This window comes from Somniosus microcephalus, unplaced genomic scaffold, assembly GCF_052327205.1.
Source record: "Somniosus microcephalus isolate GS21.2 unplaced genomic scaffold, FLI_Smic_1.0 unresolved_chr1, whole genome shotgun sequence".
Lineage (NCBI taxonomy): Eukaryota > Metazoa > Chordata > Chondrichthyes > Squaliformes > Somniosidae > Somniosus > Somniosus microcephalus.
Genome location: NW_028225179.1, coordinates 167,397,739 through 167,531,252, shown reverse-complemented (window position 1 = coordinate 167,531,252; position 133,514 = coordinate 167,397,739). Strand labels below are relative to the sequence as shown.

At 49.6% G+C, this 133,514-nt stretch overlaps 2 protein-coding genes and 1 pseudogene across 3 annotated transcripts in view; 2 read left to right on the top strand and 1 right to left on the bottom strand.

Moving 5' to 3' along the window:
• LOC147096511 (E3 ubiquitin-protein ligase TRIM39-like) overlaps positions 1-10,983 on the top strand; it is a 16,063-nt gene extending 5,080 nt beyond the window's left edge. Inside the window, exons 3-5 of the mRNA XM_085973832.1 lie at positions 5,345-5,371; positions 5,908-5,934; positions 9,312-10,983. Of these exons, the coding sequence (XP_085829958.1) occupies positions 5,345-5,371; positions 5,908-5,934; positions 9,312-9,853 (596 nt within the window). The 3' untranslated portion in view covers positions 9,854-10,983. The remainder of the gene's footprint in view (positions 1-5,344; positions 5,372-5,907; positions 5,935-9,311) is intronic.
• Positions 10,984-11,963: 980 nt separating this feature from the next.
• Positions 11,964-74,211, bottom strand: LOC147096509 (uncharacterized; annotated as a pseudogene).
• LOC147096510 (butyrophilin subfamily 1 member A1-like) lies at positions 28,505-72,258 on the top strand. Of its 2 annotated transcripts, none has more exons than XM_085975312.1 (8): positions 28,505-28,636; positions 45,549-45,614; positions 45,700-46,047; positions 49,234-49,518; positions 49,663-49,812; positions 63,355-63,381; positions 63,915-63,941; positions 69,050-72,258. In XM_085975312.1, exons 2-8 carry the CDS (start codon positions 45,557-45,559, stop codon positions 69,589-69,591), a joined length of 1,437 nt encoding a protein of 478 aa, XP_085831438.1. In that variant the 5' UTR covers positions 28,505-28,636; positions 45,549-45,556; the 3' UTR covers positions 69,592-72,258. The 2 variants fall into 2 exon arrangements, with proteins under 2 accessions (XP_085831438.1, XP_085831437.1); XM_085975311.1 differs by lacking the exon at positions 28,505-28,636 and adding an exon at positions 31,312-31,902.
• Positions 74,212-133,514: the final 59,303 nt, after the last annotated feature.

The following is a 133,514-nucleotide window of genomic DNA, read 5'->3' as shown; positions in this document are numbered from 1 at the left end:
GATCATAGAATCCTAGAATGATACAGCACAGAAGGAGGCCATTCGGCCCATCTTTGAAAGAGCTATCCAATTAGTCCCACTCCCCGCCCCCTGCCCGCTCTTTCCCCATAGCCCTGAAATATTTTTCGCTTTCAAGTATTTATCCAAATCCCTTTTGAAAGTTATTATTGAATCTGCTTCCACCGCCCATTCAGACAGTGCATTCCAGATCATCATAACTCGCTGCATAAAAAGAAATTCTCCTCGTAAGTTCTTCTGCCAAGTACCTTAAATCTGTGTCCTCTGGTTACCGACCCTTCAACCATTGCAATCAGTTTCTCGTTAGTTACTCTATCAAAACCGTTCATGATATTAAACAATAATTTTATTCCAGATTTATTTAATTAACTGAATTTAAATTCCCCAACTGCCTCTGGATTACTAGCCCAGTGACATTACCACTACGCTACCGTTCCCTTATCGAGCTATCAAACCCCCTACCACTATTGCTCTTCCGCTCTTTTTCCTCCCCCCCCCTCCTCCACCCCCCCCCCCCGTGCAGCTGAGCCCTCAGTGCGGCCGTGGACTTGACTCTGGCTGCACTCCCCAGAGGAACCATCGCCGTTGTGGTGTATGTGCCTTTTAAGAGCAATTGTGGTGTATGTGCCTTTAAGAGCCCCAGGTGTGTGTAATGCCGGTAATTGCCACTTGGGCTATATAAGCCTGTGTATTGTGTATATCCTTTAGAACCCCCCCCCCCCCCCCCCCCCCAGACTTGCTTAGTAAATACCTATGAACCAACTCCTGTCTTCAGTGTCTTTATCTACACACGGACACTACAGCCGTCACCAGTACTCAGAACAGAATACTGGTTGGAGAGCGCGATGCACTCCGGGGACTCTTGCACTACCTGCCTGGTCCACCTATTCTGTCTGGCGGTCACCCATTCTCTCTCTGCCTGCACACTCTTAAGCTGCGGGGTGACCACCTCCTGCAATGTGCTATCCACGTAACTCTCAGCCTCGCGGATTCACCGCAGTGACTCCAGCCGCCGCTCAAGCTCCGAAACCCGGTGCTCGAGTTGCTGTACCTGGCGACACTTCCCGCACATGTGGTTGTCCAGGCTACACGAAACGTCCAGGACTTCCCACATGGCACAGGATGTGCACTCCACAGGACTGAGCTGCCCTGCCATGCCTCTATTTAATAGACTAAGAACTAACTTAGCAGAAATATACTTAAAACTTAACAAAAAACACTCACCAGCTACTCACCAATCAGCTCCTTCCCTTGTGTCACTCTTTATACCTGCTGTCCTGTGATGTCACATCTTGTTATTTTGGACTCCTGGATTTTTTTCCCTTTCTGCTCCGGTTCCCAGCTAGGTCCGCTCCTCCTCGTCTGCTCGCAGTGAGTCTGCAAGAGGAGACAAGTGAGAGACAGTTCAAACCCTCTACACAGCAGTTTAAATTAGTTACTGTGGAAGTTTACAGGATAGAGAGTTGTATGTTGCTTCACTCGCAGTCTCCAGCCCCACTTCGAAGGGGAAATGGTTTTTCCATCACTTTTTATACTACCCCGCCCCAGCAAAGGCTATGGGCCCCAAAAACATTCCGGCTGTCCTTCTGAGGACTTGTGCTCCAGAACTAGCCTTGCCTCTAGCCAAGCTGTTCCAGTACAGCTACAACACTGGCATCTGTCCGACAATGTGGAAAACGGTCCTGTCCACAAAAAGCAGGACAAATCCAATCCGGCCAATTACCGCCCCATTAGTCTACACTCAATCAATGTAAAGTGTTGTCAATAGTGCGATCAAGCACCACTTACTTACCAATAACCTGCTCACCGATGCCCAGTTTTCTGTTATGCCAGGACCACTCGGCTCCAGACCGCATTACAGCCTCGATCCAAACATGGACAAAATAGCTGAATTCCAGAGGTGAGGTGAGAGTGACTGCCGACATCAAGGCAGCATTTGACTGAATGTGGCTTCAAGGAACCCTAGTAAAACTGAAGTCAATGGGAATCGGGGGGAAAACTCTCCACTGGCTGGAGTCATACCTAGCACAAAGGAAGATGGTTGTGGTTGTTGGAGGCCAATCATCACAGCCCCAGGACATCACTGCAGGAGTTCCTCAGGGCAGTGTCCTTGGCCCATCCATCTTCAGCTGTTTCATCAATAACCTTCTCTCCATCATAAGGACAGAAGTGGGGATGTTTGCTGATGATTTCACAGTGTTCAGTTCTATTTGCAACTCCTCAGATAATGAAGCACTCCATTCCCGCATGCAGCAGGTCCTGGACGACATTCAGGCTTGGGCTGATAAGTGGCAAGTAACATTCGCGCCACACAAGTGCCAGGCAACGACTATCTCCAACAAGAGGCAGTCTAACCACTGCCCCTTGACATTCAACGGCATTATCATCGCCAAAACCCACACCATCAACATCCTGGGGGGTCACCATTGACCAGTAACTTAAACTGGTCCAGCCACTTAAAACTGTAGCTGCAAGAGCAGGTCAGAGGCTGGATATTCTGCGGCGAGTGTCTCACGTACTGACTCCCTAAAGCCTTTCCACCATCTACAAGGCATAAGTCAGAAGTGTAATGGAAAACTCTCCACTTGCTTGGATTGAGTGCAGCTCCAACAACACTCAAAAAGCTCAACAGCATCCAGGACAAAGCAGCCCGCTTGATTGGCACCTCATCCACCACCTTGAACAGTCACTCCCTACAGCACCGGCGTACCATGGCTGCAGTGTGTACTATGTACAAGTTGCACTGCAGCAACTCACCAAGGCTTCTTTGGCAGCACTTCCCAAACCTGCGATCTCTACCACCTAGAAGGACGAGGGCAGCAGGTGAATGGGAACTCCATCACTTCCAAGTCACACACCATCCTGACTTGGAAATATATCATGGTTCCTTCATCGTCGTTGGGTCAAAATGCTGGAACTCCTTCCCGAACAGTACTGTGGGAGCACCTTCACCACACAGGCTGCGGTGGTTCAAGAAGACGGTTCACCACCACCTTCTGAATGGCAATTAGGGATGGGCAATAAATGCTGGCCTTGCCAGCGACGCCCACATCCCAGGAACTAATTAACACTAAAGCACCTTGAGGCTCCATGGGTTCTGTTTCAGTTACGCTCGTTGATTGCACTGATTCACGGATGATTTTAGGCTCAGGATTTTGATAATGTTTGCGCGACCATTTGGGCGGAATTCCACCTCGACCATTTTGGGTTTAATTTCCTGATTGCGAACACGCAGAAGCCCTTGAGTCTTCACTTAAACTTTATCTGGGCCAACACCACCAAAACCAGTCTGAACACGTTCATTACTTTTCTGTGGGTGGGATCATGCTGTGCATAATATGGCTGATGCTGTTGTTTACATAACGGTCACTGCACTTCAAACAGTAACTGTTCGGATGTGGTGCACTTTTGGGACATCCTGAGAATGTGATCAGTCGCTGTACAACATCAACAACAACTTGTATTTATATAGCGCCTTCAACATAGTAAAACGTCCCAAGGTGCTTCACAGGAGTGACACTGAGGCACATGAGATATTGGGACAGGTAACCAAAAATTTGGTTGATGAGGTTTTAAGGAGCATGTTCAAGGAGGGGAGAGAGGTGGAGAGGTCTGGGGAGGGAATTCCAGAGCTTAAGGCCCAGGCAGCTGAAGGCATGGCCGCCAATCGGGGCTGCGAAGGAGGCCAGAATTGGAGGAACGTAGAGATCTCGGAGGGTTGTGGGGCTGGAGGAGGTTACAGAGATAGGGAGGGTTGTGGGGCTGGAGGAGGTTACAGAGATAGGGAGGGTTGTAGGGCTGGAGGAGGTTACAGAGATAGGGAGGGTTGTGGGGCTGGAGGAGGTTACAGAGATAGGGAGGGTTGTAGGGCTGGAGGAGATTACAGAGATAGGGGGGGTTGTAGGGCTGGAGGAGGTTATAGAGATAGGGAGGGTTGTAGGGCTGGAGGAGGTTACAGAGATAGGGAGGGTTGTAGGGCTGGAGGAGGTTACAGAGATAGGGAGGGTTGTAGGGCTGGAGGAGGTTACAGAGATAGGGAGGGTTGTAGGGCTGGAGGAGGTTACAGAGATAGGGAGGGTTGTAGGGCTGGAGGAGGTTACAGAGATAGGGAGGGTTGTAGGGCTGGAGGAGGTTACAGAGCTAGGGAGGGATGTAGTGCTGGAGGAGATTACAGAGATAGGGAGGGTTGTAGGGCTGGAGGAGGTTACAGAGATAGGGAGGGTTGTAGGGCTGGAGGAGGTTACAGATAGGGAGGGATGTAGGGCTGGAAGAGGTTAGAGATAGGGAGGGTTGTAGGGCTGGAGGAGGTTACAGAGATAGGGAGTGTTGTAGGGCTGGAGGAGGTTACAGAGCTAGGGAGGGATGTAGTGCTGGAGGAGATTACAGAGATAGGGAGGGTTGTAGGGCTGAAGGAGATTACAGAGATAGGGAGGGATGTAGGGCTGAAGGAGGTTGCAGAGATGGGGAGGGTTGTGGGGCTGGAGGATGTTACAGAGATAGGGAGGGTTGTAGGGCTGGAGGAGATTACAGAGATAGGGAGGGTTGTAGGGCTGGAGGAGGTTACAGAGATAGGGAGGGTTGTAGGGCTGGAGGAGATTACAGAGATAGGGAGGGCTGTAGGGGCTGGAGGAGATTACAGAGATAGGGAGGGTTGTGGGGCTGGAGATTACAGAGATGGGGAGGGTTGTGGGGCTGGAGGAGGTTACAGAGATAGGGAGGGTTGTAGGGGCTGGAGGAGATTACAGAGATAGGGAGGGTTGTAGGGCTGGAGGAGATTACAGAGATAGGGAGAGTTGTAGGGCTGGTGGAGATTACAGAGATAGGAAGGGTTGTAGGGCTGGAGGAGATTACAGAGATAGGGAGGGATGAGGCCATGGAAGGGTTTGAATACAAGGATGTGAATTTTAAAGTTGAGGTGTTGCCAGACCCGGAACCAATGTAGGTCAGCGAGCGCAGGGGTGATGGGTGGACGGGACTTGGTGCGAGTTAGGACACGGGCAGCAGAGTTTTGGATGAGCTCCAGTTTAGAGAGAGTGGGAGATGGGAGGCTGGCCAGGAGTTTGTTGGAATAGTCAGGTCTGGAGGTAACAAAGGCATGGATTTAGGGTTTCAGCAGCCTATGAGTTGAGGTGGGGTGGAGAAGGGCGATGTGATCACTCGCTATATAAAGACAAGTCTTCCTTTGTCCCATCCAAACACTGTCTGCTGTCTGAATTTGATTCTTCTCTTTAACTCATTAATTAACGTTATTTCAAGTCCCATGAAAATCACTGAGACCAGTCAGCAAACTGGAGGTTGTTTCTAATGAAAATCTATTCTCTTCCAGAGCTACAGAAGAAGCTAATAGACTCAGGTAAGAACAGTTATGAGAAAATCTCAGCTGTGGTTCCATGGCCCCTCCATGCAATGTGTAAATATTGAAAGGGATGATGCCCAATATCAGTGGCGCTGGATTGTATTTTGTTGACAAGTATTGTGATGAATTCTGGTGATATTTATTTGCTCTGTGTGATGTCTCCGCTGAACAGCAGCTGTGCTGTAAGTTTTCCCGAAGGTTTTTACACAGGGTCACACACCATGAGCTGCTCCCTCCTGATCCACAATTACTGTCCGACCTCGTTCCCACAGAATGGTCTTACTGACGGAGATAAGCATCTTCTCACAGTGAGTGGATCCGGCTTCTTTCAGGTTCCTGTCTGGAAGTGGACAGTCCCTAGTGTGGTGGATCCTGTGTGATGCACAGCCCTCAGTGAGATATGTCGGTGGTGTCCGGGTCACTGTAAATAAATGACCATCATTGTGTCGCCCGGTTCTGTGATCCATTTATGCTCAGTATTTACACTTTATCACGTGACGGCGCCACTGATCTTATTTTAATCTGTTTTTCAGTGCGGGAGGAGATTGCAATATTTGCAGGTAAGAAACTTCAGATCCTGGGGCTGTGCCGGTTTCTATCTTGTGAAGTTCAGGTTCTGGTCTGTGCGGAGTGTTTAACATCCGTGGGGGAGCCCTGTCAATAATTAAAACATCAGCATTTCCACAAGTCCTGTCTGGAACACCGTCTGCCTATAAATACTGCAGTGAGTGAGAGGGGACTCTGCCACAGGGTCAAGGTGGTAACTCATTCCTGCAGCGGAGAAAGAGTTAAAATGACATCGCTGGCAGTTTCACTGAATAGTGTAAGACAGGGGCTAACATGAAAGGCCACATCCATACTGACCATTGAAGACACAAAATCAATTAAGTGGAGACAGAGTGTCTAGAATTTCACCTGCCCGTAGGAACTTTGTTACCTAGGTTACATTCCAAGGTGTCTTTTAATTAGCATTCAGCAGTTTGAGTGATTGAGGAGGCAGCTTATACATGTTTATATTAAGATTTGTAACCAATCCGTGAAGGTGCATGTGGGCCAAGATCCAATCAGGTGGCAGGAATGAATTGTGCATGAGGCTGCCATGTGTATTGAAATGTATAAAAATGGAGTGTTTGCTGTAACAATTTGGAGAAGTCTGGCTAAGACAGAGCAGACTGTCTCCCCACCGGTGTAATAAAGACAACTTGACTATCGATCTGAAAACCTTGTGTCGAGTGTTGGTTTAAAATACTCCACAACATTCCCGATAGAGCTGTTGTCTATTTCTCCCTGTTACAGCACATGTCACTGATATTAATATAAATATTAATCTCTTTCTCAATTCTAAAGGCACAGTCTGAGGTCACACAATCCAGCTGGAGGCCGGGCCCGGCAGATTCAGTGAGATTCCTGCTCCCAGATCCCTGCTCCAGACTTGGGCTGCTGGGCTTGAAGCTCCCTGTAGGGAGTTGGATGGGCAGAGCCCCTCTCAGTGCCTGATAGTCAGAGTCCCAGGCTGCAGGTTTGGCTCACTCCTGCTCACACTGCAGTCACAGTGTAGGGATTGAGCTTTGACACTGTTATGCTGTCTGAAATATAATGGGGGAGGAAGTGACAGATAAACATTCAGAGTCACACAGCAGCTGTAGGAAACAGGGTAAACAGACGGATGTTTATATGGTGGAGATGTTCAAAATCATCTCAGCCTGTCCCTGGTGTGTGTGTATTTTACTTGTCTCTTTCCGACAATAATTGACTCTCAATCTGTTTGGAAGGTTGCGGGTCTGCTCCTGCTCGCGGGGTAGGGTTCAGGGTCAAAGCGGCTGAATGGGCCGGACCCTAGACAGGAGAGAGACCGAGAAAAATGGTCTTAGAGTGATTATTGGACTGGGTCCGGTCCGTGTGTGACCTACAGGTACACTGATCCGGTCCGTACCGGGAATGGACCCGGTCTGCCGGGTGTGAATGTGGAGTTCGGTCCGTGTGTGACCTACAGGTACACTGCTCCGGTCTGTACCGGGATTGGACCGGGTGTGAATGTGGAGTTGGGTCTGTGTGTGACCTGCAGGTACACTGAGCTGGTCCGTACCGGGATTGGACCGGGTGTGAATGTGGAGTTGGGTCCGTGTGTGACCTGCAGGTACACTGAGCTGGTCCGTACCGGGATTGGACCGGGTGTGAATGTGGAGTTGGGTCTGTGTGTGACCTGCAGGTACACTGAGCTGGTCCGTACCGGGATTGGACCGGGTGTGAATGTGGAGTTGGGTCCATGTGTGACCTGCAGGTACACTGAGCTGGTCCGTACCGGGATTGGACCAGGTGTGAATGTGGAGTTCGGTCTGTGTGTGACCTGCAGGTACACTGAGCCGGTCCGTACCGGGATTGCACCGGGTCTGAATGTGGAGTTGGGTCTGTGTGTGACCTGCAGGTACACTGAGCTGGTCCGTACTGGGATTGGACCAGGTGTGAATGTGGAGTTCGGTCTGTGTGTGACCTGCAGGTACACTGAGCCGGTCCGTACCGGGATTGGACCGGGTGTGAATGTGGAGTTGGGTCTGTGTGTGACCTGCAGGTACACTGAGCCGGTCCGTACCGGGATTGCACCGGGTGTGAATGTGCAGTTGGGTCTGTGTGTGACCTGCAGGTACACTGAGCTGGTCCGTACCGGGATTGGACCGGGTGTGAATGTGGAGTTGGGTCCGTGTGTGACCTGCAGGTACACTGAGCTGGTCCGTACCGGGATTGGACCGGGTGTGAATGTGGAGTTGGGTCTGTGTGTGACCTGCAGGTACACTGAGCCTGTCCGTACCGGGATTGGACCGGATGTGAATGTGGAGTTGGGTCTCTGTGTGACCTGCAGGTACACTGAGCCGGTCCGTACCGGGATTGCACCGGGTCTGAATGTGGAGTTGGGTCTCTGTGTGACCTGCAGGTACACTGAGCCGGTCCGTACTGGGATTGGACCAGGTGTGAATGTGGAGTTGGGTCTGTGTGTGACCTGCAGGTACACTGAGCTGGTCCGTACCGGGATTGGACCGGGTGTGAATGTGGAGTTGGGTCCGTGTGTGACCTGCAGGTACACTGAGCTGGTCCGTACCGGGATTGGACCGGGTGTGAATGTGGAGTTGGGTCTGTGTGTGACCTGCAGGTTCACTGAGCCGGTCCGTACCGGGATTGGACCGGGTGTGAATGTGGAGTTGGGTCTGTGTGTGACCTGCAGGTACACTGAGCCGGTCCGTACCGGGATTGGACCGAGTGTGAATGTGGAGTTGGGTCTGTGTGTGACCTGCAGGTACACTGAGCCAGTCCGTACCGGGATTGGACCGGGTGTGAATGTGGAGTTGGGTCTGTGTGTGACCTGCAGGTACACTGAGCCGGTCCGTACCGGGATTGGACCGGGTGTGAATGTGGAGTTGGGTCTGTGTGTGACCTGCAGGTACACTGAGCTGGTCCGTACCGGGATTGGACCGGGTGTGAATGTGGAGTTGGGTCTGTGTGTGACCTGCAGGTACACTGATCCGGTCCGTACCGGGATTGGACCAGGTGTGAATGTGGAGTTGGGTCTGTGTGTGACCTGCAGGTACACTGATCCGGTCCGTACCGGGATTGGACCAGGTGTGAATGTGGAGTTGGGTCTGTGTGTGACCTGCAGGTACACTGAGCCGGTCCGTACCGGGATTGGACCGGGTGTGAATGTGGAGTTGGGTCCATGTGTGACCTGCAGGTACACTGAGCCGGTCCGTACCGGGATTGGACCGGGTGTGAATGTGGAGTTGGGTCTGTGTGTGACCTGCAGGTACACTGAGCTGGTCCGTACCGGGATTGCATCGGGTGTTAATGTGGGTCTGCGAGCTGGGATCAGGCCGCTCCGGGTTTTTGCTCCTGATTGGTGATGGTTCGAGCTCCAGGTGCCGAACTCAGTTTTATATTTTTATTGCAGAGCCTGTGACTCTGGATCCGGACACAGCGAATCCCCTACTCATCCTGTCTGAGGACCGGATCAGTGTGAGACTCGGAAAGGAACGGCAGGAGCTCCCTGACACCCCGGAGAGGTTTGATGTCTGGCCCTGTGTCCTGGGATCGGAGGGATTCACATCAGGGAGACACTACTGGGAGGTGGGGGTGGGGAACAAGACTTGGTGGGATCTGGGAATGGCCCGAGAGTCTGCTGGGAGGAAAGGGGGAGTCCACCCGAGCCCTGAGATCGGATACTGGATTGTGAGGCTGATCCCCGGAAATAACTATTTTGCCCTCACCTCCCCACAGATCCGCCTCACCCCGAGCGTGGATCCCCGGAAGATCGGGGTATACCTGGACTATGAGGGCGGACAGGTGTCATTTTACAATGCGGACAACATGTCCATTCTCCACACTTTCACCCACACTTTCACTGGGAGAATCTTTCCCATCTTCGATCCGGGAGGGAATGACGGCAAGGAAAACTCCGCTCCACTGACACTCTGCGGGGTTGAAGGTCACTGACGGTAATGGGTCTGTTTCCATCATTTTACCTCCAATTTCAGTTTCTAAATTCCATTTCCTCCTGGGTGTTTCTGTGTAATAAACATTCCCAGTTGTAACTCAGTTTGTAATCAGCGTTTCACTGGAACCCCAGCAGGGCCGGGGTCACTGAATAACCCTCCCACCCTCACCCTGCAACTTATCATCCCTGCCCAACCTGGACTGGAATAGAGTCTCTGCCCCTCCAGAGACCACAGCCTGGAATTTGTGGGAATATTACCCGATCAATCTGCGACGTTGGCAGTCACGATCCGGAGTGAAGTGTCTGTAACTCAGTCCCAATCCGGAGTGAAGTGTCTGTAACTCAGTCCCGATCCGGAGTGAAGTGTCTGTAACTCGGTCCCGATCCGGAGTGAAGTGTCTGTAACTCAGTCCCGATCCGGAGTGAAGTGTCTGTAACTCAGTCCCGATCCGGAGTGAAGTGTCTGTAACTCGGTCCCGATCCGGAGTGAAGTGTTTGTAACTCGGTCCCGATCCAGAGTGAAGTGTCTGTAACTCGGTCCCGATCCGGAGTGAAGTGTCTGTAACTCAGTCCCGATCCGGAGTGAAGTGTCTGTAACTCGGTCCCGATCCGGAGTGAAGTGATTCTAACTCAGTCCCGATCCGGAGTGAAGTGTCTGTAACTCGGTCCCGATCCGGAGTGAAGTGATTCTAACTCAGTCCCGATCCGGAGTGAAGTGTCAGTAACTCGGTCCTGTTGTACCAGCCCCGTGCTCTCTCCCATGATTATATTCTGGGCAGGGAATTGTTCGGAGGCAGTTTTGAGGGTCAGGTCACCAGGACTCCTGTTTCTGCTCGCAGTGTTTTATATTATTGCTGTAACAGCATTATTCCCCCACTGGGCTAATCTCTACTTTGGGAGCGACACACAGAGTGGCCAAGCCCAAGGATGTCAGCCCCAGGGCCCAGCTCCTCCGAGGGATTATTGCTGAGTTTCCATCACTCGATATTAAACAGTTAATGTTTGTAAAGGATTCTTTCAGTGAAATAGATTTTATAAATCTGCTAATGCTACAAATGAACAACACCTTTATCGGTGTTTCCATGTCGCTGGCTTTTTACAGGGTGAATAAACAGATCTGTGGAAACAATGAGGTCAATTTGAGTGGTGTTTTATTCCAGAAATTTAAAGCATTTCTTTGCTCGTTTTGTGGCCCCGTTTACTCCGCGTTTTACTGTTTTCAGACTCTTGTCGGCAATCTCGATTTCAGCAATTCTGTGAAGATTCAGGAACATCGGCCTAGAAATTGGTTATGGATAACATTTAATTAACCTGCACCATGTTCTGTGTAATTTCACACGGTACCATTACACTTATTGAGCCCATTTCTGTTAAACAGGTTAATGACTCCACTCAAAAACACCTTGTGTTTCTCTGCTAATACCACCAACCAGCCAGAGTCTTTCAATATAACCTGCATTACATTGGAAAGCAGAGTCTTAACATCACTGGGGGGAATGATGTTTGTACAATATGACAGACGAGGAATACACTTTTCAGTAGATGCTTTATTTTACACTTTAAATGTAAACTCTGATCAGATTTTTTGAGTTTTTTAGCATTGTTTGTACTTTGGGCGTCAGTGACAGGGCTGACAATTATTGCCCATTCCTAATTGCCCTTGAGAAGGTGTTGGTGAGCCGCCTTCTTGAACCGCTGCAGTCCGTGTGGTGAAGATACTCCCACAGTGCTGTTAGGGAGAGAGTTCCAGGAGATGATGAAGGAACAACAATATACTTCCAAGTCAGGATGGTGTGTGACTTAGCAGTGAAATCAGGAATCATTTTCCCACAGAACCTAATGGAAATCTGGAAAACTCTTTCCCAAAAGGCTGTGGGTCAATTAAAATTTAATGGCGGAGATCGATAGACTTTTGTTAGCCAGGGTATGAGAAAGAGTTGCATTTATATAGCACCTTTCATGACCACGGGATGTCTCAACGCACTTTACAGCCAATGAAGTACTTTTGAAGTGGAGTCACTGTTGTAATGTGGGAAATGCGGCAGCTAATTTGCGCATAGCAAGGTCCCATAAACAGCAATGTGATGATGACCAGATAATCTGTTTTTGTTATGTTGGTTGAGAGACAAATATTGGAAAGGACACCAGGGATAACTCCCCTGCTCTTCTTCGAAATAGTGCCATGGGATCTTTTACGTCCACCTGAGAGAGCAGACGTCAGTTTAACGTCTCATCCGAAAGACGGCACCTTCGACAGTGCAGCACTCCCTCAGCACTGCATTGGGGTATCAGCCTAGCTTGATGTGCTCAAGTCCCTGGAGTGGGACTTGAACCCACAACCTTCTGCCTCAGAGGTGAGTGTGCTTCCAACTGAGCCACAGCTGTCACTGTGGGGTATCAAGGGATATGGAATCAAGGTGGGTAAATGGGGTTTAGATGCAGATCAGCCATAATCTAATTGACTGGCGGAACAGTCTGGAGGGGCAGAATGGCATCCTACTGTTGCTATATCCGGGGCGTTAGCAGTTAGCATTCTGACTGGTCTCTCGGTACTCACCAAACACACACAGTTTAAACGGATCCCAGTCATTGTTCCTCAGTTCTTTTCCAAGGTAGTCCGTCTGTATCTCATACACCCCATTGTCACCAAGTTGGACATTCTGTAGCTCAATAAATCCATCTCGGTGGAACTGAACCCGGTGTTCGTAGTAAGGGTGAGTCACATACGGTCTCTCTGGCTGGTCAGAGTTTCAAGCCATGATTTTAAGACTGACCGGGATCTGCGTCTGAATGTCACTTCATACTTCTCATCGCTACGGTGATTGATTGGAAACCTGATGTCTTCTCCAATGGAGAGATTAGTGAGGAAGTTCAGGGAGGCTGGTATTGCTGCTCTGCACAGTGTAATACAGTGAAGTACTGGAATAGAACTTAAGAACATAAGAAATATGAGCAGAAGTAGGCCACAGGGCCCTTCGAGCCTGCTCCGCCATTCAGTAAGATCATGGCTGATCATCGACCTCGACTCTACTTACCTGCACTATCTCCATATCCCTTGGTTTCCCTGGAGTCTAAAAATCTATCGGTCTCGGCCTTGAATATGCTCAATGACTGAGCATCCACCGCCCTCTGGGGTAGAGAATCCCTACAACTCACAACCCTCTAAGTGAAGAAACTCCTCCTCATCTCAGCCTTTTAAATGGTCAACCCCTTATCCTGAATCTATGCCCCCGAGTTCTAAACTCTCCAGCCTGGGGAAACAACCTCTCAGCCTCTACCCTGTCAATCTCCCTCAGAATCTTGTATGTTTCACTGAGATCACCTTTCATTCCTCTAAACTCCAAAGAATATAGACCCAATCTACTCAATCTCTCCTCACAGGGCAACCCTCTCATCCCAGGGATCAATCTAGTGAGCCTTCGTTGCACCACCTCTATGGTAAGTATATCCTTCCTTAAATAAGGAAACCAAAACTGTGCACAGTGCTCCAGGTGTGGTCTCACTCTTGTACGCCAACCCCCTTGCAATAAAGTTAGAAGTCTCACCGGCAATGAAAGCTGAAGGCTGTCACTTTTGACGGCTCGCAGCTGTAATGATATCAGCAAATAGAGATGGTATTTGCCTGTTTGATTATGATGCCTTACCAGCATGTTTGCATGTATTGATTGCTTGTGCCTGACCAGCAGAGGGCATGTGACAGAGACAAGCAGTTTGGTTTAGTTTCAGTTTCGTTCTAGATGGATCACTAGCATGGTGTCTCCTGAAATGCTGTATAAAGAGTTGAACAGACTTTAGATTAAAAGACATTCTCTTTCATAAATGTCTCGTCATTGAACCCACAAAGAAATCAATACAGCAGCCATTTTGCTTTCAGTGCCGGCTGCGTGATGGACTCCCGCAGCCTAGAGGAGGAAAGGCTGTTCAGTACAGGTAATTTAAACTTCTTTAGACACACCAAACACACTTACCTTTGCACTTATGCACCTATGCACCCATCACTCACCTGAACACTGACATCGCCCCCCCTCCAAGTCCTGCAACCCGACGGCCCGCCTGCTCTAACGTGGCATGGTTTGGAGCCGTCGGAAATCCCACACGACACCCCTAAAAATAGGGATTAGGCTAAAAACTACCTGTTAACAGGCAGTTAATCGGCAGTAATCCCTTCCCGCCTCGGGTCGGCGGGTCCCAGTGCGGGGCAGGTACCCGCCTCCCTTGAAACTTACGTGGAGGCGGGTTTTGGGTGGGATGGTGTCGGGACCCTCGAATTCGGGATTCCCCCCCACCCCTGAAACCCCACCTCACGGCACAGTGAAAATCTACCCCTTAGAGTCATAACCGCACAGAAGGAGGCCATTTAGCCCAACGAGTCCCTGCCAGCTCTCTAGAGCAATCCAGTCAGTCCCATTCCCCGCTCTATCCCCGTAACCCTGCAAGTTTATTTCCCTCAAGTGCCTATCCAGTCTCCCCTTGAGTGTCTCCGCTTCCACCACTTCCGTCGGCAGCGAGTCCCAGGTCCTCATCACTCACTGCGTAAAAAAGTATTTCCTCACATCCCCCCCCTGTATCTCTTGGACAAAACCTTAAATCTGTGTCCCCTGGTCCTTGTACCATCGAGTGGGAACAGCCTTTCCCCATCGAGCCTATCCAAACCCATCATAATCCTGTACACCTCTATCACATCACCCCACAACCTCCAGTCCGCCGATGAGGAGTGAACGATGAAGAATGTATATAACCCCTGCCGGAGGATGGGTCTGGGTCCACGGCTCAGGTCCCCCGGCTCCAGGTGGAGTCCATTTTACCCAAACCAGGCACAGGCCACCTGTTGATCGCAGCCTCCCTTGACAAGGCTCCCGGAGCCCGGCAACAAAGACAATGGGCAGGAGCGGGAGCGGGCGGTGATTGGCGGGGGCAGCGGGCGGTGATTGGCGGGGAGTGCGAGCGGGGAGTCGGAGCGGGCGGTGATTGGCGGGGAGAGCGGGAGCGGGCAGTGATTGGCGGGGAGAGCGGGAGCGGCGGTGATTGGCGGGGGCAGCGGGCGGTGATTGGCGGGGAGTGCGAGCGGGGAGTCGGAGCGGGCGGTGATTGGCGGGGAGAGCGGGAGCGGCGGTGATTGGCGGGGAGAGCGGGAGCGGGCGGTGATTGGCGGGCAGTGGGAGCGGGCGCTGATTGGCGGGGAGCGGCATTGGGAGGTGATTGGCTATGAGAGCGGGAGCGGGCGGTGATTGGCGGCGGGAGTGGGCGGTGATTGGCGGTGAGTGGGATCGGGCGGTGATTGGAGGGGAGCGGGAATGGGAGGTGATTGACGGGGAGTGGACAGTGATTGGGAGGGAGAGCGGGAGCGGGCGGTGATTGACGGGATGTGGGAGCGGGGAGGGAGAGCGGGAGCAGGCGGTGATTGACGGGAAGTGGGAGCTGGGAGTGGGCGGTGATTGGCGGGAAGAGCGGGAGCAGGCGGTGATTGGCAGGGAGAGCGGGAGCGGGCGGTGATTGACGGGAAGTGGGAGCTGGGAGTGGGCGGTGATTGGCGGGAAGAGCGGGAGCGGGGGGTGATTGGCGGAAAGTGGGAGGGGCGTGGGTGGTGATTGGCGGGGACTGGGTGGTGATTGGCGGGGAGTGGGAGTGGCAGGTGTGTGGGGGGGGGAGTGGCAGGTGTGTGGGGGGGTGGGGGGAGTGGAAGTGGGAGGTGATTGGCGGGGAGTGGCAGCGGGCGGTGATTGGCTGCCGGGAGCGGGCGGTGATTGGCGGGGGGGAGCGGGAGCCGGTGTGAAGCGGTTGAGCGGGAGCGCAATGGCTGGTTCGCATCTGCCAGCCGGGGATTGAAGGGTGAGGCGGCCCCTCCTGGGCGGCGAGGAGCGGACCCGGGGATTGAAGGGTGAGGCGGCCCCTCCTGGGCGGCGAGGAGCGGACCCGGGGATTGAAGGGCGAGGTGGCCCCTCCTGGGCGGCGAGGAGCGGACCCGGGGATTGAAGGGCGAGGCGGCCCCTCCTGGGCGGCGAGGAGCGGACCCGGGGATTGAAGGGCGAGGCGGCCCCTCCTGGGCGGCGAGGAGCGGACCCGGGGATTGAAGGGCGAGGCGGCCCCTCCTGGGCGGCGAGGAGCGGACCCGGGGATTGAAGGGCGAGGCGGCCCCTCCTGGGCGGCGAGGAGCGGACCCGGGGATTGAAGGGCGAGGCGGCCCCTCCTGGGCGGCGAGGAGCGGACCCGGGGATTGAAGGGCGAGGCGGCCCCTCCTGGGCGGCGAGGAGCGGACCCGGGGATTGAAGGGCGAGGCGGCCCCTCCTGGGCGGCGAGGAGCGGGCCCGGGGAGTGAAGGGCGAGGCGGCCCCTCCTGGGCGGCGAGGAGCGGTGCCGGGGATTGAAGGGTGAGGCGGCCCCTCCTGGGCGGCGAGGAGCGGACCCGGGGATTGAAGGGTGAGGCGGCCCCTCCTGGGCGGCGAGGAGCGGGCCCGGGGAGTGAAGGGCGAGGCGGCCCCTCCTGGGCGGCGAGGAGCGGTGCCGGGGATTGAAGGGTGAGGCGGCCCCTCCTGGGCGGCGAGGAGCGGACCCGGGGATTGAAGGGTGAGGCGGCCCCTCCTGGGCGGCGAGGAGCGGGCCCGGGGAGTGAAGGGCGAGGCGGCCCCTCCTGGGCGGCGAGGAGCGGACCCGGGGATTGAAGGGCGAGGCGGCCTCTACTGGGCGGCGAGGAGCGGTGCTGGGGATTGAAGGGCGAGGCGGCCCCTCCTGGGCGGCGAGGAGCGGCCCCTGCTGGGCGGCGAGGAGCGGTGCCGGGGATTGAAGGGCGAGGCGGCCTCTACTGGGCGGCGAGGAGCGGTGCCGGGGATTGAAGGGCGAGGCGGCCCCTCCTGGGCGGCGAGGAGCGGACCCGGGGATTGAAGGGCGAGGCGGCCTCTACTGGGCGGCGAGGAGCGGTGCCGGGGATTGAAGGGCGAGGCGGCCCCTCCTGGGCGGCGAGGAGCGGGCCCGGGTCTTGTCTCCTTCCTCTCAGTCTCCGGGCTCAGAAGCTTCAGCCACTCTGGGACTCCAGCAGCCTCCGGAACCTTATGTAGACAAATATATAAAGAAATTACTGAGAAGTGCATAAACTAAAGGGCAGTAATAGTAGGGGATTTCAACTACCCAATATTAACTGGGATAAAATTAGTGTGATGGGTATAGAGGGTGCGGAATTCCTAAAATGCATCCAGGAGAACTTTTTTTAGCCAGTATGTAGCAAGCCCAACAAGGGAGGGGGCAGTTCTGGACTTCGTTTCAGGGAATGAAGCTGGGCAGGTAGAAGACGTATCAGTGGGGGAGCATTTTGGTGCTAGTGACCATAATTCAGTTAGATTTAAGGTAGTTATGGAAAAGGACAAGGATAGACCAGGAATAAAAATTCTAAATTGGGGAAATGCAAATTTTGCTAAGCTCAGAGGGGATTTAGCCATAGTGGACTGGAAACAGCTACTTGAAGGTAAATCAGTGTCAGAGCAGTGGGAGGCATTCAAGGAGGAGATCTGGAGGGTTCAGACCAAATATGTGCCCTTAAAGAAAAAAGGTGGACAAATCTAGAGCCCCCTGGATGTCTAGGAACATGCAGGGTAGGATAAAGGAAAAAAGGGAGGCGTATGACAGATATCGAGGGCTAAATACTCCAGAATCTTTAGAGGAGTACAGAAAGTGCAGGGGTGCAATTAAAAAGGATATTAGGCAAGCAAAGAGAGAGCATGAAAAGTTCTTGACAAGTAAAATCAAGGAAAACCCCAAAGATGTTTTATAAATATATTAAGAGTAAGAGGATAACTAAAGAAAGGGTAGGGCCTATTAGAGATCATGAGGGTAATCTGTGTGTGGAGGCGGGAGACGTCGGTAGGGTTCTTAATGAATACTTTGCGTCTGTTTTCACAAAGGAGAGGGGCGAAACAGACATTGCTATCAGGGAGGAGTGTGAAATATCAGCTGAAATAAACATAGTGAGAGAGGAAGTATTAAGGGGTTTAGCAGCTTTAAATGTGGATAAATCCCCAGGCCCGGATGAAATGTATCCCAGGCTAAGTGAAGCAAAAGGGGAAATAGCAGAGGCCCTGACCATCATTTTCCAATCCTCTCTGGCTTCTGGTGTGGTACTGGAGGACTGCTAATGTGGTACCCTTGTTTAAAAAGGGAGAAAAGGATAGACTGAGTAATTACAGGCCAGCCAGCCTAACCTCGGTGGTGGGAAAATTATTGGAAAGAATTCTGAAGGACAGGATAAATCTTCATTTAGAAAGACACGGATTAATACAGGATAGTCAGCAGGGATTTGTTAAGGGAAGGTCGTGTCTGACAAACTTGATTGAATTTTTTGAGGAGGATAGATGAGAGTTGATGTGGAGTATTTTAAACCAACACTCGACACAAGGTTTTCAGATCGATAATCAAGTCGTCTTTATTACACCGGTGGGGAGACAGTCTGCTCTGTCTTTAGCCAGACTTCTCCAAATTGTAACAGCAAGCCCTACATTTTTATACTTGTTGTGCGAGGCCCCTTGGGTCGGAGCGATCATAATATGATAGAATTCTTCATTAAGATGGAGAGTGAAGTAGTTGACTCAGAGACTAGGGTCCTGAATTTAAATAAAGGAAACTACGATGGTATGAGGCGCAACTTGGGTAGGATTGATTGGGGAATGTCACTCAAAGGGTTGACGGTGGATAGGCAATGGCAAACATTCAAAGATCGCATGGATGAACTACAGAATTTGTTCATCCCTGTTTGGCATAAAAATAAAACAAAAAAGGTGACTCAACCATGGCTAACAAGGGAAATTAGGGATAGCATAAGATCCAAGGAGAGGACATATAAATTGGCCAGAAAAAGCAGTAAACCTGAGGATTGGGAGCAGTTTAGGATTCAACAAAGGAGGACAAAGGGATTAATTAAGAAGGGGAAATGGAGTATGAGAGTAAGCTTTCAGGGAACATAAAAACTGACTGTAAAAGCTTTTATAGATATGTGAAGAGAAAAAGATTGGTGAAGTCAAGCGTAGGTCCCTTGCAGTCAGAATCAGGGGAATTTATAATGGGGAACAAAGAAATGGCAGACCAAATAAATACATACTTTGGTTCTGTCTTCACAAAGGAGGACACAAATAACCTCCCAGAGATGTCAGGGAACATAGGTTCTAATGAGAGGGAGGAACTGAATGAAATCAGTATTTGTAGGGAAATGGTGTTAGAGAAATTGATGGGATTAAAGGCCGATAAATCCCCAGGGCCTGATAATCTATATCCTAGGGTACTTAAGGAAGTGGCCCTAGAAATAGTAGATGCATTGCTGGTCATCTTCCAAAATTCTATAGACTCTGGAACAGTTCCCATGGATTGGAGCGTAGCTAATGTTACCCCACTGTTCAAAAAAGGTGGTAGAGAGAAAACGGGGAATTATAGACCGGTAAGCCTGACATCGGTAGTGGGGAAAATGGTCCATTACAAAAGATGTAATAGCAGAGCACTTGGAAACCAGTGACAGGATCGGACAAAGTCAACATGAATTTACAAAAGGTAAATTGTGCTTAACTAATCTACTAGAATTTTTTGAGGATGTAACTGGTAGAATAGATAAGGGAGAACCAGTGGATGTGGTGTATTTGGACTTTCAGAAGGCTTTCGATAAGGTCCCGCATAAGAGATTAGCGTGTAATGTTAAGGCACATGGGATTGGGGGCAAGGTACTGACTTAGATAAGAACTGGTTGGCAGACAGGAAGCAAAGAGTTGGAATAAACGGGTCTTTTTCCGAGTGGCAGGCAGTGACTAGTGGGGTACCCCAGGGATCGGTCCTAGGACCCCAGCTATTCACAATATATATTAATGATCTAGACGAGGGAAATAGATGTAATATCTTTGCAGACGACACAAAGCTGGGTGGGCGTGTGTGCTGTGAGGAGGATGCCGAGAAACTCCAGTATGATTTGGACAGGTTGGGTGATTATACTGCATTTGGCACGCATCTGCCCAATGTGGATAAATGCGAGGTTATCCACTTTGGTGGCAAAAACAGGAAGGCAGATTATTATCTGAACGGCAATGGATTGGGAGAAGGGGAAGTGCAACGAGACCTGGGTGTCCTTGTGCACCAGTCGCTGAAGGTAAGCATGCAGGTGCAGCAGGCGGTTAAGAAGGCAAATGGTACGTTGGCCTTCGTAGCGAGAGGGTTTGAGTACAGGAGCAAGGATGTCTTGCTACAGTTGCACAGGGCCTTGGTGAGACCACATCTTGAGTATTGTGTGCAGTTTTGGTCGCCTTATCTGAGGAAGGATGTTCTTGCCATGGAGGGAGTGCAGCGAAGATTCACCAGACTGATACCTGGGATGGCAGGAATGACGTATGAGGAGAGATTGGGTCGATTGAGCTTATACTCGCTGGAGTTTAGAAGAATGAGGGGATCTCATTGAAACTTATAAAATTCTAACAAGACTAGACAGACTAGATGCAGGAAGGATGTTCCTGATGGCAGGGGAGTCCAGAACCAGGGGTCACAGTCTAAGGATAAGGGGTAAGCCATTTAGGACTGAGATGAGGAGGAATTTCTTCACCCAGAGAGTGGTGAACCTGTGGAATTCTCTACCACAGAAGGCAGTTGAGGCCAATTCATTAAATATATTCAAGAAGGAGTTAGATATATTTCTTAAGGCTAAAGTGATATGGGGAGAAAGCAGGGACAGGGTACTGAGTTTGGATGATCAGCCATGATCTCATTGAATGGCGGAGCAGGCTCGAGGGGCTGAACGGCCTACTCCTGCTCCTATCTTCTATGTTTCTATGAATCAGGGGAAAAACGCTCCACTGGCTGGAGTCATACCTAGCATAAAGAAAGATGGTTGTGGTGGTTGAAGGTCAATCATCGCAGCTCCAGGACATCGCTGCAAGAGTTCCTCAGGGCCTTGTCCTAGGCCCAACCATCTTCAGCTGCTTCATCAATGACCTTTCCTCCAACATAAGGTCAGAAATGGGGATGTTCGCTGATGACTGCACAGTGTTCAGCGCCATTCACAACACCTCACATAATGAAGCAGTCCATGCCTGCATGCAACAAGACCTGGACAACGTTGAGGCTTGGGCTGACAAGTGGCAGGTAACATTCACGCCACAGAAGTGCCAGGCAATGACTACCTCCAACAAGCGAGAGTCTAACCACCTCCCCTTGACATTCAATGTCATTACCATCGGCGAATCTCCCACTCTCAACATCCTAGGGGTCACCATTCACCAGAAACTTAACGACCAGCCACATAAATACTGTGGCAACAAGAGCAGGTCAGAGGCTGGGTATTCTGCGGTGAGTGTCTCACATAGAAACATAGAAGATAGGAACAGGAGTAGGCCATTCAGCCCTTCGAGCCTGCTCCGCCATTCAACGAGATCATGGCTGATCATCCAAACCCTAGCACCCGGTCCCTACACCGACAGCCATCCCAGTAACCCCACGTATTTAATCCCCCCTAACACTAAGGGCCAATTTTTTTATCATGGCCAATCAACCTAACCTGCACATCTTTGGACTGTGGGAGGAAACCGGAGCACCCGGAGAAAACCCACGCAAACACGGGGAGAACGTGCAAACTCCACACAGACAGTCACCCGAGGCCGGATTTGAACCCGGGTCCCTGGCGCTGTGAGGCAACAGTGCTAACCACTATGTCACCTCCTGACTCCCCAAAGCCTTTCCACCATCTACAAGGCACAAGTCAGGAGTGTGATGGAATACTCTCCACTTGCCTGGATGAGTGCAGCTCCAACAGCACTCAAGAACCTCGACACCATCCAGGACAAAGCAGCCCGCTTGATTGGCACCCCATCCACCACCTTAAACATTCACTCCCTCCACCACCAGCGTACCGTGGCTGCAGTGTGTACCATCTACAAGATGCACTGCAGCAACTCGCCAAGGCTTCTTCGGCAGCACCTCCCAAACCCGCGACCTCTTCCACCTAGAAGGACAAGGGCAGCAGGCGCATGGGAACACCACCACCTCCAAGTTCTCCTCCAAGTCACACACCATCCTGACTTGGAAGTATATCGCCGATCCTTCATCGTTGCTGGGTCAAAATCCTGGAACTCCCTACCTAACAGCACTGTGGGAGCACCGTCACCACATGGACTGCAGCGGTTCAAGAAGGCGGCTCACCACCACCTTCTGAAGGGCAACTAGGGATGGGCAATAAATGCTGGCATTGCCAGCGACGCCCTGATCCCATAAACGAAAAAAAGATAATAAGTTGGAGACCATTAAAAATGAACAAAACAACAGAGTATGTCTGGTAAATTGAAGTGTGTATAATGGGGTTGCACAGACTGAAGAGAAGTGTAAACATTTATCACAATAACTAGAGTCAATGATTAATTAAATAACATGCCAATACCTTATTGAAATGTCCCTTCCCTAACTGAAATGTAAAAATGTCCAACTATATATAAAAAAATTTACCTGATATTTTAATTTTTGTCTTCGCCCTACAAAAAGACACAATTTAGAATTACATGTCAAGTGAATAATATTTACTGGCAATATTTGTTTACCAATATGGTATATTCTTCTGTGTGGATACTGGAGTCTCTCCATTTCTAGGTCCCTCGATTAATATTATCTGATACAGTCAAAGATTGTGCAGTTCATGTATATTATGAGTGGAGTCATGTGTATTTTCAGGCATGGATACTGACCATATGCTTTATCAAGTGCTGGGCGATGTATTCAAAGAGAAAAGGACAATGCATTTTATCAGAGAATTTTCTTGGTTGCGTTACGGCATTTTTTTTTTAAATTGAGAAACCTGTGTGATGGATCAAAGCGCAATAGTGTGGGACACCAGGAAGGCAGAAACAGTGGAAGAATACCAGGAAAAACTGCTTAAGGGACACCATGCTGGAGTTTTCAATGCTGGGAGATTCTGGTAAAGAAAAGTATTACAGAAGTGAGGAGGTCCTGGGAAAGAATGAGATAATGAGACTGTGCAATGAGTCTTGATTTACAAAGATGCAGGACGAGAAGTAGTGTGTAGGACAGCACGTGTTCACCTAAAAAACAGTATAAAGAATCTCAGAGCAGCACAGAACATAGAATTATTGATAAAGGCAAGAGACCGAGACCAACACTGTAAACTAGAGAAGAGACAGATTGAATATCAGACTTTTTTACTTGTACCTTTCCCTGGTGTCAGAAGATCCTCTCACATATGGGAGCAGTGCTCAAGTGTTGGATAGATTGGGATACGTAGAGTTCAGACTTAACTGGGGAAAAATGTTTGCCATGGAAGAGGCAACTTCAGGAATGGAGGAGACATGGGAGTTTCACCAGAGTTCAGTGAGACTAAGATATCAACAGATGAAGAAGGACCAGGGGAGGAACCATCGAAGGTAATAGGCAGTCGCTTACACTGGACATGAAGAATTGAAAGAAATGGGAATTTATTAATGAAAGCTGGTCGAGAAGCAGTGATCCAGCCATTGCACTGAGAGGAACGGAGGTGTGTGCGCTAAGCATGTACGATGTGAGAGAAGTAGAGTGAAATAATCGGTAAGGAATGGATATGGTTGGATGATGTTTGGAGGAGTCACTGACATGGAGGAGAACAGAGTGAGAGGGGGACTGGAGCCTTGAGGCACCCCTGAGTTAATGGAGAGTGTCAAAGGTGAGTCGTCGACCACAGCATAGGTGGAGCAATTTGAGGGGAAACTACACAAGTGTTAACATAGGCGATGGGAGACCACATACTGCTGGTTTGTCCAGAAGTGCCTGGTGTTGGAACTGGCGAATGGTTTTTGAAATGTCTGCGGTAATAACAAATGAATCGTCAAAGCATTCAGGAACAGGAATGCAGAGGTGTTTAACTAGGTCATAAATGGAACAATCATTCCGAAAACCACAGTGCAATCACGGATCAGGCCAGGACTTACAAGGAGGTCAAGCATTGAAGAGTTAACGGCAGCTTCTGTAACTTTAGAAAGCTCTGATGCAAGGACAATATGTTGGTAGTTGGGTAATGGATTGGGTAGCCTGGTGGTTATGATACTGGACGAGCAACCCAGAGATCGGACTTCAAATCCCACATGGCAAATTGTGAAATTAATCTTCATTAATCTGGGAATTTGTGGGCTGGCACCAGAAAAAGGACCATGAGATCTGCCACACTGTTGTAAAAGTCTAACTGCTTCACTGATGTCTTTCAGCGAAGGGAAAGCTGCTGTTGTTACCGTACATGGGACTCCAGGCCCACACTATGTGGTTGGCTGTCAATACCTTCAAGGCAACTAGGGATGGGCTCTCGCATCCCAAGTACAAGTAAGGAAGAGATTATCCTTCCCAAGGATTGTAGGGAGAAGGAAAGGCAGGCTGGGAGTAAGAGACAACTGAAGATGCTGGTTATTTACCAAATCATCAACAGTAGAGGAGAGGAGAGCATAGCAATCCGATCATCACCTTTTCTTTCTGGAGAACCTGATCAAGAGGAAGGGGCAGGTGTAGATACAAAGATTCAGCAGGTTTGGAGAGACTAGATCGAGTGACTGTTGGAGAGGCAGCAAGTCAGCACTCGATTCTTTTCATTTCATTTAAGGTCTGTGTTAATGTAGCTGATCGCACCTGTGGCAGGGGTAAGAGTGTTACAACTGATCCTGCGCTGGGAAACTGAAAAATCAGCCAGGATTCCCATTCCTGGTCAATGTTAATTGAATCCTGTTGGAAAATGTGACTGTGCAAAAATCAGGTGAGGAAAATTCAGAATGGCCACTTGTACAAGTGCAAGAGAGAGGGGGGCCCATGGAATTCTATGGCAGCAAGATTTCACACTTTGAGATGAGGAGAGGAAAAGTATTTGAAAAAAAATTCACTTCTCCAGGTACCAGAAGTGACATCCTATAATTATGTCATGCACAACATGAACAAAGTCAGTGAAGCTACTGTTAAAGAACACAACCTGTATAGAATGTCAAAACATAGAAACATTACCGAGAGAGAGAGAGATTGCTCACCAGATCCTGGACCACAAACAAGGAACAGACCGAGGAGAGTTCCACACTCCATTTTCATCACTCTGCAAATTCAAAATAAAACGCAATTATTTGAGTGAATTGTCTCAGTACATTCTTCACAAGCTGGATACAATCTGACTGGGAATCCGACTGAAGATTATATGGGATTGCTTGGATGTAAATGTCATTCTCAGGTGTCCATACTGCAGCCCACAGGGACCCCCATGGACCCACCAGCCCTGGTTCTGGTCCACAATTTCTCAGACATGAACTCACTCCTTGGGCTGGGCAACAGGCTGCCGTGTGAAAATGTGGAAGTGAGTGAAGATCCGCACCTGTCGCTTCCAATGAAGCGGACTCGGGACAACTGGATGTGGAAAGGTTCCTGGGGCTGGGCTCACTGCAGCAGACGGAGCGGCCCCCGAATGTGAAATGTGGGGAAAGGCCGGGGTAGGGGTGAGAGCCCAGCTCCGGACTCCTCCCGGGGGAAAGGCCGGGGTAGGGGTGAGAGCCCAGCTCCGGACTCCTCCCGGGGGAAAGGCCGGGGTAGGGGTGAGAGCCCAGCTCCGGACTCCTCCCGGGGGAAAGGCCGGGGTAGGGGTGAGAGCCCAGCTCCGGACTCCTCCCGGGGGAAAGGCCGGGGTAGGGGTGAGAGCCCAGCTCCGGACTCCTCCCGGGGGAAAGGCCGGGGTAGGGGGGAGAGCCCAGCTCCGGACTCCTCCCGGGGGAAAGGCCGGGGTAGGGGGGAGAGCCCAGCTCCGGACAGCTCCCGGGGGAAAGGCCGGGGTAGGGGTGAGAGCCCAGCTCCGGACAGCTCCCGGGGGAAAGGCCGGGGTAGGGGTGAGAGCCCAGCTCCGGACTCCTCCCGGGGGAAAGGCCGGGGTAGAGGTGAGAGCCCAGCTCCGGACAGCTCCCGGGGGAAAGGCCGGGGTAGGGGTGAGAGCCCAGCTCCGGACAGCTCCCGGGGGAAAGGCCGGGGTAGGGGTGAGAGCCCAGCTCCGGACAGCTCCCGGGGGAAAGGCCGGGGTAGGGGTGAGAGCCCAGCTCCGGACTCCTCCCGGGGGAAAGGCCGGGGTAGGGGTGAGAGCCCAGCTCCGGACACCTCCCGGGGGAAAGGCCGGGGTAGGGGTGAGAGCCCAGCTCCGGACAGCTCCCGGGGGAAAGGCCGGGGTAGGGGTGAGAGCCCAGCTCCGGACAGCTCCCGGGGGAAAGGCCGGGGTAGGGGTGAGAGCCCAGCTCCGGACTCCTCCCGGGGGAAAGGCCGGGGTAGGGGTGAGAGCCCAGCTCCGGACTCCTCCCGGGGGAAAGGCCGGGGTAGGGGTGAGAGCCCAGCTCCGGACACCTCCCGGGGGAAAGGCCGGGGCAGGGGTGAGAGCCCAGCTCCGGACAGCTCCCGGGGGAAAGGCCGGGGTAGGGGTGAGAGCCCAGCTCCGGACAGCTCCCGGGGGAAAGGCCGGGGTAGGGGTGAGAGCCCAGCTCCGGACTCCTCCCGGGGGAAAGGCCGGGGTAGGGGTGAGAGCCCAGCTCCGGACTCCTCCCGGGGGAAAGGCCGGGGTAGGGGTGAGAGCCCAGCTCCGGACAGCTCCCGGGGGAAAGGCCGGGGTAGGGGTGAGAGCCCAGCTCCGGACTCCTCCCGGGGGAAAGGCCGGGGTAGGGGTGAGAGCCCAGCTCCGGACAGCTCCCGGGGGAAAGGCCGGGGTAGGGGTGAGAGCCCAGCTCCGGACAGCTCCCGGGGGAAAGGCCGGGGTAGGGGTGAGAGCCCAGCTCCGGACTCCTCCCGGGGGAAAGGCCGGGGTAGGGGTGAGAGCCCAGCTCCGGACACCTCCCGGGGGAAAGGCCGGGGTAGGGGTGAGAGCCCAGCTCCGGACAGCTCCCGGGGGAAAGGCCGGGGTAGGGGTGAGAGCCCAGCTCCGGACACCTCCCGGGGGAAAGGCCGGGGTAGGGGTGAGAGCCCAGCTCCGGACAGCTCCCGGGGGAAAGGCCGGGGTAGGGGTGAGAGCCCAGCTCCGGACAGCTCCCGGGGGAAAGGCCGGGGTAGGGGTGAGAGCCCAGCTCCGGACTCCTCCCGGGGGAAAGGCCGGGGTAGGGGTGAGAGCCCAGCTCCGGACTCCTCCCGGGGGAAAGGCCGGGGTAGGGGTGAGAGCCCAGCTCCGGACAGCTCCCGGGGGAAAGGCCGGGGTAGGGGTGAGAGCCCAGCTCCGGACTCCTCCCGGGGGAAAGGCCGGGGTAGGGGTGAGAGCCCAGCTCCGGACAGCTCCCGGGGGAAAGGCCGGGGTAGGGGTGAGAGCCCAGCTCCGGACAGCTCCCGGGGGAAAGGCCGGGGTAGGGGTGAGAGCCCAGCTCCGGACTCCTCCCGGGGGAAAGGCCGGGGTAGGGGTGAGAGCCCAGCTCCGGACACCTCCCGGGGGAAAGGCCGGGGTAGGGGTGAGAGCCCAGCTCCGGACAGCTCCCGGGGGAAAGGCCGGGGTAGGGGTGAGAGCCCAGCTCCGGACAGCTCCCGGGGGAAAGGCCGGGGTAGGGGTGAGAGCCCAGCTCCGGACTCCTCCCGGGGGAAAGGCCGGGGTAGGGGTGAGAGCCCAGCTCCGGACTCCTCCCGGGGGAAAGGCCGGGGTAGGGGTGAGAGCCCAGCTCCGGACTCCTCCCGGGGGAAAGGCCGGGGTAGGGGTGAGAGCCCAGCTCCGGACAGCTCCCGGGGGAAAGGCCGGGGTAGGGGTGAGAGCCCAGCTCCGGACTCCTCCCGGGGGAAAGGCCGGGGTAGGGGTGAGAGCCCAGCTCCGGACTCCTCCCGGGGGAAAGGCCGGGGTAGGGGGGGGAAAGGCCGGGGTAGGGGGGGGAAAGGCCAGGGTAGGGGGGGGGGAAAGGCCGGGGTAGGGGTGAGAGCTCAGCTCCGGACACCTCCCGGGGGAAAGGCCGGGGTAGGGGGGGGGAAAGGCCGGGGTAGGGGTGAGAGCCCAGCTCCGGACACCTCCCGGGGGAAAGGCCGGGGTAGGGGGGGGAAAGGCCGGGGTAGGGGGGGGAAAGGCCAGGGTAGGGGGGGGGGAAAGGCCAGGGTAGGGGGGGGGGAAAGGCCGGGGTAGGGGTGAGAGCCCAGCTCCGGACTCCTCCCGGGGGAAAGGCCGGGGTAGGGGGGGGAAAGGCCGGGGTAGGGGGGGGAAAGGCCAGGGTAGGGGGGGGGGAAAGGCCGGGGTAGGGGTGAGAGCTCAGCTCCGGACTCCTCCCGGGGGAAAGGCCGGGGTAGGGGGGGGAAAGGCCAGGGTAGGGGGGGGGGAAAGGCCAGGGTAGGGGGGGGGGAAAGGCCGGGGTAGGGGTGAGAGCTCAGCTCCGGACACCTCCCGGGGGAAAGGCCGGGGTAGGGGGGGGGAAAGGCCGGGGTAGGGGGGGGGGAAGGCCGGGGTAGGCGGGGGGGAAGGCCGGGGTAGGGGGGGGAAAGGCCGGGGTAGGCGGGGGGAAAGGCCGGGGTAGGGGGGGGGAAAGGCCGGGGTAGGCGGGGGGAAAGGCCGGGGTAGGGGTGAGAGCTCAGCTCCGGACTCCTCCCGGGGGAAAGGCCGGGGTAGGGGGGGGGGGGAAAGGCCGGGGTAGGGGTGAGAGTCCAGCTCCGGACAGCTCCCGGGGGAAAGGCCGGGGTAGGGGGGGGGAAAGGCCGGGGTAGGGGTGAGAGCCCAGCTCCGGACAGCTACCTTTGCTCCAATTGAAGCCGCGCCCCCCGGAAGGGCAGCAAAGTGAAAGCACTTTTGAGCAGCGAGTTGGAGTCGGGCCGTTTTGCCGGGCGGAATGTTTGGGCGCAGACAGGTTGGTGCCATTTACTGCCAATGCATTGAGCGAGTGGAATGGGGGGAGAGGGAGAGAGGCCCCGGGGAGAGGGAGAGAGGCATCTGCCGGGCGGGGCTCCTTCCTCCCACACAGGAACAGCTGCAGCCCCGGCCGCACCCTCCCCGGACCCGGGTTACAGAGACAGGCAGGGTTGTGGGGTTTATGGAGGTTACAGAGATAGGGAGGGTTGTAGGGCTGGAGGAGGTTACAGAGATAGGGAGGGTTGTGGGGCTGGAGGAGATTACAGAGATAGGGAGGGTTGTAGGGCTGGAGGAGGTTAGAGAGATAGGGAGGGTTGTGGGGCAGGAGGAGGTTACAGAGATAGGGAGGGTTGTAGGGGCTGGAGGAGGTTACAGAGATAGGGAGGGTTGTAGGGGCTGGAGGAGGTTACAGAGATAGGGAGGGTTGTAGGGGCTGGAGGAGGTTACAGAGATAGGTAGGGTTGTAGGGCTGGAGGAGGTTACAGAGATAGGGAGGGTTGTAGGGCTGGAGGAGGTTACAGAGATCGGGAGAGTTGTAGGGCTGGAGGAAGTTACAGAGATAGGGAGGGTTGTAGGGCTGGAGGAGGTTACAGAGATAGGGAGGGTTGTGGGGCTGGAGGAGATTACAGAGATAGGGAGGGTTGTGGGGCTGGAGGAGATTACAGAGATAGGGAGGGTTGTGGGGCTGGAGGAGGTTACAGAGATAGGGAGGGTTGTAGGGCTGGAGGAGGTTACAGAGATAGGGAGGGTTGTAGGGCTGGAGGAGGTTACAGAGATAGGGAGAGTTGTAGGGCTGGAGGAAGTTACAGAGATAGGGGAGGGTTGTAGGGCTGGAGGAGGTTACAGAGATAGGGAGGGTTGTGGGGCTGGAGGAGATTACAGAGATAGGGAGGGTTGTGTGGCTGGAGGAGATTACAGAGATAGGGAGGGTTGTGGGGCTGGAGGAGGTTACAGAGATAGGGAGGGTTGTGGGGCTGGAGGAGGTTACAGAGATAGGGAGGGTTGTAGGGCTGGAGGAGGTTACAGAGATGGGGAGAGTTGTAGGGCTGGAGGAGATTACAGAGATAGGGAGGGTTGTGGGGCTTGAGGAGGTTACGGTTGTAGGGCTGGAGGAGGTTACAGAGATAGGGAGGGTTGTAGGGCTGGAGGAGGTTACAGAGATAGGGAGGGTTGTAGGGCTGGAGGAGGTTACAGAGATAGGGAGGGTTGTGGGGCTGGAGGAGATTACAGAGATAGGGAGGGTTGTAGGGCTGGAGGAGGTTAGAGAGATAGGGAGGGTTGTGGGGCTGGAGGAGGTTACAGAGATAGGGAGGGTTGTGGGGCAGGAGGAGGTTACAGAGATAGGGAGGGTTGTGGGGCTGGAGGAGATTACAGAGATAGGGAGGGTTGTGGGGCTGGAGGAGGTTACAGAGACAGGTAGGGTTGTAGGAGGTTACAGAGATAGGGAGGGTTGTGGGGCTGGAGGAGGTTACAGAGATAGGTAGGGTTGTAGGGCTGGAGGAGGTTACAGAGATAGGGAGGGTTGTAGGGCTGGAGGAGGTTACAGAGATAGGGAGAGTTGTAGGGCTGGAGGAAGTTACAGAGATCGGGAGGGTTGTAGGGCTGGAGGAAGTTACAGAGATAGGGAGGGTTGTAGGGCTGGAGGAGGTTACAGAGATAGGGAGGGTTGTGGGGCTGGAGGAGATTACAGAGATAGGGTTGTGGGGCTGGAGGAGATTACAGAGATAGGGAGGGTTGTGGGGCTGGAGGAGGTTACAGAGATAGGGAGGGTTGTAGGGCTGGAGGAGGTTACAGAGATGGGGAGAGTTGTAGGGCTGGAGGAAGTTACAGAGATAGGGAGGGTTGTGGGGCTTGAGGAGGTTACAGAGATAGGGAGGGTTGTGGGGCTGGAGGAGATTACAGAGATAGGGAGGGTTGTGGGGCTGGAGGAGGTTACAGAGATATGTAGGGTTGTAGGGCTGGAGGAGGTTACAGAGATAGGGAGGGTTGTAGGGCTGGAGGAGGTTACAGAGATAGGGAGGGTTGTAGGGCTGGAGGAGGTTACAGAGATGGGGAGAGTTGTCGGGCTGGAGGAGATTTCAGAGATAGGGAGGGTTGTGGGGCTGGAGGAGGTTACAGAGATGGGGAGAGTTGTAGGGCTGGAGGAAGTTACAGAGATAGGAAGTGTTGTAGGGGCCAGAGGAGGTTTTTTTTAATTCATTGATGGGATGTGGGCGTCGCTGGCTGGCTAGGCCTGCATTTAGTGTCCATTCCTAATTGCCCTTGAGAAGATGGTGGTGAGCCGCCGCCTTGAACCGCTGCAGTTCATATGGTGTAGGTACCCCCACAATGCTGTTAGGAAGGGAGTTCCAGGATTTTGGCCCAGCGACAGTGAAGGAACGGCGATACAGGTCCAAGTCAGGATGGTGTGTGGCTTGGAGGGGAACTTGTAGGTGGTGATGTTCCCATGCGTCTGCTGCCCTTGTCCTTCTAAGTGGTAGAGGTCACGGGTTTGGAAGGTGCTGTTGAAGGAGCTTTGGCGAGTTGCTGCAGTGCATCTTGTAGATGGTACACACTGCAGCCACAGTGCGCCAGTGGTGGAGGGAGTGAATGTTGAAGGTGGATGGAGTGCCAATCAAGCAGGCTGCTTTATCCTGAATGGTGTCGAGCTTCTTGAGTGTTGTTGGAGCTGCACTCATCCAGGCAAGTGGAGAGTATTCCATCACACTCCTGACTTGTGCCTTGTAGATGGTGGAAAGGCTTTGGGGAGTCGGGAGGTGAGACAGTCGCCACAGAATACCCAGCCTCTGGCCTGCTCTTATAGACACAGTATTTATATGGCTGGTCCAGTCAGTTTCTGATCAATGGTAACCCCCAGGATGTTGATAGTGGGGGATTCAGCGATGGTAATGCCATTGAGATGGTAATGCCATTGAATGTCAAGGGGAGATGGTTAGAGTCTTGCTTGTTGGAGATGGTCATTGCCTGGCACTTGTGTGGTGCGAATGTTGCTTGCCACTTGTTAGCCCAAGTCTGAATGTTGTCCAGGTCTTGCTGCATATGGACACGGACTGCATCAGTATCTGACGAGTCTCGAATGGTGCTGAACAGTGTGCAATCATCAGCGAACATCCCCACTTCTGACCTTATGATGGAGGGAAGGTCATTGATGAAACAGCTGAAGATGGTTGGGCCTAGGACACTGCCCTGAGGAGCTCCTGCAGTGATGTCATGTGATTGAGATGAATGACCTCCAACAACCACAGCCAACTTCCTTTGTGCTAGGTATGATTCCAACCAATGGAGAGTTTTCCCCTTGATTCCCATTGACTTCAGTTTTGCTAGGGCTCCTTGATGCCACACTCGATCAAATGCTGCCTTGATGTCAAGGGCAGTCACTCTCACCTCACCTCTGGAGTTCAGCTCTTTTGTCCATGTTTGGACCAAGGCTGTAATGAGGTCAGGAGCTGAGTGGCCCTGGCGGAACCCAAACTGGGCGTCAGTTAGCAGGTTATCGCTGAGTAAGTGCCGCTTGATAGCACTGTCGACGAAACCTTCCATCACTTTGCTGATGAATGAGAGTAGACTGATGGGATGGTAATTGGCTGGGTCGGATTTGTCCTGCTTTTTGTAGACAGGACATACTTGGGCAATTTTCCACATTGCCGGGTAGATGCCAGTGTTGTAGTTGTACTGGAACAGCTTGGCTAGGGGCGCAGCTAGTTCTGGAGCACAAGTCTTCATTACTATTGCCGGAATGTTGTCAGGGCCCATAGCCTTTGGTTACAATGTTAGGGAGGGTTGTAGGGGCTGGAGGAGGTTACAGAGATAGGGAGGGTTGTAGGGGCTGGAGGAGGTTACAGAGATAGGGAGGGTTGTAGGGGATGGAGGAGGTTACAGAGATGGGGAGGGTTGTAGGGGCTGTAGGAGGTTACAGAGATAGGGAGAGTTGTAGGCTGTAGGAGGTTACAGCGATAGGGAGGGTTGTAGGGGCTGGAGGAGGTTACAGAGATAGGGAGGGTTGTAGGGGCTGGAGGAGGTTGCAGAGATAGGGAGGGTTGTAGGGCTGGAGGAGGTTAGAGAGATAGGGGTGTAGGGCTGGAGGAGGTTACAGAGATAGGGAGGGTTGTAGGGGCTGGAGGAGGTTACAGAGATAGGGAGGGTTGTCGGGGATGGAGGAGGTTACAGATGGGGAGGGTTGTACGGGCTGGAGGAGGTTACAGAGATAGGGAGGGTTGTAGGGGCTGGAGGAGGTTACAGAGATAGGGAGGGTTGTAGGGGCTGGAGGAGGTTCCAGAGATAGGGAGGGTTGTAGGGGCTAGAGGAGGTTACAGAGATAGGGACGGGTGTAGGGGCTGGAGGAGGTTAGACATAGGGAGGGTTGTAGGGGCTGGAGGAGGTTACAGGCATAGGGCGTGTTGTAGGGGCTAGAGGAGGTTACAGAGATAGGAAGGGTTGTAGGGGCTGGAGGAGGTTACAGAGATAGGGAGGGGTGTAGGGGCTGGAGGAGGTTAGAGATAGGGAGGGTTGTAGGGGTTGGAGGAGGTTACAGAGATAGGGATGGTTGTGGGGCTGGAGAAGGTTATAGAGATAGGGAGCCTTCTAGGGCTGGAGGAGGTTATAGATGTAGGGAGTATTGTAGTGTTAACCCCTCGCTTCAGTGAGGAGGATCTACCCTTAACTTGGGGTATCAGGGTTCGCTGCTTTAGGAGACTAAACACGCCAGTCAGTCTATTGTCACTTTCTCAGTAATACACAAAGTCAGAAACTGTAAAATACGTAAAGTTTTATTCCGGTAACCGGTACTGGACTTCACTCTGAGAAACCCCTTGTGATTGCACACAAGGAAGTCTCCTCTAGAGTGTGCATTGGACTCACGGGGCTACAATATTTATACATTTTCATAAATTGCAAGTCATCATGAGAATACAGAAAACTAGGCGATCACACGCTGCACGAGTCATTTGTTTCTTTTTAAAATTCACTTTAGCTTTCAACAAAATTCGGCCCTGAGACTCTCTACTCTGTTCTATAAACATTCTGTTTCGTCCTTTCTTATCTATGTGTATTGCATTCCCACAGTCCTGCATCAGCTTTTTACATTTAAACCATTCACTGTATGTCAAGTAGTCCATCATGCTTTGCGAATCATTGGTAAGGCAGTATGGGATTAATCCAGCTTAACATTCCCTCCTTTTATCATTACATGATAACCTCGACCTTTTCTCTACCTACTGCATAGGGCGTCAACTATTCCATATAGTTGAAGATTATTCTGCCCCGCCTGGGGTCTCCTCTCCATTGCATCGGATCTTCTCTTTCGGTGTGCTCCATTAATTCTGCCCCGCCTGGGGTATCCTCTGTTTCTTCTATCTTTCCTGATGTTACCCCGCCTGGGGTCCCCTTTCTCGCTGTTGAGGTTATGTCCATTATGACCAGAGCAGTGATGACAACTTGCAGTGTGAAGCGTGAATCCATTTTGTCTTTCCTTCGACCTTCACCGCGGTATGCGTGGTTAACAGTACTTGATAGGGTCCCTTCCACCTGGGTTCTAGTCCTTTTCGGTAGAAATTCTTTACGAAGACGTAATCACCCGGTTTGAGTCGATGACAGGCGTCCTCTGGTGTTGGTTTAGTAACAGCTGTTACCTGTTGATGAGACAACTTTAAAGCAGAGGTTAGTGACATACAATAAGACATCATCTGATTGTCCATTACATGAATATCTATTTGTCTGTCGTCTTGGATGGGAGCCGAGAACGGGGTTCTTAAAGGTCTTCCGAAGATAATTTCTGCTGGTGATAATCCTGTCTTTCGAGCGGGATTGGTTCTCATGGCATATAATGCAATTGGTAATACTTCTGGCCATTTTAATTTGGTTTCTACACAGAGTTTGGCCAATTTTAGCTTTAGGGCTCCATTAGCCCTTTCCACCAGTCCTGCTGATTGTGGATGGAGCGGGCAATGTAAATGCTGTCTAATACTGAGAACATTGCAAAGTTCAGCATTAATTTCTGCAACAAAGTGTGGTCCGTTATCAGAACTCAATTGTATTGGCACTCCGAACCTTGGCACTATATCTTTCAGTATTATTTTGCACACAGCCTTTGCGGTATTGTTCCTTGTTGGGAAGGCTTCTATCCATTTACTAAATACATCAATGATAACTAATACATATTTATATCCATACGCTGATTCTAATTGTACAAAATCTAACTGCAGTATTTGAAAGGGACCGTCTGGGATAGGAGTTGTTGCTAATATAGTTGGTGTGGCTTTTCCCGGGTTATGTTGCTGGCATATCAGACAGTGATCAATTGTCCACTGTGCCACTTTTCCCAATTTGGGTTGTACCAAGAATTTTTCAATTTGGAGCAACTATCCTTCCCTTCGGGTTGGCATATAGTTGTGTCAAAGGATCCTTTTTACAATTTTCTTTTATCCACTCTTGTTTTTCATTTTCAGGAGCGCCCTCCTGGTGCTTTTGTACATCTTCCAACGATGGGGCACAAGAGGGATACTTACTTCCCTCCCTCCTTTTGTTCCAACTGGGGCATTTGTTTCTGGTCCATATACATAGCGGCATATTTTGCTGCTTCATCTGCCCACCTATTCCCCTCGGCAACCTGTGTATGTAACCGTGTGTGTGCCTGGCATTTTACTATGGCTAATTCCCCGGGTAGTAATACTGCCTGTGTCAATCTTTCTACCTGTACTTGGTTCAATATGGGAGTTCCAGATGTGGTCAGAAAACCCCTCCTTTTCCATATTATTCCGAAATCATGCGCTACTCCGAAGGCATATCTCGAGTCCGTATAAATATTTACTTTCATCCCTTCTGATAATTCGTATGCTCTCGCTAGTGCGTGTAATTCTGCTTTCTATGCTGACCAATGATTTGGAAGTTTACCTGATTCTACCACATTTGGTGATTCTATAATTGCGTATCCTATCTGTCCTTCACCTGTATCTGATCTAGAGGCTGATCCATCCACAAAGTACTCATGGTCTGGGGTATTCAAAGGCACGTCCTTTAAATCAGGTCTGATTATTGTTTGGGTCTCAATTTTTGTTAGTCATGTGTTGGTTCACCTACATGTTCTGTGGGTTAATCTCATATCTACTTATCCTTGCCGACGTCGTGTGCTGTGTGGATAATTTGTTCAGTAACCGGTAGTAGTCACGTACAACCGAAATAGTCTATCATACATTGGTCTTCCTAAGGGCGGGGCCTCTCTTAAGGCTTGTTGTAAAGAATTGAACGCATCTCTTTGTGCTTCTGATAGAACGAACGGTTCTCTAACCTGTGATCCTGTTAGTATAGTTAGGGACCTCGTATGTTTAGTGATTTCTGGTATCCATCTGTCCTGCAGAAATGTATTAATCCTAAAAATGCTCGTATTCCTCTTTTAGTGGTAGGTTCCGGATGTTGGGATATTTTTGGGTCCTTTCTGAGAGCAGGACTTTTTCATCTGGTGTCAGAATGTGCCCTAAGTATGTTACATGCTTTTTGCAAAATTGAATCTTTGCTTTTGATACTACATACCCTTCCCTTGACAAATGGTTCAAAATGAATTTTGTATCTATTTGACAATCCATTGCTGTTGCCAGGACTGAGCTGAAGCCAATAATTCCCCCAATCTCACCAACGTTTGAGTGATAATTTCATCATCCTCTGATGCTTCATCGTATGGCAATTGTTCAAAAGCTTGTTTCGTAATTAACATATCCTGCTCTACTTTATCCACAGCTGCCGTCGCGTCTTTAGCCGATTTCTCAGCCATCGGGTACATTCTCATTTCGTAATTCATTGCACATTGCACATTAGTTGACACACACACACGCACCATGCAACTTCAATCACAACTTCTAGCCGCAGTCGTGATCGCGAGAGAGAGAGAGAGAGCGAGAGCGCGCAGCCTGTTACCTCGAAGAGGGAAGCACAGGCTTTTAAAGGGACAACACACTGAAGATGAATGAGCATACACTCGGCAGGTTTTTTATTATTCTTAACTACATCTTACACTCTCAATCACTTTCCTTTAATTACCATTCATATCTCATTCATGAGTCCTGGAGAAACTTTACTGTCCAGTACAATATTTAAGATAGAAAACATAGATCAAACGTTCTCACTTGATCCAAGTTATTAACACTTTTTTTATTTATCATTATTTTAGAGGATATTTTATTTTCCCAAAAGTAACCCAATATATAGTGCCTGAGTCCATTTCGTCATTTCGTCATTATCCCAAAATCCAAACAGCAGTATCATTGTACCGGCAGGTTTTGTCAATGTTCAATTTCATTTCTATCAATTTATCCTCCATCTCCAATTTCAGAAACAAGTAATTCTCAGGCTAGGTGGCTTACACAGTGTTTTAACATTAGTGACAGAAGTGCTGCAATTAGTTTACAAGGTAACTTCCATATAACAAAAGAAAGAAGAGACTCCATTGTGACTCTGCTTAGAGCCCAAGGTTAAGTTATCAAATCATAAATTCCTTCTGTCACTGGGGAAATATTAACTTAAAATTAAGAAACTTAAATTATTTAACGTCCAATATCTTTAAACTTCTTACTAAAGTTGGGTTAACTCCTTTGCAGGATTTTAAGAAGGTGGAGCAAAACATTATCAAACGCACGTCATTACGTTACTTCACGTAAACTTAAAAAACTTTCCCGATCGAAAAAGACAGTTGTGTTTTTACACTTTAACCAAACATGAACACGGAGGTAATATGGACAAAGGCGGGATTGAGCAAAATTCACAAGCTAAGTATTATTCAATGCGGTCTACACAAATTCACACCAACCAGAATTTCACCGTGGCCACAATGAAAGTTTGGTTTTAATAGGTTAATTAACCCCATAACTCCAATTTAATCCAGATCTTGTAAACATTCAAATTAATTTTCTTCCAAGCACATCGGCAACTGTAACTTTAAGGCAGAAGCCCATCTTTTGTAAAACTATGGACAGACAAATAAAACCAAATAGCGCACTCTCGCAGAAAACAGTAAATGACGTCATATTTCCTTATTGTCCTTTCTTCAGATGTCTTTCCAAAATACTGTAAAAATATTGAGTATAACTGGAGAAAATTAGTCTTTCACAAAACAAATCAAATCAAACTGCTTCAGAACATTTCACCATAGCAACCGCGACTCCAAGGTCAAGTCTTAGACTGAAACTTAATCTTTTGAAAAACAAACTTTTTGTTGTTCTTCTCAGTTTTTACACACCAGCTTAATTTAAATTGTAGTTCAAAGGTTTTTTTCAATTCTTGGGGCAAAATCTTATTCGCACATTCTTAAAACTTCCAAAATCAAATCAAAATGCTTTTAACACAGAATTGGGTGGAGCTAAAACACACATAACAGAATCTTTCTTTTAAAGACAGACTTTTCAGACAAAAATACTATAACATCTTAAACATTCATAGTCAGGAAAACTGTCACACTTTCACACAAACTGAAATTCCAGCATATTTTTTAAGGATCCTTTCACTCAGCAAATCTTGTGTTTTATTGTATAAGGAGGGGTTGTAGGGGCTGGAGGAGATTACAGAGATAGGGAGGGTTGTAGGGCTGGAGGAGGTTACAGAGATAGGGAGGGTTGTAGGGGCTGGAGGAGATTACAGAGATAGGGAGGGTTGTAGGGCTGGAGGAGGTTACAGAGATAGGGAGGGTTGTAGGGGCTGGAGGAGGTTACAGAGATAGGGAGGGTTGTAGGGGCTGGAGGAGGTTACAGAGATAGGGAGGGTTGTAGGGCTGGAGGAGATTACAGAGATAGGGAGGGTTGTAGGGGCTGGAGGAGGTTACAGAGCTAGAGAGGGTTGTAGGGGCTGGAGGAGATTACAGAGATAGGGAGGGGTGTAGGGGCTGGAGGAGGTTACAGGGATAGGGAGGGGTGTAGGGCTGGAGGAGGTTACAGAGATAGGGAGGGTTGTAGGGGCTGGAGGAGGTTACAGAGATAGGGAGGGTTGTAGGGGCTGGAGGAGGTTACAGAGATAGGGAGGGTTGTAGGGGCTGGAGGAGATTACAGAGATAGGGAGGGTTGTAGGGCTGGAGGAGGTTACAGAGATAGGGAGGGTTGTAGGGGCTGGAGGAGGTTACAGAGATAGGGAGGGTTGTAGGGGCTGGAGGAGGTTACAGAGATAGGGAGGGTTGTAGGGCTGGAGGAGATTACAGAGATAGGGAGGGTTGTAGGGGCTGGAGGAGGTTACAGAGCTAGAGAGGGTTGTAGGGGCTGGAGGAGATTACAGAGATAGGGAGGGGTGTAGGGGCTGGAGGAGGTTACAGGGATAGGGAGGGGTGTAGGGCTGGAGGAGGTTACAGAGATAGGGCGGGTTGTAGGGGCTGGAGGAGGTTACAGAGATAGGGAGGGTTGTAGGACTGGAGGAGATTACAGAGATAGGGAGGGTTGTAGGGCTGGAGGAGATTACAGAGATAGGGAGGGTTGTAGGGGGCTGGAGGAGGTTACAGAGATAGGGAGGGTTGTAGGGCTGGAGGAGGTTACAGAGATAGGGAGGGGTTGTAGGGCTGGAGGAGATTACAGAGATAGGGAGGGTTGTGGGGCTGGAGGAGGTTACAGAGATAGGGCGGGTTGTAGGGGCTGGAGGAGGTTACAGAGATAGAGAGGGTTGTAGGGCTGGAGGAGGTTACAGAGATAGGGCGGGTTGTAGGGGCTGGAAGAGGTTACTGAGATAGGGAGGGTTGTAGGGGCTGGAGGAGGTTACAGAGATAGGGAGGGTTGTAGGGGCTGGAGGAGGTTACAGAGATAGGGAGGGTTGTAGGGGCTGGAGGAGATTACAGAGATAGGGAGGGTTGTAGGGCTGGAGGAGGTTACAGAGATAGGGAGGGTTGTAGGGCTGGAGGAGGTTACAGAGATTGGGAGGGTTGTAGGGGCTGGAGGAGGTTACAGAGATAGGGAGGGTTGTAGGGGCTGGAGGAGGTTACAGAGATAGGGAGGGTTGTCGTGCTGGAGGAGGTTACAGAGATAGGGTGGGTTGTAGTGCTGGAGGAGCTTACAGAGATAGGGAGGGTTGTAGTGCTGGAGGAGGTTACAGAGATAGGGAGGGTTGTGGGGCTGGGGGAGATTACAGAGATAGGGAGGGTTGTGGGGCTGGAGGAGGTTACAGAGATAGGGAGGGTTGTAGAGGCTGGAGGAGGTTACAGAGATAGGGAGGGTTGTAGGGGCTGGAGGAGGTTACACAGATAGGGAGGGTTGTAGGGCTGGAGGGGGTTACAGAGATAGGGAGGGTTGTAGGGCTGGAGGAGGTTACAGAGATAGGAGGGTTGTAGGGGCTGGAGGAGGTTACACAGATAGGGAGGGGTGTCGGGGCTGGAGGAGATTACAGAGATAGGGAGGGCTGTAGGGGCTGGAGGAGGTTACAGAAATAGGGAGGGTTGTAGGGGCTGGAGGAGGTTACAGAGATAGGGAGGGTTGTAGGGCTGGAGGAGGTTACAGAGATAGGAAGGTTTGTAGGGCTGGAGGAGGTTACAGAGATAGGGAGGGTTGTAGGGGCTGGAGGAGGTTACAGAGATAGGGAGGGTTGTAGGGGCTGGAGGAGATTACAGAGATAGGGAGGGTTGTAGTGCTGGAGGAGGTTACAGAGATAGGAAGGGTTGTAGGGCTGGAGGAGGTTACAGAGATGGGGAGCGTTGTAGGGCTGGAGGAGATTACAGAGATAGGAAGGGTTGTAGGGCTGGAGGAGGTTACAGAGATAGGGAGGGTTGTAGGGCTGGAGGAGATTACAGAGATGGGGAGCGTTGTAGGGCTGGAGGAGATTACAGAGATAGGAAGGGTTGTAGGGCTGGAGGAGGTTACAGAGATAGGGAGGGTTGTAGGGCTGGAGGAGGTTACAGAGATAGGAAGGTTTGTAGGGCTGGAGGAGGTTACAGAGATGGGGAGCGTTGTAGGGCTGGAGGAGATTACAGAGATAGGAAGGGTTGTAGGGCTGGAGGAGGTTACAGAGATAGGGAGGGTTGTAGGGCTGGAGGAGATTACAGAGATGGGGAGCGTTGTAGGGCTGGAGGAGATTACAGAGATAGGAAGGGTTGTAGGGCTGGAGGAGGTTACAGAGATAGGGAGCGTTGTAGGGCTGGAGGAGATTACAGAGATAGGGAGGTTGTAGGGCTGGAGGAGATTACAGAGATAGGGAGGGTTGTTGGGCTGGAGGAGATTACAGAGATAGGAAGGGTTGTAGGGGCTGGAGGAGATTACAGAGATAGGGAGGGTTGTAGGGCTGGAGGAGGTTACAGAGATAGGGAGGGTTGTAGGGCTGGAGGAGGTTACAGAGATAGGGAGAGTTGTGGGGCTGGAGGAGATTACAGAGATAGGGCGGGTTGTAGGGGCTGGAGGAGGTTACAGAGATAGGGCGGGTTGTAGGGGCTGGAAGAGGTTACTGAGATAGGGAGGGTTGTAGGGCTGGAGGAGGTTACAGAGATAGGGAGGGTTGTAAGGCTGGAGGAGGTTACAGAGATAGGGCGGGTTGTAGGGGCTGGAGGAGTTTACAGAGATAGGGAGGGTTGTAGGGCTGGAGGAGGTTACCGAGATAGGGAGGGTTGTAGGGCTGGAGGGGGTTACATAGATAGGGAGGGTTGTAGGGCTGGAGGAGGTTACAGAGATAGGAAGGGTTGTCGGGCTGGAGGAGGTTACAGAGATAGGGAGAGCTGTGGGGCTGGAGGAGATTACAGAGATAGGGCGGGTTGTAGGGGCTGGAGGAGGTTACAGACATGCAGGGTTGTAGGGGCTGGAGGAGGTTACAGAGATAGGGAGGGTTGTAGGGGCTGGAGGAGGTTACAAAGATGGGGAGGGTTGTCGGGCTGCAGGAGGTTACAGAGATAGGAAGGGTTGTAGAGGCTGGATGTGTTTATAGAGATAGGGAGGGTTGTAGGGCTGGAGGAGGTTACAGAGATAGGAGGGTTGTAGGGGCTGGAGGAGGTTACAGAGATAGGGAGGGTTGTAGGGGCTGGAGGAGATTACAGAGATAGGAAGGGTTGTAGAGGCTGGATGTGTTTATAGAGATAGGGAGCCTTCTAGGGCATGAGGAGGTTACAGAGATAGGGAGGGCTGTAGGGCATGAGGAGGTTACAGAGATAGGGATGGTTATTGGGCTGGAGGAAGGTACAGAGATAGGGAGGGTTGGAGGAGGTTACAGAGACGGGGAGGATAGTAGGGCTGGAGGTGGTTCCAGAGACGGGGAGGGTTTTAGGGATGGAGGATGGTACTGAGATGGGGAGGATTGTAGGGTTGGAGGAGTTTAGAGATAGGGAGTGTTGTAGGGTTTGAGGAGGTTACACAGATAGCGAGGGTTTTAGGGCTGGAGGAGGTTACTGAGACAGGGAGGAGCGAGGGCTGGAGGAGTTTAGAGATGGGGAGGTTTGCAAGGCTGTAGGAGTTTACAGAGAAAGGGAGAGTTGTAGGGCTGGAGGAAGTTAGAGATTGGGAGTGTTGTCGGGCTGGAGGAGGTTACAGATATAGCGATGGTTCTGGAGGCTGGAGCAGGTTACAGAGATAGGGAGGCTTCTAGGGTTGGAGGAGTTTACAGAAATAGGGAGGATTGTAGGTCTGGAGGAGGTTACAGAGATAGGGAGGGTTGTAGGGCTGGAGGAGTGTACAGAGATAGGGAGGAGTGAGAGCTGGAGGAGGTTACAGAGACGGAGTGTTGTAGGGCTGCAGGCGGTTACAGAGAAAGTGAGGATGTTAGGGCTAGAGGAGGTTATAGAGGTAGGGCGTGTTGTAGGGCTTGAGCTTACAGAGATAGGGAGTGTTATAGGGTTTGAGGAGGTTACAGAGATAGGGAGGGTTACAGGGCTGGAGGAGTGTGCAGAGACGGATGAGTTAGGGCTGGTGGAGGATACAGAGATAGGGAGGGTTGTAGGGCTGGAGGAGGCTACAGAGATAGGGAGGGGTGTAGGGGCTGGTGGAGGATACAGAGATCGGGAGGGGTGTAGGGCTGGAGGAGGTTACAGAGATAGGGAGGGGTGTAGCGGATGGAGGAGGTTACAGAGATAGGGAGGGTTGTGGGGCTGGAGGAGGTTACAGAGATGGTGAGGCTTCTAGGGTTGGAGGAGGTTAAAGAGACGTAGGATTGTAGGGCTACAATGAAGGCGAACATACCATTTGCCTTCCTCACTTCTTACTGCACCTGTATGTTTGCTTTCAATGACTGGTGTACAAGGATACCCAGGTCCCTTTGTACATCAACATTTCCCAATCTATCACTATTTAAATTATACTCTTCCTTTCTGTTTTTCCTACTGTATTGGATAACTTCTCATTTATCCATGTTATACTGCAGCTGCCATGTATTTGCCCACTCGCTCAACTTGTCTAAATCGCCTTGAAGCCTCTTTGCACTCTCCTCACAACTCTCAATCCCACCTAGTTTCGTGTCATCAGTAAACTTGGAAATATTACATTTGGTTCCCTTATCCAAATCATCATTGATATATATTGTGAATAGCTGGGGCCCAAGCACTGATCCCTGCGGTACCCTACCAGTCACCGCCTGCCACCTCGAAAAAGACCCATTTATTCCTACTCTCTGTTTCCTGTCTATTAACCAATTTTCAATCCATGCCAGTATATTACCCCCAATCCCATGTGCTTTAATTTTGCACACTAACCTCTTATGTGGGACTTTATCAAAGGCCTTCTGAAGTGTTTTCTGCAAGAGACATTTCTGCAGTGTCTCCTTCCTATTGTTCCTATAGTCATTCATTTATTACTCTGATCAGTGAGCAGCACTGATTACTGGATAGATCCCCACACATTTCTGCCAGTGTATCCTTCCTATTGTTCCTATAGTCATTCATTTATTACTCTGATCAGTGAGCAGCACTGATTACTGGATAGATCCCCACACATTTCTGCCAGTGTATCCTTCCTATTGTTCCTATAGTCATTCATTTATTACTCTGATCAGTGAGCACCACTGATTACTGGATAGATCCCCATACATTTCTGCAACACACTGAAATAAAACATTAGAGACATGCTTTTATTTTTGTTATGTATTGTGTGTTCTATTGTGTGTTCTCCTCCCACCTGTGGTGGCGCTGTCACAGGAGATAAATGGTTGGGTGTTCTCGGTTAAGTTTAGCTCTCTTTGTTTTGTCATCGACATGCATTTGTAGATAAGCCTGGCATAAGTCTATTTTGCTGAACTTTTGCCCTCCGGCCAGGCCCGTAAAAAGATCCTCAATGAGGGGAAGAGGGTACTGTTCCGCAGACAGCACCGGGTTAATAGTCACTTTAAAATCCCCGCAGATTCGAACAGATCCATCCTTTTTCAGGACAGGCACAATGGGTGTGGCCCATTTGCTCAAGCTCACAGGCTCCAGGACTCCATTCTCGACTAAGGCCTCCAAGTTAGCCTTGTAGGAGTCTACCTACTCCTAACAAAATATACTGAACTCAGAGAGGTTCAACAGAAAAGGTTTAATTGTTGAGACTACATGTTGAACACAAAAATGGCGTCAGAGACTACACCAAGTCCGACTGCCTTTCATCAGTCCACAGCTTCGACTGCTCCTCCCCCGCTCTGGGCTTAACTATGTTGCAGATCGAGTTTCTTAAAGGTGTGATCCTTCTTAAAGGCATGACGCCTGATTTATAGTCTATGGACCGAAAAGCAGATTGTGTCCTTTCTGTGATCGGTACGCCACACCCTCAACTTTTGGCCTAATTGCATAGGGTACAGGTCGGGCTTTGTGAAACTTCGGCTTGCTGTCAGGTTTAATGTCCAGTCTCACGCTGATCTTTTTCATGCTCCCAAGTTCCCCATTGAAGAGTTCTGCATGTTTGTTTAACACTGCAGTCAGACCTGACTCCCCTTTTGACATCATGCGGACTGCAGGCCAGTCCAGCGTGATTTTCTCTAGCCACGCACGTCCCAGTAGCGATGGGTAATTTCCCTTTACCACATATAGTGGCAGTTTTGCAGTCTGTCCGTTCAATTTAACTGTCACCTCAATGGCGCCTCTCATAGCCACAGGTTCGCCAGTATACGTCTTTAGCACAATGTTTGTTGGCTGAAGGGTAAGATGCTTTAGCATTTTGTTGTAGACAGTGTCTGAAACAAGGGACACAGCCGCGCCTGTGTCCACCTCCATCCGCACTGATTGTCCCTCCACCATTGGTGACACCCAGTAGCCATTTGAATCACCTGCAACTGTCAGTATGTGCACCTCTTCCTCCTCAGAGGTGTCGCTCCCCTCTGTTTTGCTTGTTCCATCATACTGCACTGAATGAACACTCTTTTTCCTCTCGTCCAAATACAGACATTTTGCTTCCATGCTTCCCAGCTCTGTCCTTTTTTTTACCTCTACAGGCGCGTTCAATGTGTACTCGCTGCCACACTTCTGCAGGCCAATCCCAGGGGTGTAGGGTTCCCAGCTGTGGAACATTCCGGACCCTTTGACATGGGGAACATGTTTTGGCTTTCTCCTCAATATATCCCATCCTCGTCGCCACTTGTTGTGTCGGTACCTTTCTACCTAGACACAATTTAGGACTCAGAACTCAGAGATTCAAACATGAAGTGCTTTATTGGAAGGAAAGGAAGTTCTGGCAAGTTCCGAACAAAGAGAGCTAAACTTAACCGAGAACACCCAACCATTTATCTCCTGTGACAGCGCCACCACAGGTGGGAGGAGAACACACAATAGAACACACAATACATAACAATTTTAAAGAAATCTTACTCGCCGCCCAGACAGGTTTGAATGAAGAGAGTTCTTCAGTCTGTTCTCTTTATCTTTCTGGAATACCAGCCCTGCCTTCTTCCTGTTGCAGCATCCAGCTGTTTCTTCCTTTCACATCAAGATATGAGAATTATTGTCAGTGATATGAAAAGGGTGTTAATAATGCAGCATGAAAACAATGGGTGGCTGATCCAGGTAACTCTGATCTAATTTACAGGGTCCACAATGGAGAATCTCTTACTGGCGTCATTCCTATTGTTACAGATTCAGATTACAGCAGCAGGTAAGAGACTGGGTTAAAGGCAGGAAGTCTGGATTATCTGTATAATGTGTGCTGTGACAGTATTTAAATGCTATTCATTCTTCAGTTACAGGAGACTTCGAAGTGACCGGTGCAGACAGCCCAGTACTGGTGACCGTGGGTAGTAGCGTCACGCTGAACTGTCGGGTCACACCGAGCTTGGACCCTCTGAGTATGGAACTGGAATGGTTAAAAGACGATACCCGAGAAACTGTGTATTTATTTGTAAATGGACACAGTCGTGCAAAGTCAAGCAACTACCTTAGAAGAAGTGAGCTTTTTATGGACAAATTGATTCGGGGAAATATCTCTCTCCGTCTAAGCAATGTCCGCATCTCTGATGAGGGTAAATACACATGCAGCGTGAGCACCAGTTCCTGGGGAGATGCAGGAGATGCAGAACTAACAGTAGCCGGTAGGTATTGATACAGAGAACCGAATCTGTGAATATGGTCACCAAAAACAATTCAGAAATTTACATCCCCGTGTAAAATGTCTTTAATTAATTTATAAACAGCGAATACCAACATTGATTCTTAACTGTTATTGCTGCTTCAGTTTGAGTACATGGAGTTAATGTTCCGTATTGTGATTGGATTGTGGAGGGAATGAAACCGTGCTCGATCCGTTCACTCTCATTCTGAACAATCAGTCTCAGGAACACTGGGGATCTTCTACATCTCAATCTGTACAGTGCTCACTGTGGGTGTAGATTCACTGTAGAACGTGTCACTGGGACTCTGGACCAACACTTTATCTCACGGCCTGAGATACCCTCCTCCTCCTCCTCCATGGATCACAAGACAATTACAGATTAGGATGGTCGTTCGGCCCATCTTAATTTAAGAATCATACAGCACAGAAGGAGGCCATTCGGCCCATTGTGCCTGTGCCGGCTCTTTTTAAAGAACTCTCCAATTAATCCCACTCCTCTACTCTTTCCCCACAGCCCTGCAATCTTTTCCTTTTCAAGTATTTAGCCAAATCCATTTTGAAAGTTTCTATTGAATTTGCTTCCAACGCCCTTTCAGGCAGTGCATTCCAGAACATCATAACTCGCTGTGTTTAAAAAAAATTAAAAAAAAAAAAAAATTCTCCTCATTTCCGCTCTGTTATTTTGCCAATTACCTTTCTATCTGTGTCCTCTGGTTACATAGAAACATAGAAACATAGAAGATAGGAGCAGGAGTAGGCCATCCGGCCCTTCGAGCCTGCTCCGCCATTCAATGAGATCATGGCTGATCGTCCAAATTCAGTACCCTGTTCCTGCCTTCTCCCCATATCCCTTGATCCCTTTAGCCTTAAGAAATACATCCAACTCTTTTTTGAATATATTTAATGAACTGGCCTCCACTGCCTTCTGTGGTAGAGAATTCCACAGGTTCATTTCAGTCCTAAATGACTTACCCCTTATCCTTAGACTATGACCCCTGGTTCTGGACTCCCCGGCCATCATAAACATCCTTCCTGCATCTAGTCTGTCCAGGCCTGACAGAATTTTATAAGTTTCGATGAGATCCCCTCTCAATCTTCTAAACTCCAGTGAGTATAAGCCCAATCGACACAATCTCTCCTCATAGCGTCATTCCTGCCATCCCAGGTATCAGCCTGGTGAATCTTCGCTGCACTCCTTCCATGGCAAGAACATCCTTCCTCAGGTAAGGCGACCAAAACTGCACACAGTACTCAAGTTGCGGTCTCACCAAGGCCCTGTACAACTGTAGCAAGACATCCTTGTTCCTGTACTCGAACACTCTTGCTACGAAGGCCAACATACCATTTGCCTTCTTAACCGCCTGCTGCACCTGCATGCTTACCTTCAGCGACTGGTGCACAAGGACACCCAGGTCTCGTTGCACTTCCCCTTCTCCCAATCTATTGCCATTCAAATAATAATCTGCCTTCCTGTTTTTGCCACCAAAGTGGATAACCTCGCATTTATCCACGTTATAGTGTGGAACTGACCCACCAGCCAGTGCGAAAAGTTTCTCCTGATTTACTCTAACAATACCTTTTCATAATTCTGAACTCCTCGATCAAATCTCCCCCATAACCTTTTTCGGTCTAAGGAGAACAATCCCAGCTTCTCCAGTCTCTCCACATAACTGAAGTCCCTCATCCCTGGTGCCATTCTAGGAAATCTCCTCTGCACACGCTCCAAGGCCTTGACATGTTTCCTAAAGTGTGATGCCCAGAATTGGCCACAACAGTCCAGCTGATGCCTAACCAGTGTTTTAGAAAGGTTTAGCATAGCTTCCTTGCTTATGTACTCTCTGCCTCTATTTATAAAGCCAAGTGTCCCGTATGGTTTTTTAACAGGCTTATCAGCTTGTCCTGCATCCCTCAAGGATTTGTGCCTGTGAACCCCAGGTTTCTCTATTTCGGTACCCCCTTGAAAATGGTACTATTTTAAAAAAAATTGCCTCTCCTCATTCATCCTTCCAGTCACACACATCAGAATCTGAAATGTAACAGTTTGTTAATACGCACAGATTAATGTTTCTGCCAGTGAGCGTGAATTTGTAGTTCGTGAAAAGCAAATGGATTATTCCACTGAAATAAACATTATTTTCTCTGGTAAACCGTAACATTCTGTTCAGCGAAGAGATGAGTGAATCTGCCTGGATATGGTAGCCTGGTGTTTATGTACCGGTCTGCTAACCAGAGGTTGAGAAGTCAAATCCCCCGCCCCCTCTCTCCATGACAGTTATTGAAACTGAATTCAATAAATCTACTAATTTCTGGACCAGGACCAGAAAAAATGTGATCATAAGAAATAGGAGCAGGAGTAGGCCAATCGGCCCCTCGAGCCTGCTCCACCATTCAATAAGATCATGGCTGATCTGATCCTAACCTCAAATCTACTATCACTCTCCATCCCACCTGAACCCATGTGATCTCCCGGGAGAGGCGAAAAACCAGATAAAAAACCCAATGGCCAATTTGGGAGAAAAAATCTGGGAAATTCCTCTCCGACCCATCTAGGCGATCGAAACTCTTCCAGGAGATCACTCTGTCCCTATATTTTCTACAGTACTTACCTTCTGTAAAGGCGGTCTCCACCCCAGCCAGGAACAGGAATAAAACCATCTCCTGAAATCTAACACAGAATTTACAGGCACTGTGTGTTGTTGTAAAAACAAATCTTCAGGGAAGAGAATCTGTCACTCAGACCTGCACTGGTCTAGATGTGGCTTCAGTCACAACACAGTGACTCTTAACATCCTCAACAAAACTGAACATTTCCGTTAGATAATAGCTTTAATCTTAGTGATAATTCACTGTCAACTTCACATCTGAACAGTACAGAGGCAATTCTGCCACAGAATACCAAAATGTGACGGTATTTTACGCTAGCTTCAGTCTGGTTATTTTTGAGCATGTGTACGTCCCACTGCAATTATCGCAATTTAGATCCAGTCCCACATCTGTACCAACTGATGGCAGAGGTCATGAACAGCGATCCGTTCTGGAACAAAACCCTATTAAAAGCCTCTCCTGAGCCATCCCTTTCAATAATTACACACTGCATGGACCATATTTATCCAATAGATGTATTGGTAGGATAAAATAATATGCAGCTTATTTTCCATATTTGTAGTGTCTGGGAGTCAACCTGAGATCCATGTTGAAGGATTCCATGAGCGAGGGGGGAGTCTTGTGTGTAAATCCAGTGGATGGTACCCAGCCCCTGAGGTATCCTGGAGATACACAGATGGACCGGACATTTCTGCACTGTCTCAAACCCTGAATACAGCAGAGTCCAGCGGAGCTGTCACTATCGAAAGTCACATCAACATCACAAAGGATCTTCGGGAAAGTTACTCCTGTCTGATAAGGAACAGATTGCTCTCCGGGGAAAGAGAAGGGATTATTGAGATAGCAGGTCAGTGACGAGCCCTCCTCAACAGAGGGTTTATGACATGTGTATGAAATATTCACATGAACACATTCATCAGTCTGATAGATTTATTGTTTGACATGTCAATGGTATCTTAGTTCTACAACAAATAAGTTTGTTTATTTACAGATGAGTTTTTCCCTCAGGAGATGGGAGTTTCAGGATGGAGTGTGGCTTTCTGGATACTCACACTTCTCACTGCTATTCTAATAATTGCCGCTGTTCTCTACTGGTTAGAACGATGGAACGGTGTTTTCTATACATGGAAAGAATGGAAAGGTAACAGCTTACAAAAAATGTTTAAAATCTTGAATTGTGTAAACACTGAAATATACAGAATCATTTTTTGTTATAATTGTACATAATAAGAGGATCCATAATCTCGCAGTAACAGTGATTTAATATCACTGTGTTCCATTTCTCTAAAGTACATCACAGTACAAACCATCACTTACTGATCCGGGATTGGGAAAGCCTGCATTGGGCTGCAGAACTCTGAATTGTTCCATATTCCAGTGGAGTTTCACAGTCTCTCTGTGCTGGATACCTCCAGCTCAACCTGCTTCACGCCACCTAACACACAGGAAAAAATCCTTACATGTGAACTTACAACAGGTTACATTTTAGATGCACGTTTTCCATCATTTTGGAAAACTGATGCTTGCTGCACTAGAAATGCTATGAACAGAAACAGCCCTGAAATTGCTGCCAGTGACATTAGGAGGAATGGTTAACCACGTCGTATGTAATTCCTTCGTTTGCTATTTCAATTAAATTTAAACATTTATTTAAGACTACTCAGTCTCCCGCGGGCACTCCACACGTCGAGTCAAAACCAAAAGAAATCTTCAGCTGGAGCGGGATATGAGCATGTCGGGGGTGCTGGGAGGGGGTCGAGTAGTAAGTAATCAAACATGGATTCTTTAGCGCAGTCAAGACCATCTACTGCCCAAGCACCCAAGGCCCTACCCCACTGCGGGCCAAGAACGGAGAGGTACTCATCAAGGACAGAGAGGCACTAAAGCATGGCGGAGAAGCACTACTGGCGCGAACTCATGAACTCATTTCTCTTATCTGGAAGGAGGAGAGCATGCCAGGGGATCTCAGAGACGCCGTAATTGTGACCATCTTCAAGAAAGGTGACAAGTCCGATTGCGGTAATTCCAGAGGAGTTTCCCTGTTATCTGCCACAGGGAAAGTCATCGCAAGAATCCTCCTCAATTGCCTTCTCCCAGTGGCCGAAGAGCTCCTCCCCGAGTCGCAATGCGGATTCCACCCCCAAAGGGGCACAATGGACATGATCTTCACCACATGTCAATTACAAGAGAAATGCAGGGAACAGCGCCAACCGCTGTACATGGCCTTCTTTGATCTCACAAAGGCCTTCGACACTGTCAACCGTGAGGGATTATGGAGTGTCCTCCTCAAATTCGGCTGCCCTCAAAGGTTTGTCACCATCCTCCGCCTGCTTCACGACGACATGCAAGCCGTGATCCTGACCAACGGTTCCACCACAGACCCAATTCACATATGAACCAGGGTCAAGCAAGGCTGTGTCATTGCACCAATGCTCTTCTCGATCTTCCTTGCTGCAATGCTCCATCTCACCCTCAGTAAGCTCCCCACTGGAGTGGAGCTAATTTACAGAACAACCGGGAATCTGTTCAACCTCCGTCGCCTCCAGTCCAGATCCAAGGTCGTCCCATCCTCTGTCGTCGAATTACAGTATGCAGACGACGCTTGCGTCTGCGCACACTCGGAGGTCGAACTCCAAACCATCGTCAACACCTTCACCGAAGCGTACGAGAGCATGGGACTTACACTAAACATCCGTAAGACAAAGGTCCTCTACCAACCTGCCCCCGCCACACAGTACTGCCCCCCCGATTATCAAAATTCACGACAAGGCCTTGGACAACGTGGACCACTTTCCATACCTCGGGAGCCTACTGTCAACAAGGGCACACATTGACGACGAAGTCCAACACCGCCTTCAGTGTGCCAGTGCAGCCTTTGGTCGCCTGAGGAAGAGAGTGTTTGAAGACCAGGACCTCAAACCCGACACCAAGCTCATGGTCTACAGGGCAGCAGTGATACCTGCCCTGCTGTATGCCTCAGAGACATGGACCATGTACAGCAGGCACCTCAAAGCACTGGAGAGGTACCACCAACGCTGCCTCCGCAAGATCCTGCCAATCCATTGGCAGGATAGGCGCACCAACGTCAGTGTTCTTGCTCAGGCCAGCATCAAAGCTTTGACCACACTCGATCAGCTCTGATGGACAGGTCACATTGTCCACATGCCCGATACGAGACTCCCAAAACAAGCGCTCTACTCGGAGCTCCGGCAGGGCAAGAGAGCCCCAGTTGGGCAGAGGAAATGCTTCAAGGACACCCTCAAAGCCTCCTTGAAAAAGTGTAACATCCCACCGACACCTGGGAATCTCTGGCCCAAGACCGCACAAAGTGGAGGAGAAGCATCCGGGAAGGCGCCGAACACCTCGAGTCTCTTCGCCGGGAGCAAGAGGAAGCCAAGCGCAGGCAGCGCAAGGAGCACACGTCAACCCAAGCACTCCACCCTCCCGCCCCTTCAACCACCGTCTGCCCCACCTGTGACAGAGACTGTAGGTCCTGCATTGGACTCATCAGTCACCTGCGAACTCATTTTTAATGTGGAAGCAAGTCAACCTCGGTTCCGAGGGACTGCCTAAGAAGAAGGAATCGAACCAGGGCTTGTAGATGAATCATAGAATGGTTACAGCACAGGAGGAGGCCATTCGGCCCATCAAGCCCATGCTGGCTCTCTGCAAGAGCACTTCAACTTGTCCCACTCCCCCGCCCTTTCCCCGTAGCCCTGCAAATTGTTTTCCTTCAGGTACTTATCCAATTCCCTTTTGAAAGCCACGATTAAATCTGCCTCCACCACCCTTTCAGGCAGTGCATTCCAGATCATAATCACTCGCTGAGCAAAAAAGGTTTTTCCTCATGTCGCCTTTGGTTCTTCTGCCAATCACCTTTAAAACTGTGCCCTCTGGTTCTCGACCCTTCCATCAGTGGGAACAGTTCCTCTCTATCTATTCCGTCTAGACCCCTCATGATTTTGAACACCTCTATCAAATCTCCTCTCAACCTTCTCTGTTCTAAGGAGAACAACCCCAGCTTCTCTAGTCTATCCACGTAACTGAAGTCCCTCATCCCTGGAATCATTCTCGTAAATCTTTTCTGCACCCTCTCTAAAGCCTTCATATCCTTGAGTATTGTGTGCAGTTTTGGTCGCCTTACGGCAGCACGGTGGTATAGTGGTTAGCACTGTTGCCTCACAGCGCCAGGGACCCGGGTTTGAATCCGGCCTCGGGTGACTGTCTGTGTGGAGTTTGCACATTCTCCCCGTGTTTGCGTGGGTTTTCTCCGGGTGCTCCGGTTTCCTCCCACAGTCCAAAGATGTGCAGGTTAGGTTGATTGGCTATGATAAATTGACCCTTAGTGTTAGGGGGATTAAAATATGTGGGGTTACGGGGATAGGGTGGGATATGTGTTGGTGTAGGGGTTACGGGGATCGAGTGGGATATGTGTCGGTGCAGGCTCGATGGGCCGAAATGGCCTCTATCTGCACTGTGGGGTTTCTGTGTGATTCTGTGTTACCTGAGGAAGGACGTTCTTGCCATGGAAGGAGTGCAACGAAGATTCACCAGGCTGATACCTGGGATGGCAGGAATGACGTATGAGGAGAGATTGTGTCGATTGGGCTTATACTCACTGGAGTTTAGAAGATTGAGAGGGGATCTCATCGAAACCTATAAAATTCTGTCAGGCCTGGACAGACTAGATGCAGGAAGGATGTTTCTGATGGCCGGGGAGTCCAGAACCAGGGGTCATAGTCTAAGGATAAGGGGTAAGCCATTTAGGACTGAAATGAGGAGGAATTTCTTCACCCAGAGAGTGGTGAACCTGTGGAATTCTCTGCCACAGCGGGCGGTGGAGGCCAGTTCATTAAGTATATTCAAGAAAGAGTTGGATATATTTCTTAAGGCTAAAGGGATCAAGGGATATGGGGAGAAGGCAGGGACTGGGTACTGAATTTGGATGATCAGCCATGATCTCATTGAATGGCGGAGCAGGCTCGAAGGACCGAGTGGCCTACTCCTGCTCCTATCTTCTATGTATCTATGTATATCCTTTCTAAAGTGTGGTGCCCAGAATTGCACACAATACTCCAGTTGAGGCTGAACCAATGTTTTATAAAGGTTCATCATGACTTCCTTGCTTTATTACTTTATACCTCTATTTGTGAAGCCCAGGATCCCGTATGCTTTTTAGCCACTTTCTCAACCTGCCCTGCCACCTTCAACGATTTGTGCACATATACCCCCAGGTCTCTGCTCGTGCACCCCCTTTAGGATTGTACCGTTTAGTTTATATTGAGCCTCCTCATTCTTCCTACCAAAACGTATCACTTCGCACTTTTCTGCATTAAATTTCATCTCCCACGTGTCCGCCCATTTCACCAGCCTGTCCATGTCCTCTTGAAGTCTATCACTAACCTCCACTGTTCACTCTACTTCCAAGTTTTGTGTCATCTGCAAATTTTGAACTTGTGCGCTGTATATCGAAGTCATTGATATATATCAAGAAAAGCAGTGGTCCTAGTACTGACCCCTGGGGAACACCACTGTATACTTTCCTCCAGTCCAAGAAACAACCGTTCACCGCTACTCTCTTTTCTGTCACTTAGCCAATTTCGTATCCATGCTGCCACTGTCCCTTTTATTCCATAGGCTTCAACTTTATTGGCAAGCCTATTATGTGGCACTTTATCAAACACCTTTTGGAAGTCCATGTACACCACGTCAACCGCATTGCCCTCATCGACCCTCTCTGATACCTCATCAAAAAACTCGATCAAGTTAGTTAAAATGATTTGCCGTTAACAAATCCGTGCTGGCTTTCTTTAATTAATTCACACTTGTCCAAGTGACTGTTAACTTTGTTGCTGATTATTGTTTCTAAAAGCTTCCCCACTACCGAGGTTAAACTGACTGGGTTTTTCCTTGCACCCTTTTTTTGAACATGTGTGTAACATTTGCAATTCTGCAGTCCTCTGGCACCACCCCCGTATCTAAGGAAGTTTGGAATATGGCCAGTGGCTCCGCGATTTCCTCCTCAATTTCCCTCAGCACCCTAGGATGCATCCCATCCAGTCCTGGTGACTTACCAACTTTAAGTACAGACAGCCTTTCTCCGACAAAGTGGAAAATTGCCACGGTCCACAAAAAGCTGGACAAATCCAATCTGGAAATTACTGCACCATTGACCAGAAACCTCCTGACTCTCCAAAGCCTTTCCACCATCTACAAGGCACAAGTCAGGAGTGTGATGGAATACTCTCCACTTGCCTGGATGAGTGCAGCTACCACACTCGAAGCTCGACACCATCCAGGACAAAGCCGTCCTCTTGATTGGCACCCCATCCACCACCTTAAACATTCACTCCCTCCACCACCGGCGTACCGTGGCTGCAGTGTGTACCATCTACAAGATGCACTGCTGCAACTCGCCAAGGCTTCTTCGGCAGCACCTCCCAAACATGTGATCTCCACCACTTAGAAGGACAAGGGCAGCAGGCACATGAGAACACCACCACCTCCAAGTTCCCCTCCAAGTCACACACAATCCTGACTTGGAAATATATCGGCCGTTCCTTCATCATCGCTGGGTCAAAATCCTGGAACTCCCTCCCGAATGCACTGTGGGAGCACCTTCACCACAGGGACTGCAGCGGTTCAAGAGGGCGGCTCACCACCACCTTCTCAAGGGCAACTAGGGATGGGCAATAAATGCTGGCCTTGCCTGCGACGCCCACATCCCATGAATGAATGAATTTTTTTTTAAATTAGGCATGTAAGATGCACCCAAGTATCTGCAATCTTTTAAGTGCATCTGTTAAACCCTGCGTGCGAACGAGTCTCTGCCCCCCAAACTGGCCACGCCCCCAGCACTGAAACGAGAGTTTCCTCCAATTGCGCTTTTTTGGCGGTCTCAACATTGTGCCCAGATTCTCAGATGGTCATATGAATCCAGCGTAAAGCAGCTGACCCGTAGTGAATTGACACCTCCAGCCCCTCCTGTTACTGCAGAAATCCAGTTCACAGGCTGAAAAACCCTGAAGGGTGGCTCATTGTCTGGCTGCACCACTGCTCTTTCTAATGTTGGAGGAGTAGGAGGAGGGAGAGGAGAAAGAGGTCACGAGGCTCGAGGCCCAAGGGGTTAAGTGCCACAGGAGGAGACTGCACTCCACTCGCAGGTACCCGGCCCACAGAGTGTACAGGCCTGGAATGAGTTATGAGTTTCTGGCTGTGGTACAGACCGAGGTGGAGGAGAGGTACAATGAGGCGTATGTGTCAGAGTCATAGAGTTATACAGCACAGAAAGAGGCCCTTCGGCCCATCGTGTCTGCGCCGGCCATCAAGCACTGTCTATTCTAATCCCATTTTCCAGCACTTGGTCCGTAGCCTTGTATGCTATGGCGTTTCAAGTGCTCATCTAAATGCTTCTTGAATGTTGTGAGGGTTCCTGCCTCTACCACCCTTTCAGGCAGTGAGTTCCAGATTCCAACCACCCTCTGGGTGAAAAAGTTTTTCCTCAAATCCCCTCTAAACCTCCAGCCCCTTACCTTGAAACTATGCCCCCTGGTTATTGACCTCTCTACTAAGGGGAAATGTTCCTTTCTCTCTACCCTATCTATGCCCCTCATAATTTTGTACACCTCAATCAGGTCCCCCCTCAACCTTCTCTGCTCTAAGGAAAACAACCCCAGCCTGTCCAGTCTTTCTTCATAGCTGAAGCGCTCCGGCCCAGGTAACATCCTGGTGAATCTCCTCTGCACCCTCTCCAATGCAATCACATCCTTCCTATAGTGTGGCGACCAGAACTGCACACAGTATTCCAGCTGTGGCCTAACTAGCATTTTCTGCAGCTCCATCATAACCTCCCTGCTCTTATATTCTATGCCTTGGCTAATGAAGGTAAGTATCCCATATGCCTTTTTAACCACCTTATCTACCTGTCCTGCTGCCTTCAGGGATCTATGTACATGCACACCAAGGTCCCTCTGATCCTCTGTCCTTCCTAGGGTCCTACCATTCATTGTGTATTCCCTTGCCTTGTTAGTCCTCCCAAAATGTATCACCTCACACTTCAGGGTTAAATTCCATTTGCCACTGTTCTGCCCACCTAACCAACCCGTCTATATTATCCTGTAGCCTGAGGCTTCCCTCCTTGCTATTTACCACTCCACCAATTTTCGTGTCATCTGCGAACTTACGGATCATACCTCCTACATTCATATCTAACTCATTAATGTACACTACAAACAGCAAAGGACCCAGCACCGATCTCTACGGTACACCACTGGACACAGGCTTCCAGTCACAAAAACAACCTTCGACCATCACCCTCTGCCTCCTGCCACTAAGCCAATCCTGTGCACCCTCTCCGGTGCAATCACATCCTTCCTAACCCGTCCACCAGGCAGGTCATGGAGAGAACAATTGGGGAGCTGAAGAGCTGCTGCAGGTGCCTGGACAGGTGTGGGGGTGTACTTCAGTATCCCCCAGAGAGGGTCCTGGGACTATGGGAGTACTGCCCCTGTACAACTTGTCATTGATTGAAGGTCGGGTCCTCGAGATCCCGGGAGAGGAGCTGATAGGGACAGAAGATCCAGCGCTGTGTCCCCCGGAGCAGAGGGACACGGCCCTTGTGCAGGAGGCAGGCGTCCAACAGGCCAGTGCAATCTGAGCGGGTTTGTGATTCATGCTTCCACCCAACGAGCCCCCTCCCTCCCTCCCCGGAGGCTCGAGCAGAAGCCTCACACACTGATCCGTTCAAAGTCAAAACCATTTTTTACAAAAAGTTTAAAGTTTGAACTATCAACAAGGAATAGATCATTTATATAACACTTTTTCAATTGTTAAAAATTAACAAATCTCTAAACAACTAAGTTGTTTAGTTTCAATATAAAACGCTACAAATTTGAAGAAACATTCTGAACAATAAAACTACAAGTGCAAACATTTAATTTATTGTTTTTAAAACTGAGTCCAAACATTGTAAACTTTATCAACTTTGTACGAATTTTTATAATATCATAAAACTTTAATACATGTTAACATTCTTCTTTAAAATTTGGTCAAAGGATGAATATCTTCCCCCACACCCCGCCACTTGGCAACAAGGAGGGGAAAGAGGTGGTCATAGAGATGGGCTCAAATTTCCCCCACTCTTTCACCCTCGCTTGTCCCCCACGTTCAGACGAGCTCTTTTGCCAGTTGCCTCCCTCCGCTGCCTACCAGCCACCATGCAATTCTTTCCGTTTTGACATCCAATTTTCTAAATTTGCAGACGACACCAAATTAGGGAGGGGACATTCAATATTGAGGAGGACTGCAACAAGTTACAGGAAGACTGGGCAATAATTGGCAAATGAAATTCACCACAGATAAATGTGAGGTATTACATTTTGGTAGGAAGAATAGGGAGGTCACTTATTACTTGGAGGGTGCGGGTCTGGGTGGGGTTGAGGAGCAAAGGGATCATAGAATCCTAGAATGATACAGCACAGAAGGAGGCCATTCGGCCCATCTTTGAAAGAGCTATCCAATTAGTCCCACTCCCCGCCCCCTGCCCGCTCTTTCCCCATAGCCCTGAAATATTTTTCGCTTTCAAGTATTTATCCAAATCCCTTTTGAAAGTTATTATTGAATCTGCTTCCACCGCCCATTCAGACAGTGCATTCCAGATCATCATAACTCACTGCATAAAAAGAAATTCTCCTCGTAAGTTCTTCTGCCAAGTACCTTAAATCTGTGTCCTCTGGTTACCGACCCTTCAACCATTGCAATCAGTTTCTCGTTAGTTACTCTATCAAAACCGTTCATGATATTAAACAATAATTTTATTCCAGATTTATTTAATTAACTGAATTTAAATTCCCCAACTGCCTCTGGATTACTAGCCCAGTGACATTACCACTACGCTACCGTTCCCTTATCGAGCTATCAAACCCCCTACCACTATTGCTCTTCCGCTCTTTTTCCTCCCCCCCCTCCTCCACCCCCCCCCCCCGTGCAGCTGAGCCCTCAGTGCGGCCGTGGACTTGACTCTGGCTGCACTCCCCAGAGGAACCATCGCCGTTGTGGTGTATGTGCCTTTTAAGAGCAATTGTGGTGTATGTGCCTTTAAGAGCCCCAGGTGTGCGTAATGCCGGTAATTGCCACTTGGGCTATATAAGCCTGTGTATTGTGTATATCCTTTAGAACCCCCCCCCCCCCCCCCCCCCCCCCAGACTTGCTTAGTAAATACCTATGAACCAACTCCTGTCTTCAGTGTCTTTATCTACACACGGACACTACAGCCGTCACCAGTACTCAGAACAGAATACTGGTTGGAGAGCGCGATGCACTCCGGGGACTCTTGCACTACCTGCCTGGTCCACCTATTCTGTCTGGCGGTCACCCATTCTCTCTCTGCCTGCACACTCTTAAGCTGCGGGGTGACCACCTCCTGCAATGTGCTATCCACGTAACTCTCAGCCTCGCGGATTCACCGCAGTGACTCCAGCCGCCGCTCAAGCTCCGAAACCCGGTGCTCGAGTTGCTGTACCTGGCGACACTTCCCGCACATGTGGTTGTCCAGGCTACACGAAACGTCCAGGACTTCCCACATGGCACAGGATGTGCACTCCACAGGACTGAGCTGCCCTGCCATGCCTCTATTTAATAGACTAAGAACTAACTTAGCAGAAATATACTTAAAACTTAACAAAAAACACTCACCAGCTACTCACCAATCAGCTCCTTCCCTTGTGTCACTCTTTATACCTGCTGTCCTGTGATGTCACATCTTGTTATTTTGGACTCCTGGATTTTTTTCCCTTTCTGCTCCGGTTCCCAGCTAGGTCCGCTCCTCCTCGTCTGCTCGCAGTGAGTCTGCAAGAGGAGACAAGTGAGAGACAGTTCAAACCCTCTACACAGCAGTTTAAATTAGTTACTGTGGAAGTTTACAGGATAGAGAGTTGTATGTTGCTTCACTCGCAGTCTCCAGCCCCACTTCGAAGGGGAAATGGTTTTTCCATCACTTTTTATACTACCCCGCCCCAGCAAAGGCTATGGGCCCCAAAAACATTCCGGCTGTCCTTCTGAGGACTTGTGCTCCAGAACTAGCCTTGCCTCTAGCCAAGCTGTTCCAGTACAGCTACAACACTGGCATCTGTCCGACAATGTGGAAAACGGTCCTGTCCACAAAAAGCAGGACAAATCCAATCCGGCCAATTACCGCCCCATTAGTCTACACTCAATCAATGTAAAGTGTTGTCAATAGTGCGATCAAGCACCACTTACTTACCAATAACCTGCTCACCGATGCCCAGTTTTCTGTTATGCCAGGACCACTCGGCTCCAGACCGCATTACAGCCTCGATCCAAACATGGACAAAATAGCTGAATTCCAGAGGTGAGGTGAGAGTGACTGCCGACATCAAGGCAGCATTTGACTGAATGTGGCTTCAAGGAACCCTAGTAAAACTGAAGTCAATGGGAATCGGGGGGAAAACTCTCCACTGGCTGGAGTCATACCTAGCACAAAGGAAGATGGTTGTGGTTGTTGGAGGCCAATCATCACAGCCCCAGGACATCACTGCAGGAGTTCCTCAGGGCAGTGTCCTTGGCCCATCCATCTTCAGCTGTTTCATCAATAACCTTCTCTCCATCATAAGGACAGAAGTGGGGATGTTTGCTGATGATTTCACAGTGTTCAGTTCTATTTGCAACTCCTCAGATAATGAAGCACTCCATTCCCGCATGCAGCAGGTCCTGGACGACATTCAGGCTTGGGCTGATAAGTGGCAAGTAACATTCGCGCCACACAAGTGCCAGGCAACGACTATCTCCAACAAGAGGCAGTCTAACCACTGCCCCTTGACATTCAACGGCATTATCATCGCCAAAACCCACACCATCAACATCCTGGGGGGTCACCATTGACCAGTAACTTAAACTGGTCCAGCCACTTAAAACTGTAGCTGCAAGAGCAGGTCAGAGGCTGGATATTCTGCGGCGAGTGTCTCACGTACTGACTCCCTAAAGCCTTTCCACCATCTACAAGGCATAAGTCAGAAGTGTAATGGAAAACTCTCCACTTGCTTGGATTGAGTGCAGCTCCAACAACACTCAAAAAGCTCAACAGCATCCAGGACAAAGCAGCCCGCTTGATTGGCACCTCATCCACCACCTTGAACAGTCACTCCCTACAGCACCGGCGTACCATGGCTGCAGTGTGTACTATGTACAAGTTGCACTGCAGCAACTCACCAAGGCTTCTTTGGCAGCACTTCCCAAACCTGCGATCTCTACCACCTAGAAGGACGAGGGCAGCAGGTGAATGGGAACTCCATCACTTCCAAGTCACACACCATCCTGACTTGGAAATATATCATGGTTCCTTCATCGTCGTTGGGTCAAAATGCTGGAACTCCTTCCCGAACAGTACTGTGGGAGCACCTTCACCACACAGGCTGCGGTGGTTCAAGAAGACGGTTCACCACCACCTTCTGAATGGCAATTAGGGATGGGCAATAAATGCTGGCCTTGCCAGCGACGCCCACATCCCAGGAACTAATTAACACTAAAGCACCTTGAGGCTCCATGGGTTCTGTTTCAGTTACGCTCGTTGATTGCACTGATTCACGGATGATTTTAGGCTCAGGATTTTGATAATGTTTGCGCGACCATTTGGGCGGAATTCCACCTCGACCATTTTGGGTTTAATTTCCTGATTGCGAACACGCAGAAGCCCTTGAGTCTTCACTTAAACTTTATCTGGGCCAACACCACCAAAACCAGTCTGAACACGTTCATTACTTTTCTGTGGGTGGGATCATGCTGTGCATAATATGGCTGATGCTGTTGTTTACATAACGGTCACTGCACTGCAAACAGTAACTGTTCGGATGTGGTGCACTTTTGGGACATCCTGAGAATGTGATCAGTCGCTGTACAACATCAACAACAACTTGTATTTATATAGCACCTTCAACATAGTAAAACGTCCCAAGGTGCTTCACAGGAGTGACACTGAGGCACATGAGATATTGGGACAGGTAACCAAAAATTTGGTTGATGAGGTTTTAAGGAGCGAGTTCAAGGAGGGGAGAGAGGTGGAGAGGTCTGGGGAGGGAATTCCAGAGCTTAAGGCCCAGGCAGCTGAAGGCATGGCCGCCAATCGGGGCTGCGAAGGAGGCCAGAATTGGAGGAACGTAGAGATCTCGGAGGGTTGTGGGGCTGGAGGAGGTTACAGAGATAGGGAGGGTTGTGGGGCTGGAGGAGGTTACAGAGATAGGGAGGGTTGTAGGGCTGGAGGAGGTTACAGAGATAGGGAGGGTTGTAGGGCTGGAGGAGGTTACAGAGATAGGGAGGGTTGTAGGGCTGGAGGAGGTTACAGAGATAGGGAGGGTTGTAGGGCTGGAGGAGATTACAGAGTTAGGGAGGGATGTAGTGCTGGAGGAGATTACAGAGATAGGGAGGGTTGTGGGGCTGGAGGAGGTTACAGAGATAGGGAGGGGTGTAGGGGGCTGGAGGAGATTACAGAGATAGGGAGGGTTGTAGGGCTGGTGGAGATTAGAGATAGGGAGGGTTGTAGGGCTGGAGGAGATTACAGAGATAGGGAGGGTTGTAGGGCTGGAGGAGATTAGAGATAGGGAGGGTTGTAGGGCTGGAGGAGATTACAGAGATAGGGAGGGTTGTGGGGCTGGAGGAGGTTACAGAGATAGGGATGGTTGTAGGGCTGGAGGAGATTACAGAGATGGGGAGGGTTGGGCTGGAGGAGGTTACAGAGATAAGGAGGGTTGTAGGGCTGGAGGAGATTAGAGATAGGGAGGGTTGTAGGGCTGGAGGAGATTACAGAGATAGGGAGGGTTGTAGGGCTGGAGGAGATTAGAGATAGGGAGGGTTGTAGGGCTGGAGGAGATTACAGAGATAGGGAGGGTTGTAGGGCTGGAGGAGATTACAGAGATAGGGAGGGTTGTGGGGCTTGAGGAGGTTACAGAGATAGGGAGGGTTGTAGGGGCTGGAGGAGATTACAGAGATAGGGAGGGTTGTAGGGCTGGAGGAGGTTACAGAGATAGGGAGGGTTGTAGGGCTGGAGGAGGTTACAGAGATAGGGAGGGGTGTAGGGGGCTGGAGGAGGTTACAGAGTTAGGGAGGGTTGTCGGGCTGGAGGAGGTTACAATAATAGGGAGGGTTGTAGGGCTGGAGGAGATTAGAGATAGGGAGGGTTGTAGGGCTGGAGGAGATTACAGAGATAGGGAGGGATGAGGCCATGGAAGGATTTGAATACAAGGATGTGAATTTTAAAGTTGAGGTGTTGCCAGACCCGGAACCAATGTAGGTCAGCGAGTGCAGGGGTGATGGGTGAACGGGACTTGGTGCGAGTTAGGACACGGGCAGCAGAGTTTTGGATGAGCTCCAGTTTACAGAGAGTGGGAGATGGGAGGCCGGCCAGGAGTTTGTTGGAATAGTCAGGTCTGGAGGTAACAAAGGCATGGATTTAGGGTTTCAGCAGCCTATGAGTTGAGGTGGGGTGGAGAAGGGCGATGTGATCACTCGCTATATAAAGACAAGTCTTCCTTTGTCCCATCCAAACACTGTCTGCTGTCTGAATTTGATTCTTCTCTTTAACTCATTAATGAAAGTTATTCCAAGTCCCATGATAATCACGGAGACCAGTCAGGAAACTGGAGGTTGTTTCTAATGAAAATCTATTCTCTTCCAGATCTACAGAAGAAGCTAACAGACTCAGGTAAGAAGAGTTGTGAGAAATACTCAGCTGTGGTTCCATGGCCCCTCCATGTGTGCAATTATTGAAAGGGATGATGCCCAGTATCAGTGGAGCTGGATTGTATTTTGTCGCTAAGTATTGTGATGAATTCTGGTGATATTTATCTGCTCTGTGTGATGTCTCCGCTGAACAGCAGCTGTGCTGTAAGTTTTCCCGAAGGTTTTTACACAGGGTCACACACCACGAACGGCTCCCTCCTGATCCACAATTACTGTCCGACCTCGTTCCCACAGAATGGTCCGACTGACGGAGATAAGCATCTTCTCACAGTGAGTGGATCCGGCTCCTTTAAGGTTCCTGTCTAGAAGTGGACAGTCCCGAGTGTGGTGGATCCTGTGTGATGCACAGCTCTCAGTGAGATATGTCAGTGGTGTCCGGGTCACTGTAAATAAATGACAATCATTGTGTCGCCCAGTTCTGTGATCCATTTATGCTCAGTATTTACACTTTATCACGTGACAGCGCCACTGATCTTATTTTAATCTGTTTTTCAGTGTGGGAGGAGATTGCAATGTTTGCAGGTAAGAAACTTCAGATCCTGGGGCTGTGCCGGTTTCTATCTTGTGAAGTTCAGGTTCTGGTCTGTGCGGAGTGTTTAACATTCGTGGGGGAGCCCTGTCAATAATTAAAACATCAGCATTTCCACGAGTCTTGTCTGAATCACCGTCTGTCTATAAATACTGCAGTGAGTGAGAGGGGACTCTGCCACAGGGTCAAGGTGGTAACTCATTCCTGCAGCGGGGAAAGAGTTAAAATGACATCGCTGGCAGTTTCACTGAATAGTGTAAGAAAGACAGGGGCTAACATAAAAGGCCACATCCATACTGACCATTGAAGACTAAAAATCAATTAAGTGGAGACAGAGTGTCTAGAATTTCAACTGCCCGTAGGAACTTTGTGATGCGCTATCAATAACTCAAAAGACTGAAATTTAACAGGGCGGCCTTCCAAACTGTTGCATTCTCTCTTTCCACCTGTCCGTTCCCCCGGGGGTTGTAACTGGTGGTCCTGCTTGTGGCTATACCCCTAGCGAGCAGGTACTGACGGAGTTCGTCGCTCATAAACGATGAGCCCCGGTCGCTATGGATATAACTGGGGAAACTGAACAGGGTGAAGAGGTCGTTCAGACATTTAATGACTGTGGCACTGGTCATGTCCGGGCAGGGGATGGCGAACGGGAAACGGGAGTACTCATCAATAATGTTGAGGAAGTACACATTGCGGTCGGAGGAGGGGAGAGGCCCTTTAAAATCAACGCTCAGGCGCTCGAAGGGGCGAGTGGCTTTTATCAGGTGAGCCCTGTCTGGTCTATAAAAGTGCGGTTTGCACTCAGCGCAGACTTGGCAGTTCCTGGTCATGGTCCTGACCTCCTCAATGGAGTAAGGCAGGTTGCGGGCCTTGAAGTGGAAGAACCTGGTGACCCCTGGGTGGCAGAGGTCATTGTGGAGGGCCCACAGTCTCTCGATCTGCGCGCTGGCGCAGGTGCCACGCGATAGAGCATCCGGGGGTTCATTGAGCTTCCCGGGCCGGTACAAGATCTCGTAATTGTAGGTGGAAAGTTCGATTCTCCACCTCAAGATCTTGTCGTTTTTGATTTTGCCCCTCTGCTTGTTGTTAAACATAAACGCAACTGAACGCTGGTCAGTGAGCAGGGTAAATCGTTTTCCGGCCAGGTAGTGCCTCCAATGACGCACAGCCTCCACAATAGCCTGGGCCTCCTTCTCAACAGCGGAGTGTCTGGTCTCCGGGCCCTGGAGGGTTCGTGAAAAGAAGGCCACGGGTCTCCCCGCCTGATTAAGGGTAGCGGCCAGGGCAAAGTCGGACGCCTCGCTTTCCACCTGGAAGGGGATGGATTCGTCCACTGTGTGCATGGTGGCTTTGTCAATGTCTTCCTTGATACGGTGGAAGGCTAAGCGGGCCTCTGCCGTCACGGGAAAAGAGGTGGACTTGATCAGCGGACGGGCCTTGTCCGCATAGTAGGGGTCCCACTGGGCATAATAAGAGAAAAACCCTAGGCACCTCTTCAGGGCCTTGAGGCAGTGGGGCAGTGGGAGTTCCATAAGGGGACGCATCCGGTCGGGGTCGGGACCGATGACTCCGTGTTCCACAACACAGCCAAGGATGGCGAGGCGGGTTGTGCGGAATATGCACTTCTCCTTGTTATACGTCAGGTTGAGGAGTTTGGCGGTGCAGAGGAATTTTTCGAGGTTTGCATCATGGTCCTGCAGGTCATGGCCGCAGATGGTCACGTTGTCCAGATATGGGAAGGTGGCCTGCAATGCATTTTGATCGACCATCCGGTCCATCTCCCTTTGGAAGACGGAGACCCCGTTGGTGACGCCAAAGGGAACCCTAAGGAAGTGATAGAGGCGGCCGTTTGCCTCAAAGGCAGTATACTGGCGGTCCTCAGGGCGGATGGGGAGCTGGTGGTACGCTGATTTCAGGTCAATGGTCGAGAAGACGCGGTACTGCGCGATCTGGTTGACCATATCAGCTATACGGGGGAGTGGGTAAGCGTCCAGCAGGGTGTAGCGATTTATTGTCTGGCTGTAGTCGATGACCAGGCGCTGCTTCTCGCCGGTCTTAACGACCACAACCTGGGCTCGCCAGGGGCTGGTGCTGCCCTCAATAATCCCCTCCTTCAGGAGCCGCTCCACTTCGGTTTTAATGAAAACCCTGTCCCCGGCACTGTATCGCCTGCTCTTTGTGGCGATGGGCTTACAGTCGGGGGTGAGGTTAGCAAACAGTGGCGGGGGGGTGACTCTGAGTGTGGAGAGGTTGCACCTGGTGCGCGGCGGGCAATTTGGAAGCTGCTGGCTGCGGACTGTGAGTGGGGGGAGGGGTCCACCGTACGCCATCGTAACACTTTTACGGTGGCACTGAAAATCTAACCCCAGTAGAACGGCAGCGCAGAGGTGGGGCAGGACCAGAAGTTTAAAATTATCGTACACAGTCCCGTCTACTACGAGTGTCACCACGCAGTAGCCGCCAATGTCCGCCGACTGGGACTCAGAGGCCATAGAAATCCGCTGGTGCGCAGGCAGGACTGGGAGAGAGCAACGCCGCACCGTGTCGGGGTGGATGAAGCTCTCCGTGCTCCCAGAGTCAAAAAGGCAGATTGTTTCGTGACCATTTACCTTAATGTCCATTGTGGACCGGGCCAGCTGGTGCGGTCTCGCTTGGTCCAGCATAACGGAGGCCAGCGTAGGGGTCGGTGTGTCGCTGCGGGTAGCAGATGAGGCGGTGTTGGGGGCCTGCTGCATCCCGGCTGTCATCCAAGATGGCGGCGTCCATGATCCCCATGTGGCTGGAGGCGTCCAAAATGGCTGCTGTTCCGGTGGTTCGCACATGGCTGGGGAGGCCCAAGATGGCGGCCCACACGCGGCGCTGCTGGGGTTCGGGGTGGCTTTGGCCCTGCAGACGCTGGCGTAGTGTCCTTTCTTCCCGCAGCCCGAGCAGATCGCATTTTTCGCCGGGCAGCGCGCTCTGGGGTGTTTGGCCTGGCCACAGAAGTACCATTTCTGGCTTTGCGGCACTGCTGTCTGGCCTTGGGACACTGCTGCGGTAGTTGGGCCGTGGCTGGGGTGGCACGGCGCTATGAGACGGTCCTACCGTGTCCCAGGCTGTCGTTCCCCGCGGCGTCCACGGTGCAGAGGAGTAGGCGTCCATGCCCCGGTAGGCTGCGTCCAATGATAGTGCGAGTTCAGAGGCCTTGTTGAGATCGAGGTCACTCTGCTCCAACAGTCGCTGTCGGGTGTAATTGGACCTGTGGCCCGCTACAAAAGCGTCCCGGATAAGTTCCTCTGTGTACACGGCGGCCTTTACATCCTTACAACCACAGGCCCGGCCAAGCACAGACAGTGCCTGAAGGTATTCCTCGGTCGATTCCCCAGGTTGTTGTTTACGATTCCCCAGGAGGTGCCTAGCGTACACCTCGTTCACTGGGCGTGTGTACTGGTCCTTGAGGAGCTTGATAGCATCTGCGTACGAGGTCGCGTCCTGGATGACCGAGTACAGTCGGTGGTTCACTTTGGAGGTCAGGACATCCAGTTTGTCCTCGTCCGATTTGACCGTTTCAGCGGAGGCGATCAGAAATTTTTCAAAACATCTAAGCCAGTGAGTAAACTTGGTGGATGAGTCCGCCTCCCGATGATCTAAGTCCAGGCGTGCTGATGTGAGGATCTTCTCCATTATAAAAATCTTGTTAATAAAATTGATGCGCTATCAATAACTCAAAAGACTGAGATTAAGCGAGTAATTAACAGGCTTTTATTAACAAGAGAATGAAGGTGTGCCTCGAGTGGTCGACCGGTCCAGAATACAGAGGGACTGTGGAGCAGTCACCTTTTATACCTGGACTCGTGGGAGGAGTCAGCCGAGACATGTACAGGCATGTACACAGTGGAATACAAACAGTGGTTTACCACACTTTGTTACCTAGGTTACATTCCAAGGTGTCTTTTAATTAGCATTCAGCAGTTTGAGTGATTGAGGAGGCAGCTTATACATGTTTATATTAAGATTTGTAACCAATCCGTGAAGGTGCATGTGGGCCAAGATCCAATCAGGTGGCAGGAATGAATTGTGCATGAGGCTGCCATGTGTATTGAAATGTATAAAAATGGAGTGTTTGCTGTAACAATTTGGAGAAGTCTGGCTAAGACAGAGCAGACTGTCTCCCCACCAGCGCAATAAAGACAACTTGACTATCGATCTGAAAACCTTGTGTCGAGTGTTGGTTTAAAATACTCCACAACATTCCCGATAGAGCTGTTGTCTATTTCTCCCTGTTACAGCACATGTCACTGATATTAATATAAATATTAATCTCTTTCTCAATTCTAAAGGCACAGCCTGAGGTCACACAATCCAGCTGGGGGCCGGGCCCGGCAGATTCAGTGAGATTCCTGCTCCCAGATCCCTGCTCCAGACTTGGGCTGTTGGGCTTGAAGCTCCCTGTAGGGAGTTGGATGGGCAGAGCCCCTCTCAGTGCCTGATAGTCCAGAGTCCAAGGCTGCAGGTTTGGCTCACTCCTGCTCACACTGCAGTCACAGTGTAGGGATTGAGCTTTGACACTGTGATACTGTCTGAAATATAATGGGGGAGGAAGTGACTGATAAACATTCAGAGTCACACAGCACCTGTAGGAAACGGGGTAAACAGACGGATGTTTATATGATGGAGATGTTTAAAATCATCTCAGCCTGTCCCTGGTGTGTGTGTATTTTACTTGTCCCTTTCCGACAATCATTGACTCTCAATCTGTTTGGAAGGGTGAGCGTCTGCTCCTGCTCGCGGGGTAGGGTTCAGGGTCAAAGTGGCTGAATGGGCCAATCCCCAGACAGGAGAGAGACCGAGAGAAATGGTCAGAAAGTGATTATTGGACTGGGTCCGGTCTGTGTGTGTCCTGTAGGTACACTGATCCGGTCCGTACCGGGATTGCACCGGGTCTGAATGTGTTGTTGGGTCTGTGTGTGATCTGCAGGTACACTGAGCCGGTCCGTACCGGGACTGCACCGGGTCTGAATGTGGGTCTGCGAGCTGGGATCAGGCCGCTCCGGGTTTTTGCTCCTGATCAGTGATGGTTCGAGCTCCAGGTGCCGGACTCAGTTTTATATTTTTATTGCAGAGCCTGTGACTCTGGATCCGGACACAGCGAATCCCCGACTCATCCTGTCTGAGGACCGGATCAGTGTGAGAATCGGAGACAAACAGCAGGAGCTCCCTGACATCCCGGAGAGGTTTGATCTTTGGCTCAGTGTCCTGGGATCGGAGGGATTCACATCAGGGAGACACTACTGGGAGGTGAGGGTGGAGAACAAGACTCGGTGGGATCTGGGAGTGGCCCAAGAGAAAGTAAAGAGGAAAGGGGGAGTCGACCCGAAACCGAAGACTGGATACTGGGTTGTGAGGCTGGTCCTCGGAAATAACTATTTTGCCCTCACCTCCCCACAGACCCCCCTCACCGTGAGTGTGGATCCCCAGAAGATCGGGGTATACCTGGACTATGAGGGCGGACAGGTGTCATTTTACAATGTGGACAACATGTCAGAACTGCACACTTTCACCCACACTTTCACTGAGAGAATCTTTCCCATCTTCAATCCAGGAGGGAGTGACGGCGGGAAAAACTCCGCCCCGCTGACAATCTGTGGGGTTAAAGGTCACTGACGGTAATGGGTCTGTTTCCATCATTTTAACTCCAATTTCAGTTTCCCATTCCATTTCCTCCCGGGTGTTTCTGTGTAATAAACATTCCCAGTTGTAACTCAGTTTGTAATCAGTGTTTGACTGGAACCCCAGCAGGGCCGGGGTCACTGAATAACCCTCCCACCCTCACCCTGCAACTTATCATCCCCGCCCAACCTGGACTGGAATAGAGTCTCTGCCCCTCCAGAGACCACAGCCTGGAATTCCTGGGGAGATATTACCCGATCAATCTGCGAGGTTAGCAGTCCCGATCCGGAGTGAAGTGTCTGTAACTCAGTCCCGATCCGGAGTGAAGTGTCTGTAACTCAGTCCTGACCCGGAGTGAAGTGTCTGTAACTCAGTCCCGATCCGGAGTGAAGTGTCTGTAACTCAGTCCCGATCCGGAGTGAAGTGTCTGTAACTCAGTCCCGATCCGGAGTGAAGTGTCTGTAACTCGGTCCCGATCCGGAGTGAAGTGTCTGTAACTCAGTCCCGATCCGGAGTGAAGTGTCTGTAACTCGGTCCCGATCCGGAGTGAAGTGTCTGTAACTCGGACCCGATCCGGAGTGAAGTGTCTGTAACTCGGTCCCGATCTGGAGTGAAGTGTCTGTAACTCGGTCCCGATCCGGAGTGAAGTGTCTGTAACTCGGACCCGATCCGGAGTGAAGTGTCTGTAACTCGGTCCCGATCTGGAGTGAAGTGTCTGTAACTCGGACCCGATCCGGAGTGAAGTGTCTGTAACTCGGTCCCGATCCGGAGTGAAGTGTCTGTAACTCGGACCCGATCCGGAGTGAAGTGTCTGTAACTCGGTCCCGATCCGGAGTGAAGTGTCTGTAACTCGGTCCCGATCCGGAGTGAAGTGTCTGTAACTCGGACCCGATCCGGAGTGAAGTGTCTGTAACTCGGTCCCGATCTGGAGTGAAGTGTCTGTAACTCGGTCCCGATCCGGAGTGAAGTGTCTGTAACTCGGTCCCGATCCGGAGTGAAGTGTCTGTAACTCGGTCCCGATCTGGAGTGAAGTGTCTGTAACTCGGTCCCGATCCGGAGTGAAGTGTCTGTAACTCGGTCCCGATCCGGAGTGAAGTGTCTGTAACTCGGTCCCGATCTGGAGTGAAGTGTCTGTAACTCGGTCCCGATCCGGAGTGAAGTGTCTGTAACTCGGTCCCGATCCGGAGTGAAGTGTCTGTAACTCGGTCCCGATCTGGAGTGAAGTGTCTGTAACTCGGTCCCGATCCGGAGTGAAGTGTCTGTAACTCGGACCCGATCCGGAGTGAAGTGTCTGTAACTCGGTCCCGATCTGGAGTGAAGTGTCTGTAACTCGGTCCCGATCCGGAGTGAAGTGTCTGTAACTCGGTCCCGATCCGGAGTGAAGTGTCTGTAACTCGGTCCCGATCTGGAGTGAAGTGTCTGTAACTCGGTCCCGATCCGGAGTGAAGTGTCTGTAACTCGGTCCCGATCCGGAGTGAAGTGTCTGTAACTCGGTCCCGATCTGGAGTGAAGTGTCTGTAACTCGGTCCCGATCCGGAGTGAAGTGTCTGTAACTCGGTCCCGATCCGGAGTGAAGTGTCTGTAACTCGGTCCCGATCTGGAGTGAAGTGTCTGTAACTCGGTCCTGATCCAGAGTGAAGTGTCTGTAACTCAGTCCCGATCCAGAGTGAAGTGATTCTAACTCAGTCCCGATCCACAGTGAAGTGTCTGTAACTCAGTCCCGATCCGGAGTGAAGTGATTCTAACTCAGTCCCGATCCAGAGTGAAGTGTCTGTAACTCAGTCCCGATCCAGAGTGAAGTGTCTGTAACTCAATCCCGATCCGGAGTGAAGTGTCTGTAACTCAGTCCCGATCCGGAGTGAAGTGTCTGTAACTCGGTCCCGATCCGGAGTGAAGCGTCTGTAACTCAGTCCTGATCCGGAGTGAAGTGTCTGTAACTCGGTCCCGATCCGGAGTGAAGTGTCTGTAACTCAGTCCTGATCCGGAGTGAAGTGTCTGTAACTCAGTCCTGATCCGGAGTGAAGTGTCTGTAACTCAGTCCTGATCCGGAGTGAAGTGATTCTAACTCAGTCCCAATCCGGAGTGAAGTGATTCTAACTCAGTCCTGATCCGGAGTGAAGTGTCTGTAACTCAGTCCCGATCCGGAGTGAAGTGTCTGTAACTCAGTCCCGATCCGGAGTGAAGTGTCTGTAACTCGGTCCCGATCCGGAGTGAAGTGATTCTAACTCAGTCCCGATCCAGAATGAAGTGTCTGTAACTCAGTCCTGTTGTACCAGCCCCGTGCTCTCTCCCATGATCATATTCTGGGCAGGGAATTGTTCGGAGGCAGTTTTGAGGGTGAGGTCACCGGGACTCCTGTTTCTGCTCGCAGTGTTTTATATTATTGCTGTAACAGCATTATTCCCCCACTGGGCTAATCTCTACTTTGGGAGCGACACATAGAGTGGCCAAGCCCAAGGATGTCAGCCCCAGGGTCCAGCTCCTCCGAGGGATTATTGCCGAGTTTCCATCACTCGATATTAAACAGTTAATGTTTGTGAAGGATTCTTTCAGTGAAATAGATTTTATAAATCTGCTAATGCTACAAATGAACAACACGTTTATCGGTGTTTCCATGTCGCTGGCTTCATACAGAGTGAATAAACAGATCTGTGGAAACAATGAGGTCGATTTGAGTGGTGTTTTATTCCAGAAATTTAAAGCATTTCTTTGCTCGTTTTGTGGCCCCGTTTACTCCGCGTTTTACTGTTTTCAGACTCTTGTCGGCAATCCCGATCTCAGCAATTCTGTGAAGATTCAGGAACATCGTCCTCGAAATTGGTTATGGATAACATTTAATTAACCTGTACCATGTTCTGTGTAATTTCACACGGTACTGTTACACTTACTGAGCCCATTTCTGTTAAACAGGTTAATGACTCCACTCAAACACCTTGTGTTTCTCTGCTAATACCACCAACCAGCCAGAGTCTTTCAATATAACCTGCATTACATTGGAAAGCAGAGTCTTAACATCACTGGGGGGAATGATGTTTGTACAATATGACAGACGAGGAATACACTTTTCAGTAGATGCTTTATTTTACACTTTAAATGTAAACTCTGATCAGATTTTTTGAGTTTTTTAGCATTGTTTGTACTTTGGGCGTCAGTGACAGGGCTAACAATTATTGCCCATTCCTAATTGCCCTTGAGAAGGTGGTGGTGAGCCGCCTTCTTGAACCGCTGCAGTCCGTGTGGTGAAGATACTCCCACAGTGCTGTTAGGGAGAGAGTTCCAAGAGATGATGAAGGAACAACAATATACTTCCAAGTCAGGATGGTGTGTGACTTAGCAGTGAAATCAGGAATCATTTTCCCACAGAACCTAATGGAAATCTGGAATACTCTTTCCCAAAAGGCTGTGGGTCAATTAAAATTTAACGGCGGAGATCGATAGACTTTTGTTAGCCAGGGTATGAGAAAGAGTTGCATTTATATAGCACCTTTCACGACCACCGGATGTCTCAACGCACTTTACAGCCAATGAAGTACTTTTGAAGTGGAGTCACTGTTGTAATGTGGGAAATGCGGCAGCCAATTTACGTACAGCAAGGTCCCACAAACAACAATGTGATGATGACCAGATAATGTTTTTGTTATGTTGGTTGAGAGACAAATATTGGAAAGGACATCGGGGAAAACTCTCCTGCTCTTCTTCGAAATAGTGCCATGGGATCTTTTACGTCCACCTGAGAGAGCAGACGTCAGTTTAACGTCTCATCCGAAAGACGGCACCTTCGACAGTGCAGCACTCCCTCAGCACTGCATTGGAGTATCAGCCTAGCTTTGTGTGCTCAAGTCCCTGGAGTGGGACTTGAACCCACAACCTTCTGCCTCAGAGGTGAGTGTGCTACCAACTGAGGCACAGCTGTCACTGTGGGGTATCAAGGGATATGGAATCAAGGTGGGTAAATGGAGTTGAGATGTAGATCAGCCATAATCTAATTGACTGGCGGAACAGTCTGGAGGGGCAGAATGGCCTCCTGCTGTTGCTGTATCTGAGGGGTTAACAATTAGCATCCTGACTGGTCTCTCGGTACTCACCAAACACACACAGTTTAAACGAATCCCAGTCGTTCCTCAGTTCTTTCCCAAGGTAGTCCATCTGTATCTCATACACCCCATTGTCACCAAGTTGGACATTCTGTAGCTCAATAAATCCATCTCGGTGGAACTGAACCCAGTGTTCGTAGTAAGGGTGAGTCACATACGGTCTCTCTGGCTGGTCAGTGTTCCAAGCCATGATTTTAAGACTGACCGGGATCTGCGTCTAAATGTCACTTCATACTTCTCATCGCTCCGGTGATTGATTGGAAACCTGATGTCTTCTCCAATGGAGAGATTAGTGAGGAAGTTCAGGGAGGCTGGTATTGCTGCTCTGCACAGTGTAATACAGTGAAGTACTGGAATAGAACTTAAGAACATAAGAAATAAGAGCATAAGTAGGCCATAGGGCCCTTCGAGCCTGCTCCGCCATTCAGTAAGATCATGGCTGATCATCGACCTCGACCCTACTTACCTGCACTATCTCCATATCCCTTGCGTCCAAAAATCTATCGGTCTCGGCCTTGGATATGCTCAACGACAGAGAATCCACCACCCTCTGGGGTAGAGAATCCCTACAACTCACAACCCTCTGAGTGAAGAAACTCCTCCTCATCTCAGCCTTTTAAATGGTCAACCCCTTCTCCTGAATCTATGCCCCCGAGTTCTAAACTCTCCAGCCTGGGGAAACAACCTCTCAGCCTCTACCCTGTCAATCTCCCTCAGAATCTTGTATGTTTCACTGAGATCACCTTTCATTCCTCGAAACTCCAGAGAATATAGACCCAATCTACTCAATCTCTCCTCACAGGGCAACCCTCTCATCCCAGGGATCAATCTAGTGAGCCTTCGTTGCACCACCTCTCTGGTAAGTATATCCTTCCTTAAATAAGGAAACCAAAACTGTGCACAGTGCTCCAGGTGTGGTCCCACTCTTGCACTCCAACCCCCTTGCAATAAAGGCCAACATGCCATTTGCCTTCCTAATTGCTTGCTGTAGCTGCATGCTGACTCTCTCAGACCAGAGGGAGTCATAGGGGTAGATTTTCCCTAAGCTGTCGGGAAGGAGGTGGGACTACAACTTTCGGGTGATTTTCCCTTGATTGACCTTGTTGAGCCCGCCCAGTGGGCTCAGCAGGCCAATTGACAGATGAAATATCAGTGTTTCACAGCTGATGGATGGCGGCCGTGATGGTCCGGTGCTGAGATCGCTCTCCCTGCTTCGGGCGGCCAGCTCTCGCCGCTCGCTCCCGCAACCGGAGCGAGGTGCTCGGCAAGTCGGGCAGAGGCAGCGCAGCGCGGTGAGCAGCAGCAGCAGCCAAGCTGACCCGCTGGAGCACATCGGCCGGCAGCTCCTCGGCGGGAAGGAATTCCGACTGGGAGGAGGGGAGCCCAGCCGGGAGAGGGAGAAGTAGGCCCCGGGCCGTGGAGTGTGTAGCCGGCGACGGTGAAGAGGAGGCTGAATTGAAACATTCACATCCCGACGATGTGTTCGGTGAGTCGGGCAGAGGAGCGCAGCGCAACGAGCAGCAGCAGCAGACTCACGACACGCTGCAGCACGTCGGCCGGCAGCTCCATGTCGGGTAACTCGCAGTCCGGATGGGAGCCAGGCATGGTGGCCAGAGCGGGAGAAGCAGGCCACCACACGCGGAGCCGGCAACAGTGAGGAGGAGGCGGCGGTGAAGAGGAGGACGGAGCGGCTGAGGGACATCGTGCTCCCACTGCCACGGGAAGCCATTGTATTGACTCTGAACGCGGCGCTGTACGTATAGCTGACGCGTCCCCACGGGGAACAAGCTTCCATTGTACTTGTTACATATGGCAAATAAATCTAAATCTGATCTGAATCTGATCTGTTTGAAGCTGTCAAACACTGACAGTCTGACATCTAACCTGAGCCCTTCTACACAGACTCAGTTAGAAGTCTCACCAGCAATGAAAGCTGAAGGCTGTCACTTTTGACAGCTCGCAGCCATTTTGCTTTCAGTGCCGGCTGAGTGATGGACTCCCGCAGCCTAGAGGAGGAAAGGCTGTTAAGGTAAGTACAGGTAATTTAAACTTCTTTACACACTTTAGACACACCAAACACACTTACCTTTGCACTCATGCACCCATCACTCACCTGAACACCGACATCGCCACCCCTCCAAGTCCTTCAACCCGACGGCCCGCCTGCTCTAACCTGGCGTGGTTTGGAGCCGTCGGAAATCCCACACGACACCCCTCAAAATAGGGATTAGGCTAAAAACTGCCTGTTAACAGACAGTTAATTGGCACTAATCCCTTCCCGCCTCGGGTCGGCGGGTCCCAGTGTGTGGCAGGTACCCGCCTCCCTTGAAACTTACGTGGAGGCGGGTTTTGGGCGTGATGGTGTCGGGACCCTCCGAATTTGGGATTTCCCCCCCCCCCCCGACCCCCCCACACGCCTGAAACCCCACCTCACGGCACAGTGAAAATCTACCCCTTAGAGTCATAACAGCACAAAAGGAGGCCATTTGGCCCATCGAGTCCCTGCCAGCTCTCTGTAGAGCAATCCAGTCAGTCCCATTCCCCGCTCTATCCCCGTAGCCCTGCAAGTTTATTTCCCTCAAGTGCCTATCCAGTCTCCCTTTGAAAACATTGAGTGTCTCCGCTTCCACCACTTCCGTCGGCAGCAAGTCCCAGGTCCTCGCCACTCGCTGCATAAAAAAGTATTTCCTCACATCCTCCCCTGTATCTCTTGGCCAAAACCTTAAATCTGTGTCCCCTGGTCCTTGTACCATCAACGACTGGGAACAGCCTTTCCCCATCTAGCCTATCCAAACCCGTCATAATCCTGTACACACCTATCACATCACCCCACAACCTCCAGCCCGCCGATGAGGAGTGAACGATGAAGAATGTATATAACCCCTGCCGGAGGATTGGTCTGGGTCTACGGCTCAGGCCCCCCGGCTCCAGGTGGAGTCCATTTCACCCAAACCAGGCACAGGCCGCCTGTTGATCGCAGCCTCCCTTGACAAGGCTCCCGGAGCCCGGCAACAAAGACAATGGGCAGGAGCGGGAGTGGGCGGTGATTAGCGGGGAGTGGGAGCGGGCGGTGATTGGCTGGGAGCGGGAGCGGGCGGGGGGAGCGGGAGCGGGCGGTGATTGGCGGGGAGTGGGAGCGGGCGGTGATTGGCGGGGGGAGCGGGCGGTGATTGGCGGGGAGTGGGAGCGGGCGGTGATTGGCGGGGAGTGGGAGCGGGCGCTGATTGGCGGGGGGCAGCGGGCGATGATTGGCGGGGAGTGAGAGCGGGCGGTGATTGGCGGGGAGTGGGAGCGGGCGCTGATTGGCTGGGAGTGGGAGCGGCGGTGATTGGCGGGGAGAGCGGGAGCGGCGGTGATTGGAGGAGAGCGGGAGCGGGCGGTGATTGGCGGGGTGTGGGAGCGGGCGGGGAGAGCGGGAGCGGCGGTGATTGGCGGGGTGTGGGAGCGGGCAGTGATTGGCGGGGAGTGGGAGCGGGCGGTGATTGGCGGGGAGTGGGAGCGGGCGGTGATTGGCGGGGAGTGGGAGCGGGCGCTGATTGGCGGGGGGAGTGGGAGCGGGCGCTGATTGACGGGGAGTGGGCGCTGATTGGCGGGGAGTGGGAGCCGGCGCTGATTGGCGGGGAGTGGGAGCGGGCGCTGATTGGCGGGGAGTGGGAGCGGGCGCTGATTGGTGGGGAGTGGGAGCGGGCGCTGATTGGCGGGGAGAGCGGGAGCGGCGGTGATTGGAGTGGAGCGCGGGAGCGGCGGTGATTGTAGGGGAGCGGGAGCGGGCGGTGACTGGCGGGGATTGGGAGCGGGCGGTGATTGGAGGGGAGCGGGAGCGGGCGGTGATTGGAGGGGAGCGGGAGCGGGCGGTGACTGGCGGGGAGCGGGAGCGGGCGGTGATTGGAGGGGAGCGGGAGCGGGCGGTGATTGGCGGGGAGTGGGAGCGGGCGCTGATTGGCGGGGAGAGCGGGAGCGGCGGTGATTGGAGGGGAGCGCGGGAGCGGTGGTGATTGGAGGGAAGCGGGAGCGGGCGGTGACTGGCGGGGATTGGGAGCGGGCGGTGATTGGAGGGGAGCGGGAGCGGGCGGGGTGTGGGAGCGGGCGGTGATTGGAGGGGAGCGGGAGCGGGCGGTGATTGGCGGGGAGCGGGAGCGGGCGGTGATTGGCGGGGAGCGGGAGCGGGCGGTGATTGGCGGGGAGCGGGAGCGGGCGGTGATTGGCGGGGAACGGGAGCGGGCGCTGATTGGCGGGGAGCGGGAGCGGGCGGTGATTGGCGGGGAGCGGGAGCGGGCGGTGATTGGCGGGGAGCTGGAGCGGGCGGTGATTGGAGGGGAGCGGGAGCGGGCGGTGATTGGCGGGGAGCGGGAGCGGGCGCTGATTGGCGGGGGGAGTGGGAGCGGGCGCTGATTGGCGGGGAGCGGGAGCGGGCGGTGATTGGAGGGGAGCGGGAGCGGGCGGTGATTGGCGGGGGGAGTGGGAGCGGGCGCTGATTGACGGGGAGCGGGAGCGGGCGGTGATTGGAGGGGAGCGGGAGCGGGCGGTGATTGGCGGGGAGCGGGAGCGGGCGCTGATTGGCGGGGGCAGCGGGCGGTGATTGGCGGGGAGCGGGAGCGGGCGGTGATTGGGGGGGGAGCGGGAGCGGGCGGTGACTGGCGGGGGCAGCGGGCGGTGATTGGCGGGGAGCGGGAGGTGATTGGCGGGGAGTGGGAGCGGGCGCTGATTGGCGGGGAGTGGGAGCGGCCGCTGATTGGCGGGGAGCGGGAGCGGGCGCTGATTGGCGGGGAGAGCGGGCGGTGATTGGCGGGAAGTGGAAGCGGGCAGTGATTGGCGGGGAGAGCGGGTGGTGATTGGCGGGGGAGCGGGCGGTGATTGTCGGGGAGAGCGGGCGGTGATTGGCGGAGGCGGGAGCGGACGGTGATTGGCGGGGAGTGGGAGCGGGCGGGGAGTGGCGGGGAGAGCGGGAGGTGATTGGCGGGGAGAGCGGGTGGTGATTGGCGGGGAGTGGGAACGGGCGGTGATTGGCGGGGAGTGGGAGCGGGCGGTGATTGGAGGGGAGCGGGAGCGGGCGGTGATTGGCGGGGAGTGGGAGCGGGCGGTGATTGGAGGGGAACGGGAGCGGGCGCTGATTGGCGGGGGGAGTGGGAGCGGGCGCTGATTGGCGGGGAGCGGGAGCGGGCGGTGATTGGAGGGGAGTGGGAGCGGGCGGTGATTGGAGGGGAGCGGGAGCGGGCGGTGATTGGCGGGGGCAGCGGGCGGTGATTGGCGGGGAGCGGGAGCGGGCGGTGATTGGGGGGGGAGCGGGAGTGGGCGGTGACTGGCGGGGGCAGCGGGCGGTGATTGGCGGGGAGCGGGAGGTGATTGGCGGGGAGTGGGAGCGGGCGCTGATTGGCGGGGAGTGGGAGCGGCCGCTGATTGGCGGGGAGCGGGAGTGGGCGCTGATTGGCGGGGAGAGCGGGAGGTGATTGGCGGGGAGTGGGAGCGGGCGCTGATTGGCGGGGAGTGGGAGCGGCCGCTGATTGGCGGGGAGCGGGAGTGGGCGCTGATTGGCGGGGAGAGCGGGCGGTGATTGGCGGGAAGTGGAAGCGGGCAGTGATTAGCGGGGAGAGCGGGTGGTGATTGGCGGGGAGTGGCAGGGGAGCGGGCGGTGATTGGCGGGGAGAGCGGGCGGTGATTGGCGGAGGCGGGAGCGGACAGTGATTGGCGGGGAGTGGGAGCGGGCGGGGAGTGGCGGGGAGAGCGGGAGGTGATTGGCGGGGAGAGCGGGTGGTGATTGGCGGGGAGTGGCAGCGGGCGGTGATTGGCTGCCGGGAACGGATGGTGATTGGCGGAGGAGGGGGGGGGGGAGCGGGAGCGGACGGTGATTGGTGGGCGGGAGCGGGCGGTGATTGGTGGGCGGGAGCGGGCGGTGATTGGTGGGGGGGAGCGGGAGCCGGAGCCGGTGTGAAGCGGTTGAGCGGGAGCGGAATGGCCGGTCCGCGTCTGTCGCCCGGGGATTGAAGGGCGAGGCGGCCCCTCCTGGGCGGCGAGGAGCGGACCCGGTGATTGAAGGGCGAGGCGGCCCCTCCTGGGCGGCGAGGAGCGGACCCGGGGATTGAAGGGCGAGGCGGCCCCTCCTGGGCGGCGAGGAGCGGACCCGGTGATTGAAGGGCGAGGCGGCCCTTCCTGGGCGGCAAGGAGCGGACCCGGGGATTGAAGGGCGAGGCGGCCCCTCCTGGGCGGCGAGGAGCGGACCCGGGGATTGAAGGGCGAGGCGGTCCCGGGGATTGAAGGGCGAGGCGGCCCCTCCTGGGCGGCGAGGAGCGGGCCCGGGGATTGAAGGGTGAGGCGGCCCCTCCTGGGCGGCGAGGAGCGGACCCGGGGATTGAAGGCCGAGCGGCCCCTCCTGGGCGGCGAGGAGCGGACCCGGGGATTGAAGGGCGAGGCGGCCCCTCCTGGGCGGCGAGGAGCGGACCCGGGGATTGAAGGGCGAGGCGGCCCCTCCTGGGTGGCGAGGAGCGGGCCCGGGGATTGAAGGGCGAGGCGGCCCCTCCTGGGCGGCGAGGAGCGTACCCGGGGATTGAAGGGCGAGGCGGCCCCTCCTGGGCGGCGAGGAGCGGGCCCGGGGATTGAAGGCCGAGCGGCCGCTCCTGGGCGGCGAGGAGCGTACCCGGGGATTGAAGGGCGAGGCGGCCCCTCCTGGGCGGCGAGGAGCGGACCCGGGGATTGAAGGGCGAGGCGGCCCCTCCTGGGCGGCGAGGAGCGGACCCGGGGATTGAAGGGCGAGGCGGCCCCTCCTGGGCGGCGAGGAGCGGACCCGGGGATTGAAGGGCGAGGCGGCCCCTCCGGGGCGGTGAGGAGCGGGCCTGGGGATTGAAGGGCGAGCGGCCCCTCCTGGGCGGCGAGGAGCGGTCCCGGGGATCGAAGGGCGAGGTGGCCCCTCCTGGGCGGCGAGGAGCGGGCCCGGGGATTGAAGGGCGAGCGGCCCCTCCTGGGCGGCGAGGAGCGGACCCGGGGATTGAAGGGCGAGGCGGCCCCTCCTGAGCAGCGAGGAGCGGGCCCGGGGATTGAAGGGCGAGGCGGCCCCTCCTGGGCGGTGAGGAGTGGGCCTGGGTCTTGTCACCTTCCTCTCAGTCTCTGGGCTCAGAAGCTTCAGCCACTCTGGGACTCCAGCAGCCTCCGGAACCTTATGAGACTCCAGGATGGTGTGTTGCCTCCCTGGTGCAAGGGTCAAGGACTTCTCGGAGCGGCTGCAGAACATTTTGGAAGGGGAGGGTGAACAGCCAGTTGTCGTGGTGCACATAGGCACCAACGATATAGGTAAAAAACGGGATGAGGTCCTAAATGCAGAATATAGGGAGTTAGGAGGTAAATTAAAAAATAGGACCTCAAAGGTAGTAATCTCAGGATTGCTACCAGTGCCACGTGCTAGTCAGAGTAGAAATAGGAGGATATTTCAGAGGAATACGTGGCTAGAGGAATGGTGCAAGGAGGAGGGATTCAAATTCCTTGGACATTGGAACCGGTTCTGGGAGAGGTGGGACCAGTACAAACGGGACGGTTTGCACCTGGGCAGGGCCGGGACCGATGTCCTAGGGGGAGTGTTTGCTAGTGCTGTTCGGGGGGGTTTAAACTAAAATGGCAGGGGGTTGGGAACCTGAGCATGGAGACAGAGGAAAGGAAAACAGGGATAAAAGCAAAAGATAGGAAGGAGAAAAACAAAAGTGGCAGTCAGAGAAATCAACGGTTTAAATCAAACGTGGCCACAGTAAATAATAATTCTAACAGGTCTAAGAGCGTTAAAAAAACAAGCCTGAAGGCTTTGTGTCTTAATGCGAGGAGCATTTGTAATAAGGTGGATGAATTGGCTGCGCAAATAGAGGTAAACGGATATGATTTGGTTGGGATTACGGAAACGTGGCTCAAGGATGGCCAAGACTGGGAACTCAACATCCAGGGGTATTCGATATTCAGGAAAGATAGGCAAAAAGGAAAGGGAGGTGGAGTAGCATTACTGGTTAAAGAAGGGATTAATACAATTGTAATGAAGGATATTAGCTCTGATGACGTGGAATCTGTATGGGTAGAATTGAGAAATACTAAGGGGAAAAAAAACATTAGTGGGAGTGGTATATAGACCTCCAAACAGTAAGGCGGAGGTTGGGGATGGCATTAAAAGGGAAATTAAAGAAGCGTGCAATAAGGGCACAGTAGTCATCATGGGTGACTTTAATCTACATATAGATTGGGCCAACCAAATTAGTAACAATACTGTGGAGGAGGAATTCCTGGAGTGTTTACGGGATGGTTTCCTGGACCAATATGTTGAGGAACCAACCAGAGTTCAGGCCATCTTAGACTGGGTATTATGTAATGAGAAAGGATTAATTAGCAATCGTGTTGTACGAGGCCCCTTGGGTCGGAGCGATCATAATATGATCGAATTCTTCATTAAGATGGAGAATGAAGTAGTTGATTCATAGGCAAGTGTCCTCAATTTAAATAAAGGAAACTACGATGGTCTGAGGAGCGAGTTGGGTAGGATTGATTGGGGAATGGCACTCAAAGGGTTGACAGTGGATAGGCAATGGCAAACATTCAAAGACTGAATGGATGAGCTACAGAATTTGTTCATCCCAGTTTGGCATAAAAATAAAACAAAAAAGGTGACTCAACCGTGGCTAACAAGGGAAATTAGGGATAGCATAAGATCAAAGGAGATGACATATAAATTGGCCAGAAAAAGCAATAATCCTGAGGATTGGGAGCAGTTTAGGAGACAACAAAGGAGGGCAAAGGGATTAATTAAGAAAGGGAAAATAGAATATGAGAGTAAGCTATCAGGGAACATAAAAACTGACTGTAAAAGCTTTTATAGATATGTGAAGAGAAAAAGATTGGTGAAGTCAAGCGTAAGTCCCTTGCAGTCAGAATCGGGGAAATTATAATGGGAAACAAGGAAATGGCAGACCAACTAAATACATATTTTGGTTCTGTCTTCACAAAGGAGGACACAAATAACCTCCCAGAGATGTCGGGGAACATAGGGTCTGATGAAAGGGAGGAACTGAAAGAAATCAGTATTTGTAGGTAAATGGTGTTAGGGAAATTGATGGGACTGAAGGCCGATTAATCCGCAGGGCCTGATGGTCTACATCCCAGGGTACTTAAGGAAGTGGCCCGAGAGATAGTAGATGCATTGCTGGTCATCTTCCAGAACTCGATACACTCTGGAACGGTACCCATGGATTGGAGGGTAGCTAATGTTACCCCACTATTCAAAAAAGGTGGTAGAGAAAAAGTGGGGAATTATAGACCGGTAAGCCTGACATCGGTCGTGGGGAAAATGCTGGAGTCTATTATAAAAGATGTAATAGCAGAGCACTTGGAAAGCAGTGACAGGATCGGACAAAGTCAACATGGATTTACAAAAGGTAAACCATGCTTGACTAATCTACTGGAATTTTTTGAGGATGTAACTGGTAAAATAGATAAGGGAGAACCAGTGGATGTGGTGTATTTGGACTTTCAGAAGGCTTTCGATAAGGTCCCACATAAGAGATTAGCGTGCAAAATTAAGGCACATGGGATTGGGGGCAAGGTATTGACTTGGATAGAGAACTGGTTGGCGGACAGAAAGCAAAGAGTTGGAATAAATGGGTCATTTTCCGAGTGGCAGGCAGTGACTAGTGGGGTACCGCAAGGATCGGTCCTAGGACCCCAGCTGTTCACAATATATATTAATGATCTGGACGAGGGAATTGGATGTAATATCTCCAAATTTGCAGATGACACAAAGCTGGGTGGGAGGGTAAGCTGTGAGGAGGATGTCGTGAAACTCCAGTACGATTTGGACAGGTTGGGTGATTGGGCAGAAACATGGCAAATGCACTATAACGTGGATAAATGTGAGGTTATCCACTTTGGTGGCAAATACAGGAAGGCAGATTATTATTTGAATGGCAATAGATTGGGAGAAGGGGAAGTGCAAAGAGACCTGGGTGTTATTGTGCACCAGTCGCTGAAGGTAAGCATGCAGGTGCAGCAGGCGGTTAAGAAGGCAAATAGTATGCTGGCCTTCGTAGCAAGAGGGTTCGAGTACAGGAACAAGGATGTCTTGCTACAGTTGTACAGGGCCTTGGTGAGACCGCACCTTGAGTATTGTGTGCAGTTTTGGTCACCTTACCTGAGGAAGGACGTTCTTGCCATGGAGGGAGTGCAGCGAAGATTCACCAGGCTGATACCTGGGATGGCAGGAATGACGTATGAGGAGAGATTGTGTCGATTGGGCTTATACTCACTGGAGTTTAGAAGATTGAGAGGGGATCTCATCGAAACCTATAAAATTCTGTCAGGTCTGGACAGACTAGATGCAGGAAGGATGTTTCTGATGGCCGGGGAGTCCAGAACCAGGGGTCATAGTCTAAGGATAAAGGGTAAGCCATTTAGGACAGAAATGAGGAGGAACTTCTTCACCCAGAGAGTGGTGAACCTGTGGAATTCTCTGCCACAGAGGGCGGTGGAGGCCAGTTCATTAAATATATTCAAGAAAGATTTGGATATGTTTCTTGAGGCTAAAGGGATCAAGGGATATGGGGAGAAGGCTGGGACAGGGTACTGAATTTGCATGATCAGCCATGATCTCATTGAATGGCGGAGCAGGCTCGAAGGGCCGAATGGCCTACACCTGCTCCTATCTTCTATGTTTCTATATAAAGACATTTCTGAGAAGTGCATAAACTAAAGGGCAGTAATAGTAGGGGATTTCAACTACCCCAATATTAACTGGGATAAAATTAGTGTGATGGGTATAGAGGGTGCGGAATTCCTAAAATGCATCCAGGAGAACTTTTTTAGCCAGTATGTAGCAAGCCCAACAAGGAAGGGGGCGGTTCTGGATTTAGTTTCAGGGAATAAAGCTGGGCAGGTAGAAGACGTATCAGTGGGGGAGCATTTTGGTGCTAGTGACCATAATTCAGTTAGATTTAAGGTAGTTATGGAAAAGGACAAGGAGAGACCAGGAATAAAAATTCTAAATTGGGGAAATGCAAATTTTGCTAAGCTCAGAGGGGATTTAGCCATAGTGGACTGGAAACAGCTACTTGAAGGTAAATCAGTGTCAGAGCAGTGGGAGGCATTCAAGGAGGAGATCTGGAGGGTTCAGACCAAACATGTGCCCTTAAAGAGAAACGGTGGGACTAACAAATCTAGAGCACCCTGGATGTCTAGGGACATACAGGGTAGGATAAAGGAAAAAAGGGAGGCGTATGACAGATACCGAGGGCTAAATACTCCAGAATCTTTAGAGGAGTACAGAAAGTGCAGGGGTGCAATTAAAAAGGATATTAGGAAAGCAAAGAGAGAGCATGAAAAATTCTTGGCAAGTAAAATCAAGGAAAACCCAAAGATGTTTTATAAATATATTGAGAGTAAGAGGATAACTAAAGAAAGTGTAGGGCCTATTAGAGATCATGAGGGTAATCTGTGTGTGGAGGTGGAAGATGTCGGTAGGGTTCTTGATGAATACTTTGCGTCTGTTTTCACAAAAGAGAGGGACGAAGCAGACATTGCTATCGGGGGGAGGAGTGTGAAATATTAGATGAAATAAACATAGTGAGAGAGGAAGTATTAAGGGGTTTAGCAGCTTTAAAAGTGGATAAATCCCCAGGCCCGGATGAAATGTGTTGTGGAGTATTTTAAACCAACACTCGACACAAGGTTTTCGATCGATAGTCAAGTTGTCTTTATTGCCCCGGTGGGGAGACAGTCTGTTCTGTCTTTAGCCAGACTTCTCCAAATTGTTACAGCAAACACTCCATTTTTAAACATTAAAATACACATGGCAGCCTCATGCACAATTCATTCCTGCCACCTGATTGGATCTTGGCCCGCATGCACCTTCACAGATTGGTTAAAAATCTTAATATAAACATGTATAAGCTGCCTCTTCAATCAATCACTCAAACTGCTGAATGCTAATTAAAGGATACCTTGGAATGTAACCGAGGTAATAAAGTTCTTACGGGCAGTTGAAATGCTGGGCATCCTGTCTCCATTTAATTGTTTTATATCTCTCCAAAGGTCAGCTATCTTTGACCGCATCTTTATGGATGTGGTCTTTCATGTTAGCCCCTGTTTTACACCAATCAGTGAAAGTGCCAGCGATGTCAGTTTAACTCTTTCTCCACTGCAATCCCCCCTTTTGGTACTTGGCCCTTGCCCAAGTTCAACCACATGTATAAGCATCGCTGTGCCTCCTGCCCCATGCGGTGATCAGGCGCTGGTTCAGGAGGCCCTGCATACCCATCATGTTTAGAGCAACCTTGTGTTTTCCAATTCGCTTTAGCTCTTTGTTTGGTCCGTTTCTTTTTACAAGCGGTGTATGCCGCTATTCCCCATCCTATAGCCATGACTAACTGTACTATCACTAATATATGAGAAATGATGCGGATCCATGGGTATATGTTGACATTCATTTCCCAATCCCACAGCTTCTCATACCATGGGACTTCCTGTAGCTCTACCTCTATGTCCCTTTCTAATTCCCCAAGATTCCTTTGCAACACTATGAATTGTTTCACCATCTTACTTAAATCCTCTTTCATTTCTTGCAGATCCTCTTGCAGGTGGGCTATTGGGGTTCCTACTGGATCTTCATAATTCACCAACTCGTCCCTTAAACTATCTGGCACATTCAGTTTTAACTCCTCCCTTTAATGTACATACACCAATCTTTTGTGTCCAACTGTCACAGAGATCTTTGGCATAAAACAGAAGTTGGGCATTGTGATTGCACATACAAGGTTACTATATTGGTACTCAGTCTCTGTGGTGGCTGTACAATACTCCCCTTCACCTCTATATCCCGAGCGGGTGTGATGGTGATCAACATGTGATAATTCCAACACACACCCCTCTCTGTCGTATTATAGCCGCACTCATCCTTAGGGCCTTCTCCTACCGCATATCGTAAGCGTGCCTTTCCCATGGCATCCATTTAGGGAGACTCCTCTCATAATACCATTCTTCCTGATGTAAGAAGTCACACAACACCAGGTTATAATCCAACAGTTTTATTTGAAATCACAAGCTTTCGGAGCGCTGCTCCTTCGTCGGGTGAAGTGCTCTCCGCTTCACCTGACAAAGGAGCAGCGCTCCGAAAGCTTGTGATTTCAAATAAAACTGTTGGACTATAACCTGGTGTTGTGTGACTTCTTACATTTGTCCACCCCAGTCCAACACCAGCATCTCCACACCATTCTTCCTGATGTCATAGGTATCAATTGGATAGTATTGGATGTATGTCTCACCCCTCACTATGCCTATGTTTGTTACCTCGTACTGTGGGTATGGAGTCGTGTCTAGTCCCACAACTGGTATCAGGAGTACCATGCCTATCATTGCTGTCACTTCTGCTTTACATTTTTATATCACCGGATATACTCTGGTCATCCCTTTGAGGATGCAAGCACTCAGAGGGCCTGGATTCTGGCTCAGACCATAGTGCTGTGTGCTGTTAATCCAGTCTGGTACCTCGCCTTGCTGTATCTGTGCCTTGATTATGTTTTAACTGTCCAGTGATTCATTGGCCATAGGCATGACACAAGCCTCGCCCTACCCCGTCTTTTGTCTGTTCCTCATCTCTATGGTTTAGTTTGTTGATAACACTAGCATGGTCCTCTATAACCTTGATTCCCTCGAGTAATTTCCTTATCGTATGTCCTCCTAACTCTGATCCTTGTCGAACCAAACCAGTTTCCTTCTCTAAAATCCGTTGTATTACCCTTTGTAGTCGTTCCACACTACTTTGGACTCCTTGTATATCTAAGGCATTAATGAATGATGTCCCTCCGTGTTTATTCCCGTGAGTATATCAGTTCCTAAGCTCCTCTTAATCCTTTGGTGGAATGCAGCATGTCCCCTGAAACTAGTGGCCCCTGTCGCATCAGCAACTTGGTTAATTACATTCTTTATCATATATGCATACAATTCTCTAGTTTTAGTAAAACTTTCACAATATCCTGGCCATTGTATCATAATTAAGTTCATTAGTACCGGTACAATTTCATGTCTTACATTACCATACAATTGTTCTCCCTCAGTAAATAATACTAGTCCATTCATAGGCCCAGGTGTCATAACTGGATATTGTAGCATCCTCGTTTCGCTTGTCTCTTTCTGTGTATTGGGAGCCATGGATGAGACTCCGAATGTGATTGTTCCACTAAAACATGGTGCTTCCTCATCATGTACATGTCGTGTAATGTGGGATGTCCCTTCGCTTATTTCGTGTCCCAGCAGTAATCCCACCTTCATGGTGAAGTTTCCCTATAAATTAAGCAGAAGCCTGGTCGTCACCAGAGGTTAGTTTATCTCCGGTGTTTATTCCATTGTTCCTGTGGGATTTAAGATCAGATGGGTTATTGCTTTATCGTTTTAATTGAGTCCAATGTTTCCATCTACCCTTTCCCCTCACATGCGCACGTATCGCTGATCATGATAACCTCAAATGGTCCAGTCCATCTAGGTGAGAATCCTGATCTCTCTGGCAATATTTTAACAAATACCTGCTCGCCCACCTTGAGTAGGGGCTCTGAGGCCCCTTGCTTTTGTGTATTTTTTATCTCTGATGTCTTGTTCTTTAACTTCTTGTTTGAGCTCCTTCAATTGATTATCCAATGTTTGTATGTATTTCCTAATTTTATCTTTTAAGGGTCCCAGTCCCTCGCTACCAGATGCTACTCCTTCCGGCAGACACATTGCGCGTCCAGTCATGAGTTCATATGGTGTCAGTCCGGTCACCCTGTTTGGGGTGGCTCTCAGCCTCATCAGGCCACACGGAAGGACATCCACCCATCCCTGTCCGGTTTAGGCTATGGCCTTGCTTAAGGCTGTTTTCAGGGTTCTGTTCATTCGCTCTACCATGCCTGAGCTTTGCGGATGATAGGGGATATGGAACTTCTGTCTTACTCCCAGTAGCTTACAAGCTTCTTTCATTACCTTTCCCGTAAAGTGGGTACCTTGATCTGAATCTATTTGTAACGGGACCCCCCATCTCGGTATCACGTCGTATGCAAATATTCAGGCCACAGTCTGAGCACTACAGTCTCTGGTAGGGAATGTTTCCACCCACCTTGTAAACTGGTCTATGATCACTAGGCAGTATTTCTTCCCTCTGCTGTTATTCTACCTACTGCTATTGGTGTAGGCATCTCTGTGTCCGCCGCTGCTCTTGCTGCCTGATCAGCTAGCATATTTCCTTTTTGTTGCTGGCTCACTACCTTGCGGTGTGCCTTTATTTTAATCACTGCTACCTCTTCTCCTTTTGCTGCTTCTACTAGGTCTCTCACTACCTCCTCATGCTGTATTTGTCCTCCTCCGGAGGTTACATATCCTCTCCTATTCCACGCTATCTTATAATCATGCACTACCCCAAACGCATATCTACTGTCTGTGTATATATTTACTCATTTTCCTTTTGCCAATTTCAATGCTTCCGTGAGAGCCACTAGTTCTGCTACCTGAGCTGCGGTTCCTCCTTCAAGCCCTCCCTTTGCGACTGTTTCTCCGTTCTCGGATACTACTGCCCAACCAGTGTGTGGCTCCCCATTTATATATTGGCGAGATCCGTCTACATAAAAGATGTTTTCGGGATTTTCAAGGGGCGATTCTGATACGGTTCCTCTGACTTCTTCTTAGAATACTAACTGACACTCGTGTGCCTCACCCTCTGATAGCATTCCCTCTGCGGGGTTGACTCTATGTTCCCTTATAATCTGGACTGATCTGTCCTTGGGTATCAATACTGCTTCCCAAGCTGCCCTCCTTCTGTCTGATACAGCCTTCATTTTGCCTGTGTTTAGCAGGTCCACACTGTGTTGTGTGTGTAATATCAGCTGTCCTGACATAGTGACAGACTCGCGTATCCGCACCACCCATGTGGCACAGTCGAGGGCCGCCACGCATCTCGCCATTCCTTTAGCCATGGGGGTTTGTTGGGTGGAGTAATAGGCAATTGGCCTCATATCTCCCCGTACTCTTGGGTGACTACAGCATTATAGAAGTTCCCGTCTATACTATAATATATATGGAATGGTTTGACTATATTTGGCAATCCTAGTGCGGGTGCGGATGTCAGGGCTGCTTTTAATTTTACATAAGCCTTGTCATGCTCCGATTCCCATTCTATCTTATCAGTGGCGGGTCTCCCCCTTTAACTAACCGTTAAATCGGCTCTGCTTTCCCTGCAAAGTCTGATATAAAATTCCTGCAGTAGTTAAACAGTCCCAACACTTTCCTTACTCCCCGGACGGTCACTGGCCTTGGCATGTCTTTTATGGCTGCCTTTCTTTCCTGCGGGAGTGCCTTATACCCCTGGCTAATCTCGTGCCCTAGATACTTTACTTTGGACAGTCCAACCTTTGCCTTTTTTGGGGGTTCAGTTTAAAGCCAGCCTTCTTAAGTGTCTGGAGGGTGGCTAGTAATGCTCCCATGTATCCTTTGGCATCCTCTGATGCAATCATTATGTCATCGACATATTGGAGTAGGGCTCTCTGGTACTTTGATAGGTCTAACTCGTCTAAGGCTTGACTCTACACGGTGGAATATATTTGGACTATTGTGGAACCCCTGCGGGACCCTGGTCCATGTATACTGTCTATCCCCAACAGTAAAGGCGAATTTCCCTTGTGATTCCTCTGCCAATGGTATGGACCAGAACCCGCTCGCTATATCCAAGACTGTAAATATCTTAAAGTCTGGCTTCAGACCATTAAATATTGTAGAGGGACCTGCCACTATCGGATGTTCTTGCAGAGTTATCTTATTCAATGCGGTCTACACAAATTTACACCAACCAGAATTTCACCGTGGCCACAATAAAAGTCTGGTTTTAATAGGTTAATTAACCTCATAACTCCAATTTAATCCAGATCAATTTTTTTTAACTAACCAGTATCACTTGGAAAAGAAAGTAAGAAGCCACATTAACAAAGAAACAATCACCCTTGCCTTGTAAACATTCAAATTCATTTTCTTCCAGGTACATTGGCAACTGTAACTTCAAGGCTGAAGCTTATCTTTTGTAAAACAATTAACAAACTTAAAGCAGCACACACTTGTCCATCATTCAAGACAAGTCTTCAAAGGGTTAAACAGCTTTTAGCTCTCTGTGCAGAAGAGTGGGTGGTGCTAAAACAAACAACAGACACTTTCTTTCAAAGACAGAAAACTTCCACACTTTTAACACACACTTTCACACAAACTGAGATTCCAGCATTCCTTTTAAGATTCCTTTCACTCAGCAAATCCTGTGTTTTACTTGTTTTGGAAGCATCTGTGTCGATAAAACTTTAATTTTTTCCTTATAACCATTCTTAAATTACTGGTACTCGGGTACAATTTTGGCACCCATTTTTGGTCCAAATTCGAGTACGTCTACTCAACTCATAATCTGCGCGAGCCACTAAAATGATGGCCTTTTCTTCCTTTAATTTTGTTTGTTTGGCCCACCATTCTCTTTGTTTTACCAGTGGGTCGTTCGGTTGCCAATCGTTTTTAACCATTTTGTCAATTAATCTTTTATTTTTGTCTGCTAAATAGCGTGTCAGAAACCCCACCGGTCCCCACTCGAGTTGTTCACATCCCATGGTTAATTGTTGTCAGCGGTATGTCCCTTACTTTCGTCTCGCAGAGTGAGACGGTACTTGCAACTGGAGTTGTCAGAGGTACCTCTCTTGCTTACTCTCGCAGAGTGAGACTGTACTTGCAACAATTTTGTTTGGGAAATTTGTTGTCAGAGGTATGCTTAAACTTTCTCCACTACTTGAAACAATTTTGTTTGGGTTATTTGTTGTCAGAGATATGCTTAAACGTTCTGCACTAGAAACATAGAAACATAGAAACATAGAGATAGGAACAGGAGTAGGCCATTCGGCCCTTCGAGCCTGCTCCGCCATTCAATGAGATCATGGCTGATCTTCGTCTGAGATCTTAGCTGATCTTACCAGTTCAGTACCCCGTCCCCGCCTTTTCTCCGTAACCCTTAATCCCCTTAGCCTTCAGAAATATATCCAATTCTCTCTTGAAAATATTTATTGAATTAGCCTTCACAGCCCTCTGTGGCAGGGAATTCCACAGGCTCACCACTCTTTGAGTGAAGAAATTCTTCCTCATCTCTGTTTTAAATGATTTGCCCGCTATTTTTAGACTGTGGCCCCTGGTTCTGTGCTCCCCTGCCATTGGAAACATTCTCTCTGAATTCAGCCTGTCCAGGCCTGCCATAATTTTATATGTTTCGATGAGATCCCCTCTCAATCTTCTAAACTCCAGTGAGTACAAGCCCAAACTATTCAATCTCTCCTCGTAGGTCATTCCCGCCATTCCAGGTATCAGCCTGGTGAATCGCCGCTGCACTCTTTCCATGGCAAGAACATCCTTCCGCAGATGGGGCGACCAAAACTGTACACAATACTCCAGATGCGGTCTCACCAGCACCTTGTACAGCTGTAGTAAGGTATCCCTATTCCTATACTCGAACCCCCTTGATATGAAGGCCAACATACCATTTGCCTTCTTAATCGCCTGTTGCACCTGCATGCTCTCCTTCAGTGACTGGTGCACAAGAACACCCAGGTCCCTCTGCACTTCCCCATCTCCCAATCTATTGCCATTTAGATAATAATCTACCCTCCTGTTTTTACCCCCAAAGTGGATAACCTCGCATTTATCCACATTATAGTGCATCTGCCACGTATCCGCCCATTCCCCCAACCTGTCCAAATCGCACTGTAGCCTCCTGACATCCTCATCAGAGCCCACCCCTCCTCCTAGTTTAGTGTCGTCAGCGAATTTGGAAATATTGCATCCAATTCCCTGATCCAGATCATTTATATATATTGTGAACAGCTGGGGTCCCAGGACAGATCCTTGCGGCACCCCGCTGGTCACTGCCTGCCACTCCGAAAACGAGCCGTTTATTCCAACTCTCTGTTTTCTATCCGCCAGCCAGTTCTCTATCCACGTTAATACTTTGCCCCCAATCCCATGAGCCTTAATTTTGCATGATAATCTTTTGTGTGGAACCTTATCGAAGGCTTTCTGGAAGTCAAGGTACACCACATCCACTGGCTCTCCCCCATCTATTTTACCAGTTACTTCCTCAAAAAATTCCAGCAGATTAGTCAAACACGATTTACCCTTTGTAAATCCATGTTGACTCTGTCCGATCCTTTCCCCATTTGTCAAGTGCTCCGCTATTTTATCCTTAATAATGGACTCTAGCATTTTGCCCACAACCGATGTAAGGCTTACTGGTCTATAATTCCCTGCTTTCTCTCTACCCCCCTTTTTAAATATTGGGGTAACATTAGCTACCCTCCAATCCACGGGTACTGTTCCCAAGTCAATGGAGTTCCGGAAGATGATCCTTAGAGCATCTGCTATCTCCAGGGCCACCTCCTTAAGTACCCTAGGATGTAGTTTATCAGGCCCCGGGGATTTGTCGGCCTTCAGTCCCCTCAACTTACCCAACACCATATCCCTAGAGATACTAATTTCTGTCAGCTCCTCCCTCTCATTAGTCCCTATGTTTGCCGATATTCCTGGGAGGTTATTTGTGTCCTCCTTTGTGAATACAGAACCAAAGTATGAGTTTAATTGGTCTGCCATTTCCTTATTCTCCATTATATATTCTCCCGAATCGGACTGCAAGGGACCGACTTGGGATTTTACCAGTCTTTTCCTCCTGATATACCGATAAAAGCTTTTGCAGTCTGTCTTTATGTTTGCTGCAAGTTTACTTTCGTATTCTATTTTCCCCTTCCTGATTAATCCCTTTGTCCTCTTTTGCTGTATCCTGTACTGCCCCCAATCTTCCGGTCTGGTGCTTTTTTTTGCCAGTTGATATGCCCTTTTTTTTTATTTTATGCTGTCCCTAATTTCCCTCGTTATCCACGGTTGAGCCACCTTTTTAGGTTTATTTTTATGCCAAACCGGTATAAACATGTTCTGGAATTCTTCCATTCTATCTTTGAATGCTTGCCATTGTCTATCCACTGTCAATCCCCCCAGAAACACCACCCAATCAATCTTACCCAATTCCCGTCTCATACCCTCGTAATTCCCTTTATTTAAGTTCTGGACCTTAGTCTCTGATTCAATTTCCTCACTCTCCATCTCGACTGAGAGCTCGATCATATTATGATCGCTCTGACCCAAGGGGCCTCGTACAAGAAGATTGTTGATAAGTCCCTTCTCATTGCACAATACCCAGTCTAAATAAAATGGCCTGATCTCGAGTCGGCTCCTCGACATATTGGTCCAGATAACCGTCCCGAAAACATTCCAGGAATTCCTCCTCCTCAGAATTTTTACTAATTTGGGTAGTCCAATCAATATGTAAATTAAAGTCACCCATGATGACAGCTGTGCTCTTATCGCACGCTTCTCTAATTTCCCTTTTTATGCCTTCCCTCACCTCCATATTACTATTTGGAGGCCTATATATCACACCCACTATCGTTTTCCTCCCCTTGCTATTTCTCATTTCTACCCATACAGATTCCGTTTCATCCGAGTTAATATCCTTCCTTTCCATTGCATTAATCCCCTCCTTTACCAGCAATGCTACCCCACCTCCCCTACCTTTTTGCCGATCCTTCCTAAATATTGTATATCCCTGGATGTTAAGTTCCCAGCCTTGCCCACCCTGCAGCCACGTTTCTGTAATCCCAATCAAATCATACTTGTTTACCTCTATTTCCACAACTAATTCATCCACCTTGTTCCTAATGCTTCTAGCATTAAGATACAAAGCCTTCAGGCTTGCTTTTTTCACACTCTCATTATGAATTAGTTTGGCCCTTTGTGTTTCTCTCCTTTGCTTATTGCTTCTCACCTTTCTACCATCTATTTCTGACTTCATATGACTTCCCTCTTTTCCACTACCTAGGTTCCCATCCCCCTGCCAAATTAGTTTAAATCCTCCCGAACCGCCCTAGAAAATATTACCCCGAGGACATCGGCTCCCTCACAGTTCAGGTGTAGACCGTCCCCTTGGTACAGGTCACTCCTCCCCAAGAACTGGTTCCAATGCCTCAAGAATTTAAATCCCTCTCCCTTGCACCACTGCTCAAGCCACGTATTTAGCTTATCTATCTTACTCTCTCTAAACTTATTAGCTCGTGGCACTGGTAGCAATCCAGAGATTACTACCTTTGAGGTCCTACTTTTCAATTTAGCTCCTAACTCCCTAAATTCAGCTTGTAGGACCTCCTCCCTCTTTTTACCTACATCGTTGGTACCTACATGTACCACGACAACTGGCTGATCCCCCTCCCCCTTCAGAATGCTCTGCACCCGCTCCGAGACATCCTTGACCCTTGCACCAGGGAGGCAACATACCATCTTGGAGTCTCGGTCTCGGCCACAGAAACTCCTATCTATCCCCCTTACAATTGAATCCCCTATCACTATAGCCCTATCCCTCTTTTTCCCGCCCTTCTGTGCAGCAGAGCCAGTCATGGTGCCCTGAACCTGGCTGCTGGTGCCTTCCCCTGATAAGTCATCTCCCCCAACAGTACCCAAAACGGTAAACCTGTTTTGGAGGGAGATGACCGCAGGTGACTCCTGCACTACCTTCCTGCCTTTACCCTGCCTTTTGGTCACCCATTTACTGTCTGAGCTAGCCTTTACCTGCGGTGTGACCAACTCACTGAATGTGCTATCCACAACATCCTCAGCATCGCGTATGCTCCAGAGTGAGTCCATTCGCAGCTCCAGCGCCGCCATGCGGTCCGCTAGGAGCTGCAGCTGGACACACTTCCTGCACACATAGTTGTCAGGGACAGTGTCCCTGATTTCCCACATGGCACAGGAGAAGCATGACACGGGTCCGAGCTGCCCTTCCATGACTTAACCCTTACAATACCCTTTTATTTACTACGATTTAGCTTAATTATTGAATTCTACTTAGAATAAGTTTGTGAAAGTACTCACCAACCAGTCACCTACCTGTTTTCTGGTGTTGTATTTTCACTGCCGCCTCCTGTCCTGGAACCTTTTCCACCTAGGTTAGGCTCCTGAAATAAAATAAATTGAACCTACCTTTTCAACTTCCCCTAACCCCTAAAGGTTAGAGGAGGTGGAAGGGTGGGAGACACTACACTGTAGTGTTTCGGGTTTAGCAACAGCTCCACCTATATAAGAGTTACTGGCCTCCTGCTCTCCCGACTGCACCAGCTGTGAAAGAAAAAGCCCGCGAAAGGTGAGCTTTTAAACTCACCAGTTACTGGCCTCCTGCTCTCCCGACTGCCCCAGCAGTTACTGGCCTCCTGCTCTCCCGACTGCCCCAGCAGTTACTGGCCTCCTGCTCTCCCGACTGCCCCAGCTGTGGTCTCGGGCCTCGCCTCTCTCCGGTTTTTATACCGGGCTCTGACTCACTGCTCCCGACTGGTCTCGGGCCTCGCTGGTCGCCGGGTTTTCTCCCGAGCTCCTCCTCGCTGCTCCCGCTGGTCCCGACTGGTCTCGGGCCTCGCCTCTCTCCGGTTTTTATACCGGGCTCTGACTCACTGCTCCCGACTGGTCTCGGGCCTCGCTGGTCGCCGGGTTTTCTCCCGAGCTCCTCCTCGCTGCTCCCGCTGGTCCCGACTGGTCTCGGGCCTCGCCTCTCTCCGGTTTTTATACCGGGCTCTGACTCACTGCTCCCGACTGGTCTCGGGCCTCGCTGGTCGCCGGGTTTTCTCCCGAGCTCCTCCTCGCTGCTCCCGCTGGTCCCGACTGGTCTCGGGCCTCGCCTCTCTCCGGTTTTTATACCGGGCTCTGACTCACTGCTCCCGACTGGTCTCGGGCCTCGCTGGTCGCCGGGTTTTCTCCCGAGCTCCTCCTCGCTGCTCCCGCTGGTCCCGACTGGTCTCGGGCCTCGCCTCTCTCCGGTTTTTATACCGGGCTCTGACTCACTGCTCCCGACTGGTCTCGGGCCTCGCTGGTCGCCGGGTTTTCTCCCGAGCTCCTCCTCGCTGCTCCCGCTGGTCCCGACTTGCAACTCATACCACACCTATACTTCCGTGCATTTTGCCCGAACCCCGAGACTGCTTGACTTATCGATTCAAACCTTTCAGTTCTTTGATTCCAAAGTGGGCAGTGGACACGAGACGGTGCTGCCTTGCCCTAACTGTACGTGGTATTTTAAAAGTACTCACGTTTTTGGCTCAGCTTCACTCGCCCGTGCCTCCTGTCCATGTGAAATCCTATTCGTGATGCCAATTGTTGTGGAGTATTTTAAACCAACACTCGACACAAGGTTTTCGATCGATAGTCAAGTTGTCTTTATTACACCGGTGGGGAGACAGTCTGCTGTGTCTTAGCCAGACTTCTCCAAATTGTAACAGCAAACACTACATTTTTATACATTACAATACACATGGCAGCCTCATGCATAATTCATTCCTGCAACCTGATTGGATCTTGGCCCGCATGCACCTTCACGGATTGGTTACATGTCCTAATGAAAACATGTATAATCTGCCTCTTCAATCAATTACTCAAACTGCTGAATACTGATTAAAAGATAACTTGGAATGCAACCCAGATAATAAAGCTGTTAAGGGCAGTTGAAATGCTGGACATCCTGTCTCCACTTAATTGTCTTTAGTCTTCAAAGGTCAGCTACCTTTGACTGCATCTTTATGGATGTGACTTTTCATGTTAGCTCCTGTCATTCTTACACCATTCAGTGAAACTGCCAGCGATGTCAGTTTAACACTTTTCCCCACTTCACCGGCCAACAAAGAGCTATCCAGCCTAATCTCACTTCCCAGCTCTCGGTCCATAGCCCTGAAGGTTACAGCATCCCAAATGCACATCCAAGTACTTTTTAAATGTGGTTAGGGTTCCTGCCTCTACCACCCTTTCAGGCAATGAGTTCTAGACCCCCACAACCCTCTGGGTGAAGAAATTTCCCCTCAAAACCCCTCTAAACCTTCCACCAATTACTTTAAATCTGTGCCCCCTGGTTTTTGACCCCTCTGCTAAGGGAAAGAGCTCCTTTGTATCCACTTTATCTATGCCCCTCATAATTTTATAGACCTCAATAAGGTCTCCCCTCAGCCTCCTCTGTTCCAAGGAAAACAGACCCAGCCCAGTCGCGATGCTGAGGACGTCGTGGCTATCACGTTTAATCACTTGGTCACACCACAGGTAAAGGCTGCACCGCCAGGCAGAGTAGTAGGCGCAGGCAGGTAGTGCAGGGGTCCCCTGTGGCCATCCCCCTCTCAAACAGATATACCGCTTTGGATATTTTTGAGGGAGATGGCTTATCGGGGGAATGCAGCAACAGCCAACTTCCTGGCACTGTGGGTGGTTCTGCTGCACAGGATGGGAGGAAAAAGAGCGGGATAGCTATAGTGATAGGGGATTCTATTGTAAGGGGAATGGATAGGTGTTTCTGCGGCTGCAAACGAGACTTGAGATGGTATCTTGTCTCCCTGGTGCAAGGGCCAAGGATGTCTCGGAGCGGCCGCAGAGCATTCTGGAGGGGAAGGGTGAACAGCCAGTTGTTGTGGTGCATATAGGTACCAACGATATAGGTACAAACCGGGATGAGGTCCTAAAAGCTGAATATAGGGAGTTAGGAGGTAAATTTAAAAATAGGACCTCAAAGGTAGTAATCTAAGGATTGCTACCAGTGCCATGTGCTAGTCAGAGTAGAAATAGAAGGATATTTCAGATGAATATGTGGCTAGAGGAATGGTGCAAGGGGGAGGGATTTAAATTCCTGGGACATTGGAACCAGTTCTGGGGGCGGTGGGACAAGTACAAACTGGACGGTTTGCACCTGGGCAGGACCGGGACTGATGTCCTCAGGGGAGTGTTTGCTAATGCTCTGGGGGAGGGTTTAAACTAAAATGGCAGGGGGTTGGGAACCTGTGCAAGGAGACAGAGGAAAGTGAAGCAAGGATAGAAACAAAAAACAGGAAGGAGAAAAGCAAACGTGGAAGGCAAAGAAATCAAGGGTATGATTCAAACAGAGCCACAGTAAATAAGAATTCTAAAAGGACTAAGAGTGTTAAAAAATCAAGCTTGAAGGCTTTGGCCTAGAAATTCAGTGGGCTGCACCAGCCGTTAGCGCCCAAAGAGGGCACTTAGTGGGTTTTGCGCCACTGGCCATGCCTCCTGCTAAATTTAGCGGGACACTAATGGCGGCGCTAGCCGTTAGTGCTGCGCCGCCACCGATGACATCATCGGTGTCCGCAGCGCCCGGCTACTGCCCCGATTGCCAAATTTGGTAGCGCCCCCTGCTTTAACGCTGGTCGCAATTTGCGACCGGTTCAGGAGGGCCTACCTGCAGCGGTAGAGGCGCTGAGGTGCGGGGCGGCCATTTTTTTTGCTGGCCACCTGCCAGCACCTCTCCGCACCGCCGTCCCCGGCCTCCTGAGCCCCACCCCCCCATGGAGTGCTGGCTGTGTCCCAAGAGCCCGGCACTTCTCCTCGGTGCCGGGCTCTTTTGCCGGCACTAGCGCTCTTTGAGCGCGCTGCAGCAGGCCCCTCCCCTTTAAGAAGGGGAGGAAGGCCTGCAGTACCGCAGCGCACCGTGCCGCAGCGTGTGGCACTGCGGCATGTTGCACTGCAAACTTCAGTTGCAGCGCCTCAAGCGGGATGCGGGGCGCCTCGAGTAGCGCCGTGCTTCCCTTTGGGGCGGGCAAACTGAATTTGCGGCAGGCGGCCGCGACTTCTTCCAGGGCGCTACTTCCGGCGCCCTGGCGAGGCTGGCAGCCCAAACGGAGCGCCAGTGAATTTCTAGGCCTTTGTGTCTTAATGCGAGGAGCATTCGTAATAATTACGCAATTAGATGTAAATGGATATGATATAATTGGGATTACAAAGACATGGCTCCAGGGTGACCAAGACTGGGAATTCAACATCCAGGGGTATTCAATATTCAGGAAGTACAGGAAAAAAGGAAAAGGAGGTGGGGTAGCATTGCTGGTTAAAGAGGAGATTAACACAATAATAAGGAAGGATATTAGCTCTGATGATGTGGAATTTGTATGGGCAGAGCTGAGAAATACCAAGGGGCAGAAACGTTAGTGGGAGTTGTATACAGACCCCCAAACAGTAATGCTGAGGTTGGGGATGGCATTAAATGGGAAATTAGAGACACGTGCAATAAGGGCACAGTAGTTATCATGGGTGACTTGGGCTAACCAAATTAGTAACAATACTGTGGAGGAGGAATTTCTCGAGTGTATATGGGATGGTTTCCTGGACCAATATGTCGAGGAACCAACTAGAGATCAGGCCATCTTAGACTGGGTATTATGTAATGAGAGGATTAATCAATTAACTGGCCTGCTGAGTATTTACAGCATTTTCTGTTGTTATTTCAGATTTCCAGCATCCGCAGTATTTTGCTATCGTATTTAATTAGCAATCTTGTTGTGCGAGGCCCCTTGGGGAGGAGCGATCATAATATGCTAGAATTTTTCATTAAAATGGACAGTGAAGTAGTTGACTCAGAGACTAAGGTCCTGAATTTAAATAAAGGAAACTACGATGGTATGAGGCACGAGTTGGCTAGGATGGATTGGGGAACGTTACTTAAAGGGTTGACGGTGGATAGGCACTGGCAAACATTTAAAGATCGCATGGATGAACTACAGAATTTGTTCATCCCTGTTTGGCATAAAAATCAAAAAAAGGTGACTCAACCGTAACTAACAAGCAAAATTTGGGATAGCATAAGATCGAAGGAGAGGATAAATAATTTGGCCAGAAAAAGCAGCAAACCTGAGGATTGGGAGCAGTTTAGGATTCAGCAAAAAACGACAAAAGGATTAATTAAGAGGGGGAAAATAGATTATGACAGTAAGCTTGCAGGGAACGTAAAAACTGACTGTAAAAGCTTCTGTAGATATGTGAAGAGAAAAAGATTGGTGAAATCAAGCGTAGGTCCCTTGCAGTCAGAATCAGGGGAATTTATAATGGGGAACAAAGAAATGGCAAACCAATGTAATACCCACTGGAAATGTTATGTACGCTAAGTATGGTTATCAATCTTTAACTTAGACACTGTATTATCATTGTTATAAATCCCTGGGTTAAAGTTGCCCATGTGAAGGTACGGCAAGAACTTTTAAGGACACAATGTGACTAAGAGCATACTTTCCATAATTCTGCACCAGTATCAACTGTTGCAGACAGTGAGGCTGCGCAGTCTCCAGGCAGAAACCCCAGGAGGAAGGGGTGGAGTCGGGTTTTTCGAGCGGGAAAAAGGAGCGACTGGAAGAGAAGAGGGCAGGAGCTCTGAAAAGAGGGCTCAGGAGGCAAATGGCTGCCGCATCCCGTCCCGGGCTTCCAAAATCGGCCGCCGCCCTTCGTATTAGTAGCACTGCATCCTGAACTGGCTGGCTGCAAGTCACCAGTACCGGGGGATCGTCGTCTGAACCCAGATCTGCAAGGCAGAGGTCTGGGGAGAGCTGCTTGCCTCGTGCTGATGGGGAAAAGCTGCAGAGAGAGAGAGAGAGAGTCACCAACTCCAGCTGCTGCTGTGTGCTCTGCATCCAGAACTCGAAGTGGGATTCAGTGATCGTGAAGAGAATTCAACGAAGGGGTTCGGAGTCGTAAGCCTTGCAGACATTATACATACCATGAGCTCCAACTTAAGCGCGCCAACGAAAGAGTGCACTCGGATTTGGACACAGGGACAGATTCTCCTTTGAATCCATATAAATGGAGAATGTATGTTTATTATGTCTAGATTCATTCTAATGTATGCAAATGTCTAATTTAGGTCATTGACCTGTAATCTTCTTATACTGTCTGATGTTAAAACTATAAAGTAAGATAATTAGAATTAAGCCATTGTAGTAGTGATCTCCTTACTGGACTATAGAATACTGTCTACAACAGAGACCACATCTCACATATATCTAGAGAACCGTGAAGGGGTTACACCAATTAAATACACACTTTGGTGCTGTCTTCACAAAGGAGAACACAAATAACCTCCCAGAGATGTCGGGGAACATAGGGTCTAATGAGACGGATGAATTGAATGAAATCAGTTATTTGTAGGGAAATGGTGTTAGGGAAATTGATGGGGTTGAGGGCCAATAAATCCCCAGGGCCTGATAATCTACATCCCAAGGTACTTAAGGAAGTGGCCCTAGAAATAGTAGATGCATTGCTGGTCATCTTCCAAAATTTGATAGACTCTGGAACAGTACCCATGGATTGGAGGGTAGCTAATGTAACCCCACTATTTAAAAAGGTGGTAGAGAGAAAACGGGGAATTATAGATCGGTAAGCCTGACATTGGTAGTGGGGAAAATGCTAGAGTCCATTATAAAAGATGTAATAGTAGAGCACTTGGAAAACAGTGACAGGATCGGACAAAGTCAACATGGATTTACAAAAGGTAAATCATGCTTGACTAATCTGGAACTTTTTGAGAATGTAACTGGTAGAATAGATGAGGGAGAACCGGTAGATGTTATGTATTTGGACTTTCAGAAGGCTTTTGATAAGGTCCCGCATAAGAGATTAGCGTGTAAAGTTAAAGCACATGGGATTGAGGGTAAGGTACTGTCGTGGATAGAGAACTGGTTGGCAGACAGGAAGCAAAGAGTTGGAATAAACAGGTGGCAGGCAGTGACTAGTGGGGTACCGCAGGGATCGGTGCTAGGACCCCAGCTATTCGCAATATATATAAATGATCTAGACAAGGGAACTAGATGTAATATCTCCAAGTTTGCAGACGACACAGAGTTGGGTGGGCGTGTGTGCTGTGAGGAGGATGCAGAGAAACTCCAGTATGATTTGGACAGGTTGGGCGATTGGGCAGATGCATAGCAAATGCAGTATAATGTAGATAAATGCGAGGTTATCCACTTTGGTGGCAAAAACAGGTAGATTATTATCTGAATGGCAATAGATTGGGAGAAGGGGAAGTGCAACGAGACCTGGGTGTCCTTGTGCACCAGTCGCTGAAGGTAAGCATGCAGGTGCAGCAGGCGGTTAAGAAGGCAAATGGTATGTTGGCCTTCATAGCGAGAGGATTTGAGTACAGGAGAAAGGATGTCTTGCTGCAGTTGTACAGGGCCTTGGTGAGACCACACCTTGAGTATTGTGTGCAGTTTTGGTCGCCTTATCTGAGGAAGGATGTTCTTGCCATGGAGAGAGTGCAGCGAAGATTCACCAGACTGATACCTGGGATGGCAGGAATGACGTATGAGGCGAGATTGGGTCGATTAGGCTTATATTCGCTGGAGTTTAGAAGAATGAGAGGGGATCTCATTGAAACTTATAAAATTCTAACAGGAGTAGACAGACTAGATGCAGGAAGGATGTTCCCGATGGTCGGGGAGTCCAGAACCAGGGGTCACAGTCTAAGGATAAGGGGTAGGCCATTTAGGACTGAGATGAGGAGGAATTTCTTCACCCAGAGAGTGGTGAACCTATGGAATTCTCTACCACAGAAGGCAGTGGAGGCCAATTCATTAAATATATTCAAGAAGGATTTGGATATATTTCTTGAGGCTAAAGGGATCAAAGGATATGGGGAGAAAGCAGGGACAGGGTACTGAAATTGGATGATCAGCCATGATCTCATTAAATGGCGGAGCAGGCTCGAGGGGCCGAATTGCCTACTCCTGCTCCTATCTTCTATGTTTCTAAGTATGAAGTGACATTTAGATGCAGATCCTGGTCAGTCTTAAAATCATGGCTTGGAACTCTGACCAGCCAGAGAGACCGTATGTGACTCACCTTTACTACGAACACTGGGTTCAGTTCCACCGAGATGGCTTTATTGAGCTACAGAATGTTGAACTTGATGACAATGGGGTGTATGAGATACAGACGATCTACCTTGGAAAACAACTGAGGAACAATGACTGGGATCCGTTTAAACTGTGTGTGTTTGGTGAGTACTGAGAGACCAGTCAGAATGCTAATTGCTAACCCCCTGGATATAGCAACAGCAGGAGGCCATTCTGCCCCTCCAGACTGTTCCATCAGTCAATTAGATTATGGCTGATCTACATCTCAACTCAATTTACCCGCCTTGACTCCATATCCCTTGATACCCCACAGTGACAGCTGTGGCTCAGTTGGGAGCACACTCACCTCTGAGGCAGAAGGTTGTGGGTTCAAGTCCCACTCCAGGGACTTGAGCACATAAAGCTAGGCTGATACTCCAATGCAGTGCTGAGGGAGTGCTGCACTGTCGAAGGTGCCGTCTTTCGGATGAGACGTTAAACTGACGTCTGCTCTCTCAGGTGGACGTAAAAGATCCCATGGCACTATTTCGAAGAAGAGCAGGGGAGTTATCCCTGGTGTCCTTTCCAATATTTGTCTCTCAACCAACATAACAAAAACATTATCTGGTCATCATCACATTGCTGTTTATGGGACCTTGCTGTGCGTAAATTGGCTGCCGCATTTCCCACATTACAACAGTGACTCCACTTCAAAAGTACTTCATTGGCTGTAAAGTGCGTTGAGACATCCGGTGGTCATGAAAGGTGCTATATAAATGCAACTCTTTCTCATACCCTGGCTAACAAAAGTCTATCGATCTCCGCCATTAAATTTTAATTGACCCACAGCCTTTTGGGAAAGAGTTTTCCAGATTTCCATTAGGTTCTGTGGGAAAATGATTCCTGATTTCACTGCTAAGTCACACACCATCCTGACTTGGAAGTATATTGTTGTTCCTTCATCATCTCTTGGAACTCTCTCCCTAACAGCACTGTGGGAGTATCTTCACCACACGGACTGCAGCGGTTCAAGAAGGAGGCTCACCAACACCTTCTCAAGGGCAATTAGGAATGGGCAATAATTGTCAGCCCTGTCACTGACGCCCAAAGTACAAACAATGCTAAAAAACTCAAAAAATCTGATCAGAGTTTGCATTTAAAGTGTAAAATAAAGCATCTACTGAAAAGTGTATTCCTCGTCTGTCATATTGTACAAACATCATTCCCCCCAGTGATGTTAAGACTCTGCTTTCCAATGTAATGCAGGTTATATTGAAAGACTCTGGCTGGTTGGTGGTATTAGCAGAGAAACACAAGGTGTTTGAGTGGAGTCATTAACCTGTTTAACAGAAATGGGCTCAGTAAGTGTAACAGTACCGTGTGAAATTACACAGAACGTGGTACAGGTTAATTAAATGTTATCCATAACCAATTTCTAGGACGATGTTCCTGAATCTTCACAGAATTGCTGAGATCGGGATTGCCGACAAGAGTCTGAAAACAGTAAAACGCGGAGTAAATGGGGCAATAAAAGGTGCAAGGAAATGCTTCAAATTTCTGGAATAAAACACCACTCAAATCGACCTCATTGTTTCCACAGATCTGTTTATTCACTCTGTATGAAGCCAGCGACATGGAAACACCGATAAACTTGTTGTTCATTTGTAGCATTAGCAGATTTATAAAATCTATTTCACTGAAAGAATCCTTTACAAACATTAACTGTTTAATATCGAGTGATGGAAACTCGGCAATAATCCCTCGGAGGAGCTGGACCCCAGGGCTGACATCCTTGGGCTTGGCCACTCTATGTGTCGCTCCCAAAGTAGAGATTAGCCCAGTGCTGGAATAATGCTGTTACAGCAATAATATAAAACACTGCGAGCAGAAACAGGAGTCCCGGTGACCTCACCCTCAAAACTGCCTCCGAACAATTCTGTAGTGTATGTGCCTTTAAGAGCCCCAGGTGTGCTGTAATACCGGTAATTGCCACTCGGGCTATATAAGCCTGTATATTGTGTATATCCGTTAGAAACCCCCCCCCAGACTTTGCTTAGTAAATACCTATGAACCAACTCCTGTCTTCAGTGTCTTTATCAACACACGGACACTACAGTGGCGACGAAGTGGAAACGGACTTACCTGCAATTCGGCAGCACCTCAAGGACATCGATTCCTCGGGCGTCCAGAAGACTCAAGGAAGTGAGAGAAGCTGTGGTTTCACCAGCTGGCCAAGCTGGTGGCAGGTACTGCGCTAATCCTTTCTGAGCGTCAGGCTGGGGCTCCAGCGGCTGGCTCTGCGGCTGAGACAGGCAGCGAAATCGGAGGCAAGCAATAACGGACTGGGAGGGAGCACTCGGGAGACGGCCGGCGCGGCAAACAGGTCAGCGTTCAGACCGGGAGAGAAACTCCGGCGGGAACGAGTCTCCAACAGTAAATTTTTAAAAAAGGACGGAAACCGCAGTAAACAGCGTTGTCATCGGCAGCAGCGGCGGGAGAGCGCGGGAAGCGCCATATCTTTGCTGCAGAAAAGAAAAAAAAGCGCGGGAAGCGCCATATCTTTTCTGAAATGCCTAAGTCTGGCAATATTGATGCTTTTGATAGCGAAATAGAGGATTGGACCACATACGTGGAAAGAGTAGAGGTATATTGCACTGCAAATGGAATAGAAGATGAAAAAAAAGCTTCAGTACTTCTGAACTTAATGGGCGCAAAGGCATACGGGCTGTTACGAAATTTAATCACTCCAGCCAAACCAAAGGACAAGAATTTTAAAGAAATTGTTGATACCCTGCAGGAGCACTTAAACCCAACACCACTGCTGATAGCGGAACGATTCAAGTTCTTCAAGAGAAATCAACACAAGAATGAAAGTAACGCTGATTACCTAACCGAATTAAGAAAGCTATCAAAGTACTGCCAATTCGGGGCAGGACTATCAGATTATCTTCGAGACAAATTCGTTTGCGGTCTCTTAAGTGAAGGAACACAAAAAAGGCTGCTTTCTGAAAAAGATTTAACATTGGACAAAGCTTTCAGTATGGCTGTATCATACGAAGCAGCAGCAAGAGGAGCTGCAGAAATACAACAAAAGACACAGGACTTCGGCACCCATGAAATGACACAGGGTTTCGAAAGATGTTATCGCTGCGGCAGATCCACCCATAACCAGAGGGACTGCTGGTTCAAGGACAAAGCATGCAGGCTATGCGGAAAGATTGGACACATTGCACGGGTATGCCGATCTAGACAAAATAAATCCACAGACAGAAAAAAAAAATCAATAAAGAAAAGTACAGGAAGGTACAAATGATGATGGACAGTAGCTCTGAAGACCAGAAGAGCGATAGCGACTTCAAAAACAAGAGACTAAGCTGTCTCAAATTACATAATGTACTTGCCAAAGATGATTACCAAACCATTTGGGTTACCCTCACGATAGCAGGGTCCCCAGTTAAAATGGAGCTAGATACAGGATCAGCTCTAACCGTAATAAATCGACGGGATTACGAGAGGCTTTTTTCGCATATGCCTCTAAAAGACACATCCATTATCTTGAAAACATATACGGGGCAGAAAGTATACACCAAAGGTAAAATAAGGGTGCCTGTTGTATACAACGGCAAAGAAATACAAAAGTTGTATTTATACATTCTACAAGATGGTGGTCCACCGTTGTTGGGACGTGAATGGATCAGAAAGATACGTTTAGACTGGCACTCCATTCAGGCACTGACGGTGACCAGTAAGAAAAAAAACAATGATGACATCATACCTGAACGATTAAAAGACATCTTGGCCAACGCCAAAGAAGTGTTTCAAGAGAAACTAGGAACCTTGAAAGGCATCACCGCCTCAATAAAAGTGGAAGATGCAGCAATTCCCAAATTTTTTAAGGCAAGACCGGTGCCATACGCAATACGTCCAGCAGTCGAGGCAGAGCTGGAGAATTTGGAAAAAGCAGGCGTATTATCCAAAATAGATTGGTGCGAGTGGGCAACACCCATCGTTCCAGTCATGAAAAAAGCATTGAATAAAGATAAATCGGAAGAACAGAGAAAAGTTCGCATCTGTGGAGACTTCAAGGTGACTGTAAACCCGGTCCTTCACACAGTACAGTATCCTCTTCCGAGGGTAGAAGATATTTTCGCCTCACTATCCGGAGGGAAACGTTTCACCAAAATTGACTTGGCACAGGCATATCTACAGATGGAGGTTGAGGAGGCCTCTAAAAAGTATCTCACGATAAACACACACAAAGGCCTGTACCAGTACAATCGACTGGTTTTTGGAGTAGCATCAGCTCCAGCTATCTGGCAAAGAGCTATGGAGCAAGTCCTGCAAGGGATTCCAGAGACTCAATGCTACCTAGATGACATCCTTGTAACAGGAGAAAACGACAACGAGCACCTTGCCAATTTGGAGCAGGTGCTCACTAGGCTGAAAGAACGGGGCTTACGAGCGAATCGCCCCCAAGTGCGAATTTTTCCAAAGTCAGATATCATATTGTGGCCACATAATTAATAATGAAGGGTTGCATAAGTCACCTGAAAAAATTGAAGCGGTCATAAAAGCCCCAGCACCTGAAAATGTTTCACAATTAAGGTCATTCCTGGGATTAATAAATTACTATCATAAATTTTTACCGAACTTATCAACTCTTCTACACCCTCTTAATGAACTTCTACAAACAGGAGTGATTTGGAAATGGAACGAAGACTGTAAACGTGCCTTCCATAAATGCAAAGACTTAATCACATCCGAAGAAGTTTTGGCTCATTACAACCCATCACTGCCAATCAGACTGGCATGCGATGCATCCCCTTACGGCATAGGAGCAATATTATCCCATAAATTCCCTGATGGCTCAGAACGGCCGATAGCTTTTGCGTCACGCTCATTAAACTCAGCTGAGCGTAACTATGCCCAAATCGACAGGGAAGCACTCAGCCTGGTATGGGGAGTGAAGAAATTCAACTATTACCTACACGGACAAAAATTTACCTTGTTGACTGACCATCAACCCCTCATCTCCATATTCAACCCTAAAAAAGGTGTTCCCATTATGACAGCGCAAAGGCTACAGAGGTGGTCCCTTTTTCTAGGGGCACACCAATACAACATAGAATACAAAGGATCAAAACAGCATGGGAATGCTGATGTGTTATCGCGCCTACCGTTGCCAACGGTAGAAGAGGCACCTACAGTAGACCCAGTAGAGATGTTCCACTCTACCATAGTGGAATGTCTACCAGTAACAAATTCTGCCATTGAAAGGGAGACGAGAAATGACCCGACTCTCTCACGGGTCTACAATTTAACAGTGAAGGGATGGCCAGCACATGGCGAACCACTGTTGCCAGCATTCTCGCAAAGAAGAGAACAGCTGTCAGTGTGCCGAGGAACCTTGATGTGTGGATCCAGAGTGGTAATTCCACCCAAACTCCAGGGTAAAGTGCTAAAGGAGCTTCACGAGGGGCATCTGGGTGGAGTGAAAATGAAGAACCTAGCTAGGGCGTTTGTATGGTGGCCAGGTATCGATGGAGACATCGAAGAAATGACCAAGAGCTGCCTAGGATGCCAGAAGGTCCAAAACGCTCCACCACAAGCCCCTCTACATCCATGGGAGTGGCCCTCATCTCCCTGGCAAAGGGTGCACATCGACTTTGCTGGTCTATTTATGGACTCAATGTTCTTAATCGCGGTTGATGCACACGCCAAGTGGCCGGAGGTAATAAAGATGTCCTCCACCACCACGGAAAAAACCATCACAGTATTAAGGACCATATTTGCCAGGAATGGGCTGCCGGAACAGATATGTTCTGATAATGGACCGCAATTTGTGTCCGAAGAATTCAGAAAGTTCTTAAAAAACAATGGGGTTAAGCACTACACGTCCGCCCCATACCATCCCGCCACCAATGGATTGGCTGAAAGGTTTGTCCAGACCTTCAAGAAGGCCATAAAGGCCATGGGTAATGAAGATATAAAACTTCAGCACAAGGTGGATAACTTCTTATTCGCATACAGGAATGCAACACATATGGTTACCAACCAAACTCCCGCCATGATGTTCTTCAATAGAAACCTAAGATGCCGGCTGGATTTGGTCAAGCCCAACATCAGAAGGGACGTGGAGAACCGGCAGTTTCAAGGCATGAATGAAAGGCCAACTAGAACCTTCCAGATAGGTCAACAAGTTTTGGCCCGGGACTACCGTACCGAGAAATGGCAGCCTGGAACTATCTGCACACGACTAGGACCACTGATGTATACCGTGGACATCGGAGAAAGCATAATAAGGCGCCATGCTGACCAAATCATAAAGTCATCCGAAAAGGGACAACCTACACCACAACTCTATACATCTAACGATGAAGTAGAGATACCCATATCTACCTCCGATCCGGTGATACTGGAACCCGATGAACCCGACACTGGCATTCAAGCCGAATCAGCCTTGCCAGAAGAACCTACTACACCACCAGAAACTACTACACCCCCGAGGCGTTATCCAGACCGAGTCAGGAAGCCTCCTGAGAGACTGACTTATAATTAATTAACTACAGCAATGTATATTATTTTGCTTATAACATGTAATTAATAATTACTTAAAATATGATGTACTGGCTAGCTAAAAGGGGAGGAATTGTAGTGTATGTGCCTTTAAGAGCCCCAGGTGTGCTGTAATGCCGGTGATTGCCACTCGGGCTATATAAGCCTGTATATTGTGTATATCCGTTAGAACCCCCCCCCCCCGCAGACTTTGCTTAGTAAATACCTATGAACCAACTCCTGTCTTCAGTGTCTTTATCAACACACGGACACTACAAATTCCCTGCCCAGAATATGATCATGGGAGAGAGCACGGGGCTGCTACAACAGGACTGAGTTACAGACACTTCATTCTGGATCGGGACTGAGTTAGAATCACTTCACTCCGGATCGGGACCGAGTTACAGACACTTCACTCCGGATCGGGACCGAGTTACAGACACTTCACTCCGGATCGGGACTGAGTTCCAGACACTTCACTCCGGCTCGGGACCGAGTTACAGACACTTCATTCCGGATCGGGACCGAGGTACAGACGCTTCACTCCGGATCGGGACCGAGTTACAGACACTTCACTCCGGATCGGGACCGAGTTACTGACACTTCACTCCGGATCGGGACTGAGTTACAGACACTTCACTCCGGATCGGGACCGAGTTACAGACACTTCACTCCGGGTCAGGACCGAGTTACTGACACTTCACTCCGGATCGGGACTGAGTTACAGACACTTCACTCCGGATCGGGACCGAGTTCGAGACACTTCACTCTGGATTGGGACTGAGTTGCAGACACTTCACTCCGGATCGGGACCGAGTTACAGACACTTCACTCCGGATCGGGACCGAGTTACAGACACTTCACTCCGGATCGGGACTGAGTTACAGACACTTCACTCCGGATCGGGACTGAGTTACAGACACATCACTCCGGGTCAGGACTGAGTTACAGACACTTCACTCCAGATCGGGACTGAGTTACAGACACTTCACTCCGGATCGGGACTGAGTTACAGACACTTCACTCCGGATCAGGACCGAGTTACAGACACTTCACTCCGGATCGGGACCGAGTTACAGACACTTCACTCCGGATCGGGACTGAGATACAGATACTTCACTCCGGATCGGGCCTCAGTTACAGACACTTCACTCCGGATCGGGACTGAGTTACAGACACTTCACTCCGGATCGGGACCGAGTTACAGACACTTCACTCCGGATCGGGACCGAGTTACAGACACTTCACTCCGGATCGGGCCTCAGTTACAGACACTTCACTCCGGATCGGGCCTCAGTTACAGACACTTCACTCCGGATCGGGACCGAGGTACAGATGCTTCACTCCGGATCGGGACCGAGTTACAGACACTTCACTCCGGATCGGGACCGAGTTACAGACACTTCACTCCGGATCGGGACTGAGTTACAGACACTTCACTCTGGATCGGGACTGAGTTACAGACGCTTCACTCCGGATCGGGACTGAGTTACAGACACTTCACTCCGGATCGGGACTGAGTTACAGACACTTCACTCCGGATTGGGACTGAGTTACAGACACTTCACTCCGGATCGGGACTGAGTTACAGACACTGCACTCCAGATCGGGACTGAGTTACAGACACTTCACTCCGGATCGGGACCGAGTTACAGACACTTCACTCCGGATCGTGACTGCCAACGTCGCAGATTGATCGGGTAATATCTCCCCAGGAATTCCAGGCTGTGGTCTCTGGAGGGGCAGAGACTCTATTCCAGTCCAGGTTGGGCGGGGATGATAAGTTGCAGGGTGAGGGTGGGAGGGTTATTCAGTGACCCCGGCCCTGCTGGGGTTCCAGTCAAACACTGATTACAAACTGAGTTACAACTGGGAATGTTTATTACACAGAAACACCCGGGAGGAAATGGAATGGGAAACTGAAATTGGAGGTAAAATGATGGAAACAAACCCATTACCGTCAGTGACCTTTAACCCCGCAGATTGTCAGCGGGGCGGAGTTTTTCCTGCCGTCATTCCCTCCCGGATCGAAGATGGGAAAGATTCTCCCAGTGAAAGTGTGGGTGAAAGTGTGGAGAATGGACATGTTGTCCGCATTGTAAAATGACACCTGTCCGCCCTCATAGTCCAGGTATACCCCGATCTTCCGGGGATGCACTCTCGGTGTGAGGCGGATCTGTGGGGAGGTGAGGGCAAAATAGTTATTTCCGGGGATCAGCCTCACAATCCAGTATCCGATCTCAGGGCTCGGGTCGACTCCCCCTTTCCTCCCAGCAGACCCTCGGGCCATTCCCAGATCCCACCAAGTCTTGTTCTCCACCCCCACCTCCCAGTAGTGTCTCCCTGATGTGAATCCCTCCGATCCCAGGACACAGGGCCAGGAATCAAACCACTCCGGGGTGTCAGGGAGCTCCTGCCGTTCCTCTCCGATTCTCACACTGGTCCGGTCCTCAGACAGGATGAGTCGGGGATTCGCTGTGTCCGGATCCAGAGTCACAGGCTCTGCAATAAAAATATAAAACTGAGTCCGGCACCTGGAGCTCGAACCATCACCAATCAGGAGCAAAAACCTGGAGCGGCCTGATCCCAGCTCGCAGACCCACATTAACACCCGATGCAATCCCGGTACGGACCAGCTCAGTGAACCTGTAGGTCACACACGGACCCAACTCCACATTCACACCCAATGCAATCCCGGTACAGACCGGCTCAGTGAACCTGCAGGTCACACACAGACCCAACTCCACATTCACACCCGGTCCAATCCCGGTACAGACCGGCTCAGTGTACCTGCAGGACACACACCGACCGGACCCAGTCCAATAATCACTCTAAGACCATTTTTCTCGGTCTCTCTCCTGTCTGGGGATCGGCCCATTCAGCTGCTTTGACCCTGAACCCGACCCCGCGAGCAGGAGCAGACCCGCAACCTTCCAAACAGATTGAGAGTCAATTATTGTCGGAAAGAGACAAGTAAAATACACACACACCAGGGACAGGCTGAGATGATTTTGAACATCTCCACCATATAAACATCCGTCTGTTTACCCTGTTTCCTACAGCTGCTGTGTGACTCTGAATGTTTATCTGTCACTTCCTCCCCCATTATATTTCAGACAGTATCACAGTGTCAAAGCTCAATCCCTACACTGTGACTGCAGTGTGAGCAGGAGTGAGCCGAACCTGCAGCCTGGGACTCTGGACTATCAGGCACTGAGAGGGGCTCTGTCCATCCAACTCCCTACAGGGAGCTTCAAGCCCAACAGCCCAAGTCTGGAGCAGGGATCTGGGAGCAGGAATCTAACTGAATCTGCCGGGCCCGGCCCCCAGCTGGATTGTGTGACCTCAGGCTGTGCCTTTAGAATTGAGAAAGAGATTAATATTTATATTAATATCAGTGACATGTGCTGTAACAGGGAGAAATAGACAACAGCTCTATCGGGAATGTTGTGGAGTATTTTAAACCAACACTCGACACAAGGTTTTCAGATCGATAGTCAAGTTGTCTTTATTGTGCTGGTGGGGAGACAGTCTGCTCTGTCTTAGCCAGACTTCTCCAAATTGTTACAGCAAACACTCCATTTTTATACATTTCAATACACATGGCAGCCTCATGCACAATTCATTCCTGCCACCTGATTGGATCTTGGCCCACATGCACCTTCACGGATTGGTTACAAATCTTAATATAAACATGTATAAGCTGCCTCCTCAATCACTCAAACTGCTGAATGCTAATTAAAAGACACCTTGGAATGTAACCTAGGTAACAAAGTTCCTACGGGTAGGTGAAATTCTAGACACTCTGTCTCCACTTAATTGATTTTTAGTCTTCAATGGTCAGTATGGATGTGGCCTTTCATGTTAGCCCCTGTCTTACACTATTCAGTGAAACTGCCAGCGATGTCATTTTAACTCTTTCCCCACTGCAGGAATGAGTTACCACCTTGACCCTGTGGCAGAGTCCCCTCTCACTCACTGCAGTATTTATAGACAGACGGTGTTCCAGACAGGACTTGTGGAAATGCTGATGTTTTAATTATTGACAGGGCTCCCCCACGGATGTTAAACACTCCGCAGAGACCAGAACCTGAACTTCACAAGATGGAAACCGGCACATCCCCAGGATCTGAAGTTTCTTACCTGCAAACATTGCAATCTCCTCCCGCACTGAAAAACAGATTAAAATAAGATCAGTGGCGCTGTCACATGATAAAGTGTAAATACTGAGCATAAATGGATCACAGAACTGGGCGACACAATGATGGTCATTTATTTACAGTGACCCGGACACCACTGACATATCTCACTGAGAGCTGTGCATCACACAGGATCCACCACACTAGGGACTGTCCACTTCTAGACAGGAACCTTAAAGGAGCCGGATCCACTCACTGTGAGAAGATGCTTATCTCCGTCAGTAAGACCATTCTGTGGGAACGAGGTCGGACAGTAATTGTGGATCAGGAGGGAGCCGTTCGTGGTGTGTGACCCTGTGTAAAAACCTTCGGGAAAACTTACAGCACAGCTGCTGTTCAGCGGAGACATCACACAGAGCAGATAAATATCACCAGAATTCATCACAATACTTAGCGACAAAATACAATCCAGCTCCACTGATACTGGGCATCATCCCTTTCAATAATTACACATTGCATGGAGGGGCCATGGAACCACAGCTGAGATTTTCTCACAATTCTTCTTACCTGAGTCTATTAGCTGCTTCTGTAGATCTGGAAGAGAATAGATTTTCATTAGAAACAACCTCCAGTTTCCTGACTGGTCTCAGTGATTTTCATGGGACTTGGAATAACTTTCATTAATGAGTTAAAGAGAAGAATCAAATTCAGACAGCAGACAGTGTTTGGATGGGACAAAGGAAGACTTGTCTTTATATAGCGAGTGATCACATCGCCCTTCTCCGCCTCACCTCAACTCATAGGCTGCTGAAACCCTAAATCCATGCCTTTGTTACCTCCAGACTTGACTATTCCAACAAACTCCTGGCCGGCCTCCCATCTCCCACTCTCTGTAAACATGAGCTCATCCAAAACTCTGCTGCCCGTGTCCTAACTCGCACCAAGTCCCGTTCACCCATCACCCCTGCGCTCGCTGACCTACATTGGTTCCAGGTCTGGCAACAACTCAACTTTAAAATTCACATCCTTGTATTCAAATCCTTCCATGGCCTCATCCCTCCCTATCTCTGTAATCTCCTCCAGCCCCACAACCCTCCCTATCTCTGTAATCGCCTCCAGCCCTACAACCCTCCCTATCTCTGTAATCTCCTCCAGCCCCACAACCCTCCCTATCTCTGTAATCTCCTCCAGCCCTACAACCCTCCCTATCTCTGTAATCTCCTCCAGCCCTACAACCCTCCCTATCTCTGTAATCTCCTCCAGCCCTACAACCCTCCCTATCTCTGTAATCTCCTCCAGCCCCACAACCCTCCCTATCTCTGTAATCTCCTCCAGCCCTACAAACCTCCCTATCTCTGTAATCTCCTCCAGCCCTACAACCCTCCCTATCTCTGTAACCTCCTCCAGCCCCTATAACCCTCCCTATCTCTGTAATCTCCTCCAGACCTACAAACCTTCCTATCTCTGTAATCTCCCCAGCCCTACAACCCTCCCTATCTCTGTAATCTCCTCCAGCCCCTACAACCCTCCCTATCTCTGTAATCTCCTCCAGCGCTACCACCCTCCCTATCTCTGTAATCTCCTCCAGCCCCTACAACCCTCACTATCTCTGTAATCTCCTCCAGCCCTACAACCCTCCCTATCTCTGTAATCTCCTCCAGCCCCACAGCCCTCCCTATCTCTGTAATCTCCTCTGTTAAGTATGTGTATTGTATTGAACAATTAACACAAAGACTTAAACGTATAACTCAAACAGGTCTTTACTGGTTGGAGGTAGGGACTGCACGTAGGTCTTTACTTCATGCCCACAGGCGGGAACTGAGGGGAGATCAGTACCCACAGTACTATTTATACCCCTATGGCCAGGAGTGGTACTGCGTATCACTACGCCCTACAAGTAGTGCAGTCCTGTCCATAGGTTCAAAGTAGCACACATATTACATACACAACATTCCTCCCTTCTTAGCTTTACAGTCATCTCCCCATTCAACATAACGTAATAACATATATACATATATAACTTCAGGTTTACATAACAGAATAACATAGATAACTTCATGTCAAAACAGATCACAGATTCAGTCTCTGCGGAAAACAGTTCACAGATTCAATCTCTGTGGTGTAGTCGGTTCACGTTGCTGGAGTGACTCATTCAATAGTCCTTCCATGGATTTAACAGTTTGAACTTCCGAACTGAATTGGCTCCGTTCGGAGGGACCACGTGTGTGATCTGGTAGAGGTAATAATGGTTCAGATGGGTCATCTTCTGTTTCGACTTTTCCTTTTCTGCTTCTTGGAGACTCTCTGGGCTCCACTGTCAGCTGCCAGCTGCATGCGCAGTTCCTCCTTCTCTTCCTCCTTTTTCCGTAGTAGAGCCACCTTCTCCCGATGTTCCGTAGACTTTCGGTGCTCCTCCATGATTTCTGTATGGTGGGAGTCGAAGTTACAAGTTGGGCAGGACAGGACATAGTAATATTCGGTGTCGTCCTGATCTAGGCCAGCGAGAGGGTCTTCTATTTCTTCCATACCCAGCTGGGCATTAGCCAGCTTTTGTTCCAAGTCCAGACATCTTTCCTGAAGAGACTTCTTCATGCGTACCTCTTCATCCAGCTTTTTCTGGGCTTTCAGCAAGTCGTTTACTAATGACCTCATTTGAGATTTTACTACTTCAACTTCTTTTGGAGATTGATTGATCGGACTATTCAATCCCTCTACCGGAGCAGCTGTTTCAGCGGTCTGTTGTTCTACGTTGACGTGAGTCAGCGTACTTTTGGCATCCAAGGGCTGCTCTGTTGCAGTCATCTCAGTCTGTGTTGCCACCTCAGCTCTTCCAATAACCTTTGAGAGCTCCGAACCCCTTTCGTTTGAATATTGAAGTTCGTGTTCAAGTTTTTCCCATTTCAGAGTCCTGTCCTTCAGCATATGCAGGAGTTGGCTGACCGTTAACTCCTCTGACATCAGACGTTTTGTGTGCTCCTGCTCCATTTTCTCCATCAGCTGCTTCTGTTGTCTTTCCAGATTCTCCAACTCTATATCAAAGAACTCTTTCGTTGCATTCAACTCTTGCTCAAAACGGCGAAGCATTTGTTCTAATTGCTGTTGTAGTTTGAAATGGAGTTGAGTTCGAGCCCGGTGTCCCTCAGAAATGGGCACATCAGTAGACTTGCCAGACTCAGAATCCACAGTTAAACTATGTTGTTGTTGCTCAGTGGAATTCTGTGCTGAAACTTTGTCTTTTGCACCTGAGTTGGGCTTACCATCATCCGTTCCAGAGTCTGGGCCGACTATCTTCACCGAGTTCTCACTCGTTATTGTTTGTAGGAAATGCCAGTCCATATTCATTTTCCTAATCCACTCCCGTCCTAGTAGTGGAGGACCTCCTTCAGATATCACATATAAGTCCATTATTTGACTGTCTTCGCCCTTGTGGACCACTGCAACCTCTATTTTCCCGATGGGGTACACTCTTTGCCCCATGTATGTTTTCAATATAATCCCCGTATCCTGTAGGGGAATATGTTGGAATAACTTTCCGTAATCTTTCTTATTTATGACCGTCAATGCCGATCCAGTGTCCAATTCCAGTTTTACTTGGACTCCTTCTATCTGAAGAGTGACCCAAATTGTCTGGAGGTCTGCACCCTTACCAGCGTTGAGTACTCTTAAGCTAGCCAGTTCATTACAGCTTAAGCTAGCCAGTTCATTACTGCTAGCGTCTGAATCGGACTCCTGTTCGGTCACCTTGTGTACCTTTGCGTATTTTCCTTGCGGTGACTTCTTGTTGCTGGTCTTCTTCCCTGACCTGCATACTCTAGCTATATGTCTAAGCCTACCACAAGTTCTACATTCTTGGTTTTTAAACCAACACTGGTTCTGATCATGCGTTGTCTTTCCACAACGATAACATTTGCCAGAACTCACACCCAATTTGTGTGCACTGAGCTCCGGTGACCGTAGCTGCATTACTGCCGTGCCTCTCGCTGCGGCTTCGTGTGCTGCTGCCATAGTGACCGCCTTCTCAAGCGTCAGCTCATTCTCCTCGAGCAGTCGCTTTTGTGTATCCTGTTTAAATAAACCACACACAAATTTGTCTCGAAGTGCCTCTGTCAGTCCCGTTCCAAACTGGCAATATTTCGCTAATTTACGCAATTCCAGCAAATATTCAGCATTGCTTTCATGCTGTAGCTGCCTTCTGTCATAAAATTTAAATCGTTCCGCTAGCATCAGCGGCGTGGGGTTTAGATGATCTTTCAGGACAGTAACAATCTCATCGAACGTCTTATCCGCCGGTTCATCTGGTGATAACAGGTGTTTCAATTGCCCGTATGTCTTCGCACCCATTAAATTTAATAATGTTAGAGCTTTATCTTGGTCACGAATTTCATTGGCCTTACAATAATTTTTTACCCTTTCAACATATATGGCCCAATCTTCGAGGTCACTATCAAAGGTGCTAATATTCCCGTGTTTAGGCATTGTAGATTTGCAATTTCTCAGATTTTATTTTCTTTACTTGTTATCAAAGATGGCGGCTTCCCGCTCTTGCCGTCGTCCTCCGCCCACAAAATGGCGGTTTTCCCGCGCTTGGCGGTCTTCACCCATCCCCCGACGCCGTCTCCCTTCAGCCCCCGAGTGCGGCCCTTATCTTCGCCGCGATCACCCAAGTGCGGCCCTTATCAGCGGATGCGATCGCTGGATCGCGAAGTGGCTCCCGACCAAAGCGGCTCTCGGCCCTTATCTTCTGTGCGATCGATAGCCCGCGCTGTGCACCGCGGCTCTCGCACCTTGAGCTTCTGCAGCCGCCGCGCCTTTCAGTCCGAGTGCGGCCCTTATCTTTGGTCCCGATCGCTGGCCCGCGCTGCGCCTCGCACTTGAAGCGGCTCCCGGCCTCTGGCTCACCCGCTCGCGCGGCTCTTGCTCGCTCCCTCCCGGGCTCTGGCTTACCCACGAGGTTATGGAGGCTTCAGGGTCCTAATGCCTGTCGCTTCCAGTCGCTGGAAGCTGTCAGGATTTCTGCTGCCCTTCAGTTTTGAGTGGGGTGTTGAGGATTGAAACCTCTCTTCAACGTCCTGTCTTTGGACGAAGCCGCCATGGAATAACTGCCGCAGGGTTCGAACCGACTCGTCGCCAGTGTTAAGTATGTGTATTTTATTGAACAATTAACACAAAGACTTAAACGTATAACTCAAACAGGTCTTTACTGGTTGGAGGTAGGGACTGCACGTAGGTCTTTACTTCATGCCCACAGGCGGGAACTGAGGGGAGATCAGTACCCACAGTACTATTTATACCCCTATGGCCAGGAGTGGTACTGCGTATCACTACGCCCTACAAGTAGTGCAGTCCTGTCCATAGGTTCAAAGTAGCACACATATTACATACACAACATCCTCCAGCCCCTACAACCCTCCCTATCTCTGTAATCTCCTCCAGCCCCACAACCCTCCCTGTCTCTGTAATCTCCTCCAGCACTACAACCCTCCCTATCTCTGTAATCTCCCCCAGCCCTACAACCCTCCCTATCTCTGTAATCTCCTCCAGCCCTACAACCCTCCCTATCTCTGTAATCTCCCCAGCCCCTACAACCCTCCCTATCTCTGTAATCTCCTCCAGCCCCACAACACTCCCTATCTCTGTAATCTCCTCCAGCCCTACAACCCTCCCTATCTCTGTAATCTCCTCCAGCCCTACAACCCTCCCTATCTCTGTAACCTGCTCCAACCTCTACAACCCTCCCTATCTCTGTAATCTCCTCCAGCCCCACAACCCTCCCTATCTCTGTAATCTCCTCCAGCCCTACAACCCTCCCTATCTCTGTAATCTCCTCCAGCCCCACAACCCTCCCTATCTCTTTAATCTCCTCCAGCCCTACAACCCTCCCTATCTCTGTAATCACCTCCAGCCCTACAACCCTCCCTATCTCTGTAATCTCCTCCAGCCCTACAACCCTCCCTATCTCTGTAACCTCCTCCAGCCCTACAACCCTCCCTATCTCTGTAACCTGCTCCAGCCTCTACAACCCTCCCTATCTCTGTAATCTCCTCCAGCCCTACAACCCTCCCTATCTCTGTAATCTCATCCAACCCTACAACCCTCCCTATCTCTGTAATCTCCTCCAGCCCTACAACCCTCCCTATCTCTGTAATCTCCTCCAGCCCTACAACCCTCCCTATCTCTGTAATCTCCTCCAGCCCCCACAACCCTCCCTATCTCTGTAATCTCCTCCAGCCCTACAACCCTCCCAATCTCTGTAATCTCCTACAGCCCTACAGCCCTCCCTATCTCTGTAATCTCCTCCAGCCCCTACAACCCTCCCTTTCTCTGTAATCTCCTCCAGCCCTACAATCTCTGTAATCTCCTCCAGCCCTACAACCCTCCCTATCTCTGTAATCTCCTCCAGCCCTACAGCCCTCCCTATCTCTGTAATCTCCTCCAGCCCTACAACCCTCCCTATCTCTGTAACCTCCTCCAGCCCTACAACCCTACCTATCTCTGTAATCTCCTCCAGCCCTACAACCCTCCCTATCTCTGTAATCTCCTCCAGCCCTACAACCCTCCCTATCTCTGTAATCTCCTCCAGCCCTACAACCCTCCCTATCTCTGTAACCTCCTCCAGCCCTACAACCCTCCCTATCTCTGTAATCTCCTCCAGCAATACAACCCTCCCTATCTCTGTGAGGGGACCCCGCTGGAGAGGGGCGAGGTGGCGGGGTTATCTGCATAGATTACGGTGCTTGATGCTCCCGTATCCAGCAGATAGGTCCCCTTCAGCCTCTCCACCTCCATCTCCACGAGGGGTCTCCCCCACTCGTCATAGCGGACAGAGCACAGGTGGACTGGTTGCGTTCTTGCTAGTCAGGGTTGGGAATTGGCTGGGGCTGCCGGAGTAAGAGCGCCGGTGGCCATTGCTACCTTCCCCTGGCCAGACAATATGGACCGTACGGCGTCCAGTATTATCTCGACCTGGCTGGGTCCTGCCCCCGTCGGTTGGGCTGGGGCAGTGGGCACCTTCCCCCTGGTCTCTTTCCAAGGGTTTCTACACTCCTTCCGCCAGTGGCCATCTTTACCACACCCGTAACAATTAAGTTTGGGGTGTGTTGGGGTAGTCCCTTCCTGGCACCACTCCTTCCTACCCGGCCCGGGTTTTGCCTCATGCAGCTTCCCTTTCGCTGGGAGCGCTTCGGCTGCCCGGCCGTTCTTGTAGGCTAGGGTGAGCTGCCGGATCACCCCGGCTTCTGTGGCCCCAGGGTCCTTGGGGTCGAACCAAACTTCCGCTTTTGCTCTAACTTGCGGCAGGCTGTTCGCCACCAAGCAACGGAGCCAATGGGTCAGGAGATCTCCGTTCAGGAACGCCCGGTTGGGTGTCCCTGGGCAAGCTCTCCGGTACACCGGCCACAGCCGGTCCGCGAAAGCTTGCGGAGTCTCTTCCACCAATTGGACTGCTTTCTCCACACGGGAGAATGGACTACCCTCATCCATGCCCACTGCGTCCTTGAGCTCCTCGTACCCACTCTGACCTCTTTTATCCCCGTCAAGAGAGGGACTGGAGGAGGCTGCTTTCTAGGGAAAATAGCAGCATTTTGGCCTGCTCAGCGTCATCACCGTCGTTGACGCTGGCTGCCTGCTCTACCTCCCTAAAATGAACCGAGGGATCTCCCTTCTGTGAGAGCTTTGGAATATGGCTCACCATACTCCTAAGCTGTTGGGTATTAAAAGGGACCACAAACTGGTTGTGGAGAGGCCCTTCCCTGTCCCCTTCGGCGGGCGGACCTAACCTCAGCTGCCGGGCCGGGCACATGGGCCCCGCTCCCGTCCTAGCCGGGGCTTGGACCGCCTCCACCTTCACCTCCCCTTGGTGCCACACTTCCCTGAAACTCGGAGTAGTGGGTGGTGGACGCGCGGTTTCCTCTCTTTCCTCTATTGCTTCCCTAGGTACCACTTGGGATGGTGAAATGGTCCTACCCTCGTTCCCCAGAAAATCCGCCTGACCCACCTTCGGATTCATCAGGCATACCATGCCCTTGGCCTTCCAGAGGGCTCGGCTAAGACTCTCTATCTTCTCCTGACAGGGGCTGTGGTCAGCTTCCCCGAACCCCTGTTCACTGGCCAGCTTATAGGCTGCCTTCACTTCCCTGACTTTCTCCTCCTGTTCTTTTACTTCCTTTACCAAGCGGGCACTTTTGTCCCGCAGCCTAAACTCATTCCCCTTGGCCTCGGTGACTTGACATCGCAGGTATTCCAACTGGGAATTATAATCCCCTAAGAGCTGCACCCTCTCCTGTGCGAGAGCCTGCAGCGCCACAACTAACTTCTCTCCTGCCTGAGCCTTCTCCTGGACTTCCAGTTCCAGCTCCTTTAACCTGGCTGCCTGGGCTGCGACGAGCCCATCCAGGAGCTGTACCTGCTTTTTGTAGCAGCACAGCCACACAGCCTTTTCAAGAGATCTCTTGTGTTCCCTCCCCTGCGTCCACTGAGCTGCGGCGTCCACCGGACGGCCAGCCTTCAGCAGAGCGGTGATCCACTTCTTAGTGAGATTCACCTTCCTGAACACATAGTCCGAGATTCTCTCGTCCATCAAGCTTGTCTCATTCGACTCGCCATCTACAACACCAGATGCCTGCGCCCAGTGTCCTGCCGCGGTCGCCATTTTGTAGGGGTTGTTGGTTGGGTGGTCGGTTTGGCCCGGGCCTGACCCAGTGGATGTTTTCGAGGCGTCCCCACACTCCCACTCAGTTCTGACACTGGGATCCTACCAGGCAGCTGATGCGCAGAATAACAAGCTTGAGACAGACAAGCAGGTGAAAGGTTCAAATAATAACGGTTTTATTGAGAGAAAAATAAAACAAAACAAGCAAGCAGAGAAATTAATTGGTTCAACGATACTAAACCAAGGCTACAGCTCTATACACTTTAAAAAGAGAAAAAAAGGAATACTATATATTCAAAACAGAGGGCACGCGAGTGCGGGAAGGAGTACGACACATTGAGGGGTATCACACATTAACACTCCCCTTAGCCTTATCCCCACCTCCTACACTATCCCTAACCGAGGTTGAACTAAAGGGGGGTCAGACTCTCATGCTCACCCAACGCATTGGAACAAAGGCCTTTAGGTTGTCCTGGGACTGCAGCTTTAGTTGGTCTGGCCTGGTAAAGTTCAGCGTGCACTGGCCACACACTCTCCCGTCAGTCAGGTAGTGGATCTTCCTCCTTGGCTGGGCGAAAAGGCTTCCCTCCTGGGTCGGGCTGCGCCGTTTAGCGAGGCCCGCTCTGGGCTCCGGTCCGTACCGGGATGGTGCACTCCGTCCCGTCTCTTCCTGGTTCCACTCTGAATCCCTGCCTGAGGTGGTGGGCACGGGGTGGCGGGGGGGGACAGTCAGGTTTAAATCGGGAGGCAGGACGGACCGGGAGCTTCGCCTGCTTACCAAAGCATGGGCCTGCTGCGCATAGCCTTCCCCGTCTTGGAGACTGCTTCTCCCAGTAGAGTCCTTGAAGTTTCCTTTTGCAGCGAAGTCCCAGGATGAAATCGAAGTGAAGTGTAGAAGCTGTCTCTCCCGAAGTGTGTTCCAAGTCAAAGTGTCTCGAAATGCCCTTTCTGTCTGCTTACTAAAAACAGTTATACTCTCTCGATCTGCCTTGCCTCCCCCAGATCGAGAGGTGTCCCAGGTTACTTTGTTAACTGTAAATGGCTGCAAAACGGCCGATTTCCCACGAACTGCCTTATCACCGGCCCTCATTGTTTTTGGTTTCAGTCACACAATGGTGTCTCTGGTGCCTAGTCCTCTAAAACGGTCTCTGATATGACTGGATCTGTTAGGATGGGCCCGATGATGGTTTTAACTAGCTTAACTCTGATTGCAGTGCAACCAGGTTCATTGTTCTTACCGGCCTACTGGCGACTTGCTATTACATATTCAATTCCATGTCTGGCCTGGAATCCACATAGGGACTGTGGAATTCCAGGCCCTGTCTCCAGTCTTGTTGCTGGGAAGAAAAATGACTCGCTTCCAGCAGCTTTCTGTTCACGTGTCCCAGAACTCCATTTTGTACGTTTAAAAGGTGGCCAACTTTGTTTGATTCGGAAAGCAGGCGAGGTGGGGGAATTTTGCAAACTCCCTACAGACTCGAAAAACACTGTCTGACTCTATAAACACTGTTTGACTCAAAAACACCGTGTGACTCTATAAACACTGTGTGACTCTATAAACACTGTGTGACTCTATAAACACCGTGTGACTCTATAAACACTGTGTGACTCTATAAACACCGTGTGACACTATAAACACCGTGTGACTCTATAAACACGGTGTGACTCTATAAACACGGTGTGACTCTATAAACACTGTTTGACTCAAAAACACCGTGTGACTCTATAAACACCGTGTGACTCTATAAACACCGTGTGACTCTATAAACACTGTGTGACTCTATAAACACCGTGTGACTCTATATACACTGTGTGACTCTATAAACACTGTGTGACTCTATAAACACTGTGTGACTCGAAAGACACCGTGTGACTCTATAAAGACTGTGTGACTCTATAAACACTGTGTGACTCTATAAACACTGTGTGACACTATAAACACCGTGTGACTCTATAAACACCGTGTGACTCTATAAACACTGTGTGACTCTATAAACACGGTGTGACTCTATAAACACCGTGTGACTCTATAAACACCGTGTGACTCTATAAACACTGTGTGACTCTATAAACACGGTGTGACTCTATAAACACCGTGTGACTCTATAAACACTGTCTGACTCTATAAACACTGTCTGACTCCATAAACACTGTCTGACTCAAAAACACCGTGTGGCTCTATAAACACCGTGTGGCTCTATAAACACCGTGTGACACTATAAACACCGTGTGACTCTATAAACACCGTGTGACTCTATAAACACCGTGCGACTCTATAAACACCGTGTGACACTATAAACACTGTGTGACTCTATAAACACTGTGTGACTCTATAAACACCGTGTGACACTATAAACACCGTGTGACTCTATAAACACCGTGTGACACTATAAACACTGTGTGACTCTATAAACACCGTGTGACTCTATAAACACCGTGTGACTCTATAAACACTGTGTGACTCTATAAACACTGTGTGACTCTATAAACACTGTGTGACTCTATAAACACCGTGTGACACTATAAACACCGTGTGACTCTATAAACACTGTGTGACTCTATAAACACCGTGTGACTCTATAAACACCGTGTGACTCTATAAACACCGTGTGACACTATAAACACTGTGTGACTCTATAAACACTGTCTGACTCAAAAACACCGTGTGACTCTATAAACACCGTGTGACTCTATAAACACCGTGTGACTCTATAAACACTGTCTGACTCTATAAACATCGTGTGACTCTATAAACACTGTGAGACTCTATAAACACAGTGTGACTATATAAACACCGTGTGACTGTATAAGCACTGTGTGACTCTATAAACACTGTGTGACTCTATAAACACTGTGTGACTCTATAAACACTGTGACTCTATAAACACTGTCTGACTCAAAAACACCGTGTGACTCTATAAACACTGTGTGACTCTATAAACACTGTCTGACTCTATAAACACTGTCTGACTCTATAAACACCGTGTGACTCTATAAACACTGTGTGACTCTATAAACACAGTGTGACTCTATAAACACCGTGTGACTCTATAAACACTGTGTGACTCTATAAACACTGTGTGACTCTATAAACACTGTGTGACTCTATAAACACTGCATGACTCTATAAACACTGTCTGACTCTATAAACACTGCTTGACTCTATAAACACTGTCTGACTCTAAAAACACCGTGTGACTCTATAAACACCGTGTGACTCTTTAAACACCGTGTGACTCTATAAACACTGTGTGACTCTATAAACACGGTGTGACTCTATATACACTGTGTGACTCTATAAACACTGTGTGACTCTATAAACACTGTGTGACTCTATAAACACCGTGTGACTCTATAAACACTGTGTGACTCTATAAACACGGTGTGACTCTATATACACTGAGTGACTCTATAAACACGGTGTGACTCTATAGACACTGTGTGACTCTATATACACTGTGTGACTCGATAAACACGGTGTGACTCTATAAACACGGTGTGACTCTATAAACACCGTGTGACTGTATAAACACGGTGTGACTCTATATACACTGTGTGACTCTATAAACACGGTGTGACTCTATAAACACTGTGTGACTCTATAAACTGTGTGACTCTATAAACACTGTGTGACTCTATAAACACTGTCTGACTCTATAAACACGGTGTGACTCTATAAACACTGTGTGACTCTATAAACACTGTGTGACTCTATAAACACTGTGTGACTCTATAAACACTGTGTGACTCTATAAACACCGTGTGACTCTATAAACACGGTGTGACTCTATAAACTGTGTGACTCTATAAACACTGTGACTCTATATACACTGTGTGACTCTATAAACACCGTGTGACTCTATAAACACCGTGTGACTCTATAAACACTGTGTGACTCTATAAACACTGTGTGACTCTATAAACACCGTGTGACACTATAAACACCGTGTGACTCTATAAACACTGTGTGACTCTATAAACACCGTGTGACTCTATAAACACCGTGTGACACTATAAACACTGTGTGACTCTATAAACACTGTCTGACTCAAAAACACCGTGTGACTCTATAAACACCGTGTGACTCTATAAACACCGTGTGACTCTATAAACACCGTGTGACTCTATAAACACTGTCTGACTCTATAAACACTGTGACTCTATAAACACTGTCTGACTCAAAAACACCGTGTGACTCTATAAACACTGTGTGACTCTATAAACACTGTGTGACTCTATAAACACTGTGTGACTCTATAAACACAGTGTGACTCTATAAACACCGTGTGACTGTATAAGCACTGTGTGACTCTATAAACACTGTGTGACTCTATAAACACTGTGTGACTCTATAAACACTGTGTGACTCTATAAACACTGCATGACTCTATAAACACTGTCTGACTCTATAAACACTGCTTGACTCCATAAACACTGTCTGACTCTATAAACATCGTGTGACTCTATAAACAACGTGTGACTCTTTAAACACTGTGTGACTCTATAAACACTGTGTGACTCTATAAACACGGTGTGACTCTATATACACTGTGTGACTCTATAAACACTGTGTGACTCTATAAACACTGTGTGACTCTATAAACACCGTGTGACTATATAAACACTGTGTGACTCTATAAACACTGTGTGACTCGATAAACACGGTGTGACTCTAGAAACACGGTGTGACTCTATAAACACCGTGTGACTGTATAAACACGGTGTGACTCTATATACACTGTGTGACTCTATAAACACGGTGTGACTCTATAAACACTGTGTGACTCTATAAACTGTGTGACTCTATAAACACTGTGTGACTCTATAAACACTGTCTGACTCTATAAACACGGTGTGACTCTATAAACACTGTGTGACTCTATAAACACTGTGTGACTCTATAAACACTGTGTGACTCTATAAACACTGTGTGACTCTATAAACACCGTGTGACTCTATAAACACGGTGTGACTCTATAAACTGTGTGAATCTATAAACACTGTGACTCTATATACACTGTGTGACTCTACAAACACCGTGTGACTCTATAAACACTGTGTGACTCTATAAACACTGTGTGACTCTATAAACACCGTGTGACACTATAAACACCGTGTGACTCTATAAACACTGTGTGACTCTATAAACACCGTGTGACTCTATAAACACTGTGTGACTCTATAAACACCGTGTGACACTATAAACACTGTGTGACTCTATAAACACTGTCTGACTCAAAAACACCGTGTGACTCTATAAACACTGTGTGACTCTATAAACACCGTGTGACTCTATAAACACTGTGTGACTCTATAAACACTGTCTGACTCTATAAACACTGTGACTCTATAAACACTGTCTGACTCAAAAACACCGTGTGACTCTATAAACACTGTGTGACTCTATAAACACTGTGTGACTCTATAAACACTGTGTGACTCTATAAACACAGTGTGACTCTATAAACACCGTGTGACTGTATAAGCACTGTGTGACTCTATAAACACTGTGTGACTCTATAAACACTGTGTGATTCTATAAACACTGTGTGACTCTATAAACACTGCATGACTCTATAAACACTGTCTGACTCTATAAACACTGCTTGACTCTATAAACACTGTCTGACTCTATAAACTCCGTGTGACTCTATAAACACCGTGTGACTCTTTAAACACTGTGTGACTCTATAAACACTGTGTGACTCTATAAACACGGTGTGACACTATATACACTGTGTGACTCTATAAACACTGTGTGACTCTATAAACACTGTGTGACTCTATAAACACCGTGTGACTCTATAAAGACTGTGTGACTCTATAAACACGGTGTGACTCTATATACACCGAGTGATTCTATAAACACGGTGTGACTCTATAGACACTGTGTGACTCTATATACACTGTGTGACTCTATAAACACTGTGCGACTCTATAAACACTGTGTGACTCGATAAACACGGTGTGACTCTATAAACACGGTGTGACTCTATAAACACCGTGTGACTGTATAAACACGGTGTGACTCTATATACACTGTGTGACTCTATAAACACGGTGTGACTCTATAAACACTGTGTGACTCTATAAACTGTGTGACTCTATAAACACTGTGTGACTCTATAAACACTGTCTGACTCTATAAACACGGTGTGACTCTATAAACACTGTGTGACTCTATAAACACTGTGTGACTCTATAAACACTGTGTGACTCTATAAACACTGTGTGACTCTATAAACACCGTGTGACTCTATAAACACGGTGTGACTCTATAAACTGTGTGACACTATAAACACTGTGACTCTATATACACTGTGTGACTCTATAAACACCGTGTGACTCTATAAACACCGTGTGACTCTATAAACACTGTGTGACTCTATAAACACTGTGTGACTCTATAAACACCGTGTGACTCTATAAACACCGTGTGACTCTATATACACCGTGTGACTCTATATACACCGTGTGACTCGATAAACACCGTGTGACTCTATAAACACGGTGTGACTCTATAAACACGGTGTGACTCTATAAACACCGTGTGACTCTATAAACACCGTGTGACTCTATAAACACTCTCTGACTCTATAAACACTGTCTGACTCTATAAACACCATGTGACTCTATAAACACCGTGTGACTCTATAAACACCGTGTGACTCTATAAACACCGTGTGACACTATAAACACTGTCTGACTCTATAAACACCGTGTGACTCTATAAACACCGTGTGACTCGATAAACACCGTGTGACTCTATAAACACGGTGTGACTCTATAAACATGGTGTGACTCTATAAACACCGTGTGACTCTATAAACACTGTGTGACTCTATAAACACGGTGTGACTCTATAAACACGGCGTGACTCTATAAACACTGTGACTCTATAAACACTGTGTGACTCTATAAACACTGTGTGACTCTATAAACACTGTGTGACTCGAAAACACCGTGTGACTCTATAAACACCGTGTGACTCTATAAACACGGTGTGACTCTATAAACACAGTGTGACTCTATAAACACTGTGTGACTCTATAAACACCGTGTGACTCTATAAACACGGTGTGACTCTATAAACACGGTGTGACTCTATAAACACCGTGTGACTCTATAAACACCGTGTGACTCTATATACACTCTGTGACTCTATAAACACTGTGTGACTCTATAAACACCGTGTGACTCTATAAACACTGTGTGACTCTATAAACACCATGTGACTCTATAAACACTGTCTGACTCTATAAACACCGTGTGACTCTATAAACACTGTGTGACTCTATAAACACTGTGTGACTCTATAAACACTGTGTGACTCTATAAACACTGTGTGACTCTATAAACACTGTGTGACTCTATAAACACTGTGTGACTCTATATACACTGTGTGACTCTATAAACACTGTGTGACTCTATAAACACCGTGTGACTCTATAAACACTGTGTGACTCTATATACACTGTGTGACTCTATAAACACTGTGTGACTCTAAAAACAATGTGTGACTCTATAAACACCGTGTGACTCTATAAATACCGTGTGACTCTATAAACACTGTGTGACTCTATAAACACTGTGTGATTCTATAAACACTGTGTGACTCTATAAACACTGTGTGACTCTATAAACACGGTGTGACTCTATAAACACCGTGTGACTCTATAAACACCGTGTGACTCTATAAACACCGTGTGACTCTATAAACACTGTGTGACTCTATAAACACTGTGTGACTCTATAAACACTGTGTGACTCTATAAACACTGTGCGACTCTATAAACACAGTGTGACTCTATAAACACTGTGTGACTCGATAAACACGGTGTGACTCTCTAAACACGGTGTGACTCTATAAACACTGTGTGACTCTAAAAACACTGTGTGACTCTATAAACACCGTGTGACTCTATAAACACCGTGTGACTCTATAAACACTGTGTGACTCTATAAACACCGTGTGACACTATAAACGCTGTGTGACTCTATATACACTGTGTGACTCTATAAACACCGTGTGACTCCATAAACACCGTGTGACTCTATAAACACTGTGTGACTCTATAAACACTGTGTGACTCTATAAACACCGTGTGACTCTATAAACACTGTGTGACTCTATAAACACGGTGTGACTCTATAAACACGGCGTGACTCTATAAACACTGTGACTCTATAAACACTGTGTGACTCTATAAACACTGTGTGACTCTATAAACACTGTGTGACTCTATAAACACTGTGTGACTCTATAAACACGGTGTGACTCTATAAACACCGTGTGACTCTATAAACACTGTGTGACTCTATAAACACCGTGTGACTCTATAAACACTGTGTGACTCTATAAACACTGTGTGACTCTATAAACACTGTGTGACTCTATAAACACTGTGTGACTCTATAAACACAGTGTGACTCTATAAACACTGTGTGACTCTATAAACACGGTGTGACTCTATAAACACGGTGTGACTCTATAAACACGGTGTGACTCTATAAACACTGTGTGACTCTATATACACTGTGTGACTCTATAAACACCGTGTGACTCTATAAACACCGTGTGACTCTATAAACACTGTGTGACTCTATAAACACCGTGTGACACTATAAACGCTGTGTGACTCTATATACACTGTGTGACTCTATAAACACCGTGTGACACTATAAACACTGTGTGACTCTATAAACACTGTGTGACTCTATAAACACTGTGTGACTCTATAGACACTGTGGGACTCTATAAACACTGTGTGACTCTATAGACACTGTGTGACTCTATAAACACGGTGTGACTCTATAAACACGGTGTGACTCTATAAACACTGTGTGACTCTATAAACACTGTGTCACTCTATATACACTGTGTTACTCTATAAACACAGTGTGACTCTATAAACACTGTGTGACTCTACACTATGTGACTCTATAAACACTGTGTGACTGTATAAACACTGTGTGACTCTATAAACACTGTGTGACTCTATAGACACTGTGTGACTCTATAAACACTGTGTGACTCTATAGACACTGTGTGACTCCATAAACACGGTGTGACTCTATAAACACTGTGTGACTCTATAGACACTGTGAGACTCCATAAACACTGTGTGACCCTATAAACACTGTGTGACTCTGTAAACACCGTGTCACTCTATAAACACCGTGTGACTCTATAAACACCGTGTGACTCGATAAACACCGTGTGACTCTATAAACACCGTGTGACTCTATAAACACCGTGTGACTCTATAAACACCGTGTGACTCTATAAACACTGTGAGACTCTATAAACACGGTGTGACTCTATAAACACTGTGTGACTCTATAAACACCGTGTCACTCTATATACACCGTGTGACTCTATAAACACCGTGTGACTCTATATACTGTGTGACTCTATAAACACTGTGTGACTCTATAAACACTGTGTGACTCTATAAACACCGTGTGACTCTATAAACACTGTGACTCTATAAACACTGTGTGACTCTATAAACACCGTGTGACTCTATAAACACCGTGTGACTCTAAAAACACCGTGTGACTCTATAAACACCGTGTGACTCTATAAACACTGTGTGACTCTATAAACACTGTCTGACTCTATAAACACCGTGTGACACTATAAACACTGTGTGACACTATAAACACTGTGTGACTCTATAAACACTGTGTGACTCTATAAACACGGTGTGTCTCTATAAACACGGTGTGATTCTATAAACACTGTGTGACTCTATAAACACTGTGTGACTCTATAAACACGGTGTGACTCTATAAACACCGTGTGACTCTATAAACACCGTGTGACTCTATAAACACCGTGTGACTCTATCAACACCGTGTGACTCTATAAACACTGTGTGACTCTATAAACACTGTGTGACTCTATATACACTGTGTGACTCTTTCAACACTGTGTGACTCTATAAACACTGTGTGACTCTATAAACACGGTGTGACTCTATATACACTGTGTGACTCTATAAACACTGTGTGACTCTATAAACACTGTGTGACTCTATATACACTGTCTGACTCTATAAACACCGTGTGACTCTATAAACACGGTGTGACTCTATAAACACCGTGTGACTCTATAAACACCGTGTGACTCTATAAACACCGTGTGACTCTATAAACACGGTGTGACTCTATAAACACTGTGTGACTCTATAGACACTGTGTGACTCTATAAACACTGTGTGACTCTATAAACACTGTGTGACTCTATAAACACAGTGTGACTCTATAAACACGGTGTGACTCTATAAACACTGTGTGACTCTATAAACACTGTGTGACTCTATAAACACCGTGTGACTCTAAAAACACCGTGACTCCATAAACACTGTGTGACTCTATAAACACCGTGTGACTCTATAAACAACGTGTGACTCTATAAACACCGTGTGACTCTATAAACACGGTGTGACTGTATAAACACTGTGTGACTCTATAAACACTGTGTGACTCTATAAACACTGTCTGACTCTATAAACACTGTGTGACTCTATAAACACAGTGTGACTCTATAAACACAGTGTGACTCGATAAACACTGTGTGACTCTATAAACACTGTGTGACTCTATAAACACAGTGTGACTCTATAAACACCGTGTGACTGTATAAGCACTGTGTGACTCTATAAACACTGTGTGACTCTATAAACACTGTGTGACACTATAAACACTGTGTGACTCTATAAACACTGTGTGACTCTATAAACACGGTGTGGCTCTATAT

Coding starts and splice junctions, on each gene's coding strand:
- LOC147096510 (XM_085975311.1), top strand. CDS start 31,860: ATGAATGACCTCCAACAACCACAGCCAACTTCCTTTGTGCTAG. Junction 63,382..63,914: donor GAAGAAGCTAACAGACTCAG/GTAAGAAGAGTT, acceptor TCTGTTTTTCAG/TGTGGGAGGAGATTGCAATG. Junction 63,942..69,049: donor GGAGATTGCAATGTTTGCAG/GTAAGAAACTTC, acceptor TTTTTATTGCAG/AGCCTGTGACTCTGGATCCG.